The following is a 144,179-nucleotide window of genomic DNA, read 5'->3' as shown; positions in this document are numbered from 1 at the left end:
TTCAGTACCATCAGTTCTTTTTTTTTTTTTTTTTACATTTAAAAAAAAATTTTTCATTGTTCTTTAAGTGAAAGTTTACAAATCAAATCAGTGTCTCAACTCACACAAAAATTTATATAAGCCTTGCCATATACTCCTAATTGCTCTCCCTTTAATGAGACAGTCTGCTCCTTCCCTCCACTCTCTCTTTTTGTGTCCATCCTGCCACCTTCTGACCCCCTCTGCCCTCTCATCTCCCCTCCGGATAGGAGATGCCAACATACTCTCAAGTGTCTACTTGACCCAAGAAGCTCTTTCTTCACCAGCATCTTTTTCTATCCCATCGTCCAATCCAATCCCTGTCTGAAGAGTCGACTTTGGGAATGGTTCCTGTCTTGGGCTAACAGAAGGTCTGGGGGCCATGACTGCCAGGATCCTTCTAGTCTCAATCAGACCGTTAAGTCCGGTCTTTTTACGAGAATTTGGGGTCTGCATCCCACTGCTCTCCTGCTCCCTCAGGAGTTCTCTGTTGTGTTCCCTGTCAAAGCAGTCACTGGTTGTAGCCAGGCACCATCTAGTTCTTCTGGTCTCAGGCTGATGTAGTCTCTGATTTACATGGCCCTTTCTGACTCTTGGGCTCATAATTACCTTGTGTCTTTGGTGTTCTCCATTCTCCTTTGCTCCAGGTGGGTTAAGACCTGTTGATGCATCTTAGATAGCCGCTTGCTAGCGTTTAAGACCCCAGGTGCCACTCTCCAAAGTGGAACGCAGAATGTTTTCTTAATACATTTTATTATGCCAGTTGACTTAGATGTTCCCCGAAACCATGGTCCCCAAACCCCCACCTCTGCTACGCTGGTCTTTGAAGCATTCAGTTTATTCAGGAAACTTCTTTGCTTTTGGTTTAATCCAGTTGTGCTGACCTCTCCTGTATTGTCTGTTGTCTTTCCCTTCACCTAAAGTAGTTCTTATCTACTGTCTAATTAGCGGATACCCCTCTCCCTCCTTCCCTCCCTCCCCCCTCCGTAACCATCAAAAGATATTTTCTTCTCTGTGTAAACTATTTCTTGAGTTCATATAATAGTGGTCTTATACAATATTTGTCCTTTTGCAACTGACTAATTTCATTCAGCATGATGCCTTCCAGATTCCTCCATGTTATGAAATGTTTCACAGATTCCTCACTGTTCTTTATTGGTGCGTAGTATTACATTGTGTGACTATACCATAATTTATTTATCTATTCATCCATTGATGGGTACCTTGGTTGCTTCCATCTTTTTGCTATTGTAAACAGTAGTGCAATGAGCATGGGTGTGCGTATATCTGTTTGTGTAAAGGCTCTTATTTCTCTAGGATATATTCCAAGGAGTGGGATTGCTGGATTGTATGGTAGTTATGTTTCTAGCTTTTTAAGGAAGCGCCAGATCAGTTTCCAAAGTGTTTGTACCATTTGACATTCCCACCAGCAGTGCATAAGTGTTCCAGTCCCTCCACAACTTCTCCAACATTTATTATTTTGTGTTTTTGGATTAATGTGAGCCTTGCTGGAATGAAATGGAATCTCACTATAGTTTTTTTTTTTTTTTTTTTTTTTTAGGTTTACTCCAGGGTTTTCTCTTATTGTACTTTAGGTGAAGGTTTACAGAACAAATTAGCTTCTCATTAAACGGTTAGTATACATATTGTTTTATGACATTGGTTAACAACCCCACCACATCTCAGTACTCTCCCTTTTTTGAACTTGGGCCCTCTACTACCAGCTTTCCTGTCGCCTCCTGCCTTCTAGTCCTTGCCCCTGGGCTGGTGTGTGCTGCTTTAGTTTTTTTTGTTCTATGAGGCTGTCTAATCTTTGGCTGAAGGGTGAACCTTGGGAGTGACTTCATCACTGAGCTAAAAGGGTGTCCAGGGGCCATACTCTTGGCATTTCTCCAGCCTCTGTCAGGCCGGTAAGTCACTCATTATAGTTTTGATTTGCATTTCTCTAATGGCTAATGATCGTGAGCATTTCCTCACATATCTCTTAGCTACCTGAATGTCTTCTTTAGTGAAGTGTCTCTTCGTATCTTTGGCCCATTTTTTAACTGGGTTATTTGTCTTTTTGTAGTTGAGTTTTTGCAGTATCATGTAGATTTTAGAGGTCAGGTGCTGATTGGAAATGTCATAGCTAAAAACTTTTTCCCAGTCTGTAGGTAATCTTTTCACTGTTTTGTGAAGTCTTTGGATGAGCATAGGTGATTGATTTTTAGGAGCTCCCAGTTATCTAGTTTTTCTTCTGCATTCTTTTTTTTTTTTTTTTATATAATAACTTTTATTAAGCTTCAAGTGAACATTTACAAATCCAATCAGTCTGTCACATATAAGTTTACTTACATCTCACTCCCTACTCCCACTTACTCTCCCCGTCTTGAGTCAGCCCTTTCAGTCTCTCCTTTCTTGACAATTTTGCCGGCTTCCCTCTCTCTCTATCCTCCCATCCCCCCTCCAGACAAGAGTTGCCAACACAATCTCAAGTGTCCACCTGATATAATTAGCTCACTCTTCATCAGCATCTCTCTCCCACCCGCTGACCAGTCCCTTTCATTTCTGATGAGTTGTCTTCGGGGATGGTTCCTGTCCTGTGTCAGCTGAAGGTCTGGGGAGCATGGCCGCCGGGATTCCTCCAGTCTCAGTCAGACCATTAAGTTTGGTCTTCTTATGAGAATTTGGGGTCTGCATCCCACTGATCTCCTGCTCCCTCAGGGGTCCTCTGCTGAGCTCCCTGTCAGGGCAGTCATCAATTGTGGCCGGGCACCAACTAGTTCTTCTGGTCTCAGGATGATGTAGGTCTCTAGTTCATGCGGCCCTTTCTGTCTCTTGGGCTCTTAGTTGTCATGTGGGCTTGGTGTTCTTCATTTTTCTTTGCTCCAGGTGGGTTGAGACCAATTGCTGCATCTTAGATGGCTGCTTGTTAGCATTTAAGACCCCAGACGCCACATTTCAAAGTGGGATGCAGAATGATTTCATAATAGAATTATTTTGCCAATTGACTTAGAAGTCCCCGCAAACCATGCTCCCCAGACCCCCGCGCTTGCTCCGCTGACCTTTGAAGCATTCATTTTATCCTGGAAACTTCTTTGCTTTTGGTCCAGTCCAATTGAGCTGACCTTCCATGTATTGAGTGTTGTCTTTCCCTTCACCTAAAGCAGTTCTTATCTACTGATTAATCAATAAAAAAACCCTCTCCCACCCTCCCTCCCTCCCCCCCTCGTAACCACAAAAGTATGTGTTCTTCTCAGGTTTACTATTTCTCAAGATCTTATAATAGTGGTCTTATACAATATTTGTCCTTTTGCCTCTGACTAATTTCGCTCAGCATAATGCCTTCCAGGTTCCTCCATGTTATGAAATGTTTCAGAGATTCGTCACTGTTCTTTATCGATGCGTAGTATTCCATTGTGTGAATATACCACAATTTATTTAACCATTCATCCGTTGATGGACACCTTGGTTGCTTCTTCTGCATTCTTAATAATGTTTTGTATACTGTTTATGCCACGTATTAGGGCTCCTACTGTTGTCCCTATTTTTTCTTCCATGATCTTTATCGTTTTAGATTGTATATTTAGGTCTTTGATCCATTTTGAGTTCATTTTTGTGCATGGTGTGAGGTATGGGTCTTGGTTCATTTTTTTGCAGATGGATATCCAGTTATGCCAGCAGCATTTGTTAAAAAGACTGTCTTTTCCCCATTTAACTGATTTGGGGCTTTTGTCAAATGTCAGCTCATATGTGGATGGATTTATGTCTGGATTCTCAATTCTGTTCCATTGGTCTATGTATCTCTTGTACCAGTACCAGGTTGTTTTGACTACTGTGGCAGTATAATAGGAAAATCAGGGAGAGTGAGGCCTCCCATTTTGTTCTTCTTTTTCTGTAATTCTTTACTTATCCAGGTCCTCTTTACCTTCCATATGAAGTTGGTGATTTGTTTCTCCATCTCATTAAAAAATGTCTTTGGAATTTGGATCGGAATTGCATTAAATGTATAGATCGCTTTTGGTAGAATAGAAATTTTTCAATGTTAAGTCATCCTATCCATGGGCATGGTATATTTCTCCACTTATGTAGGTCTCTTTTGGTTTCTTGCAGACATGTTTTGTAGTTTTCCTTGTCTAAGTCTTTTACATCTCTGGTAAGATTTACTCCTAAGTATTTTATCATCTTGGAGGCTACTCTAAATGGTATTGATTTGGTGATTTCCTCTTGGATGTTCTTTTTGTTGGTATAAAGGAATCCAACTGATTTTTGCATCTTGTATCCTGATACTCTGCTGAACTCTTCTATTAGTTTCAGTAGTTTTCTCGAGGATTCCTGAGGGTTTTCTGTGTATAAGATTATGTCATCTACAAATAGAGATACTTAAACTTCTTCCTTGCCAATCTGGATGCCCTTTATTTCTTTATCTAGCCTAATTGCTCTGGCTAGGACCTCCAGCACAGTGTTGATAAGAGTGGTGATAAAGGACATCCTTGTCTGGTTCCTGATCTCAAGGGGAATGCTTTCAGGCTTTCTCCATTTAGGATGATGTTGTCTATTGGCTTTGTATAAATGCCCTTTATTATGCTGAGGAATTTTCCTTCTATTCCAATATTGCTGAGAGTTTTTATCATGAATGAATGAGTGTTGGACTTTGTCAAATGCCTTTTCTGCATCAATTGATAAAATCATGTGGTTCTTGTCTTTAGTTTTATTTATATGATGGATTACATTCATTGTTTTTCTAATATTGAACCATCCCTGCATACCTGCTATGAATCCCACTTGGTCATGGTGAATTATTTTTTTGATATGTTGTTGAATTCTATTAGCTAGAATTTTATTGAGGATTTTTTGCATCTAAATTCATGAGGGTTACAGTCCGTAATTTTCTTTTTTTGTGGTGTCTTTACCTGGTTTTGGTATCAGGGATATGCTGGCTTCATAGAATGAATTTGGGAGTATTCCGTCCTTTTCTATGCTCTGAAATACCTTTAGTAGTAGTGGTGTTAACTCTTCTATGAAAGTTTGGTAGATCTCTGTGGTGAAGCCCTCCAGACCAAGGCTTTTTTTTGTTGGAATTTTTTGATTACCTTTTCAATCTCTTCTTTTGTTGTGGGTGTGTTTAGTTGTTGTACCTCTGTGTGTGTTAGTTTAGGTAGGTAGTGTGTTTCTAGGAATTCATCCATTTTTTCTAGGTTTTCAAATTTGTTAGAGTGCAATTTTTCTTAGTAATCTGATATTATTCTTTTAGTTTCATTTGGGTCTGTTGTAATATCACCCATCTCATTTCTTATTTGGGTTATTTGCTTCCTCTCCTATTTTTCTTTTGTCCGTTTGGCCAGTAGTTTATCAACTTCATCGATTTTTTCAAAGAACCAGCTTTTGGTCTTGTTAATTCTTTCAATTGTTTTTCTGTTTTCTATTTCATTTATTTCTGCTCTAATTTGTCTTATTTGCTTTCTTCCTGTTCCTTAGGTTTCCTTTTGCTGCTCCCTTTCTATTTGTTCAAGTCGTAGGGATAATTCTTTGATTTTGGCCCTTTTTTCTTTTTGTATGTGTGCATTTATTGAAGTGAATTGACCTCTGAGCACTGCTTTCACTGTGTCCCAAAGGTTCTGATAGGAAGTTTTTTCCTTGTCCTTGGATTCTATGAATTTATTTATTCCATCCATCCTGTCTTCTATAGCCCAGTCTTTTCTGAGCAGGGTATTGTTCAGTTTCCAAGTGTTTGATTTCTTTTCCCTGCTTTTTCTGTTAGTGATTTCTACTTTTATGGCCTTATGGTCAAAGAAGATGCTTTGTAATATTTCAGTGTTTTGTTTTCTACTAAGGCTTGCCTTATGACCTAATATGTGGTCTATTCTAGAGAATATTCCATGTGCACTAGAAAAGAAGTATACTTGGCTGTTATTGGGTGGATTGTTCTGTATATGTCTATGAGGTCACATTGGTTGATTGTGGCATTTAGATCTTCCGTGTCTTTATTGAGCTTCTTTCTGGGTGTCCTGTCCTTCACCGAAAGTGGTGTGTTGAAGTCTTCTGCTGTTATTGTGGAGCTGTCTATCTCACTTTTCAGTGCTGATAGAGTTTGTTTTATATATCTTGCAGCCCTGTCATTGGGTGCATAAATATTTAATACGGTTATTTCCTCCTGGTGTATTGTCCTTCTAATCATTATATAGTGTCCTTCCTTATCCTTTCTGATGGATTTAACTTTAAAGTCTATTTTGTCAGAAATTAATATTGCCACTCCTGCTCTTTTTTGATTGTTGTTTGCTTGATATATTTTTTTCCATCTTTTGAGTTTTAGTTTGTGTCTCTAAGTCTAAGGTATGTCTCTTGTAGGCAGCATATAGATGGATCATGTTGTTCAATCCATTCTGCCACTGTCTGTCTCTTTATTGGTGCATTTAGTCCATTTACATTCAGCATAATTGTATATAGGTATGAATTTAGTGCTATCATTTTGATGTCTTTTTTTGGGTGCTGTTGACGATTTCTTTTTCCCACTTAATTTTTTGTGCTGAGTAGTTTATCTTTATATAATGTTCTTTCCTCATATTTGTTGTTGTTGATTTTGTTTCTGCTGAGTCTCTGTTTTTTTCTTGTGTTTTATTTTGATATGTAGGATAGTTTGTCTCCTTTGTGGTTACCTTAATATTTACCCCTATTTTTCTAAATTTGAACCTAACTTTTATTTCTTTGTATAGCCTGTCTTCCTCTTGATATGAAAGATCTATTACTACATTTCCTCGTCCCCCTTTATTGTTTTGATATTGTCTTCTTTTACTGAATAACATCAGTGTTCCCCTGTTTTAAGCATTTTTTATCTTGATTTAGTTTTGTGATTTCCCTGTCTGGGTTGACATCTGATTGCTTTGTCCAGTGTTCTAATCTTGGGTTGATACCTGATATTATTGATTTTTTAATCAAAGAACTCCCTTTCGTATTTCTTCTAGTTTTTTATTTGGTTTTTACAAATTCCCTAAACTTCTGCTTATCTGGAAATGTCCTGATTTCACCTTCATACTTGAGAGACAGTTTTGCTGGGTATATGATTCTTGGTTGGCAATTTTTTTCCTTCAATTTTTTTGTGTAAGTCATCACATTGCCTTCTCGCCTGCATGGTTTCTGACACGTAACCTGAGCTTATTCTTATTCCTCTCCTTTGTAGGTGACTTTTCATTTATCCCTAGCTGCCCTTAAAATTCTCTCTTTATCTTTGGTTTTGGCAAGTTTGATTATAATATGTCTTGGTGACTTTCTTTTAAAATCTACCTTATGTGGAGTTCGATGAGCATCTTGGATAGATATCTTCTCATCTTTTGTGACATCGGGGAAACTTTCTGTCAACAAATCTTCAACAATTCTCTCTGTGTTTTCTGTTATCCCTCCCAGTTCTGGTACTTCAGTCACTCATAGGTTATTTCTCTTGATAGAGTCCCACATGATTCTTAAGATTTCTTCATTTTTTTTTAATTCTTTTATCTTATTTTTCTTCAAATATATTGGTGCCAAGTGCTTTACCTTCAAATTCACTAATTCTGCCTTCCACTTGCTCAATTCTGCTCCTCTGACTTGCCATTGAGTTGTCTAATTCTTTAATTTTTTTTTGTTAATCTTCTGAATTTTTGATTGCTGTCTGTCTATGGATTTTTCCAGTTTATTCAATTTTTCATTATGTTCTTGAATAACCTTTTTAATTTCTTCAACTGCTTTATCTGTGTGTTGCTTGACTTGTTCTTCATATTGCCTGATTTCCTTCCCAATGTCTTGAAGGGTTTTGTATATTAATCTTTTGTATTCTGCCTCAGTAATTCCAGGAAGGCACTTTCATCTAGGATATCCCTTGATTCTTTGTGCTGAGAGCTTGTTGAGGAGATCATGGTCTGTTTCTTTATATGACTTGATATTGACTGTTGTCTTCAAGCCATCTATAATTTATTGTATTAGTTTGTGTATGCTTACTGTGTCGTAGCTTCGTGTTTTTTTTTTGATGTGCCCAAACGTGTTGCTTGTGTGAGCTAGCTTATTTTTGCCTTTGGAGCTCTGACGTCCTGTCCCCAGATGGCTAGAGCTGGTATCGGGTATATCAGTCTAGGAGTCTATTCACTTTTTTTGTATGAATTCAGCTCAGATGTCCTGGTAGCTGATCATAAGTGTGTGGTACAGGCTCTGTCCTATAGTCTTAGAGGGGCAAGGGTGATTGACGTAAGTTCCGGTATCTGGTTGCAGTATGGGGTCATGCTTTAAACAAGGCAGGGGGCTGAGAATCATTCCTCAAGTGTGTCTGAGGAAAGCGTGTCCCTCTTCCCTAGAGCATACAGGTGGGTGGGTTCTGCAGACAGAGCATGGACACTCAGTGTTTTTGGTTGTAAGGACTGGGTGGTACCTGTTATCCTTGAACCCCTGTCACGGGTGGCTGTGTGACCTGAGTGGATCCACCAGTCCTTAGGTTCCTGATGTGGGTAGGTGAAGACCCTGTGTAATTGTCATAGCGGTGTCAAACATGAAACACCCACCACTCCACCACACTGCTGAAACTGTTGTAGTCTGCCAACAAGGGCTTATTCTCCTGAAATAGGCCCACACATGTCCATCTAGGGGGGAAAGGTACTCTAAGTCCATGGACCATTTATGCCTGGACAGGAGTTGATTCTGTCCTTAGCTCCCCTGGTTAGCAGAGCTGGCAAATTATCTTTTCCCCCAATAGCAAATTTATTCCTTCTCCAAGGCTGGGAGGATGGCTCAGTGCTCAACAGGGCCTATCTCAGGCCCAGGGAAATCAACAGCTGCTGAAGCCGGCTTGGAGGCAGGACAGCTTTTGCTGAAAGCGCCGTTCTTCTCTGGTTCCAGAAGTTTGAGTAGGCTCTGTGGCTGGCTGCTTCTTCCTGAGGAAACTGCGACTGAAGGCTAGTACCAGCCCACCACAGCCACTCCCGGGAATGGTGTCTGAGGGCTCCCTGTGATTCAGGTACTGTAACTCTTCTCCACTTCTCAACTGTCTCTTCTTCCCCCTGCCACTCAGTTCGTTTTCTAACTTTGCCTTTGATGTTCAGGGCGCCAAACTTTTCATAAATATACTCGTTTCACTTGTTTTTTCGGGTCTTTGTTGTAAGACGGCTAGTCAGAAGCAACTGTTCCGCCATCTTGGCCCCGCCTCGGGTACCATCAGTTCTTTATCATATGGTACCTCCTGAAATAGTTTTATGTCGACCAATTCTTTTTGGTACAGAGATTCTGTGTATTTCTTCCTGCATCGCTCAACAACTTGCCCATTGACTCCTTCAGTGTTGTAAATTGAGGCTTGAATTTTTTCTTCAGTTCTCTCATCTTGAAAAATGCCAAATGTGTCCTTCCCTTTTGGTTTTCTGACTCCAGGTCTTTGCACATTTCATTATAATGCTTTACTTTGTCTTCTCAAGCCACCCTTCGAAATCTTCTGTTCAGCACTTTTACTTCATCATTTCTTCCATTCACTTTAGCTGCTTTACATTCAACAGCAAGCTTCATACCCTCTTCTGACATCCATTTTGGTCTTTTTTGTTGTTTCTTGTCATTTGAACGACCTTTTGCTGTCTTCATGTATGATGTTCTTGATGTCATCTCACAACTCATTTGGTCTTCGGTCATTAGTGTTCAATGCATCAGATCTATATTTGAGATGGTTTCTAAATTCAGGTGGGATATGCTCCAGGTTGTACTTTGACTCTTGTGGACTTTTTCAAATTTTCTTCAGCTTAAACTTGAAATTGCTTATGAGCAATTAATGGTCTGTTCCACAGTCGGACCCTGGCCTTGGTCTCACTGATATTGAGTGTCTCCATTGTCTCTTTAAACAGATGTAGTCAAATTGATTCTTGTGTAGTCCATTTGGCAAGGTCCATGTGGGTAGTCACCATTTATGTTGTGGCAAAAGGCATTTTGCAATGAATAGGTTATTGGTCTTGCAAAATTCTATCGTGCAATCTCCAATGTCATTTCTGTCACTGAGGCCATATTTTCCAACTGCTGATCCTTCTTTGTTTCTAACTTTCACGTTCCAATCACTGGTAATTATCAACGCATCTTGATTGCCTTTTTGATCAATTTCAGATGCAGAACTTGGTAAAAATCTTCAATTCCCTCATCTTCAGCATTTGTGGTTGGTGCTTAAATTTGAATAATAGTCTTATTAACTGATCTTCTTGTAGGTGTGTGGATATTATCCTATGACCTCATTGTACTTCAGGATAGATCTTGAAATGCTCTTTTTGATGATGAATGCAATACCATTCCTCTTCAACTTGTCATTCCTGGCATAGTAGACCATATGATTGTCTGATTGAAAATGGCAAATACTAGTCCATTTCAGCTCACTGATGCCTAGGATTCTGATCTTTATGTGGTCCATTTCATATTCTTTTCTTTAAAGCTACCCATTTTGTGTTGTTTTTGTTACAGCAGCACAAGAAAACTGAGACAAGTCCTAATCCTGACCATTTGGTTGGTAAGTTGATCACATGGACAACCAGGCAAAGAGACACCCATTTGCAGTCCAGGAAGTACTGCCATTTATGTACGGCTTTGTGGACCCACTAAGTAGTTCAATAAGGTATGAGTGTACGAAGTAAGCATATACCAGACTGGTGGAAGATAAAATCTGAAAAGCAAAATAAGGACAAACAGTAGAGTCAAGGATACTGGACTTGCTGTTGTTGTTAGGTGCAGTCGAGTCGGTTCCAACTCATAGAGACCCTATGTACAACAGAAAGAAACACTGCCCGGTCCTGCACCATCCTTACAACCATTGTTATGCTTGAGCCCATTGCTGCAGCCACTCTGTCAATCCACCTTGTTGAGGGTCTTCCTCTTTTCTGCTGACCCTGCACTTTGCCAAGCATGATGTCCTTCTCCAGGGACTGATCCCTCCTGACAACATGTCCAAAGTATGTAAGACGCAGTCTCACCATCCTTACTTCTAAGGATTCTGGTTGTACTTCTTCCAAGACAGATTTATTCGTTCTTCTGGCAGTCCATGGTATATTCAATATTCTTCACCAACACCACAATTCAAAGCCATCAATTCTTCTTCGGTCTTCCTTATCATTGTCCAGCTTTCACATGCATATGATGCGATTGAAAATACCATGGCTTGGGTCAGGTGCACACCTTAGTCTTCAAGGTGACATCATTTCTCTTCAACACTTTAAAAAGGTCCTTTGCAGCAGATTTACCCAATGCAATGCGTCTTTTGATTTCTTGACTGCTGCTTCCATGGCTGTTGATTGTGGATCCAAGTAAAATGAAATCCTTGACAACTTCAATCTTCTCCATTTATCATGATGTTGCTCATTGGTCCAGTTGTGAGGACTTTTGTTTTCTTTATGTTGAGGTGCAATCCATACTGAAGGCTGTGGTCTTTGATCTTCATTAGTAAGTGCTTCAAGTCCTCTTCACTTTCAGCAAGCAAGGTTGTGTCATCTGCATAACACAGGTTGTTAATCAGTCTTCCTCCAATCCTGATGCTCCGCTCTTCTTCATATAGTCCAGCTTCTCAGATTATTTGCTCAGCATACAGATTGAATAGGTATGAAAGAATACAACCCGGGCGCACACCTTTCCTGACTTTAAACCAATTAGTATCCCCTTGTTCTGTCTGAAACCCTGCCTCTTGATCTATGTAAAGGCTCTTCAAGAGCACAATTAAGTGTTATGGAATTCCCATTCTTCATGATGTTATCCATAATTTGTTATGATCCACACAGTCGAATGCCTTTGCTCAGTCAATAAAACACAAGTAAACATCCTTCTGGTATTCTCTGCTTTCAGCCAGGACCCATCTGACATCAGCAATGATATCCCTAGTTCCACGTCCTCTTCTGAAACTGGCCTGAATTTCTGGCAGTTTCCTGTCGATATACTGCTGCAGCCATTTTTGAATGATCTTCAGCAAAATTTTCCTTGCGTCTGATATTAATGATATTGTTGTATAATTTCCACATTCAGTTGGATCACCTTTCTTGGGAATAGGCATAAATATGGATCTCTTCCAGTCAGTTGGCCAGGAAGCTGTCTTCCACTGTTCTTGGCATACACAAGTGAGCACCTCCAGCACTGCATCCGTTTCTTGAAACTTCTCAATTGATATTCCATCAATTCCTGGAACCTTGTTTTTCGCCAATGCCTTGAGAGCAGCTTGGACTTCTTCCTTCAGTACCATCGGTTCCTGATCATATGCTACCTCTCGAAATGCTTGAACGTCAACTAATTCTTTTTGGTATAATGACTCTGTGTATTTCTTCCATCTTCTTTTGATGCTTCCTGCATCGTTTAATATTTTCCCCATAGAATCCTTCACTATTGCAACTCGAGGCTTGAATTTTTTCTTCAGTTCTTTTAGCTTGAGGAGCACCGAGCGTGTTCTTCCCTTTTGGTTTTCTATTTCTAGCTCTTTGCACATGTCATTAAAATACCTTACTTTGTCTTCTCGAGCCACCCTTTGAAATCTTCTGTTCAGTTCTTTTACTTCATCAATTCTTCCTTTTGCTTTAGCTCCTCGACGTTCGAGAGCAAGTTTCAGAGTCTCCTCTGACATCCATCTTGGTCTTTTCTTTCTTTCCTGTTCTTTCAATGACCTTGCTTTCTCCATGGATGATGTCCTTGATGTCATTCCACAACTTGTCCGGTCTTTGGTCACCAGTGTTAAATACATCAAATCTATTCTTGAGATGGTCTCTAAATTCAGGTGAGATCTACCCAAGGTTATATTTTGGCTCTCATGGGCTTGCTCTGATTTTCTTCAGTTTCAGCTTGAACTTGCATATGAGCAATTGATGGTCTGTTCCACAGTCAGCCCCTGGCCTTGTTCTGACTGTTGATATTGAGCTTTTCCATCGATGCTAGACTTTTTTGGTGTGAATTTCATTCTATAGAAATCAGAGAGTCTTGCAAGGTTTTTGAGAATGGGAATAATGTTCATGGAGACCATTCCCATACACATCCAGCATATATTTAGGTAAAATGGTAAAAAACAATTGGGGAAGAAGTTTGGAAGTTTCTTACAAAGCTAAACATTTACCTGCCATGTGGTCCTTAATCCTGAGTATTTGCCCCAAAGAAACGAAAATGCATTTCCACAAAAAGACTTGCACAGGAATATTCATAGCAGTTTTATTCCAAATTTTAGAAAGAACCCAAATATTCATCAACAGACAAATTGATAAACAAATTGTGGTACATCTCTACAATGGGGTGCTATACAGCAATAAAAAGGAACAAACTGCTTATTCACAAAACAACATAGATGGACTTAGAAAATATTACACTAAGCAAAAGAAGCCAGATAAAAGACTAAAAGTGGCATTATTTCATTTATATGAAACTTTAGAAAAAAGAATGTAATTTATAAGGTAAAAAGTAGATCAACTGTTGCATCAGACCAGGGCTGGGTAGGGAGTTTCAATGGCAAAGGAGTACAAGAGAACTTTTTTGGGTGGTGAAATTGTTCTATATCTTGAATGTAGTGGTGGTTAGCCACGTTTATATGTTTGTCAAATTCATGGAACAGCACACTTCAAATGGGTACATTTTAATGTATGTAAATTATACTTTAATAAGTTGATTGGAAAAAGAAAAGAACTATATTTGGACATAGCACTACACAAGGCAAAGAGGAGAATATAGAAGAGATTTCCTAAGGGGCTGATGATCTAGTATGAAGACGGGGTCAGACCTATGACATAAAAGTCCTGTATTTTAGAACAATGGATGGCTCTGAATTAAGCGGCAAAAGAACGTATGAACCAGAAATAGTAAAAATAAGAAGTTAAGTACGTTTGTGGAGGGGAGAGGGGGCTTGGAGTTAATTAATGGTGCATCATTTTAGTGAATATCATGTTTATCTCACTCTGCCATGAAGATTTGGTTCATCCATGTTGTGAGATGTTTCACAGATTCATCATTTTTCTTTATTGCTGCATAGTATTCCATTGTGTGTAGGTACCATAGTTTGTTTATCCATTCATCTGTTGATGGACACTTAGGTTGTTTCCATTTTTTTGCTATAGTTATCACTTAATTTTAAACGTGTTTATGCTCTATCTCATCTTCTAGAGCACAAGCTCATTAAGAGAGAGCTGTACCGCAGGTCTCCTGTAGATCCTTAACTACAGCAGCCGGGTGGTTTTTATAGATGCTCTTGATTCACCCTGATTTTCTCTTCCTTAAACTGGACAGTGTTACCAATTTGGGAGAGGAATTAAAAAAAGAAAAACCCACTGCCATTGAGTCAACTCCAACTCATAGTGACCCTGTAGGACAGAGTAGAACTGCCCCATATGGTTTCCAAGGAGCACCTGGTGGACCTGAACTGCCAACCTTTTGGTTAGCAGCCATCGTTGTTAACCACTACGCCACGAGGGTTTCCGGGAGAGGAATAGACATCTATAATTCCACTATGTTTGTACTTAGGGCCTAAGTAGGGAGCTACTGAGTGTTGTGAACCCCTCAGTAATTCATCTCCACTCCTACTTTAATTGACAGACCATAATTTCTGCCACAAACTCAAGACCCTCTTCGGGATGTCCTCTATTAGATGAATTGAAATTGAGTTGGTGTAGTTACCCAGTGGTTTTATATCTCAGTGCCTTTTTTTTCTTCAGTCAGGAATTTCATCCAGGGCAGTCACTTTTGTATTCAAAGCCTGCCAACTCTGACCAGAAATCAGGTCTCAGTGTAAGACACACCTTGACAAGTGGATTAGATGTTCTAGTGAAAGGTAGATAAATGTTACTCATGTCACTCTTAATAAAAGTATTGGCTTGCTTATCAGTTTGTAGGGTTGAGGTCTTACCTTCAACACTTCTAGGGTACTTTAGACTTTATTATCCTTTAAATGAAGGCCTTTCCATCTAGCTTCCTCCATTTATGCCAAAGAGGGAATTATTCCTGTTTAACTCTTTAAAATATGTGGCTTCTGCCAACTTCCTGTCTTTTCCTTTAGGAGACAATACAACCTGTGGCCTTAAATAGAAATCTGCTAGAATTTTCTCAAATGTCTTATTAGGGAATGAAATGTAGTAGCACCGTTAATAGTGCCGGATCCTGGACGTCTTCTACCTGCTTTATAGGCGAATCACGTTCTAGCAGATTCTGATTGTTTGGGGTCGTGTTTTAGAGCATTGGATTTGTCATCTAAATCCATGTAATAGTATAGTCAAATCTTGTTCTCAGAAACCTAAGTATAGACAGCCAAAGCTTGCTAAAACATGACCAGCAGGGTGTACATACTTATACACGCACAGCGTAGTTTCCCAAGAATCTGAGGGCTACCAGGCCTACTAAATGCCTTGTAAAGAAAGGCTTTCATGGTGAAATAAATTCAGAGATATGGTGTACAAAAGAAGCCCTAGTGGCGCAGTGATTAAGAGTTCAGCTGCTAACCAAAAGGTCAGCAGTTTAAATCCACCAGCTGCTCCTTGGAAGCCCTATGGGGCAGTTCTATCTGTCCAATAGGGTTACTACAAGACTGTTAACGAGTTTGGTTTTTTTTGGTTTGGCATACAACAGGCTCTCAGATGGCCGCAGAAATGCAGTCTGCTTAACTCATTGGCACTCAGAGCTTTGAATCGCTTTCTCACACTTTGGGGCACACTACTCATTGTTGAATGTCTTTGATTTAGCATAAGGTGTGAGCATAGATGCTGGAAGCTATGTCACCTGTATTTCAAATACCAGTAGGGTCACCCATAATGGACAAGTTTCAGCAGTTTCCACACAAAGACAGACTAGAAAGAAAGGCCTGACAATCTACTTTCAAAAATTAGCCAATGAAAACGATATGAATTACAACAGAACATTGTCTGACTCACTTGCTTTGGACAAGTCATCACAAGGGATCAATCACTAGTGAGGGTGAGGGAGATCCTCTGTAAGGTGCATTGGCACAATAGCCACAATTATGTGCTGGAACCTGTCAGTGATTGTGAGGACGACGCAGGACTGAGCTAGGTTTCGTTCTGTTGCACATAATGTCGCCGTGAGTTGGAGTTGTCTCAACGACAGCTATCTGTCTCTACTTATTGAGGCCTTAAAAATACATCTTTCAGTTATCCATGTTTTGGTATTATATTTCTCTTACCTACTTTTTTTTTTTTTTACATTTCTGAGCTACATTCTAAAGCTCAAAGAGGATAGTGCTTCATATATTTACTCACCAATATCATGTCCATTTGTGCTTGTGAATCATAGGCATTCTCAAATTGTCTGGTCTTGAGACCACTTTATGCTTTTAAAAATTGAAGACCTCAAGGAGCTTTTGTTTAGGTACGTTATATATATCAATATTTACCCAGTTAGAAATCAACACTGAGAAAATTTTTTTTATGTTGTACGTCAGGATATATCTCCAATAGATAAAGACTTTTTAAAAAATGTAACTGAAAAACTATTATCATACCGAACAAAATTAACAATAGTTTTTTGTGCTTTAGCTGAAGTTTTACGGAGCATATTAGTTTCTCATTAAACAATTAATACACATATTGTTTTGTGACATTGGTTGCCAAATCCGTGATGTGTCAACATTCTCTCCTTCTCGACCTTAGTTTCCCCATTTTCATTCATCCAGCTTTCCTGACCCCTCCTGCCCTTCTTGTCCTTGCCCCTGAGCTGGTGTGCCCATTTAATCTCATATACATGTATTGTTGTTTGTTTTATGGGCTTGTCTAATCTTTGGCTGAAGGGTTAACCTCCGGAGTGTCTTCATTACTGAGTTAAAAGGGTGTCTGGGGGCCATACTCTTGGGGTTTCTCCAGTTTCTTGTCATACCAGTAAGTCTGGTCTTTTTTTTGTGAGTTAGAATTTTCTTCTACATTTTTCTCCAGCTCTGTCCAGGCCCCTCTATTGTGATCCCTGTTACAGCAGTCGGGAGTGGTAGCTGGGCACCATCTACTTGTGCTGGACTCAGTTTGGTGGAGGCTGTGGCAGTTGTGGTCCAATAGTTCTGTGGACTAATCTTTCCCTATGTCTTTGGTTTTCTTCATTCTCCTTTGCTCCAGATGGGGTGAGACCAGTAAGGTATTTTAGATGGCCACTCATAAGCTTTTAAGATCTCAGGCGCTACTCACCAAAGTAGGATGTAAAACATTTTCTTTATAAACTATGTTATGCCAATTGAGCTAAATGTCCCCAGCCCTCAGCCCCAGTAACTTGGTCCCTCAGGGAGTTTGGATATGTCTATGAAGCTTCTATGACTTTGCCTTTGTCAAGTTGTTCTGACTTCCTCAGTATTATGTACTGCCTTACCCTTTAACAAAGTTACCGCTTATCTATTGTCTAGTTAGTGTTTTTCTTCCCCACCCCTCCCCTTCCTCATAACCATCAAAGATTGTTTCTTTCTAGAAAATTTAAAAAATTTAGAACTATCTGTATGGGATCAAATCGACAACAGCAACTCAAAAGCTTAGATAGGAATCTTAGGGGGCAGTGAGTTTATGTTAATGGAGAAGGAACAACTCAGAAAAGGAGAGTGAGGATGGTTACACAACTCAAAGAATATGATCAATGTCACTAAATTGTACATGTAGAAACTGTTGAATTAGTGTGTTTTGTTGTGTATAATCTGAACAACAATATATATAAAATTATATAAAAATACAGTAAGAAACCCATAATATGTTAACGTAAATAATATATCTCAATTAAAATGTCTATATTTTCCAAAGCAAAAAAACTTAATGAGGTTATTGACGTTGTTTTATATTTTTGAAAATCTCTTTAATGTCTGGCTTCATAGAAGACAACTAGATTCTCAAATTTGCTTGTGATTCAATCTGTTGAGATAGCACATGTTGCTTAGCCTCTGGAAAATTCTACCATAAACTTGTGAAAGAATGAGAGTGAAAAGGGCTAATAAGAAAAAAAAAATTTTTTTTTTCATCTTAATATTATTATGAGAATAGTTTTGATCCTGAAAGAATGTCTGTGACTCTAGGGGTCCCTAGACCACAGTTGTGAAAATTACTGCTCTGAGGATCCAGATAAAATACAAATATTTATTGAGAATCTACTGAATGCCCAACACAACATAAAAAACAAAAGACACATTCCTTGTTACCGAAGAACTTAACAGTGTCTCCTTCCACCTCTTATTACCAACCAAATCTTAACAAGATTTCAAGATTCAGTCCCATTTCTACTTCCTCCCTATCATTTTTCATAACCCCATTACAAGATCTCTACCTTTTCTAAATGTCTATAGCAATTATGGAGCCCTGGTGTCATAGCAGTTAAGAGCTCAGCTGCTAATCAAAGGTCGGCAGTTTGAATCTACCCATCACTCCTTGGATGCCCTCTGGGGCAGTTCTGCTCTGTCCTATAGGGTCGCTATGTGTCAGAATCAACTTGATGGCCATGGGTTTTTGTTTTTGTTTTTTTTTATAGAAATTATTATCTATGCAATTGTTTGGGGATTTTAATCATATACGTCAGTGTGAGAGAATTTTTTATTGTTGGTCAAATTGTGATTTACTTATTTTATTAATATTTCTTTTTTGTGTGGTTATATCTTGTCCTTGCTACTGATGCTAAGCTTTTTGAGGGCAATAATTTATTCTGCTTCTGATCCCCACCATACATAGCAAAGACTTTGCACAAATTAGATCTTACATAGATATTAATGATTTGATTTGCAACTTAATTAAGGAGTGTTGCAGAGACAATGCTATGTGTTTACCAATTCTGTTTCCTTTTCCTAATCTTGAGCACTCAAAAAGACTACATTTCCCAGTCTGCTCTGCAGGTGGACTGGGCCATATGACTGGGTTTGGCCAATGGGGTGTGAGTAGAAGTGATGTAAACCACTAAGCCTGGCCCTTAAAAACATCCAGTGCAGACCTCCTGCCCTGTCTTTACATTTGGTCATGAATGTAGAGGTCATGTGATAAGCTGGCAGAGCCATGAGATGCAAGCAGCAGGATCCCTGAATAACCACAGGGAAGACAGTCCTGGAGTGTAGCCTAACCTCACATATGGTAAACTAATGAGAGTTCAGAGATTACTTGTTACCACAGCAAAGCCTAGTTTATCCTGATGGATTTGAGGTAGAGAATGTTCCCACATGAAATGAGAAATAATGTAAGACACAATTCCACGTGTAGGAGAGTCAAGGAATGCTATGGAAGATGAGAGTAGAGAGAAACCACTTTGGGGTCATGTACTGTGAGAGATTTATGGAGAAGGGGAGCAGAGAATGAGTAGAATTTTAATTGGCAGGAAGGCAGTGGGAAGACCAGCAGTACAAATTCACCAAGGTGGGAATGAGCAGGGAATATAAGGGAGAGAAATGAAGACAGAATTGATATTAGAAATTCAATGCTAGACGGGAGCTGGAAAAACTAAACTTTTCTAGATCATTAAACTGTGCAAAATCTTTAAAGTGGAACATGCTAATAAGGCTGTGAGGCTTGTATAAGGTAAACCGTTTGGAATCCAACAGATAACCATACAATGCTAAACTCATGGGTGCTTGACATGGTTCGGGCTGTGCTCTGAGCATTATATCGCTGATTCTTGTGAAGTCTATAATCCTATAATTTTATAGGTGAAGAAACTGAGGTTTAGAAGGTTAAGTATTTTCAAACCCCAGGACTAGACCCTGAGTTTCTCTGATTCTAAAGCCACACAGCTCACTAACAGACCAAGGCTCATTATGGGTTTGAACTTATCCGTTTTAGCAAATCCCTCAGCTTCAATGCTGTAAAGAATACAGTCCTGCTCTCCACCTCTAGGCCCTAGGGTACAAAGAAGTTTTCTTCTGAGGTGTATACCATATAAAGTATATTTTTCTCACCTTTTACTAGTAAGTAAAAGGTGAGAAAAATAACGTGACCCTGCTCACTTCAACAGTATATTGCAGAGGTATTAAACTGGGTAAAATTGAAATAGAACATTTCTTTTTTTGTTGAACATTTAAATCTGAATTTTTCTAGGAGTTGAACTTTTTACTAAAATGTCCTAAAAGGACATTAGATTTTTATTTTCATAATATGATTTAACAAGGGAAACTCTTTTAAACAGTTCTTTAAACAGAAGAATGGAAAGCTGTCATAATACATTTCAGAATAAAGTTAAGATGCAGGCTTTTCTGGGCATTTTTTCAGAGAAGCTAGGGCAAGGCCAAGTCATCTGCGAAGCGCAGTCAATGAACTCTGGAGCTGGCGGGGGGAGATAGAGGCTGACGTGATACCTGGGTTGGTAAGGAGTAATGGTGGTGGTGAAGGAAGGCTGGAGAAGCAGCCTGGAAGGAACAATCTGCTCCCTCTCTCTTTCCCTCTTTACTTATAAATGATCATCTTTGCCTTTGGATAAAGTCAGCAAATGTTTACAGAATGAATGACTGAGTAACAGTAGTTCAGGTGCTGAGAAAAATGCAAGACAGATAATATGCAGGCCCTGCCCTCTGTGCCTTAACTTGTGCAGAGAGTCGGGATCCATATGACATGTGTTCTGTTGCTGTCCAGTCGATTCCAACTCGTAGTGACCCTATAGGTCAGAGCAGAACTGCTCCAGAGGGTTTCTAAGGCTGTAACATTCACGGAAACGGACTGCCACATCTTTCTCCTGCAGAGCGGTCAGTGGGCTCAAACCTCTGACCTTTCAATTAGCAGCTGAGCATTTAAGCACTGTGCCACCAGAGCTCCTTGTTTTTGTGTGGCTTGAGTTTATTCGTTTTCATTGCTGCCATGTATTCTACTTTTAGAATTGCCACGATTTATTTATCCATTCTACTGTTGAAAATGTTTGGGTGGTTTCCAGCTCTAGGCGAGCATGAATAATGGTGCTACGAACAGTCTTGTATACTTCTCCAGGTGTGAGTTGCTGGGTAACAGACATGTGAATAAGGCAGTCCCTGGGTGACAAATGAGATCTGTTCCTAAGCCTGTGTTTTAAGTTGAATTTCTAGGTAAGTCAGAACATGTACGTACAGCTCTTCTTTAGCATCAGTTAGTCAAACGTTTGCCTTAGTGCGGTCATGCGCTGCCTAACGTCCTTTCAGGCAATGTCTGACCGCATATACATACCCGTGATCCCATAAGGTTATAATATAGAAATCCCAGTTGGAGATTGGGACATAGCAGGCATAACACTTAAGAAACCCTTCCAAACAGCGCAATGTTTTCGTGAGCATCACAAAGTAGCGTGTGCGTTCATTATTATGAGCCACTGTACGTACTTAACTCAAATTTTTAATATAATAGGGTTTATGGCAGCCTGCTCTTAAGTACAAATTGTCTTCAAGTCAGACATTTGCAACCGGGGCACTGCCTATATTAAACTCTTGCACATCACATCAAACTGTCTTCTAGAGATTCTACCAATTTACATGCCCACTGCAGTAGATGAAACTCCTGTTGCTCCACACTTTCATCTATACTTGTTATTGACTTTTAAATTTGTGTCAATCTGTTGGATGTATGGAGCCCTGGTGGTGCAGTAGTTAAGAGATCGGCTGCTAATCAAAATGTTGGCAGTTCGAATTCACCAGCCACTCCTTGGAACCCCCACATGTCTGTCAGTTTGTCTACTGTGGGGGCTTGCATGTTGCTATGATGCTGGAAACTATCCCACCAGTATTCAGATACCAGCAGGGTCACCCACGGAGGACAGGTTTCAGCTGAGCTTCCAGACTAAGACAGACTAGGAAGAAGGACCCAGTAGTCTACTTCCGAAAGCCCTAGCCAGTGAAACCCTTGTGAATATCAGTATCATCAGTCAGAACATGGCCAGGGGCCAACTGTGGAACAGACCATCAATTGCTCATATGCAAGTTCACGCTGAAACTGAAGAAAATCAGAGCAAGTCCATGAGAGCCAAAATATGACCTTGAGTATATATCTCACCTGAATTTAGAACCATCTCAAGAATAGATCTGACGCATTTAACACTAGCGACCGAAGACCAGACAAGTTGTGGAATGACAACAAGGACATCATCCATGAAGAAAGCAAGTGGTCATTGAAAGGACAGGAAAGAAAGAAAAGACCAGAATGGATGTCAGGGGAGACCCTGAAACTTGCTCACAAGGTCGAACAGCTAAAGCAAAAAGAAGAAATGATGAAGTAAAAGAACTGAACAGATCATTTCAAAGGGTGGCTCGAGAAGACAAAGTAAAGTATTATAATGACATGTGCAAAGAGCTGGAGATAGAAAACCAAAGGGAAAGGACACGCTAGGCATTTCTCAAGCTGAAAGAACTAAAGAAAAAATTCAAGCCTCGAGTTGCAATAGTGAAGGATTCTAGGGGGAAAATATTAAACAATGCAAAAACATCAAAAGAAGATGGAAGGAATACACAGCGTCATTATACCAAAAAGAATTAGTCGATGTTCAACCATTTCAAGAAGTGGCATATGATCAAGGACCGATGGTACTGAGGAAGAAGTCCAAGCTGCTCTCAAGGCATTGGCAAAAAACAAGGCTCCAGGAATTGATGGAATATCAATCGATATGTTTCAACAAACCGATGAAGCCCTGGAGGTGCTCACTCATCTATGCCAAGAAATATGGAAGACAGCTTCCTCGCCAACTGACTGGAAGAGATCCATATTTATGCCTATTCCCAAAAGAGGTGATCCAACTGAATGTGGAAATTATAGAACAATATCATTAATATTACACACAAGCAAAATTTTGCTGAAGATCATTCAAAAATGGCTGCAGCAATATATCGACAGGGAACTGCCAGAAATTCAAGCCAGTTTCAGAAGAGGATGTGGAACCAGGGATGTCATTGCTGATGTCATATGGATCTTGGCTGAAAACAGAGAATACCAGAAGGATGTTTACCTGTGTTTTATTGACTACGCAAACGCATTTGACTGTGTGGATCATAACAAGTTATGGATAACATTGGGAAGGATGAGAATTCCAGAACACTTAATTATGCTCATGAGGAACTTTTACACAGATCCAGAGGCAGTCGTTTGGACAGAACAAGGGGATACTGATTGGTTTAAAGTCAGGAAAGGTGTGTGTCAGGGTTGTGTCCTTTCACCATACCTATTCAATCTGTATGCTGAGCAGATAATCTGAGAAGCCAGACTATATGAAGAACAGGGCATCAGGATTGGAGGAAGACCCATCAACAACCTGTGTTATGCAGATGACACAACTTTGCTTGCTGAAAGTGAAAAGGACTTGAACCACTTACTAATGAAGATCAAAGACCACAGCCTTCAGTGTGGCTTACACCTCAACATAAAGAAAACAAAATCCTCACAACTGGACCAATGAGCAGTAACATGATAAACAGAGAAAATACTGAAGTTGTCAAGGATTTCATTTTACTTGGATCCACGATCAACAGCCATGGAAGCAGCAGTCAAAAAATCAAAAGACGCATTGCATTGGGTAAATCTGCTGCAGAGGACCTCTTTAAAGTGTTGAAAAAGCAGGGGTGTCACCTTGAAGACTAAGGTGCCCCTGACCATGGTATTTTCAATCGTGTCATATGCATGTGAAAGCTGGACAATGAATAAGGAAGACTGAAAAAGAATTGACGCCTTTGAATTGTGGTGTTGGCAAAGAATATTGAATATACCATGGACTGCCAAAAGACTATAGGGTCACTATGAGTCGTAATCGACTCGACGGCAGTGGTGGCCAAAAGAACAAACAAATCTGTCTGGGGAGAAGTACAACCAGAATGCTTCTTAGAAGCAAGGATGGCGAGACTGTGTCTTACACACTCTGGACATGTCATCAGGAGGGATCAGTCCCTGGAGAAGGACATCATGCTTGGCAGAGTACAGGGTCAGAAGAAAAGAGGAAAGCCCTCAATGAGGTGGACTGACACAGTAGCTGCAACAGTGAGCTCCAGCATAACAATTGTGAGGTTGGCACAGGACTGGGTAGTGTTTCGTTCTGTTGTGCATAGGGTCGCTATGAGTCGGAATCAACTCGACGGCAGCTAACAACAACAACAATTCTCTTTCGAAATCCTGTGGGGCAGTTCTACTCTGTCCTTATAGGGTTGCTGTGAGTTGGAATTGACTTGATGACAATGGGATTTTTTTTTTTTTTTTGGTTTGGTTGGATGTATAATGGTATCTCATTGTGGCTTTAGTTTGCAATTCGGAGTGCATATGAGATTGAGCTCTTTTTTATATTTATTGGCTATTAGAATTTTCTCTTTGATGAAGGACTTGTTCAAATCTTTAACCTTTTTTTTTTGTTGGGTTTTCTGTCGTTTTTAATTGACTTGTAGGAGTTCTTCAAATATTCTGGATACTAGTCTTTTGTCAGTTATATGTGTTTACAGTGCAATGAGTTCCCTTGGAGCCCTGGTGGTACAGTGGTTAAGAGCTATGACTGCTAACCAAAAGGTTGGCAGTTTGAATCTACCAGCTGCTCCTTGAAAACCCTATAGGGCAGTTCTCTGTCCTGTAGGGTCACTCTGATTTGGAATTGACTAATGTCAACAGGTTTGGGTTTTTTTTGTTTTTGTTTTTGGTTTTGGTTTTGGTTTGTTTGTTTTTTTGAGTTCCTTAGTGGCATTTTGTCCTTGGTTTTTGGAAATTGACTTTAGGGGATTTCTCATTGTTGACTGCCCCTGAGGGTTTGTTTGTTACTTTTGCTCAATTTGGCTAGGGAGCCCTGCTTGGTAATTGACAAGGAGTATGACCTTGTCTGGTTTGGCTGAGGAGTAAATAACAAAGGGGCATGAGACTCAAAGGGGTCTTCCAGGTTGACAAGAACCAGGAGGGATGCCACATCCTTTGGACACAGAAGCCCTGTACTGGAAACCTTCCCAGACCCTGTTAAGGGCTGTGCAGGGGAACGTAGAGCTGTACAGGGGCAGAGCTTGACTGGTCAAAGAACAACAGCAGCAGCCAGCCAAGAGCAAAGTGACAGTGGCAGAGCAGAGAGGAGCAGCCACACTGATGAATTTCTGAGCTGAGAGAACCGAGCAGAGCTGCCCTAAGAGAATTGTTCAAGAGCTGCACCAGCAGGGGGCATTTCGGCTCCAGGGAGACATCATGGAGCATTTCTTCATTGAAGAGTCTCACCAGAAAGTGAATATATGTTCTTGGGAGGGTAAAATTGTCCCCTTGAGATCTTCAGGCTCCATGATGGGACCCTCCCAGACCTCACCCTATTCATTTCTTCATTTATATCTTTCTCTGTTATGTTAATATATCCATACTTATGCCTATTCCAAAGAAAGGTGATCCAAAAGAATATGGAAATTATCAAACAATATCATCAATATCATACACAAGTAAAATGAAGATCATTCAAAAGTGGTCGCAGCAGTGCATTTACAGGGAACTGCCAGAAATTCAGGCCAGATTTAGAAGAGGACGTGGAACCAGGGATATCGTCACTGATGTCAGATGGATCCTGGCTGAAAGCAGAGAATACCAGAAAGATGTTTACCTGTGTTTCATTGATTATGCAAAGGCATTCAACTGTGTGGATTATAACAAATTATGGATCACATTGTAAAGAATGGGAATTCCAGAACACTTAATTGTGTTCATGAGGAACCTGTACACAGATCAAGAGGCAGTTGTTCGGGCAGAACAAGAGGATACTGCATGATTTAAAGTCAGGAAAGATGTGCGTCAGTGTTGTATCCTTTCACCATACTTATTCAATCTGTATGTTGAGCAAATAATCTGAGAAACTGGGCTATATGAAGAAGAACAGGGCATCAGGATTGGAGGAAGACTCATTAACAGTCCTTGTTATGCAGCTGATACAACCTTGCTTGCTCAAAGTGAAGAGGACTTAAAGCACTTACTGATGAAGATCAAATACCACAGCCTTCAGTATGGATTACACCTCAACATAAAGAAAACAAAAATCCTCACAACTGGACCAATGAGCAACATTATGATAAACAGAAAAGATTGAAGTTGTGAAGGATTTCATTTTGCTTGGATCCACAACAAACAAATCAAATGGCATATTGCATTGGGAAAATCTGCTTCAAAATATCTCTTTAAAGTGTTAAAAAACAATGATGTCGTTTTAAGGACTAAGGTGCGCTTGACCCAAGCCATTGTATTTTCAATTGCCTGAAATGCATGCAAAAGCTAGACAATAAGGAATGAAGACTGAAGAAGAACTGATACCTTTAATTATGATGTTGGTGAAGAATATTGAATATACCATGGACTGCCAAAAAAACAAACAAATCTGCCTTGGAAGAAGTACGGCCAGATTACTTAGAAGCAAGGAGAGCAAAACTAGTCTCACATACTTTGGACCTGTTATCAGGAGGGTCCAGTCCCTGCAGAAGGAGGGTCACTGAAAGACAGAAAGACCCTCAATGAGATGGATTGACACAGTGGCTGCAACAATGGGCTCAAGCATAGCAATGTTTGTGAGGATGGCATAGGACCAGGCAGTGTTTCATTCTGTTGTACCTAGGGTCACTAGAGTCGGAATTGACTCGACGGCACCTAACAACAAGAAATGTTATATTAAAGATATTAAAATTGTTATCACAAGTACAGTGTTTCCAGTGAGCTCTGCGAGTCATTCCAGTAAATTATTGAACCTAAAGGGAGTAGTGGGGCCAGCTGGGTTGACGTGCAGGAAGCTGTGTTGATCCCTGTGCTTGTGGCTGTTACCTGTTGACCTAGCCCCAGGTGGGTATAGATGAGATAGAAGAGCAGCACGGGCCGCTGCGGTCTGAACTGGCCATGGAAGGGAAGCTAAGACTTCTACGTGGTGCATGTGGAATGGGATATGTTATCCACCACACAATTTGATCTCAGAGGTGAGCGATCTTAGTAGTCTCCCTGGACTGGTTTGCACAACTGGTGCCGTGAATAGGATAGCATTGCTGATTGCAAATTCCTGCACGCTCCACACAGTACTCCATCTGTATTTTCTAACTCTTTGTCTTTTTCACAGAAGTCCTTAATTATTCTGTGTTGAATTTTATCAGTCTTCTATTTTATGGCTGGTGCTTTTTATTTGCACCCCACCCAGATGTCATGAAGATAGTCTCCTAAATTATCTTCTAAAAGCTTTATAATTTTTCCTTTCATATTTAGGACTATAATCCAACTGAAGTTGATTTTTGTTTTTAGTTACAGATAGGATATGCAATTTCATCATTTCCATGTAGATAAGGAATTATTCTAGCACCATTTAAAAATGTATATATATATCCCTTTCTCACTTCTCTGTAGTTCATCCTCTGTCATTTTCCAAGTGTTCATACACATGTGAGTCTACTTGGGGCTCTTTTTCTCTTGGTTCCTTTGTCTATCCCTGCACCAGTACACTACTAATTAAGACAGCATTTTTTCTACAACGAAAGAGATTAACTTCCAGGTCCTAAACTTGTTTTTAAGTAGATTAAAAACAAAACTCCACAAAAAAGTATGTATTCGACTCAAGGAGAATTGATTTAGAATGGGAAACAAGTTAACTAGAGGCTTAGCTCACTTGAAATAGCAAACATTCACATGACAACCTTCATGTAATCCAACTACTATTTTTAAGACACCAGGGCATTCGCAGTGAAGTTTGTGAGGATAAACAGGGAAAGGAGGCCACTGATAATCCCAAAACCAATCACAGGCAAAATTTTTCAAAGATTCTTTCCAATGACAACTGCAATGTTAATGAGACTGGAAATTTATGAATTTTTACAAACATTCTGATTTCTGTATATCTCATATTATTCTTCACATTAATGTAATCCAGATGTCAGCTGGGGACCCTCCTCTGCCCCCTCGATGCCCAGATAAATATGTTTCAAAACCCCTGGTTCCCAGCCTGCAAAGCCCTGTTCAATATTCCTACTAATTTCCAACATTTACAAATTCTCCTCACCTCTTCTGCTTCTTGAGGTCTGCTGTGGTTCTAGACCACAGTGACCCCAGCATGAGCCTCCTGCTCTCCCTCAACTTCTACAACTAAAACACCTCATGCCCTTACCCTGTGTTATAGATTTAACTGTGTCCCTCAAAAATATGTGTTGTAAATCCTAACCTCTATACTTACAGATGTAACCCCATTTGGGAATAGTGTTTTCTTTGTTATGTTATTGAGGCCATACCAGTGAAGGGTGTGTCTTAAGCCAATCAGTTTTGAGATATAAAAGGAGTGGATTAGGCACAGAAGCAAGCAAGATGAATGGGGAAAAGCTAAATGTCACATGGAGATCTCTGGGGAACGTCAAGAGAACATTTTCCCCAGAGCAGAGAGAGAGCCTTCTCCTAGAGCCAGCACCTCGAATTTGAATTTCTGATCTCCTAGACTGTGAGAGGATAAATTTTTGTTCGTTAAAGTCACCTGCTTATGGCGTTTATGTTACAGCAGCACTAAGAAATGAAGACACTCAGCCTCTCTGAGACACTGGGCTGAGGAAGGCATTACAGCTATTAGCCCTCTGTGCCTTTCTCCTTCCCCCGTCTGAGTACCAAAAATTCCAAATTTTGTCCTTCTTTTAGACAAAGCAATTTCAGCATCCAGGTCTGCGGGGGTGGACAGGTGGGGTAAAGAGGAGAGCTTACCTTTTAACTGGATCCTTCATTAAAATATTTTCTCAGTAATAATTCTCTTCCTAAATGAAACTCAGGTGCCACCTATTATGCAGTGTCTTAAAAAAAAAATTTTTTTTTTTTTTTTTTTTAGTCATCTAGTGCCACTGTAACAGAAATACCACAAGTGGATGGCTTTAGCAAAGAGAAATTTATTCTCTCACAGATCTAAACCAAAAAAAAAAAAAACCTGTTGCCGTAGAGTTGATTCCGACTAATAGCAACCCTATAGGACAGAGTAGAACTGCCCCGTAGGGTTTCCAAGGAGCTAGAAACTTGAATTCAGGGTGCCAGCTCCAGGGAAAGGCTCTATATCTCAGTCGGCTCTAGGGGAAGGTCCTTGTCATGCAATCTTCCCCTGATCTAGGAACTTCTCAACAGAGGAATGCCAGATCCAAAGATGTGCTCTGCTCTTGGTGTTGCCTTCTTGGTGATGTGAGGCCTTCTTGTCTCTCTGCTTACTTCTCTCTTTTGTATCTTAAAAGAGATTGACTTAAGACAAAGCCCAGTCTTTTAGATTGAGTCCTGTCTCATTAATATAACTGCCTCTAATCCTGCCTCATTAACATCATAGGGGTAGGATTTACAGCACATAGGAAAATTATATCAGATCACAAAATGGTGGACAACCATACAATATTTGGAATTATGGCCTAGCCAAGCTGATATGCATTTAAAAAAAATTTTATTATGCTGTAAGTGAAAGTTTAGAAATCAAGCCAGTCTCTCACTCAAAAACTTATATACACCTTGCTACATACTCCCAGTTGCTCTCTCTCTTTTCGTGTCCATTCTGCCAGCTTCTAACCCCCTCTACCCTCTCATCTTCCCTCCAGACAGGAGATGCCAACATAGTCTCAAGTGTCCACCTGATGCAAGAAGCTCAGCCCTCACCAGCATCCCTCTCCAACCCACTGTCCAGTCCAATCCCTGTCTGAAGAGTTGGCTTTGGGAATGGTTCCTGTCCTGGGCCAACAGAAGTTCTGGGGGCCATCACCACAGGGGTCCTTCTAGTCTCAGTCAGACCATTATGTCCACTCTTTTTACGAGAATTTGGGGTCTGCATCCCACTGCTCTCCTGCTCCCTCAGGGATTCTCTGTTGTGTTCCCTGTCAGGGCAGTTATTGGCTGTAGCCGGGCACCATCTAGTTCTTCTGGTCTCAGGATGATGTAGTCTCTGGCTTATGTGGCCCTTTCTGTCTCTTGGGCTGGTAATTACCTCGTGTCCTTGGTGTTCTTCATTCTCCTTTGATCCAGGTGGGTTAAGACCGATTGATGCATCTTAAATGACCGCTTGCTAGTGTTTAAGACCCCAGACACCACTCTCCAAAGTGGGATGCAGATTGTTTTCTTAATAGATCTTATTATGCCAATTGACCTAGATGTCCCCTGAAACCATGGCCCCCAAACCCCCACCCCTGCTACACTGGACTTCGAAGCATTCAGTTTATTCAGGAAACTTCTTTGCTTTTGGTTTAGTCCAGTTGGGCTGACCTCTTCTGTATTGTCTGTTGTCTTTCCCTTCACCTAAAGTAGCTCTTATCTACTAACTAATTAGTGAGCACCCCTCTCCCACCCTCCCTCCCTCGCCCCTCTCGTAACCATCAAAGAATACTTTGTTCTCTGTTTAAACTATTTCTCCAGTTCTTGTAACAGTGATCTTATACAATATTTGTCCTTTTCAACTGACTAATTTCGCTCAGCATAATGCCTTCCAGATTCCTCCATGTTATGAAATGTTTCACAGATTCATCATTGTTCTTTTTCAATGCATAGAATTCCATCGTGTGACTATACCATAATTTATTCATCCATTCATCTGTCAATGGGCACCTCGGTTGCTTCCATCTTTTTGCTATTGTCAACAGTGCTGCAATGAACATGGGTGTGCATATATCTGTTTGTGTAAAGGCTCTTATTTCTCTAGGATATATTCCAAAGAGTGGGATTGCTGGATCATATGGTAGTTCTATTTCTAGCTTTCTAAGGAAGTGCCAAATCAATTTCCAAAGTGGTTGTACCATTTTACATTCCCACCAGCAGTGTATAAGTGTTCCAATCTCTCCACAACCTCTCCAACATTTATTGTTTTGTGTTTTTTGGATTAATGCCAGCCTTGTTGGAGTGAGATGAAATCTCATTGCAATTTTGATCTGCATTTCTCTAATGGCTAATGATCATGAGTAATTTCTTATTTATCTGTTAGCTACCTGAATGTCTTCTTTAGTGAAGTGTCTGTTCCTATCTTTTCCCCATTTTTTAATTGGGTTATTTGTCTTTCTGTAGTTAAATTTTTGCAGTATCATGTAGATTTTAGAAATCAGGCGCTGATTGGAAGTGTCATAGCTAAAACCTTTTCCCAGTCTGTACGTAGTCTTTTTACTCTTTCGGTGAAGTCTTAGTATGAGAACAGGTGTTTGATTTTTAGCAGCTCCCACTTATCTAGTTTTCTTCTGCATTGTTAGTAATGTTTTCTATACTGTTTATGCCATGTATTAGTGCCCCTAACGTTGTCCCTGTTTTTTCTTCCATGATCTTTATTGTTTTAGCTTTTATATTTAGGTCTTTGATCCATTTTGAGTTAGTTTTTGTGCATGGTGTGAGGTATGGGTCTTGTTTCATTTTTTTGCAGATGGTTATCCAGTTATGCCAGCACCATTTGTTAAAAAGACTGTCCTTTCCCCATTTAACTACTTCGGGGCCATTGTCAAATATCAACTGCTTATAAGTGGATGGATTTATGTTTGGATTCTCAATTCTGTTCTATTAGTCTATGTATCTGTTGTTGTACCAGTACCAGGCTGTTTTGACTACTGTGGTGGTATAATAGGTTCTAAAATCAGGTAGAGTGAGGCCTGTGGTTTTTTTGTGTGTGTGTAAGTCTTTTACATCTCTGGTAAGATTTATTCCTAAGTACTTTATCTTCTTGGAGGCTACTGTAAATGGTATTGATTTGGTGACTTCCTCTTGGATGTTCTTTTTGTTGGTGTAGAGGAATCCAATTGATTTTTGTATCCTGATTCCCTGGTGAACTCTTTTATTAGTTTCAGTGATTTTCGGAGGATTCCTTAGGGTTTTCTGTGTATAAGATCTTGTCATCTGCAAATGGAGATACTTTAACTTTTCCCTTGCCAATCTGGATGCACTTTATTTCTTTATTTAGCCTAATTGCTCTGGCTAGGAGCTCTAGCACAATGCTGGATAAGAGTGGTGATAAAGGGCATCCTGGTCTGGTGCCCGATCTCAGGGGGAATGCTTTCAGGCTTTCTCCATTTAGGATGATGTTGGCTATTGGCTTAAATGCCCTTTATTATGTTGAGGAATTTTCCTTCTGTTCTAGTTTGCTGAAGGTTTTTATCATGAATGGGTTTTGAACTTTGTCAAATGCCTTTCCTGCATCAATTGATAAAATCATGTGTTTCTTGTCTTTTGTTTTACTTATATGATGGATGACATTAATTCTTTTTCTAATGTTGAACATCCTTGCATACCTGGTATGAATCCCACTTGGTCATGGTGGATTATTTTTTTGATATGTTGTTGAATTCTATTAGCTAGAATTTTGTTGAGGATTTTGCATCTAAGTTCAGGAGAGATATAGGTCTGTAATTTTCTTTTTTTGTGATTTCTTTACCTGATTTTGGTATCAGGGATATCCTGGCTTCATAGAATGAGTTTGGGAGTATTCCATCCTTTTCTATGCTCTGAAATACCTTTAGTAGTAGTGGCGTTAACTCCTCTCTGAAAGTTTGGTAGAACTCTGCAGTGAAGCAGTCCGTCCGGGCCAGGGCTTTTTTTTGTTGGGGGTTTTCGATTACCTTTTCAATCTCTCTTTTTGTTATGGATGTATTTAGTTGTTCTACCTCTGTTCGTGTTAGTTTAGGTAGGTAGTGTGTTTCTAGGAAATCATCCATTTATTCTAGGTTTTCAAATTTGTTACAGTACAATTTTTCATAGTAATCTGACATGATTCTTTTAATTTCAGTTGGGTGTGTTGTGATATCACCCACCTCATTTCTTATTCAGGTTATTTGCTTCCTCTCCTATTTTTCTTTTGTCCATTTGGCCGATGGTTTATCAATTTTGTTGATTTTTTCAAAGAACCAGCTTTTTGTCTTGTTAATTCTTTCAATTGTTTTTCTGTTTCATTTAGTTCTGCTCTAATTTTTATTATTTGTTTTCTTCTGGTGCCTGAGGGTTCCCTTTTTTGCTCTTTTTCTATTTGCTCAAGTTGTAGGGATAATTCTTTGATTTTGGCCCTTTTCTCTTTTTGTATGTGTGCGTTTATTGATATAAATTGACCTTCTGAGCACCGCTTTTGCTGTGTCCCAAAGGTTCTGATAGGAGGTATTTTCATTCTCATTAGATTCTATGAATTTCTTTATTCCACCCTTAATGTCTTCTATAATCCAATGTTTTCTGAGCAGGGTATTGTTCAATTTCCAAGTGTTTGATTTCTTTTCCCTGGTTTTTCTGTTATTGATTTCCACTTTTATGGCCTTATGGTCAGAGAAGATGCTTTGTAATATTTCAATGTTTTGGATTCTGCTAAGGCTTGCCTTATGACCTAAAAAAAAAAAAAAAAAAGTGGTCTATTCTAGAGAATGTTCCATGTGCGCTAGAAAAGCAAGTATACTTAGCTGCCGTTGAGTGGATTGTTCTGTTCTGCTATTGGTTGATTGTGGCATTTAGATCTTCTGTGTCTTTATTGAGCTTCTTTCTAGATGTCCTGTCCTTCACTGAAAGTGGTGTGTTGAAGTGTCCTACTATTATTGTGGAGCTGTCTGTCTCACTTTTCAGTGCTGATAGACTTTGTTTAATGTATCTTGCTGCCCTGTCATTGGGTGCATAAAGATTTAATATGGTTATATCCTCCTCGTATATTGTCCCTTTAATCATTACATAGTGTCCTTCCTTATCCTTTCTGATGAATTTAACTTTAAAGTCTATTTTGTCAGAAATTAATATTGCCACTCCTGCTCTTTTTTGATTGTTGTTTGCTTGATATATTTTTTCCATCCTTTGAGTTTTACTTTGTTTGTGTCTCTAAGACTAAGGTGTGTCTCTTGTAGGCAGCATACAGACGGATCGTGTTTTTTAATCCATTCTGCTACTGTATGTCTCTTTATTGGTGCATTCAGTCCATTTTTGTTAAGCGTAATTATGTACAGGTATGAATTTAGTGCTATCATTTTGATGTCTTTTTTTGTGTGTTGTTGACAGTTTCTTTTTCCCACTAAATTTTATGTGCTGAGTAGATTATCTTTTTATATTGTCCTTTCCTGATATATGTTGTTGTTGATTTTGTTCCTGCTGACTCTGCATTTTTTCTTGTATTTTATTTTGATTTAAAGGATAGTTTGTCTCCTTTGTGGTTACCTTATTATTTACCCCTATTTTTCTAAATTTAAACCTAATTTTTATTTCTTTGTATCACCTTATCTTCCTCTCCATGTGGAAGATCTATGACTACATTTCTTAGTCCCTCTTTATTGTTTTAATGTTGTCTTCTTTTACATAATAACATCACTGTTTGCCTGTTTTGAGCATTTTTTTACCTTGATTTAGGTTTGTGATTTCCCTGCTGGGTTGATCTCTGATTGCTCTGTCTAGCGTTCTAGTCTTGAGTTCACACCTGATATTATTGATTTTCTAACCAAATAACTCCTTTTAGTATTTCTTATAGTTTTGGTTTGTTTTTTACGCATTCCCTAAATCTGTTTATCTGGAAATGTCGTAATTTCACCTTCATACATGAGAGACAGTTTTACTGGATATGGGATTCTTGGCTGGCAGTTTTTTTCCTTCAATTTTTTATATAAGTCATCCCATTGCCTTCTTGCCTGCATGGCTTCTGCCAAGTAGTCAGAGCTTATTCTTATTTACTCTCCTTTGTAGGTGACTTTTCGTTTATCTCCAGCTGCTCTTAAAATTCTCTCTTTATCTTTGGTTTTGGCAAGTTTGAGTATAATATGTCTTGGTGACTTTCTTTTAAAATCTACCTTATGTGGAGTTTGATGAGCATCTTGCATAGATATCTTCTCATCTTTCACGATATCAGGGAAGTTTTCTGTCAACAAATCTTCAACAATTCTCTCTGTATTTTCTCTTATCCCTCCCTGTTCTGGTACTCCAGTCACTCGTAGGTTATTTCTTTTGATAGAGTCCCACATGATTCTGAAGGTTTCTTTATTTTTTTAATTCTTTTACCTGATTTTTCTTCAAAGATATTAGTGCCAAGTTATATCCTGTCTGGAGGGGAGATAGGAGGGTACAGAGGGTTAGAAACTGGAAAAATTGTCACCAAAGGAGAGACTGGCAGGAGGGTGTGGGCTGACTCATTAGGGGGAGAGTAAATGGGAGTATGGAGTAAGGTGTATATAAGCTTATATGTGACAGACTGACTTGATTTGTAAACTTTCACTTAAAGCACAATAAAAATTATTAAAAAGAAAAAAAGATATTAGTGTCAAGTGATTTATCTTCATATTTAGAAATTCAGCCTTCCACTTGCTAAATGCTGCTCCTCTGACTTTCTACTGAGTTGTGTACTTCTGTAACTCTATTGTTAGTCTTCTGAATTTCTGATTGCTGTATGTCTATGGATTTTTCTGCTTATTAAATTTTTCATTGTGTTCCTGAATGATCTTTTCAGTTTCTTCAATTGCTTTATCTGTGTGTTCCTTGGCTTGCTCTGTGTATTGCCTCATTTCCTTTCTGATGTCTTGAAGATTTCTGTATATTAATTATTTGTATTCTGCCTCTGGTAATTCCAGAAATGCACTTTCATCTGGAAGATCCCTAGATTCTTTGTTTTGAGAGCTTGTTGAGGTGATTGTGTCTGTTTCTTTATGTGACTTGATATTGACTGTTGTTTCTGAGCCATCTATAAGTTATTGTATTAGTTTATGCTTGCTTACTGTATCCTAGCTTCTTGTTTTGTTTTGTTTTGATATGCCCAGATGGGTTGCTTGAGTGAGCTAGCTTGATTATTTTTGCCTTTGGAGCTCTGACATCCTGTCCCCAGATGGCTAGAGCTGTTATCAGGTATATCAGTCTAGGAGTCCATTCACTTTTCTTGTACGTATTCAGCTCAGGTGTCCAGGTACCTGATCATCAAGTGTGTGGTACAGGCTCTGTCCTGCAGTCTTAGAGGGGCAGGGGTGATTAGTGTAGGTACTGGTATCTGGTTGCAGCAGGGGGTCATGCTCTGAACAAGGCAGAGGCTGAGAATCATCCCCCAAGTGCCTTTGAGGAAAGCATGTCCCTGTTCCCTAAAGTGTACAGGTAGGTGGGTTCTGCAGACAGACCATGTGCACCCAATGTTTTTGGTTGTAAGGACTGAGAGGTACCAGGTATCCTTGGACCCCTGTCACTGGTGGCTGGGTGACCTGAGTGGAACCACGAGTCCTTAGGCCCCTGATGTGGGTAGGTGAGGACCCTGTTTAATAGGCAAAGTGATGTCAAACATCAAACACCCACCTCTCCACCACAGAGCTGAAACAGCTGTAGTCTGCCAAAAAGGGCCTATTCTCCTGAAATGGGGCCACACATGTCCATGCAGAGGGCAAGGGACTCAAAGTCCACGGAGCATTTATGCCTGGACGGGAGCCATTTCTATCCTGAGCTCCCCTGGTTAGTGGAACTGGCAAATTATCTTTTCCCCCAGTTGCAAATTTATTCCTTCTGCAAGGCCAGGAGGATGGCTCTAGGTGCTCAACGGGGCCTATCTCAGGCGTAGGGAAACCAGCCACTGAGGCTGGCTTGGGATCCTGGGCGGGGGGGGAGTGTAAAATGTATGCAGGTACTTAGCTTTTGCTGAGAACGCCATTATTCTCTGGTTCCAGATGTTTGAGTAGGCCGTGTGGCCAGCTGCTTCTCTCTGAGGAAACTGTGGCGTAACACTAGTACTAGCCTGCCGCAGCCACTTCTGGGAATGGTGCCTGAGGGCTCCCGGCGATTCAAGTCCTGTAACTTCTCTCTGCTTGTGAACTGTCTCTTCCTTCACCTGCCTCTCAGTTCGTTTTCTAACCTTGCCTTTGATGTTCAGGGCACCTAGCTTGTCGTAAATATACTTGTTTCACTTTTTTTTTTTTTTTTTTGGTCTTTGCTGTAAGAGGGCTCGCCGGAAGCATCTGTCTATTCTGTTATGTTGGCCCCGCCCAGATACACATTTTTCAGAGACACAGTTCAATCCATGACATTCCACCCTTTGGCCCCCCAAAATTCATGCCTTTATCACATGTTAAATATTTTCACCCCGTCATATCATAGCAAAAAGTCTTAATTCAACTCCATGTCCAAAATCCAAAAGTTCTTCTTCATCTTTGAAATCTAGAATACAAGTTATCTGCTTCCAAAGTACAATGGTAGGACAGCCGCAAGCTAGACATTTCCATTAAAAATGGGGGAAATTGGAGGGAAAGAAGGGATAACAGGTGCCAAGCAATTCAGCAGAACACATTACACTAGCCTTCAAGGCTTGAAAATAATCCCCTGTTCTGTGAGACCATTTAGACAGTGGTTTTTTTTTTTTTTTTCTGTCCTCCAGATTCTGGGTACTGGCCACACTCTCCAGATCCTGAGTCGAGGCCCCCCACCCTGGGTTTTAGCTCTGCCTTCTGGGCCAACTGGAATGGCAATTCTGCTCCCTCCAATTTGGGAGGCCCCTTTCTCCTTGTCCACCCGAGTGACAACTCCACTCTTTGAGACCCCAGAGTTTATGGTCCTACCCCTTGAGACTGAGGCAGCTCTGCTTCGTGTATTCCTTGTCTCTTCAGCTTCTGTTTCCTTGTTCCTTGGCCTCTTGGCTCCTCAAGCCTTGCCACCTGGGTCTGCCCTGCTGGGGCAAGTATTCAAAGCTCTTTAGCTGCACTGATGAAGTGCCTGGAGGCACCTCACTCCACTAGTAAACTTCGGCCAGGAGGCACTCAGCTTCCTTGCTTCATGATTCGGCAAGCCTAGCTCCACCAGTAAGTGCCTGAAAGCTCCCCACTCTGCCAGTAAGCTTCCTGTGCAAAGGCACTCAGCTCTCTTGCTCCGTGGTTTGGCTCCAGTGCTGTCTCTCACTGGTCTCCTGGATTTGCTGCTGCTGCTTCTCTGCTGCTGCCGTTTCTCTGGTGGTGCTCCTCACCATCTGTGCCCTCTGTGGTATTAAAAGTTCACTTCCTTCTGAGCCCTCACCAGAATTGTCTCTGATGTCCATAATTCCACTGTCTCTTCAAGGCAACTTAGGCTTTTACTATCACGCACTTTAAAACCCTTCTAGCCTCTATCCATTCACAGTTTCAAAACTGCTTTCACATTTTAGGTATCTGTTAGAGCAGCACCCCACTCTCTCGGTACTAAATTCCTAGTCACTATTATGGATTGAATTGTGTTCCCCCAAAATGTATGTCAATGGGCTAGGCCACGATTCCCAGTATTGTGTGATTGTCTACCATTTTGTCATCTGATGTGATTTTCCTATGTGTTGTAAATCCTACCTGTATGATGTTAATGAGGCAGGACTCAACAAGATTACGCATCTGAAGCCAATCTATTTTGAGATATAAGAGAGAGAAGTGAACAGAGAGATATGCGGACCTCATACTACTGAGCAACAAGAGCCAGGAGAATAGCACATCCTTTGGTCCCAGGGTCACTGCACTCAGAAGCTCCTTGACTGGGATTGATGACAAGGACCTTCCCCCAGAACCAATAGAGAGAGAAAGCCTTCTCCTGGAGCTGGCACCCTGAATTTGTACTTCTAGCCTCCTAGACTGTGAGAGAATAAACTTCTGTTGGTTAAAGCCACCCACTTGTGGTATGTCTGTTATAATAGCGCTAGATGACTGAGACAAAATTTGGTACCAAAAGAGTGGGGTGCTGCTCTAGCAGACACCTACAATGTGGAAGCAGTTTTCAGACTGTGAATGGGTAGAGGCTGGAAGAATTTTAAGATTGCCTTGAAAAGACTGTTGGTGGAATTACAGACATCAAAGACAATTCTGGTGAGGACTCAGATGGAAGTAAGGAGACCTGTTACACTGGAGATGGTGCAGACAGTCAGAAGCAGCAGCAGAGAAACAGCAGCAGAACCAGGAGACCAGAAAGAGATGGCACTGGAGTTGACCCACTGAGCAAGAAAGCTGAGTGTCTTTGTGCAGGAAGCTTCCTGGTGGAGTGGGGTGCCTCTGAGTACTTATCAGTGGAGCTAGGCTTGCTGAACTACAAAGCAAGAGAGCTGTATGCCTTCTGGCTGAAGTTTACCGGTAGAGTGGGGTACCTCCATGCATTTATTGGTAGAGTTAAGGAGCTCTGGAACACCTGCCCCAGCCGGGTAGATGCAGGCAGTGAGGCCTGAGCGGCTAAGAGGCCAAGGAAGCAGGAAGCAAAAGCTGAAGAGACAAAGAACACAGGAAGCAGAGCTGCCTCAGTCTCAAAAGGTGGAGTCGCCACTCATATGTACTAGGAGAATGGGGCCACCCAAATTTGAGGGAGCAGTTGCTGTTCTAATGGGTTTAGAAGGCAGAGCTGAAGCCCAGGGCTGAGGGGCCTCCACTCAGGATCCGGAGAGTGTGGCCCATACCTAGAATCTAGAGGGCAGGGCCATAGTCTAAATGATCTCAGAGAACAGGGGATTATTTTCAAGCCTTGAGGGCTAGTGTAATGTGTTCTGCTGAATTGTTTGGCACCTGTTATCCCTTCCTTCCCTCCAATTTCTCCCATTTGTAACAGAAATGTCTAGCTTGTGGCTGTTCCACCATTGTACTTTGGAAGCAGACAACTTGTATTCTAGATTTCACACATGAAGAGAATTTTTGGATTTTGGACTGGGAGTTGAACTACAACTTTTGCTATATGATGGGGTGAATGTATTTAACATGTGATAAGGACATGAATTTTTCAGGGCCAAAGGGTAGAATATTATGGATTGAATCGTATCCCCCCAAAATGTGTGTCAACTTGGGTAGGCCATGATTCCAAATACTGTGTGATTGCTCATCATTTTGTGATCTGATATGATTTTCCTACGTGTTATAAATTCTACCTCTGTGATGTTAAAGAGGCAGGGTTAGAGGCAGTCATATTAATGAAGCAGGACTCAATCTACAAAATTAGGTGGTGTCTTAAGTCAACCTCTTTTGAGATATAAAAGAGAGAAATGAGCAGAGACATGGGAACGCCATACTACCAAGAAGCAAGAGCCAGGAGCAGAGTGCGTCCTTTGGACCCAGGGTCCCTGCACTGAGAAGCTCCTTGACTGGGGAAGATTGATGACAAGAACCTTCACCCACTACCAAATTTTTAGTTATCTAGTGCTGCTATTACAGAAATACAAGCGGATGGCTTTAACAAAGAGAAATTTATTATCTCACAGTTTAAGCGGCTATATGTCCAAATTCAGGGTGTCAGCTCCAGGAGGAGTTTCTCTCTGTTGGTTCTGGGGGAAGGTCCTTGTCATCAATGTTCAGCTGGTCTAGGAACTTCTCAGCACGGGTACTCCAAGTCCAAAGGATACGCACTGCTCCTGGTGTTGCTTTCTTGGTGGTATGAGGTCCCCATGTTTCTCTGTTCACTTCTTTTATACTTCAAAAGAGATTGACTTAAAATACAACCTAGCCTTGTAAATTGAGTTCTACCTTATGAACAAAGCTGTCTCTAATCCTGCCTCACTGACATCATAGAGGTAGGATTTACAACACATAGGAAAATCACATCAGATCACAAAATGGTAGACCATCACACATTTCTGGGAATCATGGCCTAATCAAATTGACACACATTTGGGTGGACACAATTCAACCTATGACAGGCACTAAAATGTCCTCCACTAGATTCCTCCAGTCTAAGGTCTTTGATGTGTTCCCCTCCAACCCCGTTCCATCCAGGCATGTGAGACGACACACGGAAACATCAGTCACAGAATTTGGTTTGGACTCTAGAATAGAGATTTATACTAAACTCAGCAAGTGAATTTTAACTCACTACCTCTTTGTATGATACATTTTACTGGGCATTAAGGGATTCAAAGATGCACAAGACATACTCCTTGCTCTCAAGATTGTTTCTAAGATAGTGTGGATTCTCAGTTTAAGGGTTTGACAAGGTTGGAATAGGACATAAGAAGCCAGGTGTTCTCCCCACAGCCTGTAGGAAAGCAAGAACAACAAACGCTAACAGAAAAGTATTTTCAAGCAGGAGGATGTTTGACACCTGCTTACTTGGTGTTTCCAACATTTTAATATCCATTTCTCCACTTCTATAGCTAATCTGGAAAGTTAAGAAAAAATTTCCACATTTACAAACCGTATTTGAGAATTTTACACTAAAGCATTTAAATTTAGAGGCAGTTGATTGAAAATTAGATTAGGTCCTAAATCCATTATTTTATTAAATCAGTACTTTAGAAAGCCTATTTACAAGGTTGCAGTTAAAGATAAAACCCATTATTGCATGTATACAAATTGTTGATTCCCCTCAGATGTAGCCCAACCTCACGGGCGGCACATTGTGGAATGCTTTGCATGTCAGATTAAGGAATTTACTGTTAATTTGATAGTCAGCAAGGAGCCACTGCAGGCTTTTGAGTCCAGCACTCATGGCGTCTGAGCCATTTTAGGATTCTCAGCCTGATAGTGTTCGTAACAGGAGTGGGAAGGTGAGGGGTGGGAGGAGATGAGGGAAAATGTGGTAGATAGACCAGTTAGGATGCTTTTAAAGTGATGTAGTTAAAGGAAAAGAAAAGAGTATCAGCTGAGACTAAAGGGGATGGAAACTTTAAGGGTATTTCAAATGTCCAAACAGCTGCCATGAGTAGTCTTATATAATTTGTAAAACATCAATTAAAAAAAAAATCAAATAGTAGTATTAAGAGTTCAGCTGAAATTAAACACTAGCAAAGTGTATTAGTCATAAATTGCATTTCTAAAAATTATTAGTTGTGCAATGCTGTAGTCAGTAAGTTCACTCAAGGCCTAGCAAAGTTCTGGGTGGCCAGGAGCATAGTGGAAGTAGATGGCCAGTGAAGAGGGGAGATTTTGAGAGAAATTCCCTCATGAAGTGCCCTCTGACTGGCTCCCAAGGATTTCCACATGAGCGTAGGAAAGAGGTACTGCCAAGGAAGAGTGAATTAGCTATGCGCTCCCCTATTAGGTTACTGGCTTAGTTACTAGGACTCTTTCCTCTGCAAGGGATAGAAACTCGACTCAAACCAGCTTAGGCCAAAGGAGAGTTTACTGGCTCATGGAATCAAAAGGACAGGTTTACCAAGAGAAGGATTTAGGTATATCTCAAAAACCATTGGGATGAGGAACTTAAACCTGCTTTCCTCTCATTTCAGACTGGCAACAAATCCTGATTCTTATCTTTCAGCTTTTAACCATTTGGGAGTCACTACCTACCCTACATTCCTTATGCTCCAAAGTTCAAAACTGCTGGGCAAGGACTCTGAATGGCCCAATTTGGCTGGCTGCCCATCCCTGCACCAATAACTACAGTGCTTGTGTTCCTATGAGAACACGCACTTCCTGGCAACAAAATACTTAAGGAGGGGCAGCTGCCAGAGAAATGAGGGATTTCACTGTAGACATAATACTCTGGAATAGTTTTAGCTGTTCTCAAGTAACGTATGGTCATTCAAAAGACAGAAAAGAAAGAAAAGACCATAATGGATGTCAGAAGAGATTCTGAAACTTACTCTTGAATATAGAGTAGCAAAAAAAAATTTTTTTTTTAAAGCGAATAGAAGAAATAATGAAGTAAAAGAGCTGAACAGAAGATTTTGAAGGGCAGCTCGAGAAGACAAAGAATTGGAGTTAGAAAACCAAAATGGAAGAACAGGTTTGTCATTTCTCAAGCTGAAAGAACTGAAAAAAATTCAAGCATCGAGTTGCAACACTGGAGGATTCTATGGGCAAAATACTGAATGACGTAGGAAACATCAAAAGATGGAAGGAATACACAGTTACTGTACCAAAAAGAACTGGTTGACGTTCAAAAAGAGCTGATGGTATTGAAGGAAGAAGTCCAAGCTGCACTGAAGGCACTATTGGAAAACAAGACTCCAGGAATTGACGGAATACCAACTGAGATGTTTCAACAAACGGATGCAATGCTGGAAGCACTTACTTGTTTATGCCAAGAAATCTGGGAGACAGCTACCTGGCTAACCAATTGCAAGAGATCCATATTCCAAAGAAAGGTGATCCAATGAAACGGCGAAATTATTGAATAATATCATTAATATCACATGCAATTAAAATTATGCTGAAGATAACTAAAAAATGGTTGCAGCAGTACATTGATAGGGAACTATCAGAGATATTCAAGCTGGATTCAGAAGAGGACATGGAACAAGGATATCACTGCTGATGTCAGATGGATTTTGGCAGAGAATACCAGAAAGATGTTTACTTGTGTTTTATTGACTATGCAAAGGCATTCAACTGTGTGGATCATAACAAATCATGGATAGCATTGTGAAGAATGGGAATTCCAAAACACTTAATCGTGCTCATGCAGAAACTACATACAGACCAAAAGGCAGTCATTCAAACAGAACAAAGGGATACTGCGTGGTTTAAAATCAGGAAAGTTGTGCATCAGGGTAATATTCTTTCACAATACTTATTCAATCTGTACACTGAGCAAATAATCCAAGAAGTTAGAATTTGTCATCAGGATGGGAGGAAGACTCATAAACAACCTGTGATATGCAGATGGCACCACCTTGCTTGCTGAAAGCAAAGAGGACTTAAAGCACTTGCTGATGATGACCAAAGACCACAGCCTTCAGCATGGATTACACCTCAACATAAAGAAAACAAAAATCCTCACAACTGGACCAATGAGCAACATCATGATAAAGGGAGAAAAGATTGAAGTTGTCAAGGATTTCATTTTACTTGGATCCACCCTCATGGCCCATGGAAGCAGCAGTCAAGAAATCAAAAGATGCATTGCATTGGGCAAATCCACTGCAAAAGACCTCTTTAAAGTCTTAAAAGGCAAAGATGTCACCTTGAGGACTAAGGTAAGCCCGACCCAAGCCATGGTGTTTTTCAATTGCCTTCAAGTACGCATGCTAAAGTGGACAATGAATACGGAAGACCGAAGAAGAATTGATGCACTTGAATTGTGGTGTTGGCTAAGAATATTGACTATGCCATGTACTGCCAGGAGAATGAACAAATTTGTTTTGGAATAAGTACAACCAGAATGCTCCTTAGAAGTGAAGATGGTGAGACTTCATCTCACATACTTTGGACATGTTATCAGGAGTGACCAGTTACTGCAGGACATCACGCTCGCTAAAGAAGAGGTTCAGAGAAAAAGAAGGGGACCTTCAATGATACTGATTGAGACAGTGGCTGCAACAATGGGCTCAAGCATAAAAACGACTGAGGATGGCACAGGACCTGAGAGTGTTTCATTCTGTTGTATAGAGTCACAGTGAGTTGTAACCAACCTGATGGCATGTAAACAACGACAATTCTCTAATTTTTACACCAGCGGTTTAAACAAAGTGGAGTTGGACCACAGAGATGCGGGCAGTAAATGTTGCCTGCTGGGTTATACAGAGCAATACTTTCATAGAGGCCTCTTGAGGTGAGTCTTTAGGATTGAGTAGGATTTGTCAAACCAAGAGGGAATCCCAGAGAGACACTTCCAGACTTGAGCAAATGGACATAAATACTTCAGACCTTTCCTCTCGCAGGCTGAGAAAAATGCATTTGAAGCCATCAGAAAACAAAGGATAAAGGCGTTGTTAGTGCAAGGACAGGAGATTAAATTATCTTTGCTTGGACTGAAAAATCAAGCTCTATGAACTTAACCCGTCTACAACTTTGCTTTCTCCTTTGTTACATGAGGATCATGGTGCCCTCAGAAGGTGCAAGTGACAGAACATGAGAGCTGAGCCAAAGCTTTAGCATGCTGTAAGCGCTCAATAAATGCTGCGTAGTGATATTAGCAAAGTTGCATTGGATGGTAAGTGCCGGCTAGACGTCATAAACCAGCCATCACTATTGTAAAATGTTTAAAAATATTCCTTTTGATAGTGTGAGTACACACACGGTGGCACAAAAAAAAAAAAAAGGGAAGAAACCGGGAGGCAGACAGAGCTAGTGAATTTAGATGCCTTGATTCTACTCTTGGCTGAGAAGGGTAAGGAAGGCGGGTGAAGACAGACACGCTCTCCTGCAGAAGAGGTGAGCCAACCGGCCAGGAAGTGCTCCCCAGGGACCTGCGGAGCGCACGGACTCCGCCCCAGGGGAGCTCGTGGACTCGGGGAGCGAGATGCTGGGAAAGCCGCCGGGACGCCTCGGGCTCGGGGACGCCAACCGGGAACCGCACGCGCCGGCCCAGACCCCTGAGAACAAGCCCGGCCCGCGGCTCCTTCCCGGCTTCCCCCGCGGCGCCGCCGTGACATCACTTCCCGTCGCCGGCGCGCACGTGGTAGGAAGTGCCGGTGCCCGAAGCCGCCGCTCCCGCCTGTTTCTTGGTTACGTTCGTCCGCGGGCTTGGCCGCCGCTCCCAGCTGGGCCACTGCTATGGGAGTCCCGGCCTTCTTCCGCTGGCTTAGCCGCAAGTACCCGTCCATCATCGTCAACTGTGTGGAGGAGAAGGTGAGAGGGTGCCAGGCGGCAGCCAGGCCGGGTCGGGGGTCCCGCGCGTCTGGCTCGCGGCCCTCGGCGGCCAGGGCCCCAGCCGCCCAGCACTCCCGTGGGCAGCCGAGGCCGGACACGCGCTTGGGCGCCCGCGCTCGGACCCGGGGCCGGGAGGAGGGGGCTGGGCGGGCCGCGGACCCAGTGGGGTCGGGGCTGGCGGGAGGGCCGCTGCTCCCAGTCCCGCGGTCCTCGGGCCGGAAGGCCCCGCCCACGGCTTTGTCTCCTCCGGGGACCGCGCGGTGTGGGTCGGCGGGAGAGGCTCGGAGGCTGCCGGAGCCGGAGCCGGTGCCGGAGCCGGAGCCGCGTCCGCCGGGTTAGCTGGTTCGGGACGCGCGGGCCCCGGTGTGTAACAACCTTGCAAAGTAACCCCGAGCGGCGGGCTTTGTGCCCTGCGCTAACCGTTCCCAAAGGTTTTCATCTAGCTGGAAAGGCCATTTGTTGCTGTCAGATCCTAAGGCGACAGCAGCGCCTTAGAAACGTCCGGGACAGGATAGAAGTCTGATAAGTCCTCTCTTTTCTAGGCGCCCAACTCGTGGGCAGCCTGTTTGTTGACATTTTTAGGGTTCCTGGGTGCATTCGAACATTACACTTTTTGTTGTTAACGTGTTGTCTGTAGACTTGATCATCTGTGAGTTTTGTGTTTATTGTTCCCGTCATTCCGTCTGAGTTCGATTTTGCGTCCTCAGTCGGAATTGCTGGGTTAGGAAAGTCCAGGCGCGGCTCTCTTGTTCTGCACCCCTTGATTTTGAAGGAAGTACCCGTCCGCCAGTGTGAACTCGTTTTGTTTAGATTGGTAACATTTTGTTTACTTTCTTAGCTTCTATCCGGCGAGAAACTGAAAGCTTTGTTTTGGTGACATTTCGTTATTTCTTGTGTTTTTCTCCAAGCTTGTTTGGAGAAAACGACATGCTTGTTTGATTGCTAAACTACATGCTTGTTTGATTGCTTTTTAAACTTCAATCAAACTTTATTAAATTTTGCTTGAACGTGAGTTTTAAAAAATAAGCTACGCCCTCTTTCCAACCTTCCCTGCTCTCATTTCTTTTCCCCAGAGAAAACCACATTTAACTGTTTTGGCGCTGTGTCTTAATATGCTTGTCCTTGATTTACTGGTTTTATTTATTTATTTTTTAAATTAAATTTTAGTTTTAATAGGAGAGGATTAAGGCACTTCTTCAGAACCCCCCCTTATTCTCTTAATACAGGAAGTCATTATTTCTTTTATTAGTAAACTTTATAACTTTAAGTCATATGCCTTTGTTTTTTATTCCAACACCTGTGTGAAGTATCCCTTGTCTTACCACTTTCTTGGCTAGAGATTAACTTTTATACCATTGCTGCCCTTAGCCTTCACCCCCAGCTTGTAAGCAGTAGTCTAACTTTGTGGGCTTCCGTAGTTACAGTAGCTGGGCTTTGGCTAAACAGGTTAGCGTTTTTTTGTTTGTTTCTTTGTTTTTATTATGGTAAATATATGAAACAAAAACGTTTTTACATGTATAATTCAGTAATTACATTCATTATATTGTCCAACCATCTCCACTATCCATTTCCAAAGTTTTGTGTCACCTTTAACGGAGCTCAGGGTCTCCTTAGCAATGACTCCGCCTTCCCCCTCTCTCCTACTGGCTCCTGGTAACCACTAATAAACTTTGGTGTCTATACACTTGCCTATTCTAGATACTTCATATAGTGGGGTTGTACACTATTTCTCTTCCTGTGACTTGTTTAAGTCAGTATAATGTTTACCAGGGTCAACGTTGTAGCATGTATCAGAATTTCATTTCTGTTTAAGGCTGAGTGATATTCCATTGTATGTATGTACCACATTTTGTTTATCTGTTGAACATTTTGGCTGTATCTACCTTTTGAATGTTATGAATAGTGCTGCAGTGAACATGGTGTACAAGTATCTGTTTTTGTTCCTGCTTTTAATCTTTTTGTTATGTACCTAGGAGTGGAATTGCTGGATCTGTCGTAATTCTATGCCTAATTTTTTTAGGAACCACCAGATGTTTTCCACAGTGACTGAGCCGTTTTACAGTCCCACTAGCAATGGATGAGGGTTCCAATTTCTTCACATCCTTGCCAAACCCAAAACAACCAAACTTGGTGCTATCAAGTTGATTCTCAAAGTCCCTGGGTGGTGCATATGGTTTGTGCTCAGCTGCTAACTGAAAGGTTGGCAGTTCAAACCTACCCAGCAGCACCACAGAAGAAAGGCCTGGCAATCTGCTTCTGTAAAGATTACATCCAAGAAAATCCTATGGAGCACAGTTCTACCCTGTAACACCTAGGGTCACCGTGGCATCATTGCCAACACCTGTTGTTTTCTTTTTTTTTTTTTTTAATTATAGACATCTTAGTGGGTGTGAAGTGGTATCTCATTGTGGTTTTGATTTGCATTCCCCTAATGATGTTGAAAGGATCCCTCGTGGTGCAGTGGTTAAGTGCTTGGCTACTAACTGAAAGGTTGCTGGTTCAAACCCACTAGATGCTCCATGGGAGAAAGATGTGGCACCCTGCTTCCATAAAGGTTATAGCCTTGGAAACTTTATGGGGCTGTTCAATGCTGTTCTGTAGGGTTGCTGTGAGTAGGAATCGACATGATGACAACAGGTTTTGAAGGTCCTTGAGTGGCACAGTTTGTGCTTGACTATGAACCTAAAGATTGGCAGTTCGAACCCACTCAGCAGCCCCACTGAACAAAGGCCTGGCGATCTGTTTTTAATAAAGATTATAGCCAAGAAGCCCCTACGGAGCAGTCCTACTCTAATACCTGGGGTCACCATGAATCTGAATTGTCTTAGCAGCAACGAGTTTAGGTTTTTGTTTTTTTTTAATGATGTTGAGCATCTTTTCGTGTGCTTGTTGACCACTTGTATTTCTTCTTTGGTAAATTGTGTATTCAAGTCTATTCCCCATTTTTTAAAAATTTGGTTGTCTTTTTGTTGTTGAGTTGCAGGAGTTCTTTACATATTCTAGATATTAAATCTTTATGCAGTATATAAGGAGCCCTGGTGGTGTGGTGGGTAAGCTCTCAGCTGCTAACCAAAAGGTTAGTGGTTTGAGTCTACTTAGCAACTCCACAGGAGAAGACACGGTGGTCTGATTCCGTAAAGATTACAGCGTAGGAAACGCTACGGGACAGTTCTGCTCTGTCAGATGGTGCTGCTATGAGTCGAAATCGACTCGAGCACCTCATGACACTAACAACATGCTACATATGGTTTCCAAAAATTTTCTTCTAATACGTAGGTTTGTCTTTTCATTTTATTGATAAAGTCCTTAGGTGAATAAAAGTTTTTAACATTGATAAAGTCAGATTTGTCTGTTTTGTTGCTTGTACTTTCAGTGTCGTATCTAATTCTCTCTTGTTGAAAACTGGATTCCAAAGCATTACCCGTATGTTTTCCTGGGTTCTTCTTGTATGTTTTTCTTGTATATGGTGTGAGTGGTGTGTCCAGGTTCATTCTTTTGTTTACGGAAATTCAGTTTTCCCAGCACCATGTATTAAAGAGGTTTTTCTTTTATAATGGACTTGGCACCCTTGTTAAAAATCATTTGATCATAGATGGATGAATTTATTTCTGGACTCTGGATTCTATTCATTGGTCTGTATTTCACTGTACCGGTATCAGAATGTTTTGATTACTGTGGCTTTATAATCTGTTTTGACATTGGCAAATGTGAGTCCACCTACTTTGTTCTTCTTTTTCAAGATTGTTTTGGCTATTTGGAGGACCCGTACAGTTCCATATAAAATTGAGGATTGAATTTTCCATTTCTGCAAAGAAGGCTGTTGGAATTTTATAAGTATTGTGTTGAACATATAGATTGCTTTAGGTAGTATAAACCTAGTGCTGTAGAGTCGCTTCCGACTCATAGCAACCCTGTAGGATGTAGAACTGCCCCATGGAGTTTCCAAGGAGCACCTGGCGGATTCGAACTGCCAACCCTTTGGTTAGCAGCCATAGCACTTAACCACAATGCCACCAGGGTTTCCTGAGGTAGTATGCCCAGTGCCTTCGAGTCGATTCTGACTCTCAGTGACCCTATAGGACAGAGTAGAACTGCCCCATGGAGTTCCCAAGGAGCGCCTGGCGGATTTGAACTGCCGACGCTTGGGTTAGCAGCCGTAGCACTTAACCTATCTTAATGATAGTGAAACCTTTGAGCGCTGGAACTCATTGGGACTGCTTTGTTTTTCCAGGTCTCACAAGTTTTCTGCCGTTGACCGGGTGCAGTCATACCACTTCTTTATCACTTGTTTTACTGGAAGATATTTTAATTTTTCTTCTCTGGCAGATTTTCACCTTACACAGGTTCCAGCTTTCACAGGTTTTACTGTATGAAGTCTTCCAATCCATGAGCGTGAAATGTCCTTACATTTATTTATATCACTAATGCTTTATAGTTTTCAGTGTACAAGCCTTTCACTTCCTAGTTAAATTTATTCCTAGGTATTTCATTATTGTTTCCTTAATTTCCTGGTCACATTGCTCATTGCTGACGTGTAAAAACCTGATTAATTTTTGTATGTTGGCCTTGTATTCTGCCACTTTGCTGAGTTCATTTATTAGCTCTAGTAGCTTTCTTGTGGATTCTTTGGGGTCTTTTATGTACAGGGTCCTGTCATCTGTGAAAAGGGATAGTTTTATTTTCTCCTTCCTGATTTGGATACATTTTATTTCTTTTCCTTGCCTGATTGCTCTGGCTAGAACTTCCAGTACAATATTGAATAGCAGTGGGTGAGAGCTGGCATCCATATCTTGTTCATGGTTGTAAGCTGAGAATCTTAGCCTTTCTCCATAGAGCATGGTGTTAGCTATGGGTTTTTCATAAATGCCCTTTCATCTTGAGGAATTTCCCTTCTGTTCCTATCTTGTTGAGTGTTTTTATCATGAAAGGGTGTTGGAGTTTGTCAGGTGCATTCTCTGTGTCGATTGAGATGATCGTGTGATTATTTTGTTGTTGTTCTGCTGATGCAGTGTATTGGTTAATTTTCTAATGTTGAACTACCCTTGCATTCCTGAGATAAATCCCACTTGACTGTAGTATATAATGCTTTCAATACGCTTTTGGATTTGGTTTGATACCATTTTGTTGAGGACTTTTGCAGTTATGGTCCTAAGGGATGTTGGTCTGTAGTTTTTTTGTTTTGTTTTAATTTATTTTTTAGTTGAGAATATATACAGCAAAACATACACCAATTCAGTAGTTTCTGCTTGTACAATTCAGTGACATTGAGTATGTTCTTTTGAGTTGTGCAGCCATTCTCACCCTTCTTTTCTGAGTTCCTTTCTTACTGACATAAACTTACTGCCCCCTTAAGTTCCTGTCTCATCTTTCAAGTTGCTGTTGTCAGTTTGATCTCAGATAGATGGTTTTTAAAAGAGCATAATGCTCAAGGCAGATTTTTTTTTTTTTTTTTGTACACCTGTTTGGTGTTAAGAAGATGTTGGGATATTTTTGGTTTGAGGTTTAAAGATTTTCTCAGGGCAATGGTTTTGGAGGCTCATCTAGCCTCTATGACTGCAGAAAATCGGGATTCCATGAGAATTTGAAATTCTGTTCTTCATTTTCGCCGTTTTGATCAGAATTCTTCTGAAGAATCCTTGATCAGAATGTTCGGTAATGGTAGCCAGGCACCATCCAGTTCTTCTGATCTCATGACAAAGGAGGCAGTTGTTCATGGAGGGAATTAGCCACACATTCTATATCCTTCTGCTATTCCTGATTCTCCCTCTTCCTCTGTTGCTTCAGGCAAATAGAGACCAGTCGCCGTGCCTTGGATGGCTGCTTGTGAGATTTTAAGACCCCAGGCAGTACACAACGAACTAGTAGGGAGAACAGAAACGCTGAACATGTTTAAGGCCAGTTCACTGGGATGTCCCGTGAAACCATGACCCTAAACCTCGAAACCAAGGCACCAGATTCGGTGAGAAGCTTGGTTGTACACCAGCAGCCTCAGCAGCTGCTCTGCCTTTTTTTTTTTTTTGGTCGGTGTAGTATGTAGTTTTCTTTTGACCTATCAAGGTAATGCTAGCCTTAGAGAATGAGTTCCTATGTGACTGCTTCACATAGAAGTGTTTGCCTCTGTTTTTTGGAAAAGTTTAAGAAAGATTGGGGCCACTTTTTCTATCAGTGTTTGGTAGAAATCCTCAGTGAAGCCATCTTGCCTAGAAGTTTTGGGAGGTTTTTGATGACTGATTCAATTTCTTCACTTCTTACGGGTTTGTTGAGATCTTCTATTTCTGTGTGAGTTAGTGCGCTAAATTTGTGTTTCTAGGAATTTGTCCATTCCATCTAGGTTGTGTAATTTGTTGGTGTACAGTTACTTAAACCAAAAAACCAAACCCAGTGCCGTCGAGTCGATTCCGACTCATAGCGACCCTACAGGACAGAGTGGAACTGCCCCATAGAGTTTCTAGGGAGCGTCTGGCGGATTCGAACTGCCGACCTTTGGTTAGCAGCCGCAGCACCTAACCGCTGTGCCCCCAGGGGTTCCTACAGTTACTTATGATCCTTTTTATTTCGGTACAGCTGGTTGTTAAGTCTCCAGTTTCATTTCTGAGTTTAGATATTTGTATCATCTCTCTTTTTTTTCCTTTGTCAATTTAGCTGAAGTTTTGTTGGTTTTATTAATCTTTAAAAACAAACCAGCTGGTTTCATTGATTTTTCTCTATTCTGTTTCCTTTATCTTTGCCATAATCTTTGTTATTTCCTTCCTCTGGTGCTTTGGGTTTCGTTTGCTCTTCTTTTTCTAGTTCCTCAAGTTGTAGAGCCAGGCTTTTGATTTGGGGTCTTCCTTTTTTAATGTAGGTGTTCACTGTCGTAAATGTCCCTCTGAGCACTGCTTTTGCTGTCCCAATAAGTTTTGATATGCCATGCTTTGTTTTCATTCATCTGTAAGCATTTTCTGATTTCTTCCTTGACTCCTGGTTGTTTAATTTCCATGTATTTGTGTATTTCCAGCTTTTTTGTTATTAATATCTTAATTTCACTGCATAATGGCCTGAGAATATACTTCGTATAATTTCAGATTTTTTAAATTTATTGAAGCTTGCTCTGTGAATTAATATCTATCCTGGAGAATGATCCATGTGCACTGGAGATGAATGTGTGCCGTTGTTGGGTGGAGTGTTCTGTATGGTGTTGGTTTGAAGTGCCATTCAGGTCTTTTACTTCTTTATTGATCTCTCTAGATGTTCTGTCTCTTATTGAAAGTGGTTTATTGAAGCTTCAAGCTAATATTTTATTTTTTAAGTAAATTACCCAGGCTCTAACCAGATAATCACTGTACTTCACCTTCCTTGCTGCTGCTTTTTTTTTTTTTTTCTTTAGGTGAAGGTTTACAGAGCAAATTAGTTTCTCTTTAAACAGGCCATACACGTACTGTTTTGTGACCTTGATTGCCAACCCTATGATGTGTCAGCACTCTCCCCTTCTGGACCTTGGGTTCCACGTTACCAGCTTTCTTGTTCCCCTCCTGCCTTCTTGTCCTTTGCCCCTGGGCTGGTGTGCCCATTAAGTCTTGTCTTGTTTATGGGCCTGTCTAATCTTTGGCTGAAGTGTGAACCTCAAGAGTGACTTCAGTATTGGGTTAAAAGGGTGTCCGGGGGCTGTACTCTTGGGATTTCTCCAGTCTGTCAGACCAGTAAGTCTAGAATCTTTTTTTTTTTTTTGCCAGTTAGAATTTTGTTCTCCATTTTTCTCTACTTCTGACTGGGACTCTCTATTGTGATCCCTGTCAGAGCAGTTGGTGATAGTAGTTGTGCTGGACTCAGTCTGGTAGAGGCTGTGGGAGTTTGGTCCATTGGTCCTTTGGACTAATCTTTTCCTTGTGTCTTCGCTTTTCTTCATTCTCCCTTGTTCCAGACAGGGTGGGATCAGTGGAGTATCTTAAATGGCCAGTCATAAACTATTAAGATCCCAAATGCTACTCAACAAAGTAGGATGTAGAATATTTTCTTTATAAATTATGTTATGCCAACCAACTAGTATTTTAAAGCTGTTTTATTTCTCCTTTCAGTTCTATCATTGCTTGCTTTATATGTTTTGGGACTCTGATGTTAGGTGCATATATAATTGTTATATATTGTCGATAAACTGACCCCTTTATCATCCTATCAGGAGCTTGATAGCACGGTGGATAAAGTGCTCAGCTGTTAACCAGAAGGTTGGCAGTTTGAACCCACCAACTGCTCTGTTTGAGAAAGATGAGGCAGTCTGCTTCCATAAAGATTTACAGCCTTGGAAACCTTATGGGGCAGCTCTGCTCTGTCCTGTAGGGTTACTTCAAGTGGGAACCGACTAGACAGTAAATGATTTGGTTTTGATTTTTTTTATGATCATATAGTGCCCCTCTTTATCTCTTATAGTAGATTTTCATTTTAAGTCAATTTTGTCTGATATTAAAATTGTCACCTCAGGTGTCTTTTAATTATTATTTATATGGAATATTTTTACCATCCTTTCACTTTCAACATACTCGTGTCCTTGGGTCTAAGATGTGTCTCTCGTGAGCAAGATATGGTTTGATGATTAGATTTTTTTTTTAATTTTAATCCATTCTGCCATCTCTGCCTTTTTATTGGAGTACTTAGTCTGTTTGCATTCACTAATTAAGGAAGGACTTACTTTGCCACATTGTGATTTTTTTGTGTCTTATACCTTCTTTGTCCCTTATTTTCTTAAAATACTACCAACTTTTGTTTGTTGATTTTTTTTTTTTTCCCTAGTCAATTTTTTTTTAGATGTTTTCTTTTTGGCTACCATGTGTATTACATTTAATGTCTTATATTTGTGACAACCTGCATTAAATGGTATAAACTTCAACAACATACAAACACTGTACCTATACCATTCCTGCCTCCCTCATCCCCCTCCCCGTTTATAGTATTGTTTCACCAACTACATTTCAAAAACTATTTTCTCTCAAAATCCCGTGCCCCATAAAAAAGAATAACATACATTTATATGTATTTTTTTTTATGTCTTTGTTATTGTAAAGCATGAAGGACATAACCACTGAATTACCAAGCAAAAAATACTTAAAAACTTGCTCATTTACTTGCCTGTGCGGTTATCTTCAACGGAGATCTTTTTTTCCATGCATGGGTTGAAGTTACTTTTTCATATTCTTTGCTATCTGAAGGACTGCTTTTAGCGTTTCTAGTAGGACAAGTCTAGTGCTTGTAAACTTTCACAACTGTTTTAACATGGAAATTTCTTAAATTTGTTGTCATTCTTGAAGGACAGCTTTGCTGGACACACTATTCTTGGTTGATAGTTCCTTTCTTTCAGCACTTTAAATACGTCATTCCATTGCTTTCAGGCCACCAAGTTTTCTGAGGAGCAGTTGACATTGAATCTTACAGGGGGATCCTTTGTATGTGACCATTTGTTTCTTCGTTGCTGCTGTCAGGATTCTCTTTATTTTTCAAGAGCTTGGTTATAACGTGTCTCAGTGTGGATGTCTTTGGGTTTATCCTACCTGGAATTTGTTGAGCTTGGATTTGGAGGTTTATATCCTTTGTCAGAGTTGGAAATTTTTCTGCCATTATTCAAGTATTCTTTTTATTCGTTTCTCTCTTTTCTTTTTGGAACTCCTGTGATGTGTATGTTGGTTCACTTCATGTTCCATAATTCCGTTAACTGCTCGGCAGTCGTGAGCCTTCTCTGTTGTTGCTCTCTAACCTCCGTAATTTCAGTTACCTTATCCTTCAGTTCACCGATTCCTCTGCGTGCTGAGATGTGTTGTTAAATCCTGCCAACAAGTTTCTCATTTTAGTTATCGCCTCTTTCAGTTCCAATTTTTGTGTTTGGTTTCTTTTTATAGTGTCTGTCTCTTTATTTAAAATCTTGCTTTATTCATGCATCGTTTTCCTGATTTCCTTTAATTCATTGTGTTTACCTTTAGTTCTTTGAACTTGTTTAATATTGCTGTATTATATCCTTTCAGTGTGTTATTTGGGCTTTCTTAAATACGATTTTTTTTTCCTTTGTATTGTTCATTTGAATGGGCCATGATTTCTAGTTTATGTGACTTGTGATTTTTTTGGTTGAAGCCAGGGCATTAGAATTTTATAAAGTATTAGCTGTCTCAATTTTCCTGAGTATCTGATGTTTTTGACAGTGCTGCTTTCTGCAAGGAACACTTAGGTGTGTAGAGCTTGGAGACTTTGCTTACTGCTCCCTCTTTCTCCCTGTGATATTTCCGTTTCAGTCCCAACCAAACTTTCTGTCTTTCAGCGACTCCCATACAGATGAGAGAAACACTAGTCAATCCATTCTTCAGTCTTTGATTATCATTCCTTCCCCTGCTCTGCATAAAGTTTTCAGTTCTTTAGTGGCTCCTAAACTGAGCAGAAAGCTCACAGTGAATGAACTGTCCTCCAGCTGGTGTAGTCCTCAATTGTTTATTGCTGCTCCCTCCCCACTCTGTAGGGGATTATTTATTTCAGAGCTGGAAATTGGGGCCCTTCCCCATGCTCAGGGAAGCTGTAAGCCTACTGGGACTGTGACAGTCTTCTGTTAAGCACGCCAAGAGGGGAAGGAACACCCTAAATGGAGCACTGGGGAGATCTGCCCTGTTTACACTGGAGCCTGAACTCAGGGCCCTTCTCTGTGCAAAGACAAGGTGTATGTTGCCTGGCCCAGTGGGCTCTGCGGGAGTCTCAGTCTGTGAGCCGCTACAGCTTCCGTGCCAACAGTGGGGACAATGGAAGAAGTACTTTTTTTTTTTTTTTTTACCACAAGAGATTTGTTGTTGAATTGATTCTGCTTGCAACTCCTTGCTGCTGTCCTCTGCCCACTGGTTTAACGTTCCTTGTGTTGAGTAGAAACCCCGGTGGCGTAGTGGTTAAGTGCTATGGCTGCTGACCAGAAAGTCGGCAGTTCGAATCCACCAGGAGCTCCTTGGAAACCTGATACGGCAGTTCTGTTCTGTCCTGTAGGGTCGCTGTGAGTCAGAATTGACACAGTGGCACTGGGTTTTCTGTGCTGAGTAGATTTTTCATTGTGTTTCTTGGTGTACTTGTGGAGTGGATTGGAAACTTAGATGTGTTCGTGCCACCATCTTCCCAGAGTCCTCAGGAACGTTTCATTTGCAGGTTTGTTGTAAAAGCTGGAGAATCAAATGATGTTGTTGCTTGTGGTCACTGTGCAGGTTCAGGTCACATAGTGTAATTCCGTTTTGTTTCTTGTGCTGCCTGTACCTTCTTGCTGATGTTGCCTTTCTTTCCCTTCACATTTGTGCCTCCCTCAACTCTTCATTATATTCGATATCATATCAAGTCCCTTTCCTTCTTGGAGACTCCTTGGGGAGTCTTCTTTTTTCTCTTCCAGTCACACCTGGTTATTCTGTAGGTTTACTGCAAAGCTTCTGAGTTTTTTTATTCACTTCTTCAACAGAAGGTCTTGTATTCTGGACCATTATATTTCTTGGCTTAATCCTTCCTTTGTTTTTACTTTCAATTGAATTCTTAAGAAATACGTAGGAGGTGAATATTTCGAGTAACGTAGTCCTAAAAGTCTCTGCATTCTACCCTTGTATACGTGGGCACAGAGTTTGAGTTTGAAAATTGTTTGCCCACAAAACTTTGAAGTCCTTTCTCTTTTGCTTTCTGTCACCCAGTGGTGTTGATGACAAGTCGAAGGTTAACGTGGTTTAGCCAATGCTTATGTAGTGTGCTTGCCACGTACCAGGTACTGCCATTGGACCTTTACAGATATTAGCTCGTAAATCCTCATAACAGCCACACGACGAAGCAGTCTTCTTCCTGTTTTTCCTCCTCCTCCTTTTATTGTTGTTTTTATTATTATTACAAATCAGGAAAGTGAGGCAGAGTAGTTGAGTAACATACCCACGGTCATTCAGCTGATTAATGTTAGAGCCCTTATTGAAACCCAGGAGGCCATGTTCTTAATTTCTCTTTTTCTGCTGCTTTCGTTCTTTTGTAGTTGATCCATGTTTCTTTCTGAAATTTTTAAGGTCTTTATCTTTGACAGTGTAAACTTCCATGATTATGTATGTGTGTTGTTGTTGGGTTCTGTCGAGTTGATTCCCATTCATAGCGACCCCACGTGACAGAGTAGAACGGCCCCACAGGGTTTTCTTGACTAATCTTTATGGAAGCAGATCACCAGGTCTTCTGCAGAGCTGTTGGGTGGGTTCCGACTGCCAACCTTTGGGTTAGCAGCAAAGCACTTAACTGTTGTGCCACCAGGGCTCCATTATGTATATATAGATTTTTTTGAAAACTGAAAATCATTTTGATTAGTACTTGGCCAACTGTTTGAGTCTGCAGACTTGTGTTCTTTATTTCTAAGGAATGCTCTTTGATTATTTCTTGAACTTTTTCTGTCTTCTCTGAACTCTGGATAACTTTCCCCCCAGGTCGATCTATTTTTCTTTTCTCCTTTCTTCCCTTTTGCTGCTTTATTGACGTATAATTGACATGTAATAAGCTACACATATTTAAAGTGTACAAATTTAATACTTTTTGACATATGTATATATCCATGACAGCACCATCACTGTCAAGATAATGAACATCACCCCCAAAATGTCCCTTTTTAGTTCATCTCTATCCCCACTCATTTCCCCCCATCTTTAGCCAACCACTGGTTTGCTTTCTGACCCTGGAGATTAGTTTTCATTTTGTGGAATTTTATATAAATGGAATTATATAGATACATCCTTTTTTACCTGGCTTCTTTCAACTTAGCAAAATTATTTTGAAATTCACCTAGTTGCATGTACCAATAGTTCGTTTCTTTTTATTTGGACAGTAATATGTGATGGGGTATACCACATTTTATTTGGACAGTAATATGTGATGGGGGTATACCACATTTTATTTGGACAGTAATATGTGATGGGGTATACCACATTTTATTTGGACAGTAATATGTGATGTGGGTATACCACATTTTATTTGGACAGTAATATGTGATGGGGTATACCACATTTCATTTGGACAGTAATATGTGATGGGGTATACCACATTTCATTTGGACAGTAATATGTGATGGGGTATACCACATTTCATTTGGACAGTAATATGTGATGGGGTATACCACCTTTTATTTGGACAGTAACATGTGATGGGGTATACCACATTTTATTTGGACAGTAACATGTGATGGGGTATACCACATTTCATTTGGACAGTAACATGTGATGGGGTATACCACATTTCATTTGGACAGTAACATGTGATGGGGTATACCACATTTCATTTGGACAGTAACATGGGATGGGGTATACCACATTTCATTTGGACAGTAATATGTGATGGGGTATACCACATTTCATTTGGACGGTAATATGTGATGGGATATACCACATTTCATTTGGACAGTAATATGTGATGGAGTATACCACATTTTATTTGGACAGTAATATGTGATGGGGTATACCACCTTTTATTTGGACAGTAATATGTGATGGGGTATACCACATTTTATTTGGACGGTAATATGTGATGGGGTATACCACATTTTATTTGGACAGTAACATGTGATGCGGGTATACCACATTTTATTTGGACGGTAATATGTGATGGGGTATACCACATTTTATTTGGACGGTAATATGTGATGGGGTATACCACATTTTATTTGGACAGTAATATGTGATGGGGTATACCACATTTTATTTGGATAGTAGTATGTGATGCGGGTATACCACATTTTATTTGGACAGTAATACGTAATGGGGTATACCACATTTTATTTGGACATTAATATGTGTTGGGGTATACCACATTTTATTTGGACAGTAATATGTGATGTGGGTATACCACATTTCATTTGGACAGTAATATGCGATGCGGGTATACCACATTTCATCTGGACAGTAATATGTGATGGGGTATATACCACATTTTATTTGGACAGTAATATGGGGTATATACCACATTTTATTTGGACAGTAATATGCGATGTGGGTATACCACATTTCATTTGGACAGTAATATGCGATGTGGGTATACCACATTTCATTTGGACAGTAATATGTGATGGGGTATACCACATTTTATTTGGACAGTAATATGTGGTGGGATATATACCACATTTTATTTATGTATTCACCAGTTGATGGACATGTGGATTGTTTGCAGTTTTTGGCTATTATAAAAAAAACTTGTGTACAAGTTTTCATGTGAATATATGCTTTCATTTCTTTAGGGAAAATACATGCGAGTGAAATGGTTGGATTGTATGGTAGATTAAAACAAAACAAAACAAAAATTACCTGCCAGGCTCATTTCCAAAGTGGTTGTACCATTTTATATTCCATTTATTTTGTCTTTTGGATAGAGTATTTTTTATGATTTTATTTCCTTTTGGCTTATTAACTACAACTGCTTAGCTCATGCAGTCCGTTCATCCATTCACTAGCTTTCTGGCTTTGAGAAAGTTAGTTAAACACTGTGCCTCAGTTTCTTCAATTGTAAAATGGGAGCATTAATAAATGCACCTCATAGGGAGCTCATTTCTGAAAACTAGGACCCACCTGCCCTCCCCCCTTCCTTATACTGTAATTTTTTCTAGGTAGCAGAAGTAGAGCTTCTTGGTCAGCTACACTCAACATTCACTGAAGAGCTGCAGCGTGCCTGTGCTGCAACGTGCCTGTGCCCTTAGGCATCAGGGCAAGGGTCAGCCTGCTCAGCGTCCTATTTTTGTAAATAAAGTTTTATTGGAGCACAGCCACATCCATACACATACATATTGTTTATGGCTGCTTTTGTTCTATAAAGGCAGAGTCCAGTCATTCCAACTCAGATCGTATGGTCAAAAAGTCTGAAATGTTTACTATCTGCCCTCCTATGGGGCACAAAGAAAGTGGGTTTTTGATTCTTCTCAGTGTGTTAGTTGCTTGGTACAGGAGAGAGGAAAGTACAGACTTCAGTGTGTAGAGGTAAGATGAAGAGGCAGAGCCTCCTGCCTTCATAGAATTTGTTTTTGTTCAGCAGTTATCAGGTTATCTTCTACCATAGACGCCCTCCTCCCCCCAAGAATTGATTCTTCTGCTTTCCTTACCACTTACTCCACTTACTGCTTCTGATCAAGCCCCTTTTTCTTGGTTCACATCATGTTTGTAAGAGCGCCGTCTGATCGCTTCTTCCCTGTCATTCTGTCCTTGGTTCACATCATGTTTGTACAGAGCGCAGTCTGATCGCTTCCCTGTCATTCTGTCCTTGGTTCACATCATGTCTGTACAGAGCGCAGTCTGATCGCTTCTTCCCTGTCATTCTGTTCTTGGTTCACATCTTGTTTGTACAGAGCGCAGTCTGATCACTTCTTCCCTGTCATTCTGTTCTTGGTTCACATCATGTTTGTATAGAGTGCAGTCTGATCGCTTCCCTGTCATTCTGTCCTTGGTTCACATCATGTCTGTACAGAGCGCAGTCTGATCGCTTCTTCCCTGTCATTCTGTTCTTGGTTCACATCTTGTTTGTACAGAGCGCAGTCTGATCGCTTCTTCCCTGTCATTCTGTCCTTGGTTCACATCACGTTTGTACAGAGCGCAGTCTGATCGCTTCTTCCCTGTCATTCTGTCCTTGGTTCACATCACGTCTGTACAGAGCGCAGTCTGATCGCTTCTTCCCTGTCATTCTGTCCTTGGTTCACATCACGTCTGTACAGAGCGCAGTCTGATCGCTTCTTCCCTGTCATTCTGTTCTTGGTTCACATCATGTTTGTACAGAGCGCAGTCTGATCGCTTCTTCCCTGTCATTCTGTTCTTAAAGCCCTTTTGATAGGCTTCTTCTCCAGTTGCAGATACAGATTGAAGCTCAGTCACATTCCTTTCCTTCTCTCTCAGAGATCCCCACCATCCTGAAATTAGTGCTCATCATTTCCTTCCTTTTTTTCTGTTTTCATTGCATATGTATGTATCCCCGGCCAGTGCCTAATAAGATTTTATTTTATATATTTTAAAACTTTCTTTAAATGGCACACTGTATATATCCTTCTACAGCTTGCTGTTTTGGCTTAGCGGTATATTTGTGACCGTCCAGTTCTGGTTCTCTGACTCTCACTTGAGTCTGGCTTTTTAGTATGTGGACATGCCACAGTTTATTAATCCAGCCTCTGCCTGATGGGTGTGTTTTTTCCTAATTAAGTTGACCTGTTATTTTATTTCTTTGTGTTTAACAGCTTTATTGAGATAAAATTTACACAGCATTTAAAGTATACAATTTAATATTTCTTGGTAGGTTTACAGAGTTTCCCGGCTGTCACTACTGTCTGTTTTTTACAACATCTTCATCATCCTCAAAAGGAATATCGTACCCATTAGCAGTCACTTATGAGTCCCTGGTGGTACAAACAGTTAAGCATTTGACTACAAAAAAAAGGTTGGCGGTCCGAACCCACCCACGGATACCTTGGAAGAAAGGCCCAGTTACCTGCTTCTGCAAAGTCACAGCCGTGACACCTCTGTGCGGCACAGTTCTACTCTGCGACACATGGGGTCACCACAGGTCGAAAATGACTCCACGGCAACTGGTTTGGTTTGTTTTTCTAGCAGTCTCTTCTCATCTGCCCCAGACTGCCTCCACCCGCAGCCTTGACGCAACCATTAATCCACTGTCTGCCTCTATAGATTTGTCTATTCTGGATATTTCATGTAAATTAGATTGTATGACATGTAGTCTTTTGTGACTGGTTTCGTTCACATAACCTGTTGCCGTTGAGTCGATTCTGACTCATAGCGACCCTAAAGGACAGAGTAGAACTGCCCCATAGGGTGTCCAGGGAGTGCCTGGTGGATTCTAGCTGCCAGCCTTTTGGTGAGCAGCTGTAGCTCTTAACCACGGCACCACCAGACTTTTCTTCTTTCACTTAGCATGATGTTTTTGAGGTTGATCCATGGTATAGCATGTATATGGTAGACTTTTAAGTTGTTTAAAATTTTTTGCTATTACAAATGATTCTTTTTATGTATTTGGGGATCTGTTACATTTTAAGGGTTTTTTTTTTACTGTTAGCGACAGTAAAAACGTGATCTCATTCTTATCTTTTGTTGAAGTTCTGGACAAAAAAGACAAAGGTAGTGTTCATTTACAAAAATATAATTGAGTGCCTCAGGAGTGAGTGAGGTGCAGTCTTTACCTTTTGAAGAATCACAGTGTTGTTGGGTTAGAATGACAATTATAAATCTGTGGAAGTGCTACAAATGAATATGGAAAATTCGGAGGGAACACAGAAGAAGGAGCAGCCAGTTGCTTGGGAGATATGTGTGAAGTGTTGGAAAGATTTCAGCAAGTGAGGTTGGCAAGGAGGCAGAAGGCATTCTGAAAGGAGAAACTGCAAAAGCATTAAGAGATGAAAGAGCATTTTCCAGGGACTTGGGAGAGATCGGGTGAGCTCGAAGGATATTGTGGTAGGACAGGAGACTACTACGGGTCCAGGATTATTAGTCTGGACCTGCTGTTGCAACCATTGGAACAGTTAGGCAAGACGGAGACTCTGACAGTATAGAGGGTGGACTGGAGACAGGAGTGGTGGGGTAGTCTTATCAGCAGGCTGTTCAGGTCTTTCAGGGGAGAGATGATGGTCATGGTCATAGGGATGAGAAGAGATCAAGTGAAGAAGCACTTTTTGGGTTAAATTGGCAAGACTTATTGATTGGGTGGAGCCCTGGTAGCATAACGGTTAAGCACTTGGCTGCTAACCGGAAGGTTGGAAGTTCGAACCTACCAGTGGCTCCTTGGGAGAAAAGATGGCACACAACAACATTGATTGGGTGAAGAAGAAAAAGAATTATAAGGTGATTCCATGGTCTCTCACTTGGACAGTGAATGATTTGGGAGTTTGATAAATACCATCTACGTAGTCAAGATTAACTTGCTGTATTGGTAGTCATGTATTTTCTGTAGGTAAAACACCTGCTTCAGTTTGCTTTAAGGAATAAAATAACTTAAGATTTAAAGATTTTGTAAAGTGTTTAAAGATTTTGTAAATTATTTCCAATTCAAGAATGAAACAGATTTGTGCTGAGCCTGAAATCTATCATTTTTAGACCTGAACAGTCAAACTATTATTAATTATCTCTTCCTCATAGCCAAAAGAATGCAATGGTGTGAAGATTCCAGTGGATGCCAGCAAACCTAATCCAAATGATGTGGAGTTTGATAACCTGTATTTGGACATGAATGGAATCATCCACCCCTGTACTCATCCTGAAGACAAGTACGTACCTGTTCTTGTCAGTGATATCACAAGCTCCAGAAGAAGTACTGTCATTGTGTTACATTGTTTGCTTGTAATTACAGACCAGCACCAAAAAATGAAGATGAAATGATGGTTGCGATTTTTGAGTACATCGACAGACTTTTCAATATTGTAAGACCAAGACGACTTCTCTACATGGCCATAGATGGAGTGGTAAGTGCTAAAATAATTAACCTAGAAACTTCTGTTTTTGTTTCTGCTGTGTTCCCAGGGTCTAGAATGAAAGTTATCTAAGCAATGAAAAATGTTGACTTTGGTGAGTTGGAGAAGGAAAGTCTTATCCTTCAATCATTCATTCAAACATCCTTTCAGTGCCTAATTTGTGCCAAGCACTGTGAGATGCCAGTGATGTTAGTGACTGCCCATGCCTTTGAAATGCTTAACTGCCAAAGGGAGGGAGACAGATAAATGAGTTTAATCTCATAAGGACTTTATAGACACTAGATAGCATATGCAGGGTGCTGAGGGAGGTCAGTACTCCTAGGGGAGTCAGGAAATAGAGAAGAGGTGCTTTTTGTCCCATTTTTTTTGAAGGATGAGGAATAATAGGACATTGGTGGGTAGTGGTGGGGGATGGGTGGGACGAGCATGGGAAAGGGGACCTTCTACATTGTCTCAGACGTGCTAGGCAGATGCAGTTTGTATGCACATGACCAAACTGACATGTTTGGGCAGCTACAGATGGTTTGGATTGGAAGGGGTAGTAGAGTGACAACTTGAGGAAGGCCTTACGTGCCACACACGAGAGTTTGGATTTTATCCTTACGCTCTGAATAGTCATCAAAATGTTTTAAGAGGTGGGTAGCTTACTGACCTATAATAATACCAAATAGGTTATAAATGATCACCAAAGTGTATACCAGGGTTTAGGGAGAATTAAGGTAAATCATAACTCAATTTATTTAGCCATATGCAATTAGATTCTTTTAGATGTAATACATGATAGGCACTAATGGAATGATTTTGAAAATCCAGACTTTGGGTCCAAGAAGATTAACCTTTCTGTGAGGTTGTATTTACTCAATGAAAAACAGTAGCTACCTGATAACTTGCCAAGTTGGTTACAGTGAAGTAAAGAATAGAGAGAATAGGAATATGTCTTATTTAGAGTACATTCCAAAACACATTCAGTTAAATTTCTTGAAGAAAGTCTTTAACATAATCCAGTGTGCCCTTACTGCTAGATGAAGTCTAAGATCTGCATGTTCCTGTGTGCACATATATACATGTACATGTATGTGCACACATATTTTGTTCAAAGTATAAATATAGATTATAGAACTTGGCACTTGAGAGGGCTGTATTAGATGGTCTCGTTGGAAAGGGAACTGTTCAAATGCAAATATGAAACAACTTAGATGTAGACAGGCTACTTCAGAGCCCTATCCAACCCCAGGCTCAGTTCAGTAACTCAGAACTTACAGTCAAGTTCACTTCATTCAGGCTTATCCAGTGATGTAAGTTACATTTGGTTAGAGTGATTTAAAAGTACTTTTGGTTTAAAAAAAAAAAAAAAAAAGTCTCCCTTTTCTAATTGTTGTGCCTTATTGAAAAGATAGAGGGGTAATGGTAAACCCTGTTGTGAGAGATACAAAATGGAAGTGTGTTGAGGTCCTGTAGGCCAAGAATAGTAGTTTTCTGTTGCTCTTATGGAAATTGTGACAGATTTATTCCCAATCACTTTTGGAGACCATCCTTCCTTTTAGGTTTGGGACTCTGGGAAGTTCTTCCTGATCCAGGGTTTGGATTATCACATGCTGGCTGGGTCTTTGATTAAAGTGAGCTTTTCTTCTTGGGTGCCTTGAGCACCATAAACCAGTGGAATTGGTGTTAGGCCACAGGTCTCGCAGTACTAAGTGCCATGACTTCGTAGGATGTTTGTCCATTTGATGTGCTACCCATTCACCTAACGGAGCTCAGCGTTTAGCTTTTTGGGTCAAATTTAGGTTCTCAGGACCTACTGTGTATCATGAAATGATTATTAAACATACTACTTACCTTCCCTTTAGAGTACCACTATTATAAGATAGACTGACTTAAAGTAATGTGCAGGCAAATTTGTAAATATTTTGAGTAGTGTCATCTGAGTATGAAATACATGTTTTCAGGCACCGCGTGCTAAAATGAACCAGCAGCGTTCGAGGAGGTTCAGAGCATCGAAAGAAGGAATGGAAGCAGCAGTTGAGAAGCAGCGAGTCAGGGAAGAAATACTGGCAAAAGGTAAAGGAAATACATTTCGAAGTTGCACTTTTGAAAAGACCTGTTCAGGGGGCGGGTAAGCAACTTTTTCTTAACAAATAGGTGAGAGTTTAATTTAATGAGGATCCCAGAGTATCCAAGGAAAATGTATGTTCATGTTCACTGGTGAGGAAAAGCTTTTGATGGCATTCTTCATTCCCATTAATAACCTTGCTCATTTTCAAACTACAGTTACAGGGAAACTTGAGACTAAAAGGAGGGGATTCTGTTAAAAAGAGCAGCTTCTTAACCGCTTTGAGTGCAAATGCAGCTCTTCAGCTAGCTTTTACATATCAGTAAACTGAAAATACATTGAAGGTGTTCTGTGGGGGCTGTCACATTTTCCTCACATCAGTCTTGGGACTCTTGTTTCTTGCTTACCCTTAAAACAAAGAGGTGTGTCTGAGCAGACCTGGGATGCTTCGATCTGTATTTGCACCTTTCACCACAGCACTTGTACAGTCAGTAGGGGTTAAGGAAATGGGCACAGTACCCAGCACTCCCTCAAAGTTTGTTTTTTTTTGTGTGGGGAAGGGTCATCTTCTCAGTTCTCCTGATGGGAATATGGGTAGGAGCTAAGTCTCAGAGAGGAATGGAGCATCAGGGGATGCCGACTGGGACTGGGTTCTCTCCCAGCATGCCTTGTGTGTGAAGCGAGGTGAGAGCATATAGCGAGGTGATTTGTTTGGCTTTCTCCTATGGAAGGCAATATAATAGGCCAGGAGAGTCACGATTTATTGGTTCAGGATAACTCTACTTGGCAGATGAAAAAAAAATGCTATTGTGTAGTCAGCTCAGGCCTGTGCTAACAGTAAATTTTACGTTACTTTAATTTGCTGCAAGTGTGTGAATATATAGCTCCTTAGCCTCAGCTTGTGATTAAGACTAAAACTTGTTTGTATTTATACCACAGTGTCTTTGATTTTAAGGATGTGCTTTTTCTTGACAACGTTATGAAAAGTATTTGTTGAGAAGAAACTAATCAGTGATAAAGAGGCAATATAAGGGTTTATATCCTTCCCAGTGATCATTTTGTGTTTGGTCATGTAAATCTTTGATAAACTCAGCATTTTAATATCATTTTTCTAAGGTTACTTTATATTAACAATTGTTATGAAAATTAAAACCCTTAATCTGTGTTGTGTGTGTGTGCACGCACTGTGGAGGGCATTAGGAAGACCTTCATAATTTTTATATTTTTCATATAACAATATAATACCTTTTATGTATATGTATTTTTTGAAAGTCTTGTTAAGGCTTAGTTTAAATTTTGGGGGAATGATCTCAATTTACTTAGCGAAAGAGGCAGCAGTTCCTCAGGTGCCAACGCTTGTGGTTCTTTCCTATTTGAACTCACTGTTGTTGCTCTGGTTTAACGTTGAGTGTTATTCTGCCTCACTGTTTATGGGGAGAACAACACATTGCTTCTTTTCTCTAGGTGGCTTTCTTCCTCCAGAAGAAATAAAAGAAAGATTTGACAGTAACTGTATTACACCAGTAAGTAGTCTCACACTTTGCCAGCTCTTGCTAACTCTTAAATGATACATTAATTTATTTCCTTCTGTCATTTTAGGGAACTGAGTTCATGGACAATCTTGCTAAATGCCTTCGCTATTACATAGCTGATCGTTTAAATAATGACCCTGGGTGGAAAAATTTGACAGTAAGTTTCACATTTTGGTATTTCAAAAAGATTAGGTGATCATTTGAGGCTGTACTTTGATATGACTGGTCGGTATTTATCCTTCTTTTTCTCCATAAAATGCTAGCTGACTGTCAAAGGAAAGAGAAGTTTCCAGGGTTTTTGGAAATGGAGTACCTTGCATGGCCAGGTTTTAGATATCAGTGACATCTGAATTTTTTCTTGATACTAGTTTTGTCCTCTTACCATCACTATGAAGCCATAAAATGGGATCCATAATTTTTACAAATACCTGTATTGGAAAGTAATTTTAAATGAAAATTTCTGGTATTAGAAATCAAACTACAGCTCAATTAACGTTGTGGGTCTGTATTTAAAAAAAAAAAAAAAAGAATGACTACACTGTCAGTATTTAAGTAAAATGTAAATGAACTTTAATTTTTTGGTTGATAAGTTTGTTTCCCTGTTAATTAAATACAGCAGATTGCATTTAATGGCTGCCTTTTGTCTGTTACTGTTGAGGATTATATGGTTGGGCCTGTATCCTTGGGTAGTAGTGAGAATTGTAGGAACTTGGGAATGATTAATTTTTCTAATGGCTAGTCTAACCCAGACGTTTCATTCTTTTTCGTTCTGCGTTTTAAGTTAATAGAATAGTTTTAGTGTGTAACACCCACATATGCAAACATGTTTTTCAGAAAAATTTCCATTTACTAATGCTATCTTAATAGAATTATCTCATTAATTTATTTTAAGATACTCTTTTAAAAAATTTTTGTGCACGTAGAAAATGGAAGATGAGCTGAAGGTGTTAAAACTTTTTTATAGGTTATTTTATCTGATGCCAGTGCTCCTGGTGAAGGAGAACATAAAATCATGGATTACATTAGACGACAAAGAGGTAAAATCCACTTACAGATGTTTGACTGTGCGTTCTAAGTAAAAGAATAAAGAAGAAGAAAAGCCATTGACTAGAAAATGTTTGCTAAGGTATGATATCCTGGGGGATAATACATACATGTTTTCCTCTCCCCCGCTCTCTCTCTAGCCCAGCCTAACCATGACCCAAATACTCATCATTGTTTATGTGGAGCAGATGGTAAGTTTCTTCTTTGGGGATTTGATTCTCTTAGATTAAAACATAGCAAGTTGGTGACTTGGTATATGGATTATTCATGGTTGCTTGGAAATTCTAAAATGACTTGCTTATTTTGTATTTGAGAAGGAAGTAGTATTGACTTGCTGTTTGATCTATGTGATTAATGCTTACCTGTCTTTAAAGTTTTTTTTCAATATCCTTCAAGCTTTTTATATAGCTACATATACGTGTATCTCTAAAATGGGACATTTCCCAAGTGTTTACTCCTGAGCGGTTGTCTCTGTTCTAGGTCCACACATCTGGAGGACGTCTTGTTGGCTGATAACTCTGAGAAGTTTTAGGCTTTTGCGTTTGCCTCCTCAGTTTGTGTGCTTATTTGGGCTTTTCTTTGTGTGGGTGTCTTGTAGTACTTTGGTTATGGTAAGCGTTCTCTCAGCTCACTGCTCAGTGTTTTTGTTGTTGTTGATTGATAGCTGATCTCATTATGCTTGGCCTCGCTACACATGAGCCCAACTTTACCATTATTAGAGAAGAATTCAAGCCAAACAAACCCAAACCTTGTGGTCTTTGTAATCAGTTTGGACATGAGGTCAAGGACTGTGAAGGTTTACCAAGAGAAAAGAGAGGAAAGGTAAGAACCTTGAAATGGCAGCTACCTCATTTTTAAAGTGGAAAACAAGAAGGTTATGGTGGATTCCGTTTTTTTACCTGCTTGCTTTCTCAGCCCTCAGGGAGCTAGATCTCTTACAGCACGTTTACCCACCTTCGAAAACATGCACACATCATATTCTGATTTTTCTACCTTCCATTTTTTTTTGACATAGCCTATGTGAGGTTTAGGTCTCATAGATAATATCCATTGCTGTGATTTGTTTGTGGAAGTTATTTGTTTCAAATGATTACTCTTTGAAGAGGAACTTTAAATCAGACATGTTAAACTTCATATTCCCAGTTCCCAAAGAAAGGTATAGAGGCATACACATCACAAGTAATACTGACTGGGTACAGGTCAGTGATTGGCAAACTACACCTCTCTGGATTTGGTCCATGATCTGAGAGTGGATTTTACATTTTTAAAGTGTTGTTTAAAAAAAAAAAAAAAGGGAAAGAATATGTGGTAAGAGAATTTATGTTGCTCCCAAAGACTATAATACCTACCATCTGGTCCTTTACAGAAGATGTTTGCTAACTTTGGATCTAGTTGGGATTATGGGTAATTTTTACTTTAGAGTGGCTGAATTCTTTTTTATTTAATACTTGTAATAGTAAAATGTATCTTGCTTTAGTAAAAAGCCTTTAAAATTTGTTTGGTTGGGAAAAATTGCAGAGTTTGAAGTAGACTTGTTTAACCTTGACTCTATTTCTCGCAGCATGATGAACTTGCAGATAGTCTCCCTTGCGCAGAGGGAGAGTTTATCTTCCTTCGGCTTAATGTTCTTCGTGAGGTATGCAGTGGTAACCGTTGGAACGAGCATTCTAAGGGAGGGTGCCTTTTGACACCTTTCACAGCAGAATTCCTTTTTGGTTGTAGTATTTGGAAAGAGAGCTCACCATGGCCAGCCTGCCATTTACGTTTGACATTGAGAGGAGCATTGATGACTGGGTCTTCATGTGCTTCTTCGTGGGGAATGACTTCCTTCCTCACTTGCCGTCTTTAGAGATTAGGTATGTGTATCTGTGTCATTTTTCAAGCTACTGTTTTAGCCTTCTTGCCTTTGTCATACTTGCTGGTCCTAATACATAATGTTTGTCTCCTGCTGACAGGGAAGGTGCAATTGACCGTTTGGTTAACATATACAAAAAAGTGGTACACAAGACTGGGGTAAGTACATGCTTGAATAACTTCAGAACAGAAGTGTATGCTTTTATAAGAGGATGATTTGACATGTGTTTTATCACTTACAGGGCTACCTTACAGAAAGTGGTTATGTCAATCTGCAAAGAGTACAGATGATCATGTTAGCAGTTGGTGAAGTTGAGGATAGCATTTTTAAAAAGAGGAAGGATGATGAGGTAAAGTGTTTCTATTGCAGTAGCTAAAATTGCCCCTGTCTCTAACAGGCTGTGAGGATTCTGTGATTGTACTTTTAACCTCTTTTGAGTGCATTGTTGTACCACCGTAGTGTACCAAACATTAATGCATTCGTGACTGGCCAGTACTTTAATTATTTTGTGAAAGTTATCATGCTTGTTGCGTGGAATTATCTATTGCACATTGTTTGAGTTGCGTTGAAATTTTTTTTTTGTCTTCATAATCTTAATTCGGGTAAAAATTTAAACACCTTTGTAACCAATAGGCTATGAAATGAGGGCTCCAAGGCTAGAAGAATGCTAGGATTGAACTGGTGGCTGCCATGTTTTATAGGAGATACTTAAATGCTCTAGAAAACAGGTTAAGACCTCAGAACTACTATTCTGGTAGTAGAGTATAGTTGGTCTGGGTTATATTGCATCAGCCAGAACGGAAGGTTGCAGCTCTGAATAAGAAATTAAAAAAATTTTTTTATTCTGCTCTAAGTGAAAGTTTACAAATAAGTCAGTCTCCCATACAAAAATTTATGCACACCTTGCTGTATACTTCTAACTGCTCTCCCCCAATGAGACAGCACACTCCTTCCCTCGACTGTCTATTTTCGTGTCCATTTGGCCAGCTTCTGACCCCTTCTGCTCTCTCATCTCCCCTCCAGACAGGAGATGCCAACATTATCTCAAGTGTCTACTTGATCCAAGAAGCTCATTCTTTACCAGTATCATTTTCTGTCCCATAGTCCAGTCCAATCCCTGTCTGAAGAGTTGGGTTTGGGAATGGCTCCTGTCTTGGGATAACAGAAGGTCTGGGGACCATAATCTCCAGGGTCCTTCTAGTCTCAGTCAGACCATTAAGTCTGGTCTCTATATGAGAATTTGGGGTCTGCATCCCACTGCTCTCCTGCTCCCTTGGGCTTTCTGTCATGCTCCCTGTCAGGGCAGTCATCGGTTGTAGCCGGGCACCATCTAGCTCTTCTGGTCTCGGGCTGATGCAGTCTCTGGTTTATGTGGTCCTTTCTGTCTCCGAGTAAGAAATTTAAACCTAAAAGAAGGAAATGAAATGACAAAGCACTTGGAAATTGATTGCATATGATGACGGAGTGCTTAGGTGAGAAGTCCAGGCTTCTGGCGTGGGTGGTTAGTGAATGGTTAGGTGCCATTCACTGAGATAGCAAGCACTGGGTATGGACCAGGTTGGAGTGGGGACATGGTAGAAATTGAGTTTCATTTAGAGATGTTGAGTCTGAGGGTCGTGGGGCACCTAAGAGGAGAAATATCCTTTAAGCATATGGATGGATATGTCTAAAGCTGAGGGCAGAGGCCTTTTGGAAAGAGATTTGAGAAACATTCAGAGTTTGGAGGTACTCGAAGTCATGAGAGTGAACCTGAAGGCCCTGGGAGCTTGTGTGGAGTCAAAGTGTCTCTGGCAGAAGCCTTGGGTGTGGGCATTTAATGACCAGGGAGAGGAGCTGGTTCCTGGGAGGTGAGAAGAAATCACTAATGACAGGAGATGCCATTGGCACATAGTGCTGCTGGAGGCATCAGAGCCAGGTGGATGGGCACCTCAGCCACAGCCAGGGGTTCCGAGGCCCTGAAGAGTGATGGCAGGGGTGACAGGGGAGGCCATCAGTGGCAAGATGAGCACATAGTAGCTTCTTAGAAAGGAGTGAGGGAAATGCTTTCAGAAACTGATTTTATAGAGAGTCGTGATTATTTTGAGCAAATTGCAACATAACAGATTGGTATATTGCTACATGATCTGACAGATTAAAACATCATTTATCTGACAAGATTTCGTATTTTCTTTAACTTTGTACACTGTAGTGAGTGATCTCTTTTTCAGGATTTTGGGCACCATTTGATGTAACACAGTGAGGTAACTAAGCACTCTTTGCGAAAGCTTTCAGTACTTGGCAATATGTATGACTTTGGCAGACCCTGTACCATTAAATATTGGTGATACTTGACATTGGAAGGGAAGTATGTGATTTATATAGGTGCTACAATGTTTCCTATTTAATCAATACGGTTTCCAGCTGCCCTGGCGGAGAGAACATTCCAAAGCATTGGATCCTTTTTGGTGATCTTGAAGTTATATGATGTCCTTTAGTGTGGTTGACATCACAGAGATTTATGAACTCTCAGAAATTCAATATGGAAGTTTTTGTGTGTACCCATTTTCTGGGATGTGTATGCATGGTTTTCAGCAGATTTCCAAAGGCGTTCATAGCGCACGATTGATTAAAGATAAATGAGGTCCTCCCAGAGCCTCCCTCATGCTTATTGGTACCTACCACCCTTAGAAACAGGTATTTAACAGATAGATTACAGCAGAACAGGTGGTAGAAAAAGAGTCCATGAATATTTATTACTAAAATTGAACAAAACAAAGGCCGGAAATGTGATACTTTTTATTTTATAAGCTTTGATGTTTGCCTTTTATCTTGGAAATGTTCATTCGTTCAGCAAATATTTATTGTTTATTAATTGCCAGTCAGTGTTCTGAGTGCTAGTGACCGAGCAAAACACAAAAAAACAAAAAAAGTACACAAAAATTCCTGCCCCCTTGGAGCCTACATTCACTTGGGGCACATGGACAGTAAACAAAATAAGTATGTAATGTGTTAGAGAGTGAAAAGCTCCATGAAGGAAATTAAAGTGCACGAGGAACCTGCATCTGGGAAAGCAGAGATGGGGATGATGAAAGTTGACCAGGAAAAGCCCAGCTGACAGATGACATTTGCGTAAAGACCTGAAGGACATGAAGGAGTAAACAGTGCAGATATTTGTAGGAAGAGTGTTTTAGATGGAATAGCCAGTGCAAAGGCTCTGAGGCAAGAACATAGCCAGCATGTTGACAGAACAGCAAGGAGCCAGTGTGACAGGAGCAGACAAAGCAAGGGGAAAGTAGTAGGGAATGAGGTCAGAAGGATGGTGCAGGGCCAGATCTGGTAGGGCCTGATAGGTCATTATAAAGACTTAGCTTCCACTCTGCATGCATGGGGAGTTTTTAGTAGGCGAGTGACATGATCCAACACATTTAAAAGGATGAGCCTAGCTGTCATGTTGAGACTACAGAGGAGTGGAAGCAGTGAGCCCAGTTAGGAGGCTTTTTTGCAATAATTCAAGGGAGCCAGGTGGCGGCAGCAGAGATGATACGAGGTCTTAGTTGGATTCTGAACACATTTTGAAATAGAGCCAGTGAGATTGGCTTTGAGTTAAATGTGAAATGTGAGAGAAAGAAAGGTATCAAGAATGACTCCAAGGCATTTTTTTTTTTTTTAATTTTTCTTGTGCTGTAACTGAAAGTTTACAAATCAAGTCAGTCTTTCACTCAAAAACTTATACACACCTTGCCACATACTCCCAGTTGCTCTCCCCCTAATGAGACAGCCCGCGCCCTCCCTCCATTCTCTCTCTTCATGTCTGTTCTGCCAGCTTCTAACCCCTTCTACCCTGTGATCTCCCCTCCAGACAGGAGATGCCAACATAGTCTCAAGTGTCCACCTGATGCAAGAAGCTCAGTCCTCACCAGCATCCCTCTCCATCCCATTGTCCAGTCCAATCCCTGTCCGAAGAGTTGGCTTTGGGAATGGTTCTGGTCCTGGGCCAACAGAAGTTTTGGGGGCCATGACCACCGAGGTCCTTCTAGTCTCAGTCAGACCATTACGTCCACTCTTTTTATGAGAATTTGGGGTCTGCATCCCACTGCTCTCCTGCTCCCTCAGGGGTTGTCTGTTGTGTTCCCTGTCAGGGCAGTCATCGGTTATAGCCGGGCACCACCTAGTTTTTCTGGTTTCAGCCTGATGAAGTCTCTGCTTTATGTGGCCCTTTCTGTCTCTTGGGCTGGTAATTACCTTGTGTCCTTGGTGTTCTTCATTCTCCTTTGATCCAGGTGGGTTGAGACCAATTGATGCGTCTTAGATGGCGACTTGCTAGCATTTAAGACCCCAGATGCCGCTCTCCAAACTGGGATGCAGAATGTTTTCCTAATGGATTTAATTCTGCCAGTTGACTTAGATGTCCCCTGAAACCATGGTCTGCAAACCCCTGCCCCTGCTATGGTGGCCTTTGAAGCATTCAGTTTACTCAGGAAACTTCTTTGCTTTTGGTTTAGTCCGGTTGTGGTGACCTCTTCTGTTTCCCTTCACCTAATGTATTTCTTATCTACTATCTAATTAGTGAGTACTTCTCTCCCACAGTCCCTCCCTCCCCCCTCTTGTAACCATCAAAGAATATTTTCTTCTCTGTTTAAATTATTTCTTGAGTTCTTATAATAGTTGTCTTACACAATATTTTTCCCTTTCAGTATAATGCCTTCCGGATTCCTCCATGTTATGAAATGTTTCACAGATTCCTCACTGTTCTTTATCGATGCATAGTATTACCTTGTGCGAATATACCATAATTTAATTATCCATTCATCTGTTGATGGGCATCTTGGTTGCTTCCATCTTTTTGCTATTGTGAACAGTGCTGCAGTGAACATGGGTGTGCATATATCTGTTTGTGTAAAGGCTCTTATTTCTCTAGGATATATTCTGAGGAGTGGGATTGGTAGATCGTATGGTAGTTTTAAGGAAGTGCCAAATCGATTTCCAAGGTGATTGTATCATTTTACATTCCCACCAGCAGTGTAGAAGTGTTCCAGTCTCTCCGCAGCCTCTCCAACATTTATTACTTTGTGTGTTTTTGGATTAATGCCAGCCTTGTTGGAGTGAGATGGAATCTCATTGTAGTTTTCATCTGCATTTTTTATTGACTAATGATAGTGAGCATTTCGTCATGTACCTATTAGCTACCTGAATGTCTTCTTTAATAAAGTGTTAGTTCATATCTTTTGCCCATTTTTAATTGAGTTATTTGTAATTTATAGTTGAGTTTTTACAGTATCTCATAGATTTTAGAGATCAGGCGCTGATCAGAAATGTCATAGCTAAAAACTTTTCCCCAGTCTGTAAGTAATCTTTTTACTCTTTTGGTGAAGTCTTTGGATGAGCATACGTGATTGATTTTTAGGAGCTCCCAGTTATCTAGTTTTTCTTCTGCATTCTTAATAATGTTTTGTATACTGTTTATGCCATGTATTAAGGCTCCTAATGTTGTCCCTGTTTTTTTTTCCATGATCTTTATCGTTTTAGATTTTATATTTAGGTCTTTGATCCATTTTGAGTTAGTTTTTGTGCATGATGTGAGGTATGGGTCTTGTTTCATTTTTTTGCAGATAGTTATCCAGTTATGCCAGCAGCATTTGTTGAAAAGACTGTTCTTCCCCCATTTAACTGTTTTGGGGCACTTGTCAAATATCAACTGCTCGTACGTGGATGTATTTATGTTTGGATTCTCAATTCTGTTCTATTGGTCTATGTATCTGTTGTTGTACCAGTACCAGGCTGTTTTGACTACTGTGGCGGTATAATAGGTTCTGAAATGGGGTAGAGTAAGGCCTCCCACTTTATTCTTCTTTTCAGTGATGCTTTACTTTTCCGGGGCCTCTTTCCCTTCCATATGAAGTTGGTGATTTGTTTCTCCATCTCATTAAAAATGCTGTTGGAATTTGGATTGGAAATGCATTAAATGTATAGATCGCTTTTGGTAGAATAGACATCTTTATAATGTTAAGTCTTCTTATCCATGAGCAAGGCATGTTTTTCCACTTATGTAGGTCTCTTTTGGTTTCTTGCAGAAGTGTTTTGTAGTTTTTTTTGGTATAAGTCTATTACATCTCTGGTAAGATTTGTTCCTAAGTATTTTATTGTCTTGGGGGCTAGTGTAAATGGTATTATATGGTGATTTCCTCTTGGATGTTCTTTTTGTTGGTGTAGAGGAATCCAACTGATTTTTGTATGTTTATCTTATATCCCGGTACTCTGCTGAACTCTTCTATTAGTTTCTATAGTTTCTTGAGGATCCTTGAGGGTTTTCTGTGTATAAGATCATGTCATCTGCAAATAGAGGTACTTTTACTTCTTCTTTGCCAATCTGGATGCCCTTTATTTCTTTATCTAGCCTAATTGCTCTGGCTAGGACCTCCAGCATGAATAAGAGTGGTGATAAAGGGCATCCTTGTCTGGTTCCCGATCTCAATGGGAATGTTTCAGGCTCTCTCCATTAGGGTGATGTTGATTGTTGGCTTTGTATAAATGCCCTTGATTATGTTGAGAAATTTTCCTTCTATTCCTATTTTGCTGAGAATTTTTATCATGAACGAGTGTTGAACTTTGTCAAATGCCTCTTTCTACATCAATTGGTAAGATCATGTCATTCTTGTCTTTTTATTTATTTATGTGGTGGATGACATTCATTGTTTTTCTAGTGTTGAACCATCCCTGCATACCTGGTATGAACCCCACTTGGTCGTGGTGAATTATTTTTTTCATATGTTGTTGAATTCTATTGGCTAGAATTTTGTTGAGGATTTTTGCATCTACGTTCATGAGGGATATACGTCTATAATTTTCTTTTCTTGTGGTGTCTTTACCTGGAATGAGTTTGGTAGTATTCCGTCCTTTTCTATGCTCTGAAATACCTTTAGTAGTAGTGGTGTTAACTCTTGTCTGAATGTTCAGTAGAACTCTGCGGTGAAGCCTTCTGTTTCCGCCAGGGCTTTTTTTTTTGTTGGGAGTTTTTTGATTACCTTTTCAATCTCTTCTTTTGTTATGGGTCTATTTAGTTGTTCTACCTCTGTTTGTGTTAGTTTCAGTAGGTAGTGTATTCCTAGGAATTCATCCATTTCGTCTAGGTTTTCAGATTTGTTAGTGTACAGTTTTTCATAGTAATCTGATATGATTCTTTTAATTTCAGTTACGTCTGTTATAATATCACCCTTCTCATTTCTTATTTGGGCTATTTGCTTTGTCTCCTGTTTCTCTTTTGTTAGTTTGACCAGCGGTTTATCAATTTTGTTGATATTCAGAGGAACAGTTTTTGGTCTTGTTAATTCTTTTAGTTGTTTTTCTGTTTTCTGTTTCATTTAGTTCTGCTCTTATTTTTATTATTTTCTTCTGGTGCCTGAGGGCTTCTTTTGTTGCTCTTTCTGTTTGTCCAAGTTGTAGGGATAAGTTTTTGATTTTGGACCTTTCTTCTTTTTGTACATGTGCATTGATTGATATAAATTGACCTCTGAGCACTGCTTTTACTGTGTCCCAAAGGTTCTGATAGGAAGTGTTCTCATTTTCATTGGATTCTATGAATTTCTTTATTCCATCCGTCATGTCTTCCATAATCCAGTCTTTTTTGAGCAGGGTGTTGTTCAGTTTCCAAGTGTTTCATTTCTTTTCCCTGCTTTTTTCTGTTAGTGATTTCTACTTTTATGGCCTTATGGTCAGAGAAGATGCTTTGTAATATTTCAGTGTTTTGGATTCTGCTAAGGCTTGCTTTATGACTTAATATGTGGTCTATTCTAGAGAATGTCCGATGTGCACTACAAAAGAAAGTCTACTTGGCTGCTGTTGGCTGGAGTGTTCTGTACATGTCTATGAGGTCAAGTTGGTTGATTGTGGCATTTAGATCTTCTGTGTCTTTATTGAGCTTCTTTCTGGCTGTCTTGTCCTTCACCAAAAGTGGTGTGTCGAAGTCTCCTACTATTATTGTGGAGCTGTCTATCTCACTTTTCAATGCTGATAGAGTTTGTTTTATATATCTTGCAGCCCTGTCATTGGGTGCATAAACATTTAATATGATTATATCTTCTTGGTGTATTGTCCCTTTAATCATTATATAGTGTCCTTCCTTATCCTTTCTGATGGATTTAACTTTAAAGTCTATTTTTTCAGAAATTAATATTACCACTCCTGCTGTCTTTGGATTGTTGTTTGCTTGGTATATATTTTTTTGGCATCCTTTGAGTTTTAGTTTGTGTCTCTAAGGTGTGTCTCTTACAGGCAGCATATAGACGGATCGTGTTTTTTAATCCATCCTGCCACTCTCTGTCTCTTTATTGGTGCGTTTAGTCCATTTTTGTTCAGCAAAATTATGGATAGGTATAAATTTAGTGGTATCATTTTGACGTCTTTTTTTTGTTGACAGTTTCTTTTTCCCACTTAATTTTATGTCCTGAGTAGATTATATATTGTCCTTTCCTCATATTTGTTGTTGTTGATTTTGTTTCTGCTGAGTCTCTGTTTTTTTCTTGTATTTTATTTTAATGTGTAGGATAGTTTGTCACCTTTGTGGTAACCTTATTATTTACTCCTATTTTTCTAAATTTAAACCTGAGCTTTCTTTTTATCGCCTTGTCTTCCTCTCTATATGGAAGATCTATGACTACATTTCTTAGTCCCTCTTTATTGTTTTAATGTTGTCTTCTTTTATATTAGAACATCGCTGTTTGTTCCTGTTTTGAGTGTTTTTTTTATTTTGATTTGTTTTTGTGATTTCCCTGTCAGGGTTGACTTCTGATTGCTGTGTCCAGCATTGTAATCTTGGGCTGGTATCTGACATTATTGATTTTCTAATCTAAGAACTCTGTTTAGTATTTCTTGTAGTTTTGATTTGGTTTTTATAAATTCCCTAAACTTCTGTTTATCTGGAAATATCCTAATTTGAACATCATATTTGAGAGACTGTTTTGCTGGATATAAGATTCTTGGCAGGCAATTTTTTTCCTTCAATTTTTTACATGTCATCCCATTGCCTTCTTGCCGGCATGGTTTTTGCCGAGTAGTCGGAGCTTATTCTTACTGACTCTCCTTTGTAGGTGACTTTTCATTTATCCCTAGCTGCCCTTAAAATTCTCTTTTTCTTCGGTTTTGGCAAGTTTGATTATAATATGTCTTGGTGACTTTCTTTTAAAATCTACCTTATGTGGAGCTTGATGAGTATCTTGGATAGATATCTTCTCTTCTTTGATGACATCAGGGAAGTTTTCTGCCAACAAATCTTCAACATTTCTCTCTGTATTTTCTTTTATTCCTCCCTGTTCTGATACTTCAGTCACTTGTAGGTTATTTCTCTTGATAGAGTCCCACGTGGTTCTTAAGATCTCTTCATATTTTGAAATTCTTTTATCTGATTTTCTTCAAAATTAGTACCAAGTACTTTATCTTCAAGTTCAGAAATTCTGTCTTCCACTTGCTCAGTTCTGCTCCCCTGACTTTCTGTTGAGTTGTCTACTTCTGTAATTTTATTGTTAATCTTTTCAATTTCTGATTGCTGTCTAAGGATTTTTCTAGCTCATTAAATTTTTCATTATGTTCTTGAATAATCTTTTTCATTTTCTTCAGTTGCTTTATCTGGGTGTTCCTTGGCTTGTTTTGGGTATTCCCTCATTTCCTTCCTGATGTCTTGAAGAAGAAGAAAAAAAAAAAGCCTAACCCCGTGCTGTCGTGTCTATTCCGACTCATGGAAACCCTGGTGGTGTAGTGGTTAAGTACTACAGCTGCTAACCAAAGGTTCGGTAGTTTGAATCTGCCAGGTGCTCCTTGGAAACTATGTGGCAGTTCTACTCTGTCCTATAGGGCCGCTGTGAGTATGAGTCTGATGTCTTGAAGGGTTCTGTATATTAATCTTTTGTATTCTGCTTCTGATAATTCCAGGAAGGTACTTTAATCTAGAAGATCCCTTGACTCTTTGTTTTGAGAGCCTGTTGAGGTGATCATGGTCTGTTTCTTTATGTGACTTGATATTGACTGTTGTCTCCGAGCCATCTATAAGTTATAGTATTAGTTTATTTTATGCTTGCTTACCATGTCATAGCTTCTTGCTTTGTTTTGTTTTGATATGCCCAAATGGGTTGCTTGAGTGATTTAGCTTGATTATTTTCACCTTTGGAGCTCTGGTGTCCTGTCCCCAGCTGGGTAGAGCTGTTATCAGGTATATCAGTCTAGGAGTCCATTCACTTTTCTTGTATGAATTCAGCTCAGATGTCCAGGTAGCTGATCATCAAGTGTGTGGTACAGGCTCTGTCCGTAGTCTTAGAGGGTCAGGGGTGATTGGTGTAGGTACTGGTTTCTGGTTGCAGCAGAGGGTCACACTCTGAACAAGGCATGAGGCTGAGATTTGTCCCCCACGTGTCTCTGAGGAAAGCGTGTCCCTGTTCCCTAGAGTGTACAGGTGGGTGGGTTCGGCAGATGGACCATGGGCATCCAGTGTTTTTGGTTGTAAGGACTGGGAGGGACTACTTGTCCCTGGACCCCTGTCATGGATGGGTGGTTGACCGGAGTGGAGCCACCAGTACTTGGGCCCCTCATGTGGGTAGGTGAGGACCCTGTTTAATAGGTAAAGCAGTGTCAAACATCAAACACCTACCTCTCTGCTGCACAGCTGAAACGGTTGGCGTCTGTCAACAAGGGAGTGTTCTCCTGAAATAGGCCCACACAGATCCATGCAGAGGGGAAACGTACTCAAAGTGCACAGACCGTTTATGCCTGGACAGGAGCCGCTTCTTTCCTGAGCTCCCCCGTTGTGGAGCTGGCAAATTATCTTTTCCACCAGTTGCAAATTTATTCCTTCTCCAAGGCCTGGAGAATGGCTCTAGGCACTCAATAGGACCTGTCTCAGGCCCAGGGAATTCAGCCACTGAGGCTGGCTTGGGAGCAGCGGGGCATGGTAAGATATATGCAAGTACTTAGCTTTTGCCGAGAGCACCGTTCTTCTCTGGTTCCGTAGGTATGAGTAGGCTGTGTGGCTGGCTGCTCGTCCCTGAGGAAACTGTGGTTGAACGCTAGCACCAGCCCACTGCAGCCGCTCCCGGGAATGGTGCCTGCAGGCTCCCGGTGATTCAGGTCCAGTAACTCCTCTCTGCTTCTGGACCGTGTCTTCCTCCCTCTGCCCCTCAGTTCGTTTTCTAAGCTTGCCTTTGATGTTCAGGGTTCCTAGCTTGTTGTAAATATACTTGTTTTACTTGTTTTTGGGGGGTCTTTTTTGTAAGAGGGCTTGCCGGAAGCGTCTTTCTATTCCACCATCTTGGCTCTCCCTCCGATTCCAAGGCATTTTGTCTGAGCAACTGTGATGAGGAACACTTTGGGTCTTGCGAAGGTGGAGGTGGGGACTTCATTCGGGTTATACTTGAGGCATCTAAGTGGAGATGCTAAATGGGAAGAGGTCCTAGTTGGAGAGTCATCAGCATAGAGATGTTATTTAAAGCCATGAACCTAGGTGACATTCCCGAAAGAAGTAGAGACGCGGAAAGGACCCAGTATTGAGCCCAAGGGATGCCGACATCAGAAGGTTGCATTGTTGAGGAATGAAGGCGCAGCAGGAAAGGGAGCAGAGAACGGATGGGTGTAGTGCTCTGGAAGCCAAGTGAAGAGTGTATTTCACGGAGGAAGGAGTCATGGACTGAAAATCAGCTATTGGATTTGAAGGTCTAGAGGTCATTGCTAGCCTAGATAATAGAAGTTTCCTCGAAGATGGGGGTAAAGGCCTGATTAAAGAAATGGGTGGTTTCCGTATTGTTGGAGGTTTTAAGGTAACTCACCTGGGCTCCACTGAACAGAGAAGGTGACTTTTGTATCCAGTGTTCAGCCCATCTCCTGGCAGAAATCACACATTTCAAATCTCGTTAAGGTGTTGTGTTGCAGTTGGCAGTTCTGACTTGGAGGTGAAAGAAATGTACAGCTAGTACGGTGACAGCACAGTACCTCCTGGCCCCTGTTCTAGGGTGCAGCAGCAGCTACAGCCACCCTAGCTGTCGGGTTGTAAGTGCCCTGATGCTCAGGGAAACTTGGGCTGCTAGAGAAGTACTTCCTGTTGCAAGGGAGGCCTTTGAATGGCCCAGATAGTGGGGAGTGAAATCAGCCCAAAATCCCGTCCAGTTGAAACCATGGCTGCAATTTTAAAATGACTGGAGGGGAAGAACCAATGCTGAGTGGACTCCTTCCTCTGAGTTAAATTGGTCCACAGTAAGTGTTGCAGACATCTGAATTTCCTTTCTGTCTCCATTAGATTGACTTTCAGAAGCTGGGGACTAGTGTTTGCATAGAGTCCCTCTTCTCTCCTTTCCCTCTTGTGACATGTATGCTCCTGAAAGTTAGGAACTGCCCAAGTCCTTTTTAGATTATAGAGTTTCATTACTAAATTGTCTTGTCAATTTTTTAATAAAACTGATGGTTATTAAGCTCATTCAGCTGAAGCTTAAGAATTGTTTTTTTTCTTACATATTTGTATTTTCTCCATATTGACAGTCTGTTTGCTCCAGAGTAAAACTAAGGGTCTTTGTCATAGCTCCTGCACTTTCTTCAAATGATGTCAAAAATTATTTGAACACAGTTAAGAATAAAAATTAAGTTAAATCTAAACTCAGTTTAGAATGCCCTCTAGCCATCTAAAGTTTTGGTAAGCAGCGCATTCAATGTTGTCTAGTTTAATTATGTAGCTAGTTTTCTGGGGTCTTCCTTTAAAACTTACATTATCTGCCAAGTCATCCCTGGTAATGTTTAACTCTGACATTTTTGTGTAATTATTTGACAGAATATGTGGATTTTATACTTTTAGGACAGTTTCAGAAGACGACAGAAAGAAAAAAGAAAAAGAATGAAGGTGAGTTTTAAGTAGTTTCGTAAGATTGGCAATAGCATACTTTTAGAATTTGGGAAAAAGATACTCATTACCGTAAATTTATTCCTCATTCAGTAGGAGTTGGTCAGGGACATAGGTGTCCACTCAGCTGCCTGTTTGCTTGGAGAAAATGCTGGTGTTGATTTTGGGGAAGTCTTTTCTAAGCTCTGGAGTCTGGTGGGATACATTTGAGGGGTAGGAGGTGGGAGTGGCACTTAGGTATTTGAATTTTTTACAGGAATCAGGTGTTGTTTTTGTAATAAAAATAGTAAACCCTTTGTATCCTCTGGAAAGTTACTACACTCTGTCGTATTCCTACCTCTTGTCAGATAAATCTTCCTAAAACATGACGCTTTCTAAACCTTGTTGTTCCTGTGGTCCGAAGTCATCACCGACTCCTTATTCCTTCAGCATCCCGTTCTAACTCCATAACATGGTGTTCAGAGCGTGCTGCAGTCTGGTCCCATGCCACTCTTCTCACTCGTTCTCTGCTGTCTTCTGAATACACCATGCTCCCCCGGCTCAGTGATACCTTCATTTAGTGTCCTCCTGGTCTTTGCAGTTCACCTCACACCTTTCCACAAGGCCTCCCTTGTTGTTTCCACTCGTAGTCCAAGTTGAGCCGTTCTTTCTCTTAACTCTGGTGCTTCTTGCCTGTGATATTTGTTTTCTTACTTGATTGTAAAATACTTTATAGTCACTTAACTTGCTTTAGTACTTGTTTTCCTTGTCTTCCCTACTGGATTTTAAACTCATAGAGCCTAGGAGTTACTTTTACTATTTTTTATTATAATCAGGTAGTTTCAGGAACCTAAAAGGGAGGAAAGTAGAGTTATATATTATTGCGGGTAGGTTAAAAACCACTTAGATTGGGAGAGGCATATTCAGTTTCTATTTTATATATAATTTCCTTTAGTCAATATCTTTTATCAGTTAGTCACAGCTCTTGTCTATTATAGCTATAATCATAAGTTCTAATTTATTTGGAAATAAAGTTAAATTCCAACAAGGCAAAGGGTAAACAAAAGTATATATATCAAACTCTTGACTTACTTTTTTTATATGAATATTATTTTTATTTGTTTGAAATTGTGTCAGGTGTTTTCTGAAATCAAAAGTAAATATAATAGATTAGCTTAATGAAACTTGAAAAAATTCTCTGTATCAGAACAGTGTATGATACGTACTTTAGGGAAGAGTACTAAATGTTACGGGTTTTTACAGGATGTAAGTTACCATCAGATCAAAGTGTAAACAGCCCTGCTGTTAACAGACATCCGTTTGGTCTTTTAATGGCCTTGGCAGTTAGGGGTTAAAGTGAGAACACCATTCCGTTTTCTCTTTTCTTCCTGTCATCTAATTGTGATTTTACTTTAATTTCTGCTTTCATTTCCGTTTGTGTTAGAGAGATCAACCAGCTTTCACTCCTGGTGGAATATTAACCCCCCAAGCCTTGGGTTCAAGAAATTCACCAGGTTCTCAAGTAGCCAATAATGCAAGACAAGCAGCCTATGAAATGAGGATGCATAATAACTCTGTAAGTGGCTTTCTTTATGTGGCACTGAAGAAGTGGTAAATGTCAGTTGTGTGTATGGGTTTGTATTTTATTACTTAGCCTGGGATGGTTTTGTTCTGTAGTCTTTCTCAGTTTCTTTTTCCTTGAGATATTTTTAACTCTGTTAAATCCACCTGTGTCAACATGAAAATAACCTAAACAATGTGAAAGAAAGGTATGTTGGATATATAGATACATGTAAATTTTATAAAGAGCTAACTGGCTGCAGGCTTCCTTATGCAAATGTACCACAGTACTCCTCCCCTCCCCCAAAAGTAGGAGCTGGTGCTAGAAGCACGAGGGGGATTTTCAGGTGTCTCACATCTGGAGCAAGAAAGCAGGGTGGGTGGGTTTTGCTCCCTTATTTCCCCTTTCATCCCAGGGATCATTTATGGACGTTTTGCAAAATAATATTTTTCAGTTTATGAAACACAGATATCTTTCATTGTCTAAACTCTCACCCTCCAACTGAGGCATACGATAGATACAAATAAATATTTTAAGGTAATCCTCACTTTCCAAAGTCTGCTTGCTCCCTGTTTGAAACTCAGGAACTGGATAGATCTGTCCCATATGGTATCCCTCTTTGTTTGAACGTTTCGATCCAGACTGCTCGCCAGCAAGGCTGTACTCTGTCCAGCAGCTTCCTGCTGTAGTGGCAATAGACTCTGAGCTCTGAGCGCATGGCAGAGGGGACAGGGATGAGTGGGTAGACCACTGACTTACAGACAGCAGACAGTGGAAGCTGTGGCTTATTTCAGGTTAGAAGGCCTGAGAGAGAGTAGTAGATGGAAGAAGGACATAAGGTGTGGCCTCTGTTGTAAACTTTGACACATCCAGGAAAATTGTGTAAGCTTTGGTGTTTAAATTTCTTTCTTCTAACACTCTGTTAATGCTCATGTCCCTTTTTATAGGACGACCTCGCACGTGGAATTTTTTGCCATATGAGAACACTGATTCAATTTGTAGTCACATAAATGTATACCTAGAAGTTTTAGGACCTTAGATTTGGGATTTGAGAACTAGATTTTTAATCTCCAGAGAGAAAGCAGCCTGGATTTCCATTATTATTATTTTTTTTTTTTCAGTTTGGATTTTGGGTTTTTGTCTTACACCACCAACAGAATGGGGTGTAGAGGGTCAGGGAAAGGGGTTGCAGTGAGACATCTGAATACTGGAGAACAGAAAAGATTGATGTCCGTCATTCAAGATTATACAGGTTATAGACTCGATGGCACTGGGATTGGAGTCCCTGCAAAATGGTGTTCTCAAATGCCCTGCTGATAATAGAATTCTTTTTTTTTTTTAATCTCAGACAAGTCTAAACTTTTTGCCACCTGTGATTGTTTTGAGAAGGATTCTAACATCATAGTCCGGCTCCACAGGACTAGACCCACCGTTGATTAGTAATGTCTGTCATGGGAATAGGAGCAGAGAGATACGGTGATTAGTCTGCTTATTTGATCCCTGTCTTAATCCCTTCTGACAGAATTATGTATATATGGCATGGAATTGGATTATTTGCATAATGGGATTTTCCCGATGTTCTGAATTTGAGAAAATCATGGTGCCAAATTACCAGTTCTTAAATGAGTCCTTTAAAAATGCCGAATTTTTGCCATTTTATTTTTTTGTGAGCTGTTTGGGTATGCTGATCTCCAGCATTGGACTAGTGCCTGTGATGGTCAGTATTGCTAATGTGTTACTACATAACTTCTGTTTCCTCATAATTATGTGGTTTTAAATTTTGCGTTCTGAAGTACTGTTTTCATTCTCTCTGAGGCTATCCTCAATTTAATGAAATTTATCTGTTGGAAAAACAGCTTTTTGAAAAGAAATTTGCTTTCTGCTCATTTTTTATTTGAATGAGTCTAATACGTTCAGAAAATAATATTTTTGTTGATGGGGTGGAGCAGAGGAGAGCAGGTGGAGATTTAGTGCTAAAGGGTAGACAGCCTCTTTTTTTTCCCACTTGAAGCTGTATTATTTTTGTTATCTAAAGGTGGCATTTGATTTTGTTAGTCAAGAATCAGCTTTGGAAAGTTTGCTTTTTATGTAACTTCTTTGTACTTAGACTATTAATGGAAATGTTACCATCATGATTAGTGGATTAGTGTAGGGTTTAAAAAAGAATAGTGGTGACTTTACTGGATGGTTAGCCACCATGCGCCAGGCAGTCAGCAGGCCAGTGATCTTTCACTTGTATTGTGTCATGTAATCCTTGCAATGACCTGGAAAGACACAGGACGTTATCATCCCTATTTTAAGGTGAGGCTCACAGAGGTTAAATATATTGCCCAACGCTAGTAAACGTTGGATTTGGTATTTCAAACTCAGATCCATGTTTAAAAATACCTACCTCATTTCCCAAGCAGCAGTGCCTGCCTATAGTTATTTTTATATTATTTTTACAGCATTGGGTATACATTATGAATAAAATTTGATAAACGTTTTTAAAAAGAAAATGTTCTAAGCTCTGTGTGAAATGTAATTTGTCTTTGTTTTTAGTTTTTCTTGGCCTGTGATGATAACTACCTTTATGGTTATACTATCAATAAAAAAGCCTTCAGCAGTAAGGAAGTAATAACACAAGGGAAGCTTTAACGTGAAAATCTTTTCTGCCCCTTTTACAGTGTGTTCGGTCATGTAACTTAAATAACTTAAGTTGCAGAAGATTTCCTTTAAATTTTTAAATTAAATATTCACATAATTTAGGGTGCTGCTACTGCGTTCATTAAGTATGAAGAGAAGATAATACTGAATTTATAAAGTTGTATCCAAGTCATTTTCTGAGATCATTAATAGATTTTTAAATAGGTTGTCTTTTTTAGAGCAGCTTTAAGATTACAGAAAAATTGTGCAGAAAGTGCAGAGGGTCCCATAGCCCTCCCTCCCCTCCCCAGCACACAGTTTCCCCTCTTGCTTGCCTTGGTACAGTATGGTACATTTGTTACATTTGATAAACCAAAATTGATACATTATTATTAATGAAAGTCTGTAGTTTACAACAGGGCTCAGTCTGTTTAAAAAATAATTTAACAGGTAATTCAGTTATATGTATTTAACAGCACATAAAAAAAAAGTTTGTTTTTTTTTTTTTAATGTTATTACCTGTCCGAGACTCATTAAACTGTTCCGGAGTGGTTGTACCAGGTTGAACCCATACTGTTGAGCCACGTTTTGGCCACCGTCGACTATCTCATTCTCTCTGTCTCACTCACACACGCATGCAGTTTTTACCACCCCTCCTCCCCCGCCAGCTTTGCTACTTGATAGGTGGAAAATCAATTGTGAATTTGTAGCACGGGGGAACCACTGTGGGGGGTGGGAAGAATTAAGTCCTATAATTAAAAAATAGAACTATAAAATGGAATTTTTTTTTTCTGAAGGAGTTTTTACCCTAATGTTCAAGTTCTTTTGAAATTAAGCATGGGAAGTTTAGGGCTGTTATTACTCTTTTTTGAGGTGGTGGACTGGGGTAAGCTCAGTTTACATGCCTTTAAAATATATTCACCCTGTCTTTTTACCAGCTCTAAAAGATGTGTTACCGTGAAGCATGGTAGGTAGGTAAGGGCAGTCGGATGTAACATCTTACGTAACATGAATCCTTAAAGCCTTCTTCTTTAATGTCATCATTGTCTGCAGAGTCCTTCAGTATCTCCCAATACGAGTTTCACTTCCGATGGCTCCCCATCTCCAATAGGAGGAATTAAGCGAAAAGCGGAAGACAGTGACAGTGAACCTGAGCCAGAGGACAACGTCAGGTGAAGCCATTTTTTGGTAGCGCTTTGTTAGCAAATCGCTGAGATAGATGCAGTCTAATGAATGCTATTTAGCTTAGAGCAGCAGTGCCTTCAGGTGCTTGTCTGTGATCTTTTTATCCACCAGTAATTAATGTGGAGGGTTAGAATAGTCAGAGAATTCCAGTGAGATGTGTAAGTGATAGTTGTTAAAGTTGAGTGTCTAGATTAGTATGCGTGCAGGTGTTCATCTTCCGAGCCACTTTTCCCTCTGAGACCAGGCAGTAGATCGACTAGACGTGAGGTGTTCAGCTCTGACTATGTGATCTGAATGTTAGTGCTTTGAAATTAAATTTTCAGGCCGCTTAACCCAGAAAGTTAAGTTACGCTTGGGCACTGAATGTAGTGTGCTTTAATCCTCTCAACTGAAAAGGTTCTTCCTAAAAGTGATACATGCAGAAATCATCCTGTTAAAAGATAAATATGTATATTTTTTAAAAACCACAAACTTGCACATACACAATTATATTTTGTGACAGTGGAGTTTCCCTTTAGTATGCTTAGCATTGCTAGGGGAGATTTTAGTTGAGGCTGAAGTTTAGAATCATTATACAATAAGATTAAGCATAGATTTAATCATGTATGCAAGTCCAGATTTGAACCCTGGGCTTCAAGTGCAAAAAGCCAACAGTCTCAGTAATTCTAAACTCATTAAGAGTTTGGGAAAATGGTATACAGTAAAACCCATGAGAGCTGGACCCCATGTAAGACAAAAACCTGTCAAAGAAGGAAAACACAAATATTTCCCACTAAAATGAGTGATAGAAAAGTGGCAAGACTGTATCCTGTCAAAGACGGAAAACTTGGGAGACCCAGAAAAAGAAGGCAGTCCCATAGAGTTCACTGTATTTCACAGCTAAACAGAAAAACAGTCAACCACAGCTCATGTTTCTTTTATAGGACATGGAAGGAGTGTGGTTTGTATGTGTGATTAGAACGTTCCTCAGTGTCTGGTGTGGTTCTGCAGTTTTCTGACGTTCTTTGAGTGAGGTTATGAGATTGAGGATGACGAGTGATTGGGCATTTACCTGATCTGTGGTTTTTATCCTCTGCTCCTGTAAGCGAATTGTCCTCTTAGAACATGTTGTTTTATTTAGCCATCATGATCAATATTAGCTTAATAGGTAACTTGATTTGTGTAGTATTTTATTGTTTACTGCTGGGGCTAAAGATAAGCAAAATAGATACGTTTCTACCAAGAAATGTGTGGGGCTGTCAGCATTTATTTCATTAAAATTTTTGTAAAACAGGTATAGTCTATTGTATGGATGAAGGATATATCTCCTAATTGATATTCTAGGCATCATTTGGGGGCTGATGGTGCTTGAATTGGTATGGTATATTTTGAAACGTGACTGCAATTGACTTGTAAGATCTGGCCCATGGTAGAAAATAGCCCTTAGTGGAGAATCACCTTGATGTTCTTGATTTGGCCTGATTTGTTTTTTAGTGTTCTTTGACTTCTTTGTGTTTAAAAAAAACTCTAGAGAATGAGAAATGGGTACTTTTAAGAAAAAGTAACTTAGCTTTGAGTAAAAATATGGTTCCTCACATGCTATTTTCAATGATAAGCAGTTATCAAGTGATTAATTGGCCTTCTTCTAGGTAAATTGTACAACACACACACACACACACACACACACGCACACCTATACAACTCTTTCCCTTAAACAGACAACATCTCTTAGTTGAAAGAAGGGTGGGCCAAGTAAGTGTACGTAGAATTTCTGCCTGGCTGCAGACTATTCTTTTATAAGGTGTTTTTTATCTTTAAAAAATTACTTGTGCAAGTCTTTTTTTTTTTTTTTAAAGTAATTTGTGTAGTTTAAATACAGACATATTTTAACAAGCCACAGAACTTGAAATGTATAAAATACCTTTAATATTTGAATCCTAAAATGAGTTTTAGAATTGTCCCACAATCAGCATGTAAAGCAGTATTAAAATTTGGGCAAAAAATGTTCTGTATTTAGTAAATGTTCTTTTTCTCTCTGTTTTTTAAAATGTAATTTTATAATGGTCTTAACTGGAATCAGTGTTTGAGTTTTTTATGTTTAACTATCTTTAAGTTGATAATAAATTCTGTGACAGTAGACTTTTCAGAAATAATTGAATGAATGTTTTAGTTTTTCTGTTTAACTCATTCACATTGCTCCTGAGTATTAAATCTAAATTGATTTGGGAAGATCAGTTAATGAAAGTATATTAATTGAGCATGAACTGGCTTTGCCTGGCTTTCAGGCTATGGGAAGCTGGTTGGAAGCAGCGATATTATAAGAACAAATTTGATGTTGACGCAGCTGATGAGAAATTCCGTCGTAAAGTTGTCCAGTCTTATGTTGAAGGGCTCTGCTGGGTTCTTCGATATTACTACCAGGTACAAAAACATTTCTCTTTATATCTCTAGCTAATAATTTTAAAAAGAGAGTAATTTCTATAATAATGTGTATTATTGAGCTATTTCCTATAATAAAATGCAGACTCCATTTTTAAAAGCTTCCTATTCACAAATTTATTACCTTAAATGATATCTGCTTGAAAAGACTTTGAAGCTTCTTTGCTGTTAATACATAAACAAAGTTAATTTTTGTTGTGTCAGGGTATTTCAGCATCAAGTACTTCAGTTAACTGTACTCTGTCTTTAAAATGATTGAAGTTTAGTGTGTCTTTAATTGGAATAAAAAAAGAACCAGGTAACTAACTAGCAGTCACTAAACAAAGTCACGGGACAAAGGACAAAGCCTGGAAAATGCTTGTAAGAATTTGAAAGGAATTTGAATTACACCAGTGTCCGTATGACATAGTGATGTTGTATGACTTGCATTTTAATTGGAATGATCTGTTTCTGATTTAAACCTTCTGATAACTGAGATGTCGAATTGGTGAAAGAGTAGACAGACATACTGGGGATTGTAGCCCTGGTGGCTAGTATCTAGTCTTGTGCACTGAGAGCAAAGCAACTTAAGCTTGGTGTGACCTGGAAATAGCTGAAGTTTGTTAAGTAGAAAATAATGTTATGCATGAAGTATCATCTGTAATATGCTCTATTTGCGAGTCTTACTCCTACTCTCAAGATTTTAATTTATTAGACACAGTCAAAACGTGTCATAAAGACTTTTCTATGAGCATAACTTATTTTTGTTTTCTTTTTGGTGGGGTTACTCAAGTATTTTTATAGTGAAGAGAGAGTTGTCATGTGAAAATGTAATAGGAAATTGTAAAATGAAACTTTGGGCTGTTTTACTCCCAGCCACTCTATCAGAGAAATTCCTTAGCACCTCCATGCTCGTTCAGTGTCAGCTACAACTGCTCGTTTTATTTGATGGTGGCAGCTCTAGAGTTGGAAGGAAATGTCACCAAAAATATTTTAAAGATGAAAAGTCTTCACTTAGGTTTGTGAATATAAAGATACTTAACAAACTTCATCTATTCCCAGGTCACACCAAGCTTAAGTTGCTTTGCTCTTAGAGCACAAAACTAGATACTATCAGGGCTACAATCCCCAGTATGTCTACCTACTCTTTGACCAGTCTGACATCTTAGTTATCAAAAGGTTTGAATCATTAAGTACTAGTTATTAAAGATGCCTTATGGTATTTTTTTTAAATCAAGGAGTGAGCCACTGATATGAAGAAGTTCAGATTTAATCAAAACATTTAAGGGCCTATGAAATATATACCATAGGTCATGTGTTTTATAAATAGAATATGTTACAGGTTACAGTCTAATTTTTTGCTTTTTTCCCTTTCAGTGTGCCTAGCGTTAACACAGGTTTTTGTTACTGTTTTTGACTATCCTAGGGCTGTGCTTCCTGGAAGTGGTATTATCCATTCCATTACGCACCATTTGCTTCAGACTTTGAAGGTATTGCAAGCATGCCTTCAGATTTTGAGAAGGGCACAAAACCGGTAAGCTTCGTGATTTAAGATCATAAAATTCATAGAATTTTGGCTTGAGTAAAAATTGTGTGTCTTATCTTTAACTTTTTGCTTTATTGCAGTTTAAACCACTGGAACAACTTATGGGAGTTTTTCCAGCTGCAAGTGGTAACTTTCTGCCTCCATCATGGCGGAAACTCATGAGTGATCCTGTGAGTCTCTTAGTATTTTGACTGGTTTGTGTTTGGGTTTTTGTCATCTGTTTCACTAAAATTAGCCACAGTTGCTTTTGCATCTCTTACTTAAAATAATGAAGTACAGAAGCAAACTTAATGTGTTTGAGTTCTGTGTATTTTTCACTATGTCCTTCTTCACCCCTACCCCCTTGCTTTCTTTGGCTGTCAGTATCCTGCCCAGTAAATAAAATTGGTGTGTATTTGGAAGAAATTCGTATAACAGTCATTTTGTTCTCAGTCTACCTGTAAGTTTTTATTTTTATTTCTTTTAGCCACCAATGGTGGCTACCAGAGCTCAGAAGACCGGCTTACCAGAAATCACCTCTGAGCTTGTGTGTATTGGCCGGAAGGAGTGAAAAATTAGGAATAGCTTCGAAGCAGTGGTTGTTACAGTCAGGAAACTCTTTACTGACTGCCTGCCTTAGGCCTACGGTCGTCAGTTCTAAAATTCTTGTAGAATAATGCCTTTTCTATTTCATCTTTTAAAATAAAGTGGAGAATTTTGTTGTATTAGAGCAGTGATTAGTGATTTCGTACCTAAACATATCTTAAAAGGAATGCGCCTCATTTTCTCATCAGGTCTGACAACTTGAACAAAGGTACAGCACATTCTTTGTAACAGAGACGTGTAGCTTTTATTGTCTTAATTCTTTACTTTCCTCCCTGATAAAGGATTCGAGCATAATTGATTTCTACCCTGAAGATTTTGCCATCGATTTGAATGGGAAAAAATACGCATGGCAAGGTAAAATTTTGATATTACTCCTTTTTGTTTAAAATAATTTTGTCATTCTAGTAAAAGTGGGAGCAAACATGATTTATGGTATGAAGGAATCATCTGTAGAAGATATTTTAAGAATTGTATGTGAAAATTGATATTTTTCCATTCAATTTGGATTTAGCAATGATTAATACTGATAGTAACATTCTGATAAACAGTAAATTGGGTTGAAAGAGATTAATCATTATGTCTTTTTTCTCCTTTGCAGTTAATGGGTCTTGCTCTACTCTGTTGGTAGCTCGTTAACACCCTTTAAGGGTACTGAGAAGTGTAGAAACATGGTAGTGTCGTTTCGGGGATTCACTTATACTCCATGGAAACTTTTGGAAAGTGCATCAGAAACTTTCAGTTTAAATACTTGACATCGGTCATTAATTAAAGTTTATTTCTTATTCATGTATCTATTTAGTATTCTCTCATTCTACCTGTTAACACACTTTGTGAGAATGGCAGTATAAAATCAGTACCACATGTAAGGTGTTATTAACCAGTCAGTGGATGAGTGATGATAGTTGACTAAACCAAGCAGAGAAGTCTCTCACTCGGTAAACCAGTTACTGTTTTATAGCAAAGCCCCCTTTTTACAAATCATTGCAACCTTTTCTTCCACCATGTGTTTTTCTAGGATAATAAGCAAGTTTGGTAAAATCATTGTTTTCATTTTTTTTCATTATTTCCTGTGATGCAGATTACCAGTAAAATGGCTCAAAGAGAATCATGGGGCAGAGGAGCATAACTAGGAATTTACAAATTATTTTATGAGATTTTAGGGCTGACATTTGGTTTACAAAGCTGTAGAAATTTCATATTGTTTTAATGGAATGATAATGGGAAGTGTACCCCACTGATCGGGGTTGTGTAAGCACTGCGTTGGATGGTCATATATTGTTATGTGCAAACGGATTGGGATCTCAGGTTGTTTTTGAAGGTACTTTGCGGGGGATGTTTTGATTAGGATAGAGGGAGAGGAGGCGTAAAAAAATTGGGAGGGAGGGCAGTAAAGGCTTTGAGGCTGTCTTTAAACTAGAGTGTAGCATTTGATTGTAAAGGTCGAGACATAGTAGAAGCCTTTTATAATTGTGTTGTTGGAGGAGGGGATTAACAGATACTTACAGCTCAACCAGGTTCTTTCAGACTTGATTCATAGCTTGTATTTGGTGGGATACATGAGAAACTGAGTTGCTCTTACTTAATACTGGAATTCTCTGGTCAGGTCTTTACTTCCCGTGTAGAGTTTACAGAGTTAAGCAGCATTTTTGGTCTTTCATGCATTTGTATATCAGGATGGTATATCCTAATTAACTGAAGTAATTAGAAAAAAGGAACCATGCTTATATTTGGCTTAAAAAACCCATTGCCGTTGATTCAGTGCCAGCTCATAGCAACCCTGTAGCACAGAGTAGAACTGCCCCGTTAGGTTTCCAAGGCTGGAATTTTTAAGGAAGCGTAATTCCACATCTTTCTTCTGGGTTTGAACTGCCGACCTTGCCGTTAGCAGCTGAGTGCTTAGCCACTGTGCCACCAGGGTTCCTCTATATTTGTTTGAAGACTTAAAAAAATCATGGCTTTTTGTTTCAAAATTAAACTAAAGAAGCTTTTAAGTTAAAATCACAGAAGATACTATTAGTTGCTGTTTTCCTTTTAAAATGATCTTATCCTCAGATAAGTTACAAACATAAAACATGCCTCCTGTTTTTAGGTTTTTTTTTTTTAAGCCCTTACTGTGTGTCAGTTAACAGAATTAAGATTTAATTGGTTCGTGTGACTAATCGCCATTTCTTAACTAGCACACCAGATTTCTTCCCTTTAAGTTCAGGTATCGACCTGAAAAACAGGTGGAATATACACATTGTGTCAGCAAGGCACAGCAGTCTGTGTAAACCTGAGCGGACACGAAGAGCCAGGCAGCTGCTGGTCTGCATGTAGTGGCACAGTCAGAGGCCAGCAAATGAGAAAGGCAGCAAGTGGGGTGAACTGGAGTGGACGAGATGGGAAGACTGGAGGTGGCCAAGGTTCTCTCCATCGTGTTGAGGTGGCATTAAGTGTCACCTGAGCCAGATACTGCCTTCTGTGGACATTTTTAAGAATGTTGTTGTTACTTTCTCCCCTATGGGGTTTTTTGGTCTAGCGTGCCCGGCTGAGCTATGGCAGTCAGCCCAGTCTGTCCCTTTTGCTATGTCTCCAGCTCTGTTCATCAGCGCAGCAAGTATCTTGGAGCCTGGACTCCGGGGCCAGGCGGCTGGGGCTGAGCTCTGGCTTGGCACTTACAGCCGCGTGACCCTGGCTAGCCTTCTTAGTCTCTGTGTGCCTCAATTTCTCCTTCTATAAAATGGGAATAATAACAATACCTTACAGTGTTATAATGAGGACTCAGCGAGGTGATGTTGGTAGAGTATCATCAATTGTGTTTCTAATACCATTAAGGAATACTTTCAATATAATTTAAAAGAGGGGAAAATACGTATAAAAATATATAGAGGCAGACCAAAATTTGGTCTTATGCCAAGGCTAAGTATCTCTGTGGAGATACAGGTGCAGCTAGGGTGCTGGGTACTGAGGCCAGCCTGTGGCCCTTGCTGAGACAGGACAGTACCACATTCAGCATATTACTCAACTTCTTGGTTGTACGTATTAGTGGGGGAACCAAAAACCAAACTCGTTGCCGTCGAGTTGATTCTGACTCATAGCAACCCTATAGGACAGAGTGGAAGTGCCCCATATTGTTTCCAAGGAGTACCTGGTAGATTAGAACTGCAGACCTTTTGGTTTAGCAGCCGAGCTCTTAACCACTACGCCACCAGGGTTTGCACTAGTAGGAGAGGGAGGTTGAGATAATGAAATCTCGTATTAAAATTTGTGTATAGTTTTTTCCATTTTTAGGTAATGTTTGGGTATTTCTTCATTAAGTCATAGGCAGAAGAGTAAAAGACTTGCAAATAAACGTATAAGGGAATCGTTTTCAGTCTTTAAGAATACTTTTCTGAAATTAGCTCACATTGACTTTGTGAATCTGTGAAAACTCTACATTTGACGTTATAATCCAGAAGAGATCCTGAGTAACATTTAACACTTCTAATAGTTTGGATTGCAGCATTAATTTTGGTGAGTTATTTGCTTGTAATATAGATTGTAAAATAACTCATTAGCATCACAGTGAACTGTCTAGTCAAAGTCAGACCTTTAATATTTTTATATTTTATATATTTTTTATTAGACTCTAGCAAGAGCACGCCTTTACTGAGGTAAAATTTAGTCTCTTAGAGAATGTAGTTATTTATTTCATCATATGCCTTTCTAAAACTTCGTGAAAGTAATGCTAATAGTTGAGTCCTTGTCTGAGATGAGCACATCTTGAAATGACAGAAGATAAAATATACCTGGATACTTTTCCAGCATTGCTTGTAATAACAGCAGTGTTGTGTGTTCAGATATTTGCTTCACGTATAACAGCAGTGTTGCACAGTCATTTCAAATTTTGTATATTTAATTAATTTGAGCAAAGTCGTACTGGCAGAGCCAAACTCTCAGCCCACAGAGTCTGCCTAGAGCTCATGTCTAAAATGAGTCCGTTTACTGAAGTATTATCACTGTTTGGCCTCTTCTGGGTTGTTGAGAGGATTAAGTCAGGCAATGCACCTAACACAGTAAGTGCTTAGGGAGAGGTGGTTGCTGTTGCCGTTTTAAGATCAGGTGTCTCCCAGGCACCATCATTATCACACCTGGTGTAGAGACATTCCTTTCCGGCCAGTCAGTAGGACTCCTCTGGTGGCTTTGTGGCGTTACTGCCTTCGGTAGCACTGCAGGTTGCTTACTGATGGGGTTTTAGCTTCTGGAATTGGTAGTGCAGGAGAGTCTTTCTTTAGTGTTGCTGTTAGGTGCCGTCGAGTCAGTCCTTTTCAGTGAGGGTCCCCTTCTTTTTCACTGACCCCCTGCTTTACCAAGCACGATGTTTTTCTGTAGGGACGGGTCCCTCCTGATGTTGCTGTTAGGTGCCGTCGAGTCAGTCCTTTTCAGTGAGGGTCCCCTTCTTTTTCACTGACCCTCTGCCTGACCAAGCACGATGTTTTTCTGTAGGGACGGGTCCCTCCTGATGTTGCTGTTAGGTGCCGTCGAGTCAGTCCTTTTCATTGAGGGTCCCCTTCTTTTTCACTGACCCCCTGCTTTACCAAGCACGATGTTTTTCTGTAGGGACGGGTCCCTCCTGATGTTGCTGTTAGGTGCCGTCGAGTCAGTCCTTTTCAGTGAGGGTCCCCTTCTTTTTCACTGACCCTCTGCCTGACCAAGCACGATGTTTTTCTGTAGGGACGGGTCCCTCCTGATGTTGCTGTTAGGTGCCGTCGAGTCAGTCCTTTTCAGTGAGGGTCCCCTTCTTTTTCACTGACCCTCTGCCTTACCAAGCACGATATTTTTCTGTAGGGACGGGTCCCTCCTGATGTTGCTGTTAGGTGCCGTCGAGTCAGTCCTTTTCAGTGAGGGTCCCCTTCTTTTTCACTGACCCTCTGCCTTACCAAGCACGATGTTTTTCTGTAGGGACGGGTCCCTCCTGATGTTGCTGTTAGGTGCCGTCGAGTCAGTCCTTTTCAGTGAGGGTCCCCTTCTTTTTCACTGACCCTCTGCGTAACCAAGCACGATGTTTTTCTGTAGGGACGGGTCCCTCCTGATGTTGCTGTTAGGTGCCGTCGAGTCAGTCCTTTTCAGTGAGGGTCCCCTTCTTTTTCACTGACCCTCTGCCTTACCAAGCACGATATTTTTCTGTAGGGACGGGTCCCTCCTGATGTTGCTGTTAGGTGCCATCGAGTCAGTTCCAATTCATAGTGACCCTGTGCACAGTAGAACGAAGCACGGCCTGCTGCTGCACCGTCCTCACAGTCACTGACATTTGAGCCTGTCGTTGCAGCCACTTTGTCAGTCCGTCTAGTTGAGGGGCTTCCTCTTTTTCGCTGGCCCTCTGCTTTACCAAGCATGATGTCCTTCTCCAGGACTGGTCCTTCCAGACAACACATCCAAAGTACGTGAGAAGAAGACTTGCCACCCTTGCTTCCAAGAGGCACTCTGGCTGCACTTATTCTGAGACAGACTTGATGGTCCCATTGGCAGTCCGTGGTATATTCAGTATTCCTTGCCAGCATAGTAATTCAGAGGCGTCAATTCTTCTTCGGTCTTTCTTATTCATTGTTCGGCTTTTGCGTGCATGTGAGGATATTGAAAATATCATTGCTTGGGTCAGGCACACCTTAGCCCTGAAAGTGACATACTTGCTTTTTAACACTTTAAAGAGGTTTTCAGCAGCACATTTACCCAGTGCAGTACACCGTTTGATTTCTTGACTGCTGCTTCTGTGGGTGTTGATTGTGGATACAAGTACAATGAAATCCTTGACAACTCCAGTCTTTTCTCCATTTATTTCGATGTTGCTCATTGGTCCAGTTGTGAGGATTTTTCTTTTCTTTATGTTGAGGCGTAATCCATACTGAAGGCTGTAGTCTTTGATCTTCGTCAGTAGGTGATTCAAGTCCTCTTCACTTTCTGCAAGCAAGGTCGTGTCATCTGCAAAATGCAGGTTGTTAATGAGTCTTCCTCCAATCCTGATGCCCTGTTCTTCTTCACATAGTCCAGCTTCTTGGATTATTTAAAGCTCAGCATACAGATCGAATAGGTATGGTGAGAGAATACAACCCTGACACACACCTTACCTAATTTTCACCTACACATTGTCCTCTTTTTCTGTTCAAACAACTGCTTGTTGGTCTGTGTACAGGTTCCCCATGAGCACAATTAAGTGTTCTGGTATTCACATTCTTCCCGGTGTTACCCATAGTTCGTTATTTAGTGCTGTAATTTCTCATTGATAGATTTCTCTTAAGTGTATGACTAAATGAATCTCAACGATTCCCTAGGTTTTTCCCACATACGTGTTTAGCAGTAATTGAAATAGCCTGACTCAGATGATAGTAGTATCCGTGAATCAAATATTTAGGCCCTTCGAAATTTATACTAGAACTCAGCTTCTTTTTAACTTTAAAAATATGTATTTTTTTCTTATTAAGTAGTAAAGTTGTACATATTTCCTAACTTTGAAAATACAGTAACTAATTAATGACAACTTTGAAAACTTTTTTCATTTCTCCTAATTTGAAGGAGAATAATCACAAGTATAGTCGTTTTGAGTGGCAATTGTTTGAAAATTATTCAGCTCTGTCAACTCGTCAACTCGAAGCAGTGGGTTTGGTGGGTTTTTTTTTTTTTTTTTTTTTTGGTTACTTAGCATTTGCTATTTATTTTAAAATTATTTAGCCAAAGTTCTGTTTATCCCACGTATAGGAGAGTGTGTAGCGCTTTAATAGCTTTCTGTATCTTCTGCTGAGCCTGTGTTCCTGAGCTATGTCTTTGAAAATTAGGTCCAAGTAAAGCAGGGATCTAATTCCAGCACCTTCCAGAGAATGCACAGCATCTGGTCAGCCTCCTCCCCCCAAAGCTAAGTTATTTAAGCAAGCCTCTGAAGGTTTTTTTGGTAAATTTATTAGTAGATTTAAAAATGTAGACAGAATACTATGCAGTTTTAGAGCTGGAAGAGACTTTTCAAGTATTCTAGTTGAACAAACCATCCAGGTGTTTGAGTTGAAGGACCTCATTTTACAAAAGCAAAAACAAAGCCCTGGAAAGAGTAAACAATAAGCTCAGGTCCTAGAACTCTAGATTAACTGGCTTCCCTCAGGAAACCCTCGTAAGTAAGGCCAGAACGTGGACTGCTGTCCTTGTGGCAACTTGTTCACTTAATTTAAAAATCTTGCTGCCAGAGTTAATAGTTTTCCATATGAGCTGTTTTAAGGAGAATTTTTTTCTTCTCCCATCATGTGGACGGTATTTGTATTTGAGTTTTGGCAGATGATTTCAGTTCCAGCGAGAGTATTCTGTTAGACCTGTTTATTTGGATCAATAACTTGGAATTTAGGTGATCCTAATAGTTGTGGTGGTTCTTGTGGGTTTGTTTCCCCAGGTGTTGCTCTGTTGCCATTTGTGGATGAGCGAAGGCTTCGGGCTGCTCTAGAAGAGGTCTACCCAGACCTTACTCCAGAAGAAAGTAAGCACGTTACACTTCTGCTTGGCAGCCTTAAGTCTGTAACGCAGACTTCACATTTCCATATAAAATCGCGTCCTTTTTTTTGGTCAAATTTCCTATAAGAGGGACATAAATGGTTGATTTTACTTCTTTTTAACAAAAGTTAACTTTGTTTTTAAATTTATTATCTCTAAATTAAGTATTAAGTAAAAATATTAACTTGTTAAATTTATTAAAAAGCAACACTTCGAGAATATCCTTTTTTTTAATGTATGACATGAACACACAGAAGCATTTTTGCACTCAGAGTGCTAACTTGAAATGTTATTTTGCATAAAAAATGGCATTTTGTCATTAATACTAACAATTAAAATATGCAAATTGGGACATTGCAAAGCTGGGCTCTATTGGAAAATTTGTTTAATACCAGTATTATAAACCTGTAGAAATAATTTCTTTTTCAGCAACTATCTTGACAATGATGTTTGTCATCAGATGATGTAATTTATTTGTGTTTCCTCAGGGAATGTTTATAGATTTCTTAAAATAAGAAATTGAGTTTTGTATAAATAAGAAAACCTTGCTCCTTATGTTGTAGTACTACAGCCAGATCTTTCAGTGATACGTTTTCGTGATAGTCATTGATGTTCTCTGAAGCCGGATTGTCAAAATGTTTTTTCTTCTGCAGAGGCGCAGCACACATTTACTCAACCTTTAAATTGTTTTCAGTAAACTTGGTAATTAAGTTTTAAAATTTGGGTGCGCTGTCCTTGTTGTAGCCTCATAAAAATTAGTCTTGCAGATATAATTGTTTGACCTGTCGGTCTTATTCTTGTCTTACCTTTCTCCTCAGCTAAAAGAAACAGCCTTGGTGGTGACGTTCTGTTTGTGGGGAAGCATCACCCACTCCATGACTTCATTTTAGAGCTCTACCAAACAGGTTCCACAGAGGTACAGTGTTTCCTTCCATCCTGAAGTGTTTTCAGAGAGTGTAATTACTCGGTTAATTAATCATTAGGGGATTCTTTTCGCAGCCCGTGGAGGTACCACCTGAGCTGTGTCATGGGATTCGAGGGAAGTTTTCCTTGGATGGAGAAGCCGTTCTCCCAGATCAGTAAGTTGGTGTGTGTAACTGAGGCGACTGGGAAAGCTAGGTTAGCGGTTTCTTCTTCTTGTCCTTCATTTTATTTTCTAAGTAAGAAAATCGTATTAAAAAAAACAAACAACCTGCTGGCCTGAAAAAAGATCTGGATTCAAGTTCAGCTCTTCAACACAGTAGCTGTGTCGCTTTGTGCAGGGAGCCCTGACAATCCCTGAAACCTTTTCAGGGGCTCCATGAGATCAAAACTTCCATAATATTATAAATGTTTTCGTACCTGCACAATAGAGGTAATAACGTAAGAGATTACATGAGAGGACGTGTATGAAAGTTCTTGACAAATAAGCCCTGAATTCATGTACTTTCATCTGACTGTACTATCTCATGACTGACCATCCATCTGTCCATCCGTCCATCCATCCATCCATCCATCCAGAATAATGCTGTCCATTGTTGTTTTTTATTCAGCTCAACAAAATTTTCATTAAAAGCTTGTATGATAAATTAACTAGTGCATTCAGTTTTCCTCAGGCAGAATTCTAGGTATTTCTAGTTTGTGATTTATAATTCAGTAAGTATCAAAACTTAAAGGTATATTTATTAAACCTCACTGCATTTTAAGTTGGCCAAACTTTAAAGTGTTCATTAAAGGTTTTTTTGTGTGTGTGGGGTGGGGGGCGGGGGGTTGTTTGTTTTACTTCAAACAAAATTTTATTTCAATTCAATCCGTAACATTTCTCCCTTGGGCCCCCCAGATCATGTCTTTGACACATGCAGAACACATTCACCCCCTCCTGTCATCCCAAAAGTCTTAAATCAACTCCAAGTCCAAAGTCTCATCTTCTGAATCGTCTAAATCAAATACGGGTGAGACTTCAGGCATATTCCATCCTGGGGCAAAATTCCTTTTCATCTGTGCACTTGTGAAATCTAGACTACAAGTTATCTGTTTCCAAAGTACAAGGCAGTACTTCCATTACAGATGGGAGAAATTGGAGGAATAGAAGGGATAACAGATACCAAGCAAGTTCAGAATCCAGCACAACAAATTACCTTAGCTCTCAAGACCTGAAAATAACCCTCTGTCCTCTGAGACCAGAGAATGGCCCTGCCCTCCAGACTCTGGGTGTTGGCTCTGCCCTTTGGATTCTGGGTGGAGGCCCCCTGGCCCTTGGCTCTATCTCCATAAAGATTTTATTTTAAAAACGTTTTTCTTTTGAAATACGTATAGAAAAACTTTGTTATACACACACGCACAAATAAAAACATACATGTATATATACACACACATGTACGTACATATGTACACACACATTTCACAGGTAGTTATCAGAGGAACTCTCATGTAACCACCCTCCAGGTAGAGCATGGCTAGTCTTATCCCCCAGAGCTGACCATTATTCTGATTTTTACAGAAACCATTTCCTTGCTTTTCTTTGTGGTTTTACCACTTGGGTATGTGTTACTGTCAATATGATTTAGTTTTGCCTGTTTTTGAACTTCGTATAAATGGAATCATATTGAATATATTCTTTTGTGTCTGTCTGCTTTCACTCAACATTTTGTTTGTAAAATTTATTAATGTTGATGTAAGTAATAATATGTTAATCTTCATTCCTGTATAGTATTCTGTTGTATAGCTTTATCAATATCTGTTCTGCTGTTAATAGGTATTTTAGATTGTTTCCATTTTGGAGTTATTATGAACAATATTGCTGTGAATATTCTTGAAAAGTCTCCTGGTGCATATAAGAACTAGATTCTCTAGACCAGTGTTTCTCAAAGTATAGTCCAAGAAGCCTGAAGTGGGGAGTGTCCCTGAAACTCTCCAAGGGGATTTTTGAGGTCAAAACTATTTTCATAATAATACTGAGATGTCATTTGTCTTTCTCATTTTCTTTGGGAAAGCCTGGTGGCGTAGTGGTTAAGTGCTATGGCTCCTAACCAAGAGGTTGGCAATTTGAATCTACCAGGCACTCCCTGGAAACTCTGTGGGGCAGTTCTACTCTGTCCTTAAGGGTTGCTATGAGTCAGAATCAACTCAATGGCAGTGGGTTTGGTTTGGTTTTTCGTTTTCTTTCTTTGGAAAGAGTGTACACTGAAGTTTACTAGAGGCCAAATGAAGTGTATTGTCTCAAGAGATTGAATCAGAAGCAGATAAGAGAGTCCAGCTGTTAAGATAAATATTAAGCCAGATATTAAAGAGATTTGCAAAAATTTAAAACTCAACAAAAATAAGAAAAATCTGAATACCATAATAAACCAACTCAACTAGATAGATAGGTAGATAGAGAGAGAGAGAGAGATTAGAGAGAGAGAACACTCCATCCAACAACAGCAGAGTGCTTGTTTTTTGGCAGCACGCATGGCACATTCTCCAGAGTAGACCACATTTTAGACCACAAAGCAAGCCTTAATGAATTAAAAAAACATCGAAATAATACAAAGCATTTTCTCAGATCACAGTGCTGTAAAAGCAGACATCAGTAACGGGAAGAGCAAAGAAAAAATATCAAATGCATGGAAACAAATAGCACCTTGCTTAAAAACCACAGGGTAATTGAAAAAATAAAAGATTAAATAGAAAAAAATTCCTAGAACCAAACGAGAATGAAAATAACATACTAAAACTTTTGGAACACAGCAAAAACAGTACTCACAGGGCAACTCTTAAACACATGCAGCAAAAAGAAGAAGGGGCAAAAATCAAAGCATTAACCTATGAGTTGAACAAACAGAAAGAGAGCAGCAAAAGAAGCCCAAAGTCACAAGAAGAAATAAAAACAAGAGCAGAAATAAATGAAACAGAACTGAAAAACAGCAGAAAGAATCAGCAGGACTGGGAGCTGGTTCTTTGAAAAAGGATCAATAATATTGACAAACTGCTGGGCAGATTGACAAAAACAGGAGAAATGAGATGGGCGACATTACAGCAGAACCAACTGAAATAAAAAGGACAGTAGCATACTATGAAAAATTGTACTCAAGAACTTTAAAATCTAGAGGAAATAGACAAATTTCTAGGGACACACTACCTATCTAAACTAACATAAACTGAAGTAGAAAGTCTGAACAGACCCATAACAAAAGAAGAAACTGACGAGGTACTAAAAACTCCCAGCTGAAAAAAGCTCTGGCCCGGATAGATCCACTGGAGAATTCTACCAAACGTTCAGAGAAGAGCCCACACCCAAAAAATACTCTGATGGTTTTAGAGCATAGAACAGGAAGGAATTCTGAACTCATTCAATGAGGCAGCATAAACCTGACACCAAAGCCGGACAGAGACACCACCAAAAAAGAAAATTACAGACCAATATCCCTCATGAATATAGACACAGAAATTTTTAACAAAATTCTAGCCAATAGAATTAAATAATGTATCAAAAAAATGATACATCATGGCCAAGTAGGATTTATACCAGGTATGCAAGCATGGTTTAACCTTAGAAAATCAATGTAACCCACCACATAAATAAAAGAACCACATAATCATCTGTCAACCCAAAAAAGTCATTTGATAAAGTCCAACACCCATTCCTGATGAAAATGCTCGGTAAAATTAGAAAAGGAAGGGAAATTCCTCAGTTATAATAAACGGTGTTTACACAAAACCAGTCTCCAACATTATCGTCAGTGGAGAGAGACTGAAACCTTCCCCTTGAAAATGGGAACAAGACAAAGGCGCCCTTTATCACCACTATTCAGCATTGTACTGGAAGCCCTACCTAGAGCAATTAGGCAAGAAAAGGAGATAAAAGGCATTTAGATTGGCAAGAAAGAAGTAGAACTATCCTATGCACAGATGATATGATCCTATGCATATAAAATCTCAAAAACTCCACAAGAAAGCTACTGTAACTAATAGAAGGATTCAGCAAACTAGCAGAATACAAGATCAAAGTGCAAAAATGAGATTTCTCTACACCAACAAAGAGAACTTTGAAAAGGAAATCAGGAAAATAATACCATTTACAATAGCCTCCCCTCCCTCTGTAAGATAACTTAGGAATAAATCTAACCAGGGGCATAAAAGACTTACACAAAGAAAACTGCAAAGCGCTGTTTCAGAAAACCAAAAGACACGTACCGAACCAAAAAACCAAACCGTTGCTGTTGAGTCGATTTCAGCTTACAGCGGCACTATCGGACAGAGTAGAGCTGCCCCATAGGGCTTCCAAGGAATGCCGGGTGGATTTGAACTGCCAGCCTTTTGGTTAACAGCTGTAGCTCGTAACTACTACACCACCAGGGTTTCCAAAAGACACCTACTACATAAATGGAAAAACCTTGGGAGCAGCCATCTAAGATACAACTAATGGTCTCTTCCGGTCCAGAGTAAAGGAGAATAAAAACCAAAGACCCAGGGGTGCAGTTAGTCCAGAGGATTAACGGACCACATGCACCAGAGCCTTCATGACCCTGAGACCAGAAGAACTAGATGGTGCCCAGCTGCCACTACTGACCGCTCTGACCAGAATCACAGTAGAGGATCCTGGACAGAGCGGGAGAAAAATGTAGAACAAAAAATCAAATTCATAAAAACAGACCAGACTTACTGGCCTGATAGAGACTGGAGGAGCCCCTGAGACCATGGCCCTATGACAGTCCTCTGACTTGGAATTTCAGCCATTCCTGGAAACCATCTTCCAGCCAAGCAGTTAGGCCTATGAAATAAAAAATAATACCTGAAAATAACTCCATAGGACAGTGCTTCCATAGAAAAGTGCTCCATAGAACAATTATATGAGAACAAGAAGGCAACATTTGCCCAAAAGCATAGATGAGAAGGCTGGAAGGGGTAGGAAAACCAAATGCAAAGGAGACAGGGAACCTAGGGAGGAAAGAGGGTGAATGCTGACACAGTGTGGGGACTGCAGCCAGTGTTACGGAACACTTTGCTTGCGTACAGTTTGTGGAATGGGAAACTAATTTGCTCTTTAAGTGCTCGCCTAAAACAAAGTGTTTTTTAAAAAATGTAAAATGGATAGTCTTCTCACTTAGCTTTTTGTTTTGTTTTAGAAATATTTTTCATAAAAATGTTTTTCATAAAAAACCATAAATAGGTTTGTTATTGTTACCTTTAAGATAGTGTTTTAAAAGTTTGTTAGTTTTAATTTCAAATAGGTAAATATTGATAAATACAATCAACATAAACAAAAGCTCTTTGGGGTCCTCAGTAATTTTTAAGGGTATAAAGGGAGTGTGAAAAACGCTGCTGAAGACACATCCAGAAACGGAATTGCTGGTAGTAGGATATATGTGTCTTCAACTTTTCTAGATAGTATCAGGTCGTTTTCTGAAGGTTTTCTCACTGAATGAATCACAGAATGAATTTGTGAGAGTTCTCTTGCTTCACGTTCTTGCAAACTCTTGAAATTGTTGACTTTAATTTTGGTTAATCTAGCAGGTACTTCCTGTTACCTTGTGTTTTATACTTGCATTTTCCTGTTTACTGAGAGGGTTGAATACCTTATGATATATTTATTAATCGTTTAGCTTTCCTCATGTATGAAGTACCTCTTATGTTTTTTTAATTGGACTATCCATCCTTCTCCCCTCCCCCCCTCTTTTTTTTAGTTTGTAGGTATTCTTTACAAATTCTGATGTAAGCCTTTTGCCCCTAATTGTTTTTCTATTTATGAAATTACAAACAAGGAAAACAAGTCCTTTTTTAAAGATATAAATATTTATATTGTTTTTGTTGGTGCATATTGTAAAGCCTAGCAAGCATAGCCACATCTTACTTCGACTTAACCTAAAGGGTTACAGTTTACAAACATGTGGTTCTTGTCTTGTTTCTCTGTAGAATAGTGTGTTCTCCTGTTCCCCTGTTACGGGATCTATCACACAACACTGCGATCAGGTAAGTTTTCTGAAATTCATAGCGTTGGCCCAGAACACAGCTCTGAACTTGGAGATAATTAAAAAAAAAAAAAAAAGGCCTGATTCACGAGGAAATGGTGTCTTCTTATTCCACCATTGTTTTGAGATTGGAGAGTCCCTGTGTTGTGGACCTCAGAGCCTCTTGACTTTAAATTTTGTGTATTGTTAAGGTTATTGATTTAACAAGCCTGCTCATCTGTTTTCTGGTTACCCCTGACAACCTCTAATTCTTCCTGGATTAGAAAAGTGGAAAGTCTAAGCAGGAGTTTCTAGGGGCAGTTCACTGTGTCAGAGCAAAAAGACCCTCTACCCCAGAGCCCCACACAGTTTCTCCATGTTGTAACAGATTAATTATATTTGCAATTGTGGTCCTGCAGTGTTTAAAAAAAAAAAAAAAAAACGCATGATATGTTTTCGTTAAGATGAGATTCACAGAATGGATTTGTGAAAGTTTGTATCAGTTATTTCAGCTCTCTGGAAAACTTATTTGTACCCCATTTCTTCAGAAGTGACAGCATTTCCTATTATGTAAAAGTAGGATGTAATATGATTGTTTAGAATAAAAAGCAACAAAGTCTGGTAATTATTACATATAATTATTAATCTTGATGGCAGAGTTTATGTTGTCGGTTGTTCTGATCTTTAGGCAAGACTAAAACAAAGTGCATCCTGGATACTAAAAAATTAAGTAAAAACCTGCCAAAGAAAGCTAATCCTGAAACTTCCTTTCCCACCCATTTTTATTATTTCGTTCATTCTCAGGAAATAGTTTAGGTTATACTTAGATTTCACATTGTGAAGTATGAGCATATTTATTTTCCTACCTTTAATGGATTTAGATAGCAACAGATAGTCTTTCTAGAAAGGCGCTCATTTAAAGAAAACTGGTGTGAGTTCAGATCTTCCTGGATTGGCTGCTGGTATTAATATTCATACATAATTTTTTGTTTATCTTTACACATAATTTGTCCTTGCTTTTTGTGTTCTTCTGTTAAGGATGAGGAAACCCTGGTGGCATAGTGGTTAAGAGTGGTTAAGGTTGGCGGTTTGAATCCCTGAGGTGCTCGCTGGAAACCCTGTGGGGCAGTTCTGCTGTTTTCTATAGGGTCGTTACGAGTTGGGATCAACTGGGTGGAAATGGGTTTAGTTTGGTTTTGGTTAAGGGTGGAATACACATCGAAAACCACGCTCCTCACAGTTTGACTCTGACAGAATCCATGTGGACACTGTGTGTGGAAACCGTGCTGGTCTCTGGTTTGCAGTGGTGCCTGAGGCCAGTTCATCCCACCAGTCCTCTCTTCAGATTCTCATGTTTGCTTGTGTTTCCCAGTTTTTTTTTTTTTTTATAGACTTTTAAGTGCCTTCCTGCCCAGCCCTCTGATTTTTCATGTTTCTAGTCTTTTTTAGGATACAGAGGCTGACCCAAAGGAAGAGTTACAGAATTAATTGACAAATCCTAGAACTTTTGTATGTGTGATGTTGGTCCCTTACATCGAGCCTGGGGTGTCTTTAGTGTTACTTGGTATCCACTGTATTCACACGATCATTAAATTTGTAAAAGAAATTGCAAATCTAGGTGTGTTTTCAGGTATATATTGAAAATAACTTTCTAATAATATTGATTTAATTTTCTTAGAGATTGTTAAAGACCAGAGTTTACTTTCACCTGTTTGTGGTTTTCACTGAGGGGTGATGTTGGGGCTACGGTCCAGTTGCCTACAGTTGTTCGTTCAGACCTTGTACATCCCAGTGTTGTATCTGCTTTCTAAACAGAAGTCGGAAAATACCGTCTTTAGTGTCAAACGCCAGTCACTTCTCTTCTGACTCCTGGCGGCTTTTTCCTTCTCTGTTTGGATGTGTTGGATGTTCCATTAAGTATTTGAGTAGTTGTTTCCTCAAGCTGAGTTGAGGTGGGTTCCCCACTTTGCGCTCGGTCTTAGGTTTAGTGTTGAGAACGTGTGTTGCAGAGGTTATTGAAGTGTCTTAAGTTCATAGAAGAGCCCTTAGAAAGTACAGCCAGCTGTGACTTAGGAGAGCATGTATTTTTTTCAATCCTGATTCCATATTCGTCATATTATTAGCTGAACTTTGAATGGAACTGAGATGTTGTCCTTAATTTTCCTCATTTTGGTCTCCTTCCACTTTTGTAATTTGTATTTTTAGAATAATTATTTGTTAACTAAATATATTAAAAAACCTTTTGCATATGATTTTAAAATTAAAAAAAGTTTTCTTCCCAAAGCAGCAACAATTTTTTGTTCATTTGGAGGGTTGTACACACATACGCAGACACACTGTTTCGTTTTACCTCAGATTCAGTGTTCCAAAACAGACTTCTTTATCCTATGCCCCTCACCAGTTCTCCTTCCTGGCCTTTCCTTTCTGTCCGTGGGCCTCCTGTTGCCCCAGTTCCCCAGGCTTGAGGGCCCATTATATGCCTTGGCTTTTTCACCCTCCAATGCTCCTTATATGGCTGCTCCCCTCTGTATCCCATTGACCTCTGTGCCTTCCTTCTCATTGCCTGAAATGTTCTTCTCTTTTTCTCTGCCTGCCCCTAGCTATCTTTCATTGCTTTTCTTCTCCTCTAAAACAATTTAAATGTTTATATAGTTTTTATATCTCTTCAAGGAGATTTTTAAAAATGTAAACGTGTGAAGGTGGATTTTTTTTTATGTAACTGTTACTGCAGCGTTTTTATGTAAGGTTCATGGTTGGCAAGCATCTAACTCAGAAAGCCTGAAGGAAGTGGAGTGTGTGAGAACCCTTGGGAGGGTTTAACTTTCCACTGGCTATAATGCTTTACAGGACACCCAGCTGGTTAACCTCTGATAGAATGTCAGAAAAGACATCTTGAGTCCTAGAAACCCTTCGTTTTAAAATGTCAACTATTTTCCCTGCAAGAACAGTTTACATTGGTATGCTGATTTAGCATTTATTGTGGAATGCGTCAGGGAAAGGTAGAGTAAAAATTAAACAATATTTGTGGTTTTCTGCTCTTTTGTAAAATGTGCTATCAGTCTCAAATAATAACTATGCTTGAAATAACATTTCTAAGGATATATTTTAAAATGAATCAGAAAAAAAGGTGTTACACATTCATTTTCTTATCCTTTGAGGCTTTGGGACATTGTTTTCTTCTTACTAATAGTGTTTAAAGTGCTACTTGTGATACAAATGAAAGCTCTCTTCAGTTTTCTTATTTTCAACCATGTACAGGTTTTGACATTTTATTTATTTTGCCCTTGGTGTATTTATGAAGACAATTGGGTAACAAATAATAGGGAAGTTACCTGTCAAGGACGGGGATCCATTGTACTACACAGGGATCAGAGCTGGCCTGGTAGCTAGACGCTTTAGCTAGGTGAGTCAGAACCTCCTTACCCCTGCATTTGGACATCCTCTTTGGTGAAATGTGTATGCAAGTCCTTTGCCCATCTTATGATTGGGTTGTCTTTTTGTTGATAAGTTACCAAAGTTTTTATAGGTTGTAATTATTAGATTCTCATTGCATATATGGTTTCCAAAGATATTCTCCCAGTTGGTATCTTGTCTTTTCACTTTTTTGGTATAGTCTTCGGTTGAACGGAAGTTTTTATTTTTATGAGGTTCCATCTATTTATCTTTATCTTTTGCTGTTCATACTTTTGTTATATTAGATAATCCATTGTTAAAAGCTAGACTCTTCAGTGTTGTCCTCGCATTTTCTGCTGAGAATTTCACGGTTTTAGTTTGCACATTTAGGTCTTTATCCATTTTAAATTTGTTTTTGTGTATGGTATAAGGCATTTTTTTTGGATCCTATTTTCATTTTTCTACATGTGAAAATTCAGTTTTACCAACACCTTAATTGAAGATACTCTTCTTTCCCCATTGAATGGACTTAGCACCCTTGTCAAAAATCAGTTAACCATAGATGTGTGGGTTTATTTCTATCCTCTCATTTCTATTCCATTAGTTTATGTGTCTTGTTATTCTAGTACCAAGCTGTTTTGATTACTGTAGCTGTATAAATACATTTTTAAATTAGGAAATGTGAGTCCCCATACTTGTTCTTCTCCTTCAATATTGCTTTAGTTATTCAGGACTTCTTGTCATTTCACATAAAGTTGAGGATTGACTTTTCCATTTCTGTAAAGAAGGCTGTTTGAATTTTGTGTTGAATCTGTAGATTGCTTTAGACAGCATTGACATCTTAGCAGTATTAAGTCTTTCAATCTATGAACACAGAACATCTTTCAGCAGTGTTTTATAATTTTTATTGTATAAGTATTTCACATCCCAGGTTAAATTTATTCCTAGATATTTTATTATTTTAGATGCTGTTATAAGTGGAATTGTTTCCCTAATTTCCCTTTTAGATTTCTCACTGCTGGTGTATAGAAACCCAACTGATTTTGTTCATTGACCTTGTGACTTGAACTTTGTTAAATTTCTCTATTTGCTCTAGATGCTTCCTTGCAGATTCTTCGGAATTTTCTATATATAAGATCATGTCATCTGTGAATAGAGATAATTTTACTTCTTTTCCAATCTCGATACCTTTTATTTTTCTCGTCTTACTGCTCTGGCTAGGACTTCTACAGTACTAAATAGAAGTGGTGCGAGCAAGGGCCCTTGTTGTGTTCTGATTTCTAGGGAAAGCTCTCAGTCTCTCTCCATTAAATATAATGTTGGCGGTTGGTTTTTCATATATGCCCTGAACCATATTGTGGAATTTCCCTTTTATTTCAGTCTTCCTGGGAGTTATCATCAAGAAAGGGTGTTGGATTTTGTCAGATGGCTTTTCCTGCATCCATAGAGATGACCGTGTGGTTCTTTTCCTTTGTTCTGTTGCTGAGGTGTATACATCCACTGATTTTCTAGTGTTGAACTATCTCTGCATTCCCGGAATAAACCCCACCTGGTCATGGTATATGACTCTTACAGTATGCTGCTGGATTCTGTTTGCTAGTGTTTTGTTGAGGAATTTTGCATCTGTATTCATAAGGGATATTGGCCTGTGGTTTTCTTTTCTTGTAGTGTCTTTGGTTTTGGTTAGTCCATTATTATTGATACACTTAAAATTTACAGTTTTTCAGCATTATTCATAACGATATTATGAGCATCCTTAAACATAAATCTGGCACACATCTAGAGTCCTTAAGGAGGCCTTGGTGTATCAGAAGGAAGACTTACATACTTACCAAGCTTTGTGGTAGACAGAGACAGACAGACACACACACACACCCCCACCCCCACCAGGAAGGACATTTGACTCTACTTCAACTTAAACTATGCAAATAGGTGTTTGTGTAGTTTTCAAATTGTGCCTGTTTCATTATCAAAGAGACACATTAGTAAAGCTGAGTGCAGGGTTCCAACTAGGAAGCTTAGTGAGGTTCTTCTCCTCCCCCCAGTACATTTCTTAGACATTTGTCTACATTTTTTATTTTACAAATGCTTCACTTGCTGTGTGCTTCTTTTTTTTATTGCAACAAGAACTAATCTTCACTACTCTGCAGGGAAAGGATTTTATAATTTGCTTAGCCAAGAACTGAACAAAATAAAAGTTGTTTTTTTTTTTTTAATTTACATTTTGTTGTTATTGTAACATCTTTGACCTGTCTCTGTTATTATATCAGAATTTCTCAAGAGCTGGGACAACGTTTTTTATTTCTCTATGATCACCGACAGCTAGAACAGGCTCTTTTTGTAGAGAAAGTTAACGTGAAGGCTGTGTTCTAGGGATTAGCAGCAGTTTGGTAAAACCATTGGATGAAATAATTTCTGAATTTTGGTTATTCCGTTTAAGTATGAAAAGTGCTTAACTTTATCTGATAGTTGAGCCAGGCTAATAAGAGTTAATAAAATTATTGAACTATTTCTTGTTCTTTTTCAGTATTAACTTTAAAGACCCACAGTTTGCTGAAGATTACGTTTTTAAAGCCGTAATGCTTCCAGGAGCAAGGTGACAAAATTTAAGCTATCTAGGTTTATTTCCTATACTATGTTCATTCCTGTAACTAAAATATTGTATTTTTAATGGTCAGAAAACCAGCACCAGTGCTGAAACCTGGCGACTGGGAGAAATCCAGCAACGGGCGGCAGTGGAAGCCCCAGCTGGGCTTTAGTCGCGACCGGCGCCCTGTGCACCTGGACCAGGCAGCATTCAGGACTTTAGGGTGAGTGGTGGGTTTTTATCTCTTTGTATATTTTGTTTTATCTGCATCAGTCCAAGCAGTGAAGATTTACAACACAAATATTTAAGAGATCATAAAACCCAACCATCTCATAGGTATTTTAATGACTGATGAAATGCTTTTATTCATTTTAAAAATGTATTGGCTTATGTATTGAATAGGAATTACATTATTTTCTCTTTATAAGAGTTTTACTATCTCTGTGACAGTTATTTCAAAGAAATAAAATATTCTCTTTACACTCAAAGTTTTAGTTGGATTAATGTATTACAAAGAATCTGTTTAAAGTGTTAACCAGTATAAAACACACCAAACCCATTGCTGTTGAGTAGATTCTGACTTATAGTGCCCATACAGGACAGAGTAGAACTGTCCCATAGGGTTTCCAAGGCTGCAGTCTTTACACATTTTTCTCCCAAGGAGCAGCTGGTGGGTTTGAACCCCCAACCTTTGGGTTAGGAGCCAAGCACTTAATCACTGCACCACTAGGGCTCCTTGTTAACTAGCATATACTAAAAAAACACCAAACCCATTGTGGTCAAGTCGATTCTGACTCATAGCGACCCTGTAGGACAGGGTAGAACTGTCCTTGGTTAGCAGCCAAACCCTTAAACCTCTTTGCCAGTATAGAAGTACCCAGAGCCACTACTCTTAAATTTTTGCTTACCCACTGCTTGAACAGTGAAATACATAAGTAACAGTATTCGGGAAGTGTTAATGAGTTATTAATCATGAATTAATAATTATAATTCATAAATACGTATTTCCAAATTTATAGGAAAACATTAAGATCAAAGGTACAGTGGTTAAGAGCTACGGGTGCTAACCAAAAGTTCGGCAGTTCGAATCTACTTTGAACACCCTGTGGGGTGGTTCTGCTGTGTCCTGTAGAGTTGCTATGCGTCCGAATCAACTCATCAGCAACAGATTTGGTTTTTTTTTTAAGATCCAAAAGTGATAGAGACCGAAGGTCACCATCAGCATGTACTGTGTAAATGAATATTAAGAGAGGCAGTGTGGTTAGTGGTTAGGAGCACAGGCTTTGTAATTGGAATGTCTGCATTCAAATGACTATTCTACCCCTTCATAATTTGTGCAAGTTACTGAACCACTTTGGGCCTCGGTTTCCCTGTGTGTAAAATGAGGGTAATGATTGCACCTACCTTATGAAGTTGTGTGAGATTAAGTGAGCTAATGTCTGTTCAGCGCTTAGGGTGGTTCCTGTACACTGTAAATGTTAGATGTTATTGTTGTGAATTTTGGAAAGTCTTCATTCTTTTCAATAATAAATACAAATTTAAAATATTCTTGATATCTTTTTGCATTGTTTCAGTAATGCAACGTAGTGCCAGTAAGTAGAATTCTGAAAATACTATTAACCTTTGATCCCAATTCCTACTTCTTAAGCATAAAGTTATACACCTGGTTATATTTAGTGCATGGTAATCTATAATAGCAAAAAATGAGAAATGTCTTAAAGGTGCCAAATGAGGAAATGGTATAGTGAAATGAGAAACATCAACATGATGAAGTATTCTATAGGTATATATATAATTACGAAGACTAAAACACACGGAAGTGTTTGATATAGTAAGTGGAAAATAGCAAGATTAGAGTAGTATTGTGTACAGTGATAACAACAGCTGGGTTCTTGAGGACAAAAACTGGAATATAGTGTTAAAAAAAGACTCATTTTTGCATAATTAGTGGGTAAAGATTTATGTGATTAAGAGTCTTAGTGTGACAAATGCACTTTTGCTGTGACCATGACCACGGCGTGTAGTTTTGAACTCTGTTAAACTTTACATTTTCTTTTTGTTAATTAATTCTGGTAGTGAAGAGATGGCTACTAGATTTGTTTAATTTGTGTCAGTTGTGATGTGATGGCTGGATCTATAAATAAGTTTTTCTCGTGTGTGTGGGACCCTGTTGCAGCCATGTTATACCCAGAGGCTCAGGCGCTGGCGTTTACAGCAACACCGCACCACCACCTGCCACCTACCAGGGGAGCTTGTACAGGCCCCTGCTGAGAGGACAAGCCCAGATTCCAAAACTTATGTCAAGTAAGTTTTTACCAGTTGGTTATTTTATGTGCGAAATTAAGTGCAGTGAAACTTGTGAGAGCCGGAAATTGATGGGACTGCCCTGCTTTTCTGGGCGTTGCAGGTTTTCCACCTTTGGCAGGGTACAAGCTTAACCACTTTTCTGTTGCTCATTTTAGCGGAAAATATTTGAGTTTTCCTCCTGACAGGTTTTCACCTTATACAGGTTTCGGTTTTTGCAGGTTTTATGTACTACAGGAAAGCTTGGTGTGTAGTCTTTATTGCTAAAAAGATCTGTTGCATCAGGGGCAGACACAGTAGGCTTAAAAAATAAATGATTTAGGAGAGTTATAGGAGAAGACTTTTGACTGTGTGTAGTTAATTGAATTAGATGAATTGGGTTCCTTCCTTCACTTGTAAATCTGCTTCTGAGTCAACTACATGCAGAAGGAAGCATGTGGAATTGATTACTGTTCCTTCCAGTAATACAGTTATTTGGGCAATTAAATCAATTTACTTATTTACTTGAAAGACATAGCAGTATCCCTTTCTTGACCTAAATGGTATCTCAGTACTGCCTAAGAGAAAGCTCGGCATTGCTTTAGGTAGGAATAGACCTTTAGCCCTGTGGTCCTGTGAAGATGTTGGCCTTTCCCTCACCTCTCATAACTTGTTTTATGGGAAGTTCAGAAATATTAACCATAAAATAATTACGCCTTTGCAGGACAAAAGAGCGAAAATGGTCGATTGTTTGCATTAATTTGAGATTGTATCCCCATTTAATGTTATTTCTGAGCTCCATGGCTGTGCCCATTTTTCAAGGAAGCAAAGTCATGCGCCCAGTTCTCAAAACCACTCTCTTCATGAAGCCTGGTTGTCCAGCTGCTACCCAACCAGACAAGGGCAGCGCCAGGGAGAGGAAACAGTGCGGCAAGAAGCAAACATTTACAAAATCTGAGAGTCATATCATTTAAAAAGTTTTTCTGAATATTTGAAATAGTTCCAAAAAACAAACAAAAAAAATATACTTTCTTGCAGAAGCCCTCAGAGTCTTTTTAAACTAAAGCTGTAGTTATCAGTGAAAGTATCAGAATAATGTGATGATTGTTGGGAAGTATTTAATAAGGATGTACTGTGTACCTCATCACTCATATAATGAGTAATATAATGAGTAATACAGTGAGTAATATAATGAGTAATATAATGAGGTACCTAGCACTGTTGTGATGATAATTTACAAACGGTTTTTTAGTCTGAAGCCCAGGTTTTGTGAATGTAGGACAGAGGAAGAAATGGGTTCTAAAGGTCTTATTCTCTCAGGGCCCCTGTTTTCAGTGTCTATTTTTTCTTGTCTCCCTCCCGCTTTCCCTCTCTCCCTCCCTCCCTCCCTCTTTCTCTTCCTCCCTCCCTGCCTGCAGTCAAGGGACTTTGCTATAAGGCTTAAAATTACTCACGTCGCGTGGAGTGTTGTTAGACTCCCTCCTGGAGACTTCGGACTGCAGCAGCTTTACTCTGTTGAGTGAAGCACAGAAGGCCTACAAGGTTTAGCCTGTGGGAGTCTGCGTGGTGCAGTGGTTTAGCTGCTTTCCCCCAAGGTTTAGCAGATAACATTTTTGAGTATTTCCGGATGTATAACATCAAACCATTCTACATACGATGGGAGAGTCTAATCACTTTGAAAGAGGTGTCTGTGCCCTGAGATTTTACCAGTAAGTGGTGAAAGCACATCCAGCTTGTTGTTAAAGCCAAGTGTTCATTGACACATTGCTTATCAGTTCCTTGCCTCTTATGGCTCTTTGTCCATATAGGAAAAATAATTGAGATGCAGAGTTCTACTTGTTGTTGTGACTCATAGCGACCTTCCGTACAGCAGAACGAAACACTGCCGGATCCTTTGTTGTCTGCACAACCGTTACTCTTGAGCCCATTGTTGCAGCTACTGTGTCAATCCATCTTGTTGAGGGTCTTCCTCTTTTTTGCTGACCCTCTACCATACAAGCATGATGTCCTTCTCCAGGGACCCGTCCCTCCTGATAACATGCCCAAAGTATGTGAAATGAAGCCTCACTGTCCTTGTCTCTAAGCGGCATTCTGGCTGTACTTCTTCCAAGATAGATTTGATCGTTCTTCTGGCAGTCCAATATTCAGTTCAGTGTTCTTCGCCAGCGCCATAATCCAAAGGCGTCAATTCTTCTTCGGTCTTCATTATTCATTGTCCAGCTTTCACATGCATATGAAGTGGTTGAAACACCATGGCTCGGGTCAGGCACACCTTAATCCTTAAGGTGACATCTTTGTTTTTTTCACACTTTAAAGGGGTTTTTTGCAGCAAATTTGCCCAGTGCAGTACATCGCTTGATTTCTTGACTGGTGCTTCCATGGATGTTGATTGTGCATCCAAGCAAAATGAAATCCTTGACAACTTCAGTCTTTTCTCCATTTATCATAATGTTGCTTATTGGTCCAGTTGTGAGGATTTTTCTTTTCTTTATGTTGAGGTGCAATCCATACTGAAGGCTGTAGTCTTTGATCTTCATCAGTAAGTGCTTCAAGCCTTCTTCACTTTCTGTAAGCACGGTTGTGTCATCTGTGTAATGCAGGTTGTAAATGAGTCTTCTTCCAATTCTGATGCCACCTTCTTCTTCATATAGTCCAGCTTCTTGGATTATTTGCTCAGCATACAGATTGAATAAGTATTGTGAAAGGATACAACCCTAGCGCACACCTCTCCTGACTTTAAACCACACAGTAACCCTTTGTTCTGTTCAAATGACTTCCTTTTGGTCTGTCTACAGGTTCCTCATAAGCAAAATTAAGTGGTCTGGAATTCCCATTCTTCTCAATGTTATCCGGAATTTGTCATGATTCACACAGTCGAATGCCTTTGTATAGCCAGTGAAAAAAAGTGCTAGAGCTAGGTATAAACTTTGTAGGTGAGTTCAACCAATATTTATCAAGATGATGGTTATGAGGAATTTTTTTAATGTCTCTAAGGCTTTAAAGTTAATTTCTGATATTGGTAATTTATACTGTTTTTGTTTTCCTTGATTAGTTTTAGTAGGGCTTATTTAATTTTCCGAGGCCCCTACCCCACCTCCACCCCAGTGAACCAATCCTTGGCTTTGCTGATTTTTTTCATTGTATGGTCGTTTTTTATTTTAATTGATTTCCGCTTTTCTTTGTCTTCATTATTCCCTTCTACTTTCTTTGAATTAAAATTGTGATTCTTTTTCTAATTTTTTGAGATAGAGACTTGTGTAATTTGTTTTCAGTCTTTCTAAGACACCTGCCTCTCACTTACTAGCTATCTCCTTATCCAACATTTTGCATTTACAGAAGTAGTAAAAAAAAAAAACCTACTGTGAGATTATTTTACACATTAACGATGTATGTCTGGCAGTAAAGAACACCGAAGTGCGAGGCTAGAGTAACGCTGGCTGTGATGTTTAAAGTTATGTGTCAGCTTAGCTGGGCCATGATTCTCAGTGGTTTGATAGTTGTGTAGTGATATAATTTGGCAGTTAATGTAATGATGTGGCCATCCTCCATTTTGTGATCTGATGTGGTCTTTGTCCATTTTGCATAGCACTGATTTTGTGTAATGACCTGGTCTTTGGAGCCTTAACTATGTCGATAAGTGAAGAGTTGGGTGTGTATGTATTTCGGTGTTGTAAATTACCATCTAATTATGACTTTAGCTTTATCCCACAAATTTTGTCATGTGTTAATTATCACTTAGCATAATATTTTCTGACTTCTGTTGTGTTTTATTTAAGTATATTGCTTAATTTTCAAACATAGTGCTTTTCTAATAATCTTTCAAAAATTTATTTCTATCGTAATTCTGCTTTAAATTTGTAGAAATGTTATTGCTGGACCGAAACATACTGAATTTCTAGGCTTTTGGTTAATAATGCCACTTTATCCTGCAAATAAGGGTACACCAGTTCACATCTGCTGTAGCAGCTTATGAGAATGTCATAGCTCCACCAATACCGGGTGCTGTCTTTTTTTTTTTTTTTAAGTTCTTGCTAATTTATAAGCAAGGAATTTTATGTCTTTGTTTTAAGATACGATATTTTAAATTGATACTTTGATAATATTCTTACCTGACCAGTTTTTCTTTTATAAATTGGCTGTCCTTGACCCTTGCTGGTTTATTAATTTGGGTGCTAGTCTTTGCCTTTATTTGGAAGAGCTTTTTAGAGCTCTCCTTAAGCAGAAGTAGTAACAGCCTTTTTTCTTAGAACTGTGGCTTTGTTGGTTGTGGGACAGAATTGGCTGTTACTTTAGTTAGGAGGAGAGACAATGAAGATCTGAGTTAGTGTGTGGCAAAGCAGATTGAAAGTCGAGAAGATGGGAGGCGGAGGGGCTGTAGGAATGGATAATGTGCAAAGTGAGAGAGAAAAAATAAATCAGGATGACTCTCATGTGTTCACTGTGGACGCTTGGGTGACTAACGAGGCCTTTAACAGAATTCAGAAACCCAGGAAGATCCAGAAGTATGGAAGAATATAATGAATCTGATTTTTGTTGAGATTGAAATCCCTGAAAGATGTGGAAGTCATCTGTTGATAGTAATATGGGTCTGGCACTTGCTCAAGAGAGAGGACAGGGTTGGAGAAGGAAATTTGGAAATTATCAGCATATGAACCAAAAATGAAAAGTTCAAGAAAATGTTGGATAGGTTAGTGAATTTTAATTGCTCTTGGTTATAAGAAAACCTAGAAGAAGCATACAGTTGTGAGATTGGATTTCTGAGAAGGCAACTATGTCATTTCACAAATCATTTCTTGATACCTTTGTAAGAGAGGTGTTAGGCAAATAATTGGCCTGGGCTGGAATGTTCATTGAGGAATAGTAAATTCGTCATAGTTGTACCGTAAGCCTAGACAAATGTCAGCTATTAAGAAAGAAAATCCCATGTTCTGGGATGTTTTCCCCAGTACTCTTTACACATAGCTCAATATTTGATTTGGTTTTCATTTTCTTTTAGTTTACTGTCTTTAAGAGCTTTCTGGCATATTTATTTTGTAGTCTCTTGTGACCTCCAGATTTTAAATTTATGCAGAATTAATCCCTACCCATCTTGTACTGGAGAAATTATTTCTTCTCTTTTTCATATACTTTTACTTTTAGACTGACTCATTCCTTCCCATTCTTTCCTATCTTGTCTGTCTATTCATACCTCTCTTTCTATATCCTGTTCTAATTTTTATCTGACCCCTTGTAGGTATATTATCTTTTAAATATTAAATATTTTTTGGATACTATTATCCTGTCAAGAAAGAACAGTGACTCAAATATTTTAACCAAAATTTTTCTTATTTTCTCCCCATAAATCCCATGTTTGTCAGGATGTTTGCTACCACAGTACGTATGTTAAGTACATTTTTTTTCATGTCTTAATTAGATGCATGTGGCAATGTCAGTGGTAAACTTTGGAATATCAAAAGTAGCTTTCAGATTTCTGTCTTCTTGAAATCCTGAGTTTCTAAGCCTCCTGACTGGGAAGCACAGACACTGAGGCCAGTCCTTCTGAAATAAAACAATGTGAAGGGTCACCTCAAATGAAAGCACAGTGTAGGTGAAACTTGAAGGAACCCTAGTGTACTAGTTGAGGGCAGTGGTGGTTCAGCGGTAGAATTCTCACCTTCCGCGTGAGAAGTGTGGGTTCGCTTCCCAGCCGGCGAATCTCCAGCCCAGCCACCGCCCGTCTGTCAGTGGAGGCTTGTGTGTCGTCGTGATGCTGAACGGTTTCTCCAGAGCCCCCAGCCTGAGGTGGACTAGGGAGGAAGGCCTGGTCCTCCACTTCCACAGAAACCAGCCAGTGAGAACCCCGTAGACCACATCTGATCCTGTCGTGCCTGGGGTCACCGTGCGGTAGGGCTGACTCCGCCAGCAGCAAACAACTGACAGCAAGGCCAGTGGATAAGAGAACATAGTCCCAGGCTTTCACTGTGCCCCTTGGGCAGGCTTGTACCTGGGCCTGGGTTTTGTCATCTCTGAAATGGCACGGATAATACTCATAGGGCTGTTAGCTAGATTAGATGAGTTTAAGTTGTTAAGCACTTAAAACAGTGCCTAGCACAGTAAGTACTGTGAAAGTGTTAGGTAAATGATAAAAAAATCATCTTTCCTTTTTATAGAATTTTGAATTTTAAAATTTGGTCAAATTTTAAAATTCAGACAGTTTTAGTAAAATTGAGATCTAACATATTTAATCAAGTTTTTAAAATTGTGTTTAGTTTAATTTTCTTCATGTGTGAAATCAGAGTTTTAAAATTACATGCTCTGGGTCAGGTGTGTGCTGAGGTTGTCTTTGGCTGATGAATAATTGTCCAGTACTGATACCTTGTTGGTGTCAAGTGCAGCCCTGAGTGCTCAGTGTGAACAAAAGCATTTGATTTCTACAACCCAGAGAACCTGATATTTGACTTCCCTTCATTTCAGTTGGTAAACTTGTTGCTTAGCTGAATTTCAGAAGTGATTTTTGATTAATGCAATCAGTAAACATGAAATCTTTTCAGTGATTGCCACACTGATTAGGTAAATTGTCTCTGGAGTTACTGGTGAAACCTTGGTTTATGTGGCCTTAGAGCTCTAGAAAAGGGAGGTTTTTAAAGACCAGTGAAAAAAATTAACTGTCATTTTTCCTCTACGTCTGTACCTTTCTGAAGTGTAATTCACTCTCAGAGTTTTTTTCTCCCTCTCAAATGGATCTTCTGTTAGTCATACAAATGAATGATAATAAGTTTATTTTATCTTCTACTTCATTACTTATAAACCAGGAAATATTTCTGCTTTATGAATACTTGAGGCATATGTATATATTGCTCAGAGCCATGTGAAAAGATGTATTTAAAGATAGCCTTGAAATTTTTCTCTGAGTCTTTTTATTTTGCCTTTTTGGATTTGAATGCAAAAGACGTTCTGCAAAACGGACCAACAAGAACAACAACAAAAAAGTCTTAGAAAATTTGCTTAAGTTTTAATAAAAAATTATGGTTTCTTCATGTCCTTAGTTTATTCATATGAAAAAAATTGTTATGGAGGCGATAAATACCAAAAGAGAGAGGAGAAGCACTTGGTTTACTGGAAGTGATGGAATAGAGAATTTTGCTGTTTTGTAGATACTTCAGGATGCGTGTGTAGGTGGACTATCCCGATGAGTTCTCCCTCTCAGTAAAAAGCATTTCTGTTTATACTTAACGGTCTTTACTTTCGGAGCCTACTTGGAAGTAACAGGTGTGCTTACTCTATCATGTAGCATATTTGAATTTAATGAGTGTGTGTTACTGATGGTGATGGCTTTCTCTCCATGTGTTAACTATTTCTAGGGGGGAATAAACAAGCTTTTTTTGCCCTTATTTAAAAAAAAAATTAGGGTAAGTTGCTTCTGAAGGTTTTTCTGAATACAAGTGTGTCTTTTTATTATCTTCACTTGATTATAAATTTATTTAGAATACTGTGTGAAAGTATTTATGAGTACCAAGGAGAGTGTGTGTATTTAATGATTATACCATACATAAAGAAACACAATGGAACCAGAATCAAGGCTTTCATTCGTCATGGTAAAAAGAGGCGGGTTTCTGGGGTGACCACAGCTATTCTGGGGCATGTGAAGTACAAAGGTGTTGACGGGGAGCTGAGTGAAATATGCTGTATTTCTTTTGACTTTTGTTATGTTAGCCAATTTTGTATATGCGAAGGCACCAAAATCAAATACTCCTAGGAACGTTTTGACTAATTTTTTTACACAATCCGAATAGACCAGTGAACATCAAGTTAAAGTAATAATCAGAAAAAAAAAAGGCCTAAATGTTGACTTACTTTCAGTAGATTATTTTCTCATAAATGGTAACTGATTGAAAATACTATTGCATCCAGGTAAATACATCTTAAGCTTTTTCACTAGAAGTAAGATACACTGATTAAATGATTACTATTCTTATAAGGATTTCTGGTTTTACTTCTTCTAATTATGAGTTATTGATAGTACATAGTCTGTAAAAGCTACTCTAGGCCTAGGATAGGGAATTTCTTTTTTTTTTTTTTTTGCTCTGTAGGGATGCGTGGCAATTAGCTTCCTGAGCTTCCATTCAGGTTTTGAGGGTGAACAGAACATGCCTCATGACCCACAAGCACGTGAAGCCTCCTTAGCGTTGTTACTTACTTTGACTTCTAGTAGTTTGGTTTTTAAAAAAGATAAAGAACAATTCAAATGACTAGAGCAACCACCTTTCTTTCAGTTCAAAATTGGATGCTGTGTGGAAGCAGTGGTCCATAAAGGGCTTTCCTGCTGCCTTCCAAGGGAAGACTCTCAGAGCTTTCCCAGATGTAAGCCCCTCAGCTTCCAGCAGATGAGGGGAGAGTGAGGAAGGCCCCCCGGGCCCGCTCAGGGAGCAGGCTGTGTGGGGGAGCTGCAGGCTTGGTGCTGTGCACTGCTGCTCCCTGGGTGTAGTTTGTCCGCATTTAGAAAACTTTGTTCAGCCTGGCATCCTTGGCCATGTGAAGATAGAAGGGAAGCCCAGAGTGATAGTAGCCTGTTAGCAGCCAGATTTGAGGGAACACCACACAGCTTGACTTGTTCCAAGATCTCTGTGGTGGGTTTTTTAAAAACACAATTCTTCTTTTTTACAGTAAACCCAGATTGCCTGTTTTTTGATTCCTAAACCAGAGATAAGCTTTCATTTCTTCTTTCTTTTAAGAAAGTAATTCTGGAAGCGATGTTTCTAGTTTGTGTTTCCATTAAAATGTGAGCCTGAATACATTATGGTAAGCCTTGTTGTCCTTGGGTCTCGGGAGTCTGGGAGGAGGGTACTGTCCTCACGCAGTGAACTCATCAGACAACCTCTGGAACCAGCTGTTTTAATTAGGTCATGTTCAGACCCTGCTGAAGGGCGTCCAGGTGACTGAGCTAGAGACTGGGCAGCGCTGACTGAGACCCAGCCGCTGAGTCTGCTCTGGCCTGTGCTTCCGGTGAGGTGTTTCCTGCGTCCTGTTCACTGAGCAGTTTGTTTACAACTGCAGCCACTTGTTTCTCGTACCTAGTTGCTGTTGCTAGTTCAGCCTTGTGCTAGGGGCTAAAGTTTGACTCTGGACAAGAGAAGAGTCGGTGGTCCCTTTATTAGCATGTCGACCCACGTGGCCTGTGTGGGGAGGTTGTGTACTGTTCGGTGTGCATCACCACAGCTAGGTAAGCCAGCGCTGGTTGCCAGTTCACACGGCTAGAAAACGTATTAGGATTAAAGTTACTATTCATTTAGTTTGTGTTTATGGCAAGACATGAAATCCTTTCCTTTTGCAAAGGATTTAAAATAAAAATGCAAAATATATATGTCTCCGCCACCTCCCACACACAGATCTGTGAGTGTAATGGTTAAGGTTACTAAAATTATGTTTTGTTATTAAAGGAAAAATAACAAAACTAACAAAAAACTTGACAACATTGTTCTCATTTTTTTCATTTAGGGCAAGTCTAATTATGTTCATGGTTTATTTGATTTACATACTATCTTAGATTTTTTTTCCCCAAGAACTTTTCGTATAAAATGTGGGGATAATTGAATAGTGATTGTGTTTTAAAATCTTCTCTTTAAGCCTTCCATGTTTCTTTTGCAGATATGAGGCCCCAAGATTCCTGGCGAGGTCCTCCTCCCCTTTTCCAGCAGCAAAGATTTGAAAGGTAATAAAAGCAAACATGATTTTAAAATATTTTCCTACATCAACATTTCCTACAGGCTTTTTAGAAACTAAAATCTCCATGGTTTGAAATATACCCCCTGCCAAGGAAAAACAAAAGAGAACAATTTCTGTTGCACCTGTCCTTCAAGAAATAAAGGTTAACACTTTGAATTAGAAGATTCGTGTTTATATACTTCCCTACTTTTCTTGATGGCTTTTTTTGAGCTTTTGAGTTGTCCTGAAAAATGTAACAAGAGAGCTTAAAACTGTATTAGGTTTTGGACAGGCTAAACAAATTTCTTTTTAGAAGGACTGTGCAGCTTAATGAGGCATAACTAATGGTGTTCCACTTTTATCATTTCTGTGCCGGCAACAGAGCATTAGTACAGACCAACCATTGATTCTTGCTACAGACCTCTTGAAGTCCTAATCAGCTTCTTTGGTACAACTTTTTCAGGGCTGACAAGCCTATTGTAGGGCCGTGTCACTGTAGGTCAGTGGTTATTAGTTGCCACTGAAAACAGTTTCTTTAACTACTTAAGACTGAACTGAATTAAACGCAGAAGGGACTCAGAAGAGGATTATGGGATCTGCAGTCTAATAAGTACCATGGAATAGAAAGAATGTGACATGGTTTAATAATAAGGGATGTTTTATATGTGTTCCTTCATTGATAAGTTGTGTGCTTGTAAGTCAGACGGACTCTACATGACAAGACAGCTAGCCATGTTATGAATAATTTTATTAGCATCTGTAGGATAATTTTAAAAGGACAGCTTTAAAATGCATCATTTTATGCTGGTTTTGCCAGCACTGGTAAATGCTAAAACGAATTGAGCTCCTTTGTTGTAAGACTTTCTTCTTTGCCTTCTCATTTCTGATCTTTTGTTCCTCTTGCCTCTGCTTTAGCAATCTCTGACCTGGTCACATCTGAAATAAGTGAAGTGTTTTTATAAACTGGGTTGTAAATGCTCCTCCCTTTTTAAGAAAATTCTGAAATTCTGTAGAGATTCCAAAGCTTCGTTTCATTGTTTTCTTTGAGAGGATAAGAGGAACCGTTTTACTCATTGTTTAGTAATAGTATCGACTACTTAGTGCACGCTGCCGTGACTCCTGGTACCTGTGCTGATGTTTTGTTTCAGCGTAAAGCACACAGAATGGGCTACTTCATCGTCCTCAGAATAGCCTAATTGTTGAAGCAGATCAGTAAGGGCTAATTTTTTCCCTAAATTGTATACTATCAGATTGGAACTGATGTCATTTTAAATAGCAGTCTTTCTGCATGACTTTTGTTAAGTTTGATGTAAGACCAGAGTTTCCCACCTTGTTGCTCACTGCTTTCCCTTGTTAACAGAAATAGCTGACATTTATCGGCTGCTTATGAAGTATCAGCGCCGTGCTAACATACTGTGCTAATAAACATGACTTCATTTAATCCCTCCAGAAATCCTTTGAAGTAGATGCTATTATTTTTACATTTTTACAGATGAGAAAACTAAGATACACAGAAGTTGAGTAGCTTAATTACTCTCCCATACCATTATTTACTAAGAAACTTTTCCCTCAAACAAAATTCATCAAACTGCTTACTCTGAGCATAATATTATAGTTACAAATGAAGTAAAGGACCTGCTTCCTACTTTTGAGGCACCCTCATTCTTACCTCCAAGCATCTGTTTTCTTTTCCTTCCCACAGTGCACATTAAAAGTTGTCCTAGGATCATCCTTTTCCCTTCCGTTGCCTTGGCAGCCATCATTTTTTTTTTTTTTTTTCTCTTTTTCTGCCGAAGCTGAGTACTGATACTACTGAGTACGGACTGACTTTGTGAATCCAGCAGATTAGGGACATGTTTTATGGGTGTTTTTGGTTTAGTTTTTGTCAGGTTGCTTGAAGTCATGCCTTTAAGCAAAAGTTAAATGTGAAGCATAAATTCTATCATATAAATCTTGAATCATGATCATTTAAGAAATATATCATTTTATCATAAAGAAAACAAAGTTTGAAATTGGCCCTCCTAAACTTGTTAGTCTGTTAACAAATAAGTAAATATATTAAATTAGTCATTTCTGTGGCACTTGTCATCAGCCTAACCATTCAGACCTTGGAAGACACAGAGGAGAAAATATAAGCTTGCAGTCATTCTGACTTTCCTGAGATGTCACAATTAGTAAGTAGTGGAATTCCTACAGAACCAGGTGTTACTGACTTTTAGTTCATTACTTTTCCCATTTCAGTGTTTGAAAACGACATTATTTTCTTGAATAATTTCCTACTTTTTGATAGTACTTATAATCCACATATTCATTTGATTTAAAAATACAATAGAAGCATCCCCCCGGTGTCCCTAACCACAGAAAGACAAACCTGTCATGGATTAAATTCCAACTCATAGCAACCCTATAGGTCAGAGTAGAACTGCCCCATAGGGTTTCCAAGGCTGCAGTCTTTATGGAAGCAGACTGCCACATCTTTCTCCTGCGGAGCGGCTCGTGGGCTCACACCGCTGACCTTTCATTTAGTAGCCAAGTGCTTAACCACTGTACCACCAGGACTCCTTAAAGAAAGACAGCCTAGTATTACTGCTAAGGAAAGATGCCCAGCATACGCGTTCCCTTGGCCACCAGAGTTCTTTCCCGTTGCGTTCCTGTCAGCGAAGGCTTCGTTAAGATGTGTTAATCTCAACACCAGCATCCACAATCTTAAAGGGTATTCTCCCGGGCAGATTTCGATTTGTAATTATTTGCAAATTAATACAATTAGTGTAGAAATTTAAGTTTGTGGAAAATAAAGACCTTTCTGCCAGGAAAAGGCAAAAGAGTTTAGTACATGTTCCTCCTCTTTCAGTCTTTCTGCTTAATTTTAATCATTAACAGTGTTTGTCATAATTATCTTTGTCAAAAATATCATAAGTAATCATTTCAAAGCAAAAGGATAACTGTAGTTTTAAGCTGTGGCTTTGTTCCTAGCCTAGTTTTAAATTGCATTTATAATGTCTCTTCATACCAGCAGAGTTTCCTTAAACTCATTTGAGTGAATTTTATCATTGTAAAACTGAAAAAAAGAGTTGATCGTAGTTAATACTGTGTGTGAGTTACCTTATTGGCGTGTCCGTTTTGCATGTATGGGCCAGTTTTGTTGAGCCTCCTTGGTCACAGCACAAACCTTAGCCCCTCATGCCTGCAGAGACTGGAAGAGACCATTTCTGTCGCCAGCATGGGCCTGCTCTTGCTAAAACACATTTGTATTAATAATGAATCTGAAAAATAATTAAAAGCCCTAAACATACATTTTCTTTCTGAGATACATATTTTTAATTTTAGTTTGAATCACTTACTGAAAGCTATGTTATTAGTGCTGTGATGTCAGCCACTAACTGTGAAGATAGCAGTGGCCTTTCTAGAGTTCTTTAGAAATCTGTTCTTTAAGCCATCACGCAAAAATAATTATCTTGGGGTTTTAAAAAAGAAGGCAGGCTGCAAATGAAGGAAGGAGAAGGGCGGTGGGGCGGGGCGGGGGTGGGGGTGTGGGTAAAGGGGGTGGATTCAGGCTTGAATAGCTGTGAGACGCATGCATTGTACCGGAGCCCAACTTTGGGGCTTTTTTCCCCTAAGACCTAGAAAGTGAGAATCGTATGCTGGTGTGGTACCAGTCAGTCAGTACTTCAACACATTTAAAGTTTTACTGGAATTCCTCCCAACATCTTTTAAATGGCCCCGAGAGCTTCTAATATGAAAATACTGGAGAATTTTGCATTTGCTTATTCTTTGTACTTACTGTTCTATAATATGGTAGTTGGGGAAAATGCCTCAAGGAGAAAGTTGTATCTTTAGAAGGCATGTCTTTGCTACATTGTTTATGTGACAGTTTTTAATTAAGTTATGACTTAATACCTTGTACCTGTTGCGTTATATCTACAGAGTTAAAATAGGCACTTGAAGACAATTAAAACATTTCTTTCGACTAGTAATCTGGGACGGCAAACTGGGTTATAATAGCTGTTGAGCCTGTGTTCCCATGTAAACTGTACACCAAATGCCAGTCAGCCCATGCCAATTAGTGCTCATGTTGCTAGGTCACCGTGGTCAATTGAAAGCTGCATCAATAGAACTTGAAAAGGTTTTCTCCTGATCAAACCTTCTGACATATTGAGCAGAATAATGGATGGGAAAAAACAGCCAAGTCCCCTACCCTGGATTCAAAATACTCAGCAGTAAGAATTCATTTGCAGCCTGCAATTAACTAGAAAGAATGGACTCCAAGAAGGAGTCTGGACATTTTTTAAAATAAAGCCTTCTTCTCCTGTGTTATACATGTTTATTCTTTGTGTAGCATTTTAAATATAGCCAACTTGGTGATCTTGGGTCCAAATCTTTAAGTGACTAAAAAGGAAATTTCACAATTAAAAATGAACAAAATTATTTTTTGAAAGTCAGACCTTCTGATTGCATTGAGTTTAAACACTCTTTTTAATAAATGCTGATACTTCACAAAACATGGATATAAGGGGACATGAAGGTTATTGGGGTTGGATACTGTACATCCCATACAACAAATCCAGGCCAATTGCATTGTCCTAAAATGTGGAGACGAGGCTTGCCTGTTCCAGGCTTTTTGCTGTAGAACAGGCTTGACTTCTAATGCACACGTGATACTTTCCACAGAGGTGTTGGGGCTGAGCCTCTGCTGCCATGGAACCGGATGCTCCAAACCCAGAATGCAGCCTTCCAGGCAAACCAGTACCAGCTACTAGCCGGACCCGGTGGGTATCCACCCAGACGCGATGATCGAGGAGGGAGACAGGTAATAAAGTGGGCTGTGTACTTAGACATGTACTGACATGCCTCTCGAAACTCTGTATTCTCTTAGAAACATCGTGGCTAAGATATTGATAGACTAGGTCAGCTGAACTTGAGTCCATTATTAAAAATGGGTATAGGGTAAGTACCTGAAGAATTTTCAATCCAAAAAGCCTTATAATCATGGCAGTCAATGATATTTAGCACAGATATGGTCAGTCAGTAAAACACATTGTATTTCCTTTAAGGATATTGTTCTTTGTTTTAATAGAAATTTAGATTTCCCAAAATAGATGATAATTTTCTGGGAGCTGAAAGAACCCAACTTTCCAGCTGTTGCCTTTATTCATCTTGGAAGTCTCCTGATGATTCATCTGGTATCCTTCCTCATGGAAAGAAGAAATCTCTCCCTAATAATTTTCTACTAAGAGTTATTTCACTCTACCATTGAATGAGTATAATTCCTAGACAATCTGTAGATGTAAGCTTTGTCAGTTCATTTCCTTCTCTTCATAGCATCCAATTTTAGCAACGTGTAAAACTGAGCTCTGCTTGACTTAATTTCCCCCATCAGTTTGACACCCTGGCCAATATTTACGTACTCTTTAATGGAGTCTTTTTTTTTTGCCAGAGAATAGGATTAGAATGCTGAGGTTCAAAGTACGTAGTGGTCATGGATACCTGCAGCTATGTGAAGTGGTTTTCAGTTGCTTACCTGGTGGTGTGTACAGCCCTCTTGGCGGTGCTTTGCATAGTGATTTTCTAACTCATGTTCTTGCCACAAGGCCTCTTTATGTGAGATCTGTACTTCTGTCCTTCTCCTTGTAGTTAAGGAAAATCCTTTTTACAATTTTTGGTGTATTCTTACAAGTCTCTGCCTACCTTACCTTAATCACAAATAGTTAATGCCTTTTAAAAGGATTTTGTTACAGTTCATTAAAATAAGTTCCTAGAATTTTGCTTTGAATGCTGTCGACCCCAGACCTCTAAAAATCTCATCAGTAGATTGAGACTGTTTATGCTACTATAGACAAGACGAGACTTAAAAACTCGTTGCCGTCGAGTCGATTCCAACTCAGAGCAACCCTGTAGGACAGAGTAGAGCTGCCCCATGGGGTTTCCAAGGAGCACCTGGTGGATTTGAGCTGCCGACCTTTTGGTTAGCAGCGGTACCTCTTAACCACTACTCTACTAGGGTTTCCAAGATGAGATAGGCAATTTAAATTAATGAATATTTTTGAAATGAAGACGTATTTACAGCTTTATGAAACCTTGGAGAATGTTTATTCCAGTCACCTCATTTTCCAAGTTAGGAACTGAAACCCTAAAACTTCATACAGTTTGGCAGCTTTGTGAGCTGGGGACTCCAGCTCTCCTGGACTGCTGACCTCAGTTCATTGTTCTTCACGCCTCCTTCAGAGGAACTCTCTGCTGTTACAGGAAGGAAAATTCTTACTCACTTAGAAGATGTAAAACAATTGATAAATTTGTCATTCTTTTAGGACCTTTTGAAAATACATTTCTTTTTCCCAGTCTCTTCTACTGTGATATATGTTGGATACTATTAAATTGTAGAAGTTTGCTGTTAAAACAGAATTATGACCTCACTATATTTAGGGAAGTTTATATAACTAAACAGGAAATCCTGATGGCATAGTGGTTAAGAGCTATAGCTACTAACCAAAAAGTGGGTAGTTCAGATCCACCAGGCACTCCTTGGAAACCCTGTGGGGCACTTCTACCCTGTCCTATAGGGTAGCTCTGAGTCAGAATCAACTCAGTGGCAATGGGTTTTTCTCTTTTTTGTGGGGGTGTGGGGGGATGTTACTAAACAAGGCCTTAGCCTATATTGTAACCTTGAGGGTCTGCATATATTCATATTATAATTTAAACTGCATTAGTACTCTGAGTGGCAAAATGGGAGAGTTAATTTCAGAATCCTAGTGGCCTAGAGGAGCCCTGGTAGTGCAGCAGTTAAGAAGTCAGCAGCTCAGATCCACCAGCCACTCCTTGAAAACCCTATGGGGCAATTCTGTTTTGTCCTTTAGGGTCACCATGAGTCGGAATTGATAATGGGGGTATGATGGGTGAGAGGCCTAGAAAGGGAATTATGGTGGAAGGGGTGTCATGTTTATCTTGTGTTTATGTTCGTAAGCATTCTAGGATATGCTATGTCACCAGTAATTGATTGTATAATAACCTAATGTGTTAGTTAATGCCCTACTGTTTTATTGCTAAATAAAAAATCATTATGATTAATTGCTCATTAAAAAAAACAAACCCATTGCCGTCAAGTCTGTTCCAACTCATAGCGATCCTGTAGGGCAGAATAGTACTGCCCCAAAGGGTTTCCAAGGAGCGCCTAGTGGATTTGAACTGCCAGCCTTTTGGCTAGCAGCCGTAGCTCGTAACTACTACGCCACGAGGGTTTCTACTTGCTCGTTAGGTGATCTGATTTTGCAACCTCTTGCCTTGGCTAAGCAAAGTGACTTTCCGAGCATAGGAATACGTCAGAATATGATGTGGGCACCTCACCCACCATGTGACTTGAGTTATTGCTGGGAATAGTGGGGAAGATTGAGAACCCGTTCTGTCCATTTTGTTTAAACAAGACAACTGTATTTCATTTGTGTGCATTTTAGGAAAGTTCTGAAGTGGTTGTTCAAGCTTCTTTTCTTTGGTCCGCGTTTATCTGCTAACGTCCAACTTTACACCAAGATTGTGTAAAGCTCTGGATCAAAAGCACCTCCTTATGGAGACCTTCCACATGCTGCACTTTTAAGATATATTCAGCTTCCTTATGGTGTGTTTTCCCATAAAAATGAAAGATTCATTTGTTTGCAAGTCTGTTAGTCTAGGAAATAAACTCTTCTCTTTTGTTTGTTTTCAGGGATATCCCCGAGAAGGAAGAAAATACCCGTTGCCACCACCCTCAGGAAGATACAATTGGAATTAGGCTTTTGTAAAGCTTTCCCAAATCCTTTCATCGTTCTGCAGTTTTATGCTACCTGTGGAAAGGAGATTTCTTTTTGGAGTAGTAGTTTTTAATAAAACTACAGTACTTTGTGTATTTCTTTTAACTGTGTATATTTCTACTGATCTGATCTCACTGTTTTATGTCGCTTTCCAAAGATGTGCATTGCATAATACAGTGGATCCGAATTTATTATTGCTTGTAAAACACATTTGATGAAATGGGACTACTGGTTTTTCACTATGGTTAAAAATCAAACCAGCTGTGGATTTCAAAACACAGTGTATTCTAGATCATTTACGATCCATGCTGATTTTTAATGTGTAAGAATTAGGTATGAACTCTTGAGCTGGAACCCTCAGCCAACCAGAGTACACATGTTTAAGACATACTTGTTCAGTATTTCTCTGGAAACATTTCATTAATGTACTTGTCTTCTGAAAATTTCTGGACTTTAGTTAAAAAAAAAAAAACTTTTAAAACTCTGGTGTCCTGTGTTATTTTTTTAATGACATTTTCAACTTGAAAATCTTGGCCAAGTATTTTTTTTAAATCAGCTTTTCCAGAAAACAATTCATTTCTACAGTGAGATGTCAGAAGCCAGTCAGCGGAGAGAAAGGCTTTAAGAGGATATGGTCAGCAAGGGCTTAATGTAATATATATGATATGTATTAGTCTGTCAGCAGTTGATTTGGCTAATTATAAAGTCTTCATGACAATAAGTTACGTTTCTACACACTTTATGAGAAATGTAATTCATGGCTACAGCGTATGTTCCTTAGGTTTTTTTTTTCTTTTTTACATTATGTCATAATAGATTGCAATTTGCACCCTCTCTGTTTCCTTGCTAGGAAGCATACCATAATTCCTGGAAGTTTTTGTTTGGAGTTCACACACAGCATTACCATCTGCATTCTCAGTTGATTTGTCACACTGAATGTAGGCACACATAAAGCCTCTTGCTACTTTGTTTCCATTTTTCCCCCTCTTATCCTAAAATTATAAGATTTCTTTTGACCTTGGTTTAGGACATTTTTGCTTTAATATCCAACTAAGACACAGTTGTTAATCTTAGTCTACATGGAAAAAAATGCCACCCTAGCCTCCTTGAATACAAAGATATTTTGGAGCTACTGAGTTCATTCCCGGAAACACTGGTGGCGTAGTGGTTAAGTGCTATGACTCCTAACCAAAAGGTTGGCGTTTGAATCCACAGGTGCTCCTTGGAAACCCTATGGGGTAGTTGTACACTGTCCTAGAGTGCCCCTATGAGTCAGAATTGACAGCAATGGGTAATGGGAGTTGATTCCAAGTGACTGGTGAGCAGAGCAGGGTCTTCTTTCATCGCTGACATGTGGAGTCTCCGCTAGAAATTAAGAACCCAACTGCTACATATCACCTGCAGGCTATATTAAAGTGATAGTGCCTTCTGCTGTTAATTTTCTCTGTAGTTTATTCTCCAAGTAATAAAAATGTATACCCACCTAAATAAAATATTGCAAATTCCAAAACAGCCCATAAATGTCTTCCTCTGTATGGCTTTCTGGGTGCCCGTGACATAGACTCCTACTCCACTCTTTTTTCCTTCTCAGACCTTTAGTTTTGATTTATCTTAAGCTATTAGACTGTCTTTTAAAATAACCCATTTTAGGCTTGGCTTTTTTCACAGCCCCACAGGAGAGGGTGCCAGCTAGCTGAACCCTTACTTCAGGGCCCTGCTCCACTCCCCCCCACCTTGCTGACTTCTCTCACCGTTGTTCTCCCTCCCTTTCCAGCTTGTCCCCATGGTTGAATCTTCCCGAAATGCTTTATTACAACAAATACTTCTTAAAGCTTTAGGTAGAATATTTAAAGCTATAAATATTCCCTACATATTGTGATGCAAAAATGAAGCCAAAGGGCTAATTTTAATTGCACTTCATCCTATTTTTAAATAGGACACATGTTTTCAGAGTCTCACTTTAAGATTTTTAAAAATCATAGTATCTGAAAACACCCTATTGTGGCGCTAATGGCCCTTAATGAACATTTGTTTACCCTTTAAAGATCAAATGGCCTAATGTTTCAGTGCAAAGCCGGCTGCAAACTGGAATTAATTTGCCATTTAGTGTTACAAAGGCAAATTAGGAATCATGACCGATAAATTAATTTTCGTGCGACGACCTCGGGAGCCGACCAGGCTGGGCCTGGGGGTCCCGACCTCCGTTCTTCCGGCGTCCCTCGGCCAGGCCCGACGACTTCGCGGCCAGGAGCGGGGACAGACGAGCCGCTCCTCGGGTCAAGGTGCTAGGTCCCCAGCCACAGCCCCTCCCGGGCGGCCTCGGTGCAAGCTCCCCGGCTGCGGACCCCGCCGCCCGTCCCGGCGCCCCGCGAGCGCAGGCCACCCTGGAGCGCGGCGCCGTCGTCCCCGGCCTCTCCGGACGCAGCGCTGCGGCTTCTCGGCCAGCGCCTTTTCGTCGTCTCAGTCCCCTGCACAAATGCAAACATGGAATGTGTGAGAAAATTCAGAACGTTTCTCCGAGGACGCCCTTTTAAATTCTGAGGTCTGCATGTACCGAACTTAGCTTTGCTTAGAGATCTAAAATCTAGCCATTCTCCGAAGAGCCACCTTCCACTCCCCACTCGCAGGCGGCAGAGTGGCGGACCCGCTAGTCGGTGTCTCCCTCCTTCCTGCCCACCCCAAAGGGTCAGGGAGCTGAGATCCCGCCACGCTTTCTGCCCGGTGATCGACTGCTCTATTTCTAGCCAGAAAACAAATCAATAAACTCTCGATGGACTTTTCCTCCACTCAGGGTTAAGCTGAATGCCTGTGTTCCTAGACTCCCGATATCGCACTTACGGAATTAGAGCCAAGAGAGAACATGCTTTAATTTTTGTGTATAAAATGGAAATACTGCTATTTGATTACTGCAAAAATAAGACTTCGATTTAGACAATGCTAGTGGTTAAATATTTATTAGAAGTGACCTAAACAGTCACTGAATTAAAAGGTTACATGGGATCCCAAAACTGAAAAGATGTTTCTATTGCGAGTATTCAACTGCAGTCAAAGTAAAAACAAAACCAAGAAACCTCTCCCAGAAGCTTCCATTACCTGTAAACTTAAAAATAATAAAAGTGACTTGAAATCACAGAGTTATCTCAATGCCTCCTGGATAAATCCCTGACCGGATGTGGATCCAGCTTCGTCTGGGCATCCTCTCTCAATCTGTCCCAGGTGCTCACAAGTTCTCACTGGCAGTGAGAGCCCATTAATGTATGTTTTTAAAATGTGTCCTACATCTCTGTCCCACTGGGATTTGGGATGGAAAGTAGCAGTGTTTCAAAAACTGGACTCAAATAACACACAGGGTTTTTCATCCACACACAACAACTGGGGAATATGGTCCGTGTTTTGAACCACATAGGAAATTCATGCTGCCACCACACAGTGCATTGTTCTCTCTCATGCACAAATTCATATCTAAAAATCCAATCAGTGATTCTTTTCTATATATAATTATGGTTCATAAATTTATTCTGAATGTCTAAATCAACAATATTCAATGCAGTTAATGGGGAGCCCCGGTGGTGCAGTAGTTAAGGGAGCGGCTGGAGGTTCGAACCCACCAGCTGCTCCGCAGAATAACGTGGCGGTCTGCTTCCATCCAGGCCACAGCCTTGGAGACCCTACCGGGCAGTTGTCAGTATACCGGTGGTGCTCGCATTTAGGGAACTGGACTGAGTCCTTGATTTGCTTTAATTGAAAGCAAAGCGTCGCTAGCAGAAAGGAGATTGAGCACAACATCAGCCTTGACACAAGTCTGACCATCAGGTTTTAGTTCTAAGCAAAGCCTGAGACAACTGGTTTCCACTTCTACCCTTCCGCATACAAAATACCCTTTTTGTGTCCTTTAAAATTATACACACTCACACACATAACCAATACTTCAATTTACACCCCAACACAGATGACAGAGAAGTACCTGCAATCTCTGCCGCTCTTCTCTGCAACTTTGAATCTGGGTTTTGGTTTCCGTTCTTCAATTACCCCACCCCACTGCTGTTGATTGGCAAAGGTAAATCAGATTGTTATAAAACCCCAAAACCTTTAGAAAAATGTCTCATCTGCAGAGTTAGCATTTTTGAAACAAAGTTTTGCTGTGGCCTCTGCTAAACTTTGAGAGGGCTTTGTTCCACTCAGACCCTGCAGCCAGTCCTCCGTCTTGGTTGTGAAGACACTTATCCTCCTCTTCAGTTAATGAGTTTCACCTAGTCTGGCCGTTTGTGGTTTTATAAAACAGATCTGCAAAGCACTAATTGCAAAAGAAGAAGAAGGAAAAAAAAAAAAAGGCTTGTTTTGTATTAATCAGAACCTGGAATTCTATAGTAAAAACATTTTCTATTTTAACGTTTCAGGAATCAAATCCCCTCATTTTAGGATGTGCACACACACACTTCACACTTCTCTGGGCATAAAATGTTAAGCCCTCTGCAGTAATTATTTCTGGCTTGGGTCCTTTACTACTTAACACAATGCTGAAAGAAAAAAATACATACCTACATCAAATTCACTTTCTGAAAATATTCTGTGAAGAAAATAGTTTCTCCTTAATGAACACATATTTTTGATAGAGAGTGCACTCTGTCGGTCTAATAGGTTCACTTGTTCTGGAAATAATTATCAAGGGGGAAAAAAAAACTGCCCATGAAGGTTTATTTTGTTTAAATACGTTACATGGTCCATAAAGCCATTGTTATTTTTATAGGTTGTATAAAAACAAAGAAACAGCAAACCACGTGGACCTTTAGAACATATTTTCTGGGAATCAAATAGAAATAAACAATCATTTTGAAATTTGGCATATCAATGACAATTATACTAGCTTGGTTTGAATTTCTAAAGTCACCCATTGATATGCAAAAACCCAAGTTGGGTAAATTTTCTGTAGAAGTAGTCACCATTTTCATACCATTTTTTCTGCCGAAATTAGTACTTTTTATATAAAATGTTCTAAAAATTCTATCTCATTTTCCAAAGTGCATTCGTGGTCCTTTGATAAAGGGTGACCCCCTTGCCTAAACTTTTTTTGTTTTCTTCTTGAGAAAGGGACTGAAGTTATTAAAAAAACAAAAACGCTTACTATAATAGTTTAGAGAAAGTGAAATTTTAACTTCTAAAACACATTCCTTAAGATCCAGTTTGCACATTCACAAAGTAGAACAATGAAGTGTAATAAAATATTTTAGCTCTAAACTGTAATTCTTAAACCACAAATGTAAAAGAGATTTGAGGTCTCTGGAAGCTATCTGTTTTGGTAATTTATAAATCACACTTTATCCCTGCTATTTCTTCATTAATTTTATAAGCTTATGTTCTTCAGATTTCTTTTAGTATTTGCACTCCAACACTGATTATTTAAATCATGAGTAAACTGAGCTGTTATCACATCATGCCAACTAATGTAAAAAAACAAAACAAAAAAACTTACACAACTTAATGAAAAATGGCCATTTGACTGTTATAAAAAAGTACTTATGGTTCTTTTAAGTTATATTTAAATATCAATTTAAACACAAGAAATATAAATTGGCATATGAAAGAGTACATTGTACAGTAAACCACCAACAAAATCAAGGCTCAACCTCCCGATGAGTTCTAAATATGACAGAAAAATTATGACTATCTTATTCTTTAAATCCTGATTATAAATTGCCTTATTCTCTTTCTTCTTGGCGTACTTTCAAATATCGATTAGTTGTTGTCAGTAGTTGTCAGTTTTAGCAATTTTACTTGCTTATTCTAGTACTTTACCAGGTATTCAAATCCAAGACTAGAAAATACCTCAGATATGGTAAATAACATATCTACAGAAAGACGGGGTGTATTTATCAGTTCATTTTGGGAGACCAGATTCCATATAAAAAGCAGTTTACAACCCTCTTTCTTACAATGAGCAGCATCTTAGAAAACAAATCCTTTTAGAATAATATACAAATGCATTTGCCAAATGATCAACACATTTTAAAATCAGCATTAAACTTGAAAAGCTGTATCAATCCATATAACCATGTTTTGAGTTTTTTTATTCTTTTTTTCCATTACCTAAACGGCAATAATTTTTATGCAACAATGTTGCTATGTGCATTCTCCACCTTGAACTACAACTTTCAAACAATGAAATTGCACTTAAGGGGGGGGGCTTTGAAAATTAATCTTCCGAGATAAATTCCACTTCAAAAGGACTCATCATTCAAGCTGGGTGGATTTGTAGAGCTACAAATACCAACAAAGTGTCCAACTTTCAAAACTCTGAGAGCTTTGTTTGGGCACATGGTGGACAGGGACTTGGCCAGCTTTTCACTTCATTTAGGAAATTCTGGAAGGGGAAATCACCAAGTCATAGATAGCCTCGTGGGGAGATGTTACAGTACTCGGTCCCTGGGGCCGCCGCTCTCTCCGACCCCCAGCAAAGAGGCTTAGAGCCTGCCCCTCCCTCCCCGCGGCCCCTTCGTTGCCGATGGCCTGTTGCGGTTCCCCCGACCGTGCTGGCAGCTTCTCGCAGACCCTTCGGGCCGCAGGCAGGACCCCGCCCGGGGGCCCGCGCGGTCACCACGTCCTGCCATAGAGCAGGTTGGCCCCGAGCACGCCGCCGCCGTAGTCTCCGGCCGCCGCGTCCAGGGCCGCCAGGCCACCCCCGGGGCCGTGCAGCGCGGGAGGGCTGGGCGACAGCTCCCGGAGCTCGGGCACCGGCGTCGGGGCCGGCGGCTGCGGGCCGGCCTGGGCCGGCGTGGGCGTGCTGGCGCCGTTCTGGCACGGCTTGCCGTCCTTGACCAGCACGGGCACCGCGACGCGGCGCGGCGACGGCGGCCCCAGGCTGCCCTCCTGCTGCAGCTGCTGCGCGGCCTTGTCCTTGGCCTGCCGCTTCATCTTGTAGCGGTGGTTCTGGAACCAGATCTTGACCTGCGTCGGCGTCAAGTGGATCATACTGGCCAGGTGCTCGCGCTCGGGCGCCGACAGGTACTTCTGCTGCTTGAAGCGCCGCTCCAGCTCGTAGACTTGGGCTTGCGAGAAGAGCACGCGGCGCTTCCTTCGCGGCGCCGCCCCGTGCAGCGGCGCCAGCGACTTGGCGGCGTCGGCGATGCCCGTCAGCGGCCCCATGCCGGCCACGTTCACGCCCGCCGACGGCCCCATGAACCTGGAGACTGGGCCCAGGAGAGAAGGCCGGTGAGCGCCAGGCCCGCCCGGAGCCGGTGCCGGTGGCCGCCCCGCTGTCTGCACGCCCACAGCGGCCACAGCGCCGCGGGGCCGCTGGGCTCAGGGCGGCGTGTACGGACCCGGTGCCCCCCGGGCCCCCGCGCGCCCCGGGCCAGGACCCCGAGCCAGGCGCGTGCCTGAGGGCCCCAAGTCCCCCCGGTGCCCTGGGCAGGACCAGGACCCCGAACCCGACGCACGCCCGAGGGCCCCAAATCCCCCCGGTGGCCTGGGCGGGGCCCCCGGACCTCCCGCGCGCCCCGGGGCCAGGACCCCGAACCCGGCGCGCGCCCGAGGACCCCAAATTCCCCTGGTGCCCTGGGCCGGGCCCCCGGATCCCCTGCGCGCCCCGGGGCCAGGACCCCGAACCCGGCGCGCGCCCGAGAACCCCAAATACCCAGGTGCCCTGGGACGGGCCCCCGGACCCCCCGCGCGCCCTGGGACCAGCAGCCCCCGAGGCTGGGCCCCAGTAGGGCACGTGCGCCCGGGTCTGGGCCCCAGGACGCCCTCCTCCCGCGCCCGCGCTTGTGGCGGGAAAAGCCGCCCGCCGCCGCGCGCCCGCCTCGCTCACTTGACGAGAAGCGCGGGTCCGGGTTGGCGCCGTACCAGCCGGGGGCCGCGGCCGCCGCGCCGCCCAGCATGCCGTCCGTGTAGGCGGGCAGCTCGCCCACGTTGCCCAGGCTGCCGTTGCAGTAGCCGCCCACGGCCCCGTGCGGGAACGGCGAGACGCCGGGCGCCATGTGGTAGGTGGCCGCCGCCGCGCCGTGGCCCGACATGGCGTGGGGCGGCTGCAGGCCCGTCACGGCCGCCGCCTGCGAGGACGGGCCGGGCGGCGGCGCGCGGTAGGCGGCGGCCGCGAGGGGCGTCCCCAGGCCCGACGGCGCGCCGTCCATGGCACCGCCGAGCTTCTTGTAGGTCTCCTCGATGGGGCTCAGGATGTCGGACACGGAGAAGGGCGTCGTGTGCTTTGGGCTCAACGACATGGCTCGGCGGGCCGCCAGGTAGGGGGCCCGGGACGGGCGCGGGCGGGTCGCGGCAGCCGCTCCTCGCCGCCACCGTGGCGCAGCGGCGGCGCCTGTGACGAGGAGTCGGCGGCGAGCCCCGGAGCTCCGGGATCTGGGGTTTATTTTAGTCCGGCGCCAGGTTTACGACAGACTCGGGGGGCGGAGCAACATCCCAAACGAGCAAACAATGGTCATTGACATCTTTTTCTCCCCCCCCCCCCCCACCTCCGCTTCATATAATGGAGGCAAAAAAGGTAAAGGGGTCATTTGGGTGTTTCTTGAAAAGATCATTCTCCTTTGCTTCCTGCCTCTATCCCAGGACGTTACCCAGCCCTCGAACGCTAAAAAGAGAAACTCCAAGACCGGCGTCGGGGTTGGGAGTGGAGGGTTCCGCGCTTCTCCCCATCGCGCCCCTCATTTCCTGAAGTGACTTCGTTGCGAAGTCCGGTGTAATAGGGGAAGGGGATTGCATTGCAGGGTTCACTTCGCCCTCTTGAGCGACCAGCCCTTCACTGACTCCATCAGTTAAAGTGTTAAAAAAAAAAAAAAAAAAAAAAGAACTCTTGGGTCCGACCATAGAGCGCATAAAGAGGTACAAGGACAGTCCTCTGCCATTGTAGGGCTTCCTAATTTATGCATCTTTAGACCTTTAAGCATCATTTTGTGAGCTACCCTAACGGGCACTTCCAAATTAGCTCAAAGTATCCAAATGCAAAGAAGAGAGAAAACACACAGAGACACAGATAGATGCTAACTTGTAAGTATTCTGGTTTTATTCTGTGGGGATGGGTTTGGACAAGGGAAGGAGGGTACATTTTTATTTACTAAAGTGTATCTCCTTCAGTTTGCACCTGTGAAGTTCTTTACTGCTTTCTTTTTCCTTTTTTTTTTTTTGTTTTTTGTTCCTTCCCTCCCTTCCTCCTTTCTTTTCTTTTCAAAAAGCAAATATCCGACTTGGGGTTGGTTCTCCTATCACTACCATGATCAAAAAGAAGAGAAGGAAAAAAAAATCCAAAATATTTGTGTTTGTAATGGGGCTTTTTGTTGTTGTCAGACAAATTTAACCTGTTCAAAGAATATGGGATGGATGCAGAAATCAGGTGAAGATAGTAGTTTCTCTTGAAAAAATACAAAACCATGGATATACTCATTTTTTTTTAAACTTTGTCATCCTTTGATTTGGAAATTCACCTGGATAGCAAAGGAAAACTTAAACATTGTGAACTCTCCACCAAATGCTGAACAAGACAAAGAATAAGACAAAAAAAAAGTGTTCAAAGCATATTGATTAAATTTTGAAAACAATCTTGCAGTAATAAAATTGATAATGGAAAACAAAAATACAACTTTTAGCAAGTTTTCTTGGTGATTGGTGACAGGAGAAAGCAAAACAAGGAGAGTGCTTTCTTAAGCAAGATTTTATTGCTTAAAAAAGAAGAAAAAGGATGTGTGAGAAACGATCAAGTTTAATCTGACAGCACATGTCTCAAAGACAAGAACTGTATTACCTATTCCTTTTCCTGTTTAGTTTCAGCCTTCTGGTTGGAATGTCCTCTCTGGTTTTGCTCTTACTGTGTTGTCCATTTCCATGTAGTTTTGCAAAGCATCTGCCATTTTTTGGGGGGGGGGGTGGGCATTGGGAAGTCAGTATGATCACCTATGGGGGCAGAGTGACAACCAGGCAAGTTTATATTATATAGAGTAGTACTTAAAAATATTATAAGAATAAAATCCAAGGTTACATGAATTGTTTGCAGACATCAGTTATTGACCTAGCAAAGCTACTAAGGCTACAATTTTCACACGATACTGCTTTTACAGGTCTTTCCTGAATTTGAAACACTTAGGCCTACCTTTCCTGTCTTTTTTTTTTTTTTTTAAGGTAATGTTAAACAACGAAGCACGTATGTGTGTGTTTAAGACATTGTCATGATCCTTCTAAAAATTGCGCTTTGGATTTTAAGTTCTTGGTTCAATTCAAATTGTATTGTTTACGTGTATTTATTAGCTTAAATTTAAGAAGACATAGAAAGTTTTGTATTTCAAGCTTTCCTCAGAGAAAACAGGTAAGTAAAAATAGTTGTTACTGCATCTTTGGATATAAAAATGATTTCTAAATCATTATATTTGCAAGCTCAAATATATTTCAGAAATGAAACCCATTATCCTAATCTCCATGTTGATTAGTTGTCCAAAGTAAGAACCTGTTTACAATTACATTTTTTCCTAGTTGATTAATATTGACTCTGTTTTCAGGCTATATATCTTATCTCATGTAATGTTATCCATAGAGGTTCAAGAATAGCAATTCACACTAGGTCGTTATACTACACGTGATTGTTTGTTTTATTTTTTAATCGTGTTGGGTCCTGCTACTAGTGTATTTATATCTGCAAGACTTCCATCTTTAAGTAAAAGAGAACTTTATCATATCTGGAGGTTCTCTGCAGAGAGTCACCTTTCTACTGCTTAGGAATGTGATATGCCAAATACTACGTTAGAGGTAAACAGCTGTGAAAAAATTCCACAATCTTCAGCATTTCTCCCTATCGGTTATTGTATCTTATTCTAGAAATTGCATACTTGCATGCTAGAAACACTGTGTGAATGTGTGCAAATGGTTCTGAAAATAGGTATAGTCTGGAGGATGTATATGTACATTTACATACAGACATAAAATAATCTGATATTCCATTGAAGGTTTTAATCAGATTCATTTCATCAGATTGTTGTCTGCCTAAATTATGTATGGAAATTTATACTCAGTAGATTCTTAAATACTATTAAGTAAATTGGATTTCACAGGAAATGCATTTCTCAGGAAATTTTTTTTGGGGGGAGGGCTTCTTTTTCCTTTTAAAAAATGATGCTGGCACTCATTCAAAAAAAAAAAGCAAATACTACCAAAGGGAATACAGTGAGGCGATGTCCCCTCCCACTCCTGCCATCCAGCTTCCTAGTTGCACTTCTCAGAGGCAGTGAGTGATACCTGTTTCTCCTGGGACTGCCTGTA

At 40.1% G+C, this 144,179-nt stretch overlaps 2 protein-coding genes across 2 annotated transcripts; one reads left to right on the top strand and one right to left on the bottom strand.

The window, feature by feature from the left end:
• The first annotated feature begins 44,988 nt into the window (after window positions 1-44,988).
• XRN2 (5'-3' exoribonuclease 2) lies at window positions 44,989-133,410 on the top strand. Its single transcript, XM_003411716.4, has 30 exons — window positions 44,989-45,157; window positions 63,280-63,407; window positions 63,491-63,602; window positions 65,558-65,669; window positions 67,126-67,184; window positions 67,261-67,350; window positions 68,158-68,230; window positions 68,378-68,428; window positions 68,902-69,059; window positions 69,799-69,873; window positions 69,960-70,093; window positions 70,193-70,250; window positions 70,334-70,441; window positions 82,892-82,936; window positions 84,360-84,491; window positions 88,155-88,273; window positions 90,551-90,686; window positions 92,110-92,217; window positions 92,310-92,399; window positions 93,096-93,168; window positions 100,202-100,285; window positions 101,118-101,215; window positions 101,299-101,378; window positions 107,173-107,229; window positions 113,128-113,196; window positions 113,279-113,410; window positions 115,364-115,491; window positions 125,095-125,158; window positions 129,820-129,958; window positions 132,845-133,410. The coding sequence occupies exons 1-30, from the start codon at window positions 45,083-45,085 to the stop codon at window positions 132,908-132,910; spliced, it is 2,853 nt and encodes a 950-aa protein (XP_003411764.1). The 5' UTR covers window positions 44,989-45,082; the 3' UTR covers window positions 132,911-133,410.
• Window positions 133,411-139,517: 6,107 nt separating this feature from the next.
• Window positions 139,518-141,145, bottom strand: NKX2-4 (NK2 homeobox 4). Its single transcript, XM_064276454.1, has 2 exons — window positions 140,734-141,145; window positions 139,518-140,113 (listed from the first exon to the last, which is right to left on the bottom strand). Exons 1-2 carry the CDS (start codon window positions 141,143-141,145, stop codon window positions 139,518-139,520), a joined length of 1,008 nt encoding a protein of 335 aa, XP_064132524.1.
• Between the last annotated feature and the right edge of the window lie 3,034 nt (window positions 141,146-144,179).

Source organism: Loxodonta africana, chromosome 24 (genome assembly GCF_030014295.1).
Source record: "Loxodonta africana isolate mLoxAfr1 chromosome 24, mLoxAfr1.hap2, whole genome shotgun sequence".
NCBI classification, from domain to species: domain Eukaryota; kingdom Metazoa; phylum Chordata; class Mammalia; order Proboscidea; family Elephantidae; genus Loxodonta; species Loxodonta africana.
This window is presented reverse-complemented; position numbering and strand designations above follow the sequence as displayed.

What these genes read in the sequence shown, in the direction of transcription:
- XRN2 (XM_003411716.4), top strand. Translation starts at nt 45,083, where the DNA reads ATGGGAGTCCCGGCCTTCTTCCGCTGGCTTAGCCGCAAGTACCCGTCC. An exon ending in TTGTTTATGTGGAGCAGATG is followed by an intron (nt 68,429 to 68,901) that starts GTAAGTTTCTTC and finishes GTTGATTGATAG; the next exon opens with CTGATCTCATTATGCTTGGC. An exon ending in GGCTTAATGTTCTTCGTGAG is followed by an intron (nt 69,874 to 69,959) that starts GTATGCAGTGGT and finishes TTTTGGTTGTAG; the next exon opens with TATTTGGAAAGAGAGCTCAC.
- NKX2-4 (XM_064276454.1), bottom strand. Translation starts at nt 141,145, where the DNA reads ATGTCGTTGAGCCCAAAGCACACGACGCCCTTCTCCGTGTCCGACATC. An exon ending in GGACCCGCGCTTCTCGTCAA is followed by an intron (nt 140,114 to 140,733) that starts GTGAGCGAGGCG and finishes TCCTGGGCCCAG; the next exon opens with TCTCCAGGTTCATGGGGCCG.